Raw genomic sequence first — 144,179 nt, 5'->3', positions numbered from 1 at the left:
GAGCTAATCAGACGGCGAACGTCGCCAAGGGAAGGTTTCGTTACTAGGAGGATTAACGTTTCTGTGGAAGAAAGAAGAAGACGGTGACGACGATTGTATGACGCCAACTTGTACCGTGGCCATTCGTCGCGCGTTTACGACATGCCGATTGTTGGCTTCTACATACAGGGTATTTCACGTCACTTGAAGCAAGGATTAAAAAATAATGGGTTAGCCGCAGGTGAAAGAAACCAACGGCATATGGTTTGGCGTCATGTGGGGCTCCTTGGAGTATTTTTTATATACGGCCTGATTAGTTAATTATAGCTGAATCAATTATGCAAAACAATTATTTTTCACTTTAGGGCCAAGTGCATTTCGTTGCGTTGCAGAGGAGGTTCAAAAACGAGCGATCCAATTTTTGGGGCCAACGTACGTGCTGCGCGGCGGCTTTTTTCGGCGTTCAAAGAAAGCCCGCGAAATATGAAATAGAACCACGTGACTGCGCTCGTGCGCTATCGCATTGCAGCGCTCTCAACCGTGCGTCGAGCCTATCGCTTTTGAGGACAACGGCGCTTCCTTTCCGTGCGCCACCGCCAAAGGTTCTGACGCACTGTGGAGCCGATGCCTAGAGCCGCGGTCGGTCACTTCGACACGGTCCGCACGCGCGGTTCTTTCGCACGAAGCGCGATTGAGAGCGCTGCAATACGGTATAGCGCATGAGCGCAGGCCGGTGATATTATTTCATATATCGCGGGCTTTCTTTAAACGGCGAAAAAAAAATAATCACGCAGCATATACGTCACTACGAAAAATTCGGTCGGTAGTTTCTAGCTGAATCCCCTCTACATCGCAACTAAACACAGTTGGCCCTAAATATATAAAAAATTTGCATAATGCATCGGAGTAAATTAATTTAGCACAATACACAAAAAAAAAAAATACTCGCAGGAGTGCGACATTACGCCCAATAATATGCCGTTGGCTTCATTTAGCTGCGGCTAACCACATTTAAAAAAAAATCATTGGTTCAAGTTACGTGAAACACTCTGCATGTGTAGGTACTGGAGAGCGTAAGCGAGAAAAACGCGATTGTGACGTCATCAGGGACTACGTGTAATATAATCGTGCATACCTATGGTTATGTCGTCTAAATTATATTAAAGCGCCGGCATTAGCAAAGTACATTTGGCGATTTGAAATGCCAATAACATAAAGGTTGTTTTTGTTTTGGCGGCACCAAATTTCTTAAATATTACCTATATGGCTGATACAAAGTTCTCACCCTTGATCTAAATTACTCCATGAGGCCGCCGTTACTTCTAAGAGAAATCAAGATGTTAAATTTAATAGTTAACGTATTTACTCTATTTAACTTTTAATTAATTAATTAACGCTACATATTTCAACCTACGAATTGTAGGTGCTGAGTTCGCACGGCTCATCCACTTAGAACGAATTCTCTGGACAGCACCACTTCCGAGATATTACTTTTCAAACTGTCCATCAAAATTCCTTGGTGTTTCCGTTACTTTTGTGCGTCATTGCATAAAACAGCGGTTTCTTACAAAAGTAACTGGAACGCCAATGCATTTCATTAGACACTTTGAAAATTAATATGCCGGAACTGGTGCTGTCCAGAGAATTCGTTCCAAGTGGATACACCTTGCGAACTTACCTACTATAATTCGTAGATTTAAATATGTGCGGTAAAGTAATTATTCTAAATGGTATTTGCGTAATTATGCTAATTATTATATTGAACATTTCGATTTCTCATAGAAGGGATACCTCATCGAGTAATTTATATCAAGAGTTAGAATTGTGCAATCTCCCATAGGCAATCCTTACAAAGTTTTGCATAGCTAAAAAAAAAACCGTCTATTCACAATATGTGAATACAAAATTAGGGCGGTAACTCAATACTGTGGAATTGTCATATAGCGCGTAGCATTCATTGTAATCATTACTTATGAAGCCCAGACTTGAAACCAAGACTGCCATATTATAAAACAGATAAGCAACTATGACGATCTCTTCACTAAACTAATTTCTGTTACCAAATTTGTGTTTCGCAAATGAAGGAAAAGCTCCTGTAGTGAGAACAGACTGGTGGGCTTGTTGGTACTGCATAACTTGCGGCAAAGCGCAAAATAGCACGCAGGACAATAGCAGGGAACGAAGACACGGCGCTACTAACAACTGAATGTTTGGTGCACATGATTACCCCATATATGCGATTGTACAATAGGAATAATAAAAAGGCCATCGTGGCAACATACATTTCTTTTCAGCAAAATCAACCCCGATAGGCCGCTACTGTTATAGGAACAATATTTCCTTTTTTGAAAGCGACACAGATGGGCAACTTACAGAGTTATCGTTTCTAATAACTTTGAATGCCTCGACGATCTCCTTAGTCACTTGATGTCGCTTTCCAGATATCACTTGTGATTTGTGAAGTAAAGGTCTACAGCCACAACGCAAGCAGTGTGCGCTTAGCTGACCAGTCTTTATCACATTATTAACATTGCCCGAATGTTTCCGTAAGCCATCACCGAGGCATCTTCCCGTCTGACCAATCGATTCCTTCCCGCACTCTAAAGGAACACGCTATACCACTACTTCCATGCATGCATAACAAAAATATTTGTGCGGAACTAATATGTAAGGACACTAAACGTCAGACGTTTCAATTAGGAAATTATACGGCCACGATGAAAGATGGGTATAACATAAAAACAAGGAAAGAAGCCGTTATGCAAGTAATAGAAAGGAAGTGAACGAGCACGCAAGGGGCGCTCATTGAATGGCTGTATGTGCCAAAGCTATTCGGGATAATGTAGCGGTCACTGCATGTCATTAAAATTGACTAGTCAATTTTACAATAAATATTTTCTTCGGGAAGATTACTTTATCACCAATTAAAAATAAAATAAACGTTTACGTTTTAAGATCTTCCCATCAGCAATCATGCCTGTAAATAATTATCATAAATGAGGAAATACAACCTCACTACTGGCTCCATATAACCGACCCTCGCCTCTGTCATGGTTTGTTTATTGTTAGGGGAATTACGTATATGTTCACGTTACTGGATATTTTGCCACGCAGCCTACCGGCAACGCGTGTCAATGCGGCCGCGCAGCCACTGTTTCTTTCTTTTGCACTGTTACGGGGGAGGGGGAGCAAACCTCCCTCCCTCCCTCAGCTCCCCCTCCCAGCTACCCAGGATCTCCATGTCTCCCTGGGTAGCTGTAACGTCATGCAGCAGACTCAAGCAATGGGGGAGGGAGAGAAAACCACCCTCCCTCCCAGCTACCCAGGCTTTTCATGATTTGCCTGGGTAGCTTTAACGTCAAAAGGCAGACCCAGCTGCTATTCGAGGTGATCTTCTTCATCACCTATTGACCGAATGCCAGTCGCCCTGCTCCTTAAATACTCTGTAAGTGGTCACGTGACACCCGAGAACGCGCTGCCCCTCGCGACGGCATACTCAAGTTGCGGCCAGCCGAGTGCGTGCGCTCGCCTGTGAGCTCTTCGCTTCTGCTTCGTCGTCTTCAACCTGAATGCGCCCCTGGGAATAGCGCTTAACACTTTCGCGGAGATCAATTTGACGTTGCACTTTTACGCAAAAAGCGGGAACAATTTCTGAAATAAGAAACTGATACAGGCGGATAAGGGTAAATCCACCGCAACAAATTAAATGCATCCCAGCTCTGGCATTAAGGTTTGTATTTACAGAATGCCCGCCCAAGCTTGGGCTACTCGGAGGTGTGGAGGTGGCAGAAAGTATCTTTCACATCCGTCGGCCTCCCGCAAGAATGGTGTGGTCGATCCGTACTGGTAGCGCGCAATAGCGAAGGCATAATTTAATCTTTGGTGAGCGCGTCCGACATGCTAAACCATAGACTACTTACTGGATGCTCATTATTTAAGGATGCGCTGCTTTAATTATTGCAGCTGTGGGTTCTCCCTCAGGACAGGGACCACGATATGTGTGTTATACGGTATATTTAGATCAGTTTGTTTCAGATGCCACTTTCCTGTCTGCAGCGGGTCTCCTTCAAGCTTTGCATAGACTGAATAGAATAAAAGACGGCAAACACAAAACCAAGAAACAATAACTAAAGGTAGCTTTTCCGCACTCTACTATTTAATTGACCCAAATATCTTGCACACTGGGAATAGCATGCAGTGTCGCTAAACATTTTGGATATGTTTGCTACGTGAAGCAGGAAAGTCGCTAAGCTTTGCTGCAATGTCTCTAAAGCTTTCGACTGAGTATTAAATTCGAGCCCTGGGATTTTTTTTTCAGTTCTGTAAGACATGCGTCGTAGGCATGGCTTACAAAAAATTGTCAGGAGGAATTTGCGGACAGTTTCATAACGACGACAGGTTTCATAATATTTCCACGGCGGGGAGTGGAGGGTAGAGTATGGTGAAGAAATTATGGCAGAAACGAGCCTGGATGATTATCTAAATCAACGCGAAGCATTTCTGAAAGTCCACAACGCAATTGCATATGTGTTTTTAAGCAACTTTTTATCTTGTGTTTTCGAACCGAGCACCGAGTCATCTTCACTGCCTTCCCGCCTTTTTCTTAACCTACCGCCACTGTTGATGTTATTGTTGACAACGAGAGGAGGTGGTGCCACGTTGTGGTGTAGCGAGCACACCATATTCTTCGACTGAGGCGACTGCGGTTGCGTTGTAACGTATGCTCATCTCCACGCAGCCCGATGTCATTATTAATGTTATCAAACTTGATGCGACCACTATAAACAGCAGCGCTGCTACAACAAGAACTGCTACGGACGGCGGCGCAATATGGATTGATGAGGCAAGCAAACTACTGCAGGTGGCGGCGCCAGGTGCACTGATGGCGTTCCGATTAATATATGCCGTTATCGTACTGTTATTGACTACACCTTGAATGCGATCTGCGATACAGACAGAGAGTGCCGACTGCCGACAGCTTTCCGCGCTATGTTCTTGCCGCTTCGCGTTGAAGATAGACGCGCGGGCCGATTTCTTGAACGCGATCTGCAAAAGGGGCAGGGTGTGGCGTGTGGCGAGATATTTGTGAGCGCGTTGTGTTCTCATCGATTCGTTCGCGTGGAAGCGACAGGCAATACGAAGGTAAAGCCGCTCCCTGCTGCCGACATCTACATAAAAAGTTTAAGGCCTTAAGTTTCTTGAAGCCATTATATTTCGATTGCTGCTACACGCACATACTTAATGACAATAAACGTTGCGATGGCGATAGCTACAGTGAAACGATTAAGTTTGATTGCCAATCGCAATACAATAAAAAACAGTTATCTAGGGAGCAGATGCTTAAGAAATGGCGTGAGAAACATTAATCGGCGTATTGTATGTAGTTTACTTCAGGAATGTCATGGTTGCACCCAGCCGTAAACTGTTTGAAGCCAAAGCTAGCTCGACGGCCAATTCATAGCGTAGCCAAAGCGTTGAAATTGGAAAAATGGCGCTCACAGGTTCAAAGCCCTCAAGCAGCGATCCTGAAGAATTTGACCGTGTGCTCCAGTTTGTTCTAGCGTATGTGCTTCTTCGAGCCAAGCATCGTCGAGAAATTCGAAGGCTGCACTATGAGGCCAACAGGGCAAGGAGCCGCCGCCGTGCAATTGAACAACTTCTCTTGGCTAACACGCTCACGATTAGTGCTCTAGCCGTGCGTAGCGGCAAGATTGCCTGCTGATCTCTACGAAAATAGCGAGCTCCTTTTAAAAAACGGAAGAATATCTTAGTTGTTTTTATCTACAAGTTAGCTTAATATCGTCAGAATGTGATCCCCACGGCCACGGGGAGGACATTGGAAACGAGAGTACGGATTCGACGGCCAAGTGAGTTGTAATAATTGTAAGAACGCACTATACGCCGCAAGAAAGTGCAATTTTTTTTTAAGAAAGTGAAGAATGTATTAATTGGTATTTATTAAGAATCCGTTTAGTCTCGTCAGACTGTGGAGACATTGGGGTCGAGAATACGCATTTGATGGCCAAGGGAGTTACCAGAACGCACTACGTCGCGAATGGCATTAAGCTTTAATGCCATTAAGCGTGTCCGTGTGGCGCACCGCGAATGACATTAAAGTTTAAGGCATTAGACAGTTAATGTTATTTTCTGTGGCCATGTGGCAGGAGTATTACGTGATGGACAGCTTTCCCGACGGCCCACGCGACAACATCGACGGCAGCAGAGCTCGCAGCGCTCTTTACTGCGCTTCATCACATTGGTGATGAACCACCACATAAATGGACAATATTCTGCAATTCGAAGGCGGCACTGCAGTCTCTACTGTCACCTTTACGACGCGGACCACACGAACAACTAATATTCCATATTACAGAGACGTTGCAACATATAAGTGAAGCAGGCCATGAGATAACCTTTCAGTGGATTCCAAGTCACTCAGGGATTATCGGCAATGAACGGGCGGATCACGCTGCCCGCTCAGCCCATACTGAGGAGTGCCACGTCCCAATTCCTCATTCTAGAACTGACGCAGCACGGAAGCTCCGCCTACTTGCTCGGCAGTGCACCGCGTCGCAATGGAATGAGCAACATTTAAGAAACACGCGACTGTACTCACTTGATCCAACACTAAGTCTTCGAGCGCCATCACAGCTTCGCCGTAGAGACGCCACGCTTTTATATCGACTTTGGTTGGGCGTTGCCTTTACCAAAGCCTATGCATTCCGCATAGGGATGACCGACAGCCCAACCTGTGACCACTGCGGCTATGAAGAATCAATTGGCCATATTTTGTGTGCCTGCCCGCAGTACAGTACACAGAGGGCATGCCTTCGCCACGAACTTGACCAACTGGACGACCAAGCGCTATCCGAAAAAAGAATTCTACAACATCGAAAGGACCTACCGTCACAGAAGAAGGCCGTGCAAGCGCTATTGCGCTTTTTGCGATCTACCGGCCTGTGTGAACGACTTTAACTGGAACGCCTTTTGTGTGTGTGTGCCTCCATGTGTGCGTTTTTTTTTTCCTTTCTTTTTGCGTTTTCCTCCCTGTCATCTTTCTAACCCCTATCCCCCATCCCCAGTGTAGGGTAGCAAACCGGAGACTCATATCTGGTTAACCTCCCTGCCTTTCCTCTTCATTCTCTCTCTTCCCGTTGGGTAAGCAAAGAAATGCTTACCCATTGAAAAACTTCGTCTGCTGGTAATAAAGATCGATCATCATCATCCGTCTTTATTCACCTGTCGAGTCAGAAACTGTTCACGTGGCGGCTCGCTTAAGTGCTGCGAAGCGCGTGCTTCGAAAGGCGCTCGCCGAGCAAAACGCTGCCTCCACGAGGTACGCGCTGGGCCTAGTAACAATGGGTGGTGAGGCACACCATCAAATTTGTTGCGTGAACGAGGAGCCAAAGGCATGAGCAGATGCGGCGAGAGGCTCGAACAAGCCTCCGCAGCAGCTGACACCTTTGTCGACGGCGGCTGCTGCACGCTGCGCGCTTGTATTTGCCGACGTGCGCACAGGCGGCAGCAAAATTTCCGAAAGTAGAATGAGAATAACAAAAGCATACATGGACAGCGAGAGCTAATCTTAGGGCGAAAGTTGCCAAATGGAGGTTGCGGAGCACGACCGTATAGTGATGAACGCTCATACTTCGCCTAAAAAAGATTCAGCTAAACGTTAGCGGACTGACCAATGCTATATGCGTAAGCATTTCAGAGTCTAACCTACGAGAGAAGCTGTCCTTCCATCATGGGAGAGGAGAACACTAAGGTGACTGTATATAAGAGGAGAAATTAATGAATAGAAAAACGAAATAAATGCGAAAGCGTCGGCGGTGGCGAGTTTCGAACACAAGAAAGACCTCATGATCACAAGGCAAGTGCCTTGGCCACTGGGCTAAACATCCGCGCTGGCGGAAGTTGAATATATCTTAACCATATCTAAGCGTGACTGGCCGCTTGAGGCATTTTGCATGTACTCCGCTTTCTGAGCAGACGATCTTGCAGTGCCGGCTGATGCGACCTTCACACCAGAAGGCGGTTAAGGCGCTACTGAGGTTTCTCCGGTCATGCGACATGCTCGAACGACTGTGATACTTCGGCGTCCCTTTGTGTGTGTGTGTGTTTCATGCATCTTTCTTTTTCTTTTTTTAATTATCTTTCTGTCTCCCCTTTCCCCTTCCCCAGTGCAGGGTAGCAAACTGGATATCTTTCTTCCGGTTAAGCTCCCTGCCTTTCTCAACTCTTTTATCTCTCTCTCTCTCTCTCTTCAGTGTATTCGCAAGCTTTTCACTTTTCATCTACTTATAATACCTGAGAAGTTGCTTAACTAATTAGGACTAATTATGTAATACGGCGGAATGCAAAAAATAATCTGAGTATCTCAAAGAGACGGCAAACAACATTCCCTTGGTTCTGCCCAGCTACGAGGCATTTGCATATATTTAAATATTGCTGCCTGATAGTTGGGACACCCTGTATAAGCGCTTTACTGTGCAAGCGCTAACCAAAGGATGATATGCCGTTTTATCGTTTGTAGAGTGTGTTAATTTTATGTGTACAATCCACACAGCAATCAACAACAACAAAAAAAAACGACGCAATTAGAACCACTTTATTCATGACAATAAGAAGTTAGAAAAAGATGTGTACACAGAAGGAAGTCCGATAGCTAGAAACTTGAATGGGACCTCCTCTGCATGATGACTAGATATATTTAAGCGTAGCAGCAATCACAATATACGAAAATATAAAATATTGTAAAATTCCATGTTAAGAAATATGCACATACCAAGTATGGCTGTGGAAAAAAAAATATCAAACATAAGAAAACGACAATTTTACCATTCTCATTACCAGAAGGACGAAAGAAGAGAAAAAGAAGCAGTAATAATAATAATGAAGGCACGACGTATTAGGTCATTAGTCAGGCATAGCTCATATGAAGCGATTAAATTCAGTTGTAAATTTGTGAGCATTGTGAAATTTAACGGGGAAGGAGTGGTGTGCTCTGTCCAACCTACATCGTCGTCTACGGCGGAGTCGGAAACTCTCAGAAGTAGTTGAATCACGTTCACACGCCCCGGGCATTGCGCCCGTGAGGCATTCTGTCCAACATGGTGTTAGAAGCGGTAGGTACTGTGTGCAGCTCCGTCGCGAAGGACACGTCAGCGTGTTTTTGGAGCCAACCACCTAGAACACCAATGCTCTACTAACCGCCAAGTCAGCAAGCAGACATCAAGACTCAGCGCCACTGCTCTACTGAGCTACCTGCAACCTAAAGGAACACCAAAACGGCGGAACCCTATTGGCTACGTTGCACAGGACGGCCGCCGCCACAAGTTGTCATGTTATGGTTCCAGACATTCCAGATCGCCCCGCCGTAATCCTCCATTTTCATCGCGCCCTGGGACTGGCCTCAGTGGAAGAATAGGTTTCTCCGGTATCGCGCTGCGTCAGGACTGATTGATCGCCCCGAAGTGTAGCAAAAGTTGACACGCTAACCTGCCTGTCGGGCCCGCAAGTGGAAGACGTTCTGACCACGTTTCGGCTGTCATCCGAAGAGAGGAAGAAATTCGAATCTGTGTTGCAAGGCTTCGAATCGTTCTTCATTCCCAAAAGTAGCGTCATCTTCGAGCCGGGTAAGTACAACGTGATTGTTGAGATCGAAGGCGAGTGGGAGATATCGCTATAGCACTGCGCACGCCGGCAGAGACATGCAGCTTTCGCGAATAATTAATCAGCGACAGACTGGTAGTGATCAGAAGGTTTCGAAGTCATTGCAGCTGGAGTCAAGCCTCGACTTGACGAAGGCGCTCACAATGGCTCGTCAACACGAAGCGGTACAGCTACAACAAGCGGAGCTGTAGTCGAACCGATCAAAGAAACTTGCAGCAGTTAGTGCTCTTCGGTGAAGCTGCAACGAGTCCGCGAAGTACGAAGCAAGGTCCACCAAACAGCGCAGGAAGACTTCGTTTGAACCAATCCACGCAACGCGAATTGCTACACACAAGCAAACAAAACCTGCGGCTGGTGCGGACGGGGTCGCCACAGCTGAGCTGATTGCTCTGCCAAAGATGCGTCGTGGAAATCCCGCTGAAGAAAAGGGCATTTTTTTCGGAGCCTGCAGGTCTACTCTAGCAGTACAGAGCAACGTGTAGCGGAAGAGATTTTCTTGCTAGTGCAACAGATCCTTCGGAACTCAACTGGGAGATCTCCGTGCAAGTCGAATCAAGGAACGTTTAGTTCAACATAGGCACGGGAGCAGATTAGACGGTGGTCCCTGAGCCTATGTTGCGAAAGATGTTTCGGAAGTTTCTCATAACGCCGACACAATGCCGCCACGGACCAGACGGACGATCACTGAAGTTATTCGGCGCAGTCCGAATGAAAGTTTCAAGCGACTGTCGTCAGAGCTTCGAGAATGTTTACGTCCTGCCGATGTTACGCACAAATCTTCTCGGAAAACCAGTGGTCAAACACGTTGACCTATTCTCCAACCTGGCTTCAATGACTGGTACATTCAACGTCGAGCACGATTTCCCCGACGTGTTCCATGGCCTCGGGAAGCTTCAGAGGGAGTCCGATATATGAAGTTGCGGCTGGAAACGACAACCTTTGCTCTGACGTCGCCTCACCGTGCGCCTTTGCCTCTCTTTGACAAGACAAAGAAGGAGCTGCAGCGCATGGAGAACGTGGGTCGGCGTCATCAAGCCAGTCACAGAGCCAATTCAGCGGTGCGCGCCGATGGTCGTCATACAAAAGCCCCGTGGAGCACTCCAGATATGCACTTCATTAAACTCCACAAATCCGTCCTTCGAGCGTGGCACCCCATCCTAGCAGTAGAACACGCGCTAGGCATACTGCGAGACGCATCTCGGTTCTCAAATATCGACGCGAACTCAGGATTCTGGCAAATTCAACCGTAAGAAACAAAAGACAATATGATGGCCGCCACGGTCTACGCACCATACCACGCTTCCATTGCCACACGGAATAAGTCTGGATCGATGACTTAGGCAAGCCAGGCACCGTACAGCGGCGGGAAGCGGAACCTAGATCATATCGGATTTAAACGGCTGGCACATTTGTAAGACGCAACAGGACTCGTCTTGTCCCATTGCCCAATACAACTGAATATGTAGGAGTAGAGGACGAAGAGACAACCCCTGGGACCGAGCCAGACGACGAGGAAACTCTTTTACGTCGAAGGCCCATTCGTTGCAACCTGCATAAACCTTTCCGACGCAGTACCACACAAGGAGCGCCATATGCGTCATTCCACCCGAAAGACAGTCGTATGACTGCCGAATCTTTCCAAAAAGAAAAAGATGTTAGACCTACGTCGTCTTCTTTGACAACGGAGTCATTCTCATAACAGGTTAAAGTTAATAAAGTCCACGCGCCACGGGCCTTGCCGCCAGGGGCCTTGCCGGCGTCCAATATGTTCCACAGAGGTAAGGTGGAAAAATGTACTGACTGCCGTAATTCATCCGAACGTTAGGTAAAATAATCTTCACGCTTTCTACAAATCTTTTGTTGTTCGTATTAGGCAGAGATGTCAGTGATATGACGGTTACTGGAACGTTATTGTTTAAAACCCGCAAAATAAAACTAGCAAGGTTGTATTTAAGCGAGGTGACGCTCAAAATATTATTCGTTCGCAATAACTGTTTCGCGCTAGTTTCACGTGACAAAACGTTAGTATACGAATGGCTCGATTTTGAGTTGCTTGCAATGGCATTAATGGCCGTTATAAGTGTTGCCCTATGATACAATATTCTAGTTAAAATGGGAGAGAACGAAAGTATATTAGGGCGTCATCACAGTAGAAAGAGAGAAGAATGAACGAGTTTTGATTAGAAGGCTAATTCCGTATGCCATTTTCTTGTTATATTAGCTACGCGAAGGCGAAATTTATGGTGAATATGTAGTTTTACACCAAGACAGCTACAGTGATCAATTTCTGGGTCGAGTGAGTGAGTGAAAATGGAGTGAATGTGTTCGGCCGGTGGTTGATTTGAAGTGAAAATGACAAATGTGCCCGTTTTATGATTAATTTTCAGCTTGGTATGCTCCCCCCATGTCGCAATTTTCACGACGTCTTCGTTTAGCTTATTTATTAACCATGTTCAAAAAAAATTACCAGGTTTTACGTGCCAAAACCACTTTCTGATTATGAGGCACGCCGTGGTGGGGGACTCCGGAAATTTCGACCACCTGGGGCTCTTTAACGTGCACCTAAATCTAAGTACCACGTGTGTTTTCGCATTTCGCCTGCATCGAAATGCGGCCGCCGTGGCCGGGATATATTAACGATGTGGAACGCTTGTTAGAGTTAAATTTAGCAGTGTCACCAGCGTACAGAATGCACTTAGATGATGAGAGGTAACAAGGTATATCATTAATATAAATTAGAAATAGGAGTGTGTCTAATATTGATCCCTGTGGTACACCTAAATTTGTTGTTTTCATTTTTGAGCAGGTTCCAGAAAGGCTAACGACTTGTTTTCTATGTTGCAGGAAACTACAGTTAAGAAGTAGTGGTGAGCAGATTATTCCGATGGCTTCTAGTCTAGGGAAAATAATAATGTGATTAAGAGTGGCGAATACCTTAGTTAGGTTGATGAATATAAAGGCTGCATGTTTACCTTTGCCAATAGCTTTTCTTTAATAGTTCGTCAATGTCATTAGGGCTAGATAAGTCGAATAGCTCGAACGAAATCGAAAATGATAGGGAAAAGGGAGATCAAATTTATTTCAATACATCATTAGTCATTTTTCAATCATGTTTTCGATAAATTTGCTGAAGAACGGAAGAACGCAAATGGGCCTATAGTTCTGCAAGAGCGCGATTACCGTTTTTTGAATACGGGAACGACACGGCCGCATTTAAGTTCATGTGGGAAGACACTAGATTTAAAAATGCGGTTAATGATAGCACGAAGAGTGTGAGCAATATGGTGTGCAATCATTTTGATATGAGAGGGGTTAATGCTGTCGATGCCAGCGCTCGTTGATGCAAGGGTCTTAAATATCAATTTTACTTCACCAACTGATGTAGTAGAAAGAAAGAATGACTGAGAAAGGCGGTTGATAGATATGCCGTAGCATGATGCAGAGGCCGTGGCATTAATGACGAAGGCATCACGGAAAGCCTCAGCTATGTCAAGTCTATTACTGTGCACCGTGTGATTATGTATGATTCTCGATGTAACTTAATGCGTGCTTCCGTTTAAAAACGTGTTAACTATTTCCAACTTTCATGTAGTGCATTACTATACTCTGCATTTTTTGAATATGATTGCTTTTCGCTTTTCTCAGTTGTGCAATAAGTGAGCTGGAAAACTTTTTGTATGGAGCAGGTAGTTGAGTATTAAAGGACTTTTTTTTTATTTTGATGATTTTCACGAAAGCGCATAGCCTTCCCGAGGTTATCCGTGAACCAAGGATTCTGTGGGGATGCTATGATTTTCTGCATTTTTCTTTGTGAGAGGGAGAGTTGAAAAGCGATAAGCGCATTATGAGATATGACGGGAAAGATTTGTGGGAATTGTTTGGTGATACGACTTCGCATAAGTCTGTTGTAGTTGTATTGATGAAGAAAAGTTCTTTGTCAAGCATGACTCTGTAGTACGATGTGTTTGAGGGTCGATAGTTTCTAAAGCGTGGTACGACAGTATACTAATCGGTAATGTCAATGTGAACAGTGCCTGTTTCTGGTGGGACTGTTAGGTCGGATTGTACGGGATCAATTTGGGTGCCTTGGGTGCTTTGAGTGCAGCGTGAATTAAACATGCATAACCAAAACTGTGAAAGGTGGTTGAATAGTTAGCTGTATTAGGTCAAGTGGTATCGATGAGGTTGACGTTGATATCGTCCGGTATAATGACGTTGCTTCTCGCAAACCATATTTTTTTTGTTATTTGCTTCATCAAGGACACTGCAGAAGTCAGAATGGATAAAGGTGAGCGATACACACAATCTAAGATTAGGTTCTTGGTTTCATTAGTTAGGAAAGATGAATCAAATTCTACAAATGCTGATTCACAGTTCGTAAGATTTAACTCCAGGTCAGGTCGGCGTTTGTGAGTAATACTCGATCATATATAAGTGGGTGCTCCGGTATGGTTACTCGTCTGTCTGTGTGAATACTCGTATATGTGCGAATTAAAGCAGGATTGGTCCTTGTCATCGCTGCTGAACCAGGTTTCTGATACACATACTATTGTAAACTTGTCGGTTAGATTGATGGGTGTTGGGCATGACGAAGCTGAAATAAATGATTCTACGACCCACGCGCTGTGGAAATCGGTTGACGTTACGCATTCTCTTTTTCTTTTTGAAGTTCGTGAGTAACGCTGTTTCTTGCGCGACACACTTGGCGTGTTTTTACTGTGAACCACCTCGCTCAGAATGAACGTGTTCCGCTCGATCGTGCATATGCCACGCACGACGGGGACCGAATGGCGACAATGGAACGTCCCCGACGGCATGAAGACGACTCTAGGACGACGACACAATGGCGGCGATGGAGCGATGAATACGGCTGGACGACAATAGCGTGGTGACTGGAATCAGTACGCCAAAATTACGACAATGGAAAAACCACGACGGCATGACGGCGATGGAGTGACGATAACGGCGATGTTGGTGGTGGAGATCACGTCGGCGCTTAGCACGCATCACATGGCACTGCAGGCTGCTTGATTCGCAGTATGTCCGGTGTTTGCTTGCGGCAGGTTCAATGATGACCACTCGTGCGAGACCGTAACCAGCCGCCAGCAGGGGTGACAATGGTGCGACGACTAAGCTGCGACGAGGACGGCGTGACGACAAATATGCGAAGATACTAGAATGTTGATGATGCGGCGGGAAAACGACGTCATGACGACATTAGGATGACGAAGCTGGACTAACGATTACGCAATGACGACGATAAAATGACGTCGAAGGCGTCAGCGGAAACACATGACGACACTGGAATGATTGCAACCTAATGGCGACGGTGGAACGACCACGACATCATATGCGTCTGTAGCTATATATACATATATATATGGAAAAAAGTTCCGAAGGTCCGTTGCATAGGTAGTTGAAGAAACGGAGCACACTTACGAAAATTGCATCTTTAATGGTTTAACGTTTCGGCCGTGGCACGGCCTTCGTCAGAATATTCTGACGAAGGCCGTGCCACGGCCGAAACGTTAAACCATTAAAGATGCAATTTTCGTAAGTGTGCTCCGTTTCTTCAACTACATATATATATATATATATATATATATATATATATATTGTACTGGGTAATATGCATGTGGCACTGTGCGGACTGCCACCGCTGCGGCGCGAGACACGAGCGCGGGTTGTTGATGCGAAGCGCTAGGACTCGTGATCTAGAGCTACCTGCGATCCCTCGAACGAGCTACAATAAACCCCATTTCATTTGGTGGAGCTGCGGGGTAACCTCGAAAACTGGAACTCCGAAGCCGGACGCTACCGACTGCTGCGACCATGCCTGACGAAACCACCCAGGAAGATGCACCACAGCCTCCGACGATCATCGTTTCCGGTGCATTGCGCCAGCGTGATCCTGCCATCTTTAGCGGCACCGATGATCATGACGTGGAGGATTGGTTGTCATCTTACGAAAGGGTGAGCCAGCATAACAAGTGGGACGACATCACGAAGTTGCACAATGTGCTGTTTTACTTAACCGGCGTCGCGAACCTCTGGTTCCGAAACCACGAACACGATTTCACAACGTGGAGCAGATTCAAGACAAGTTTCACAGAAGTGTTCGGGCGCCCCGCTGTGCGCAAGCTTCGCGCAGAACAACGCTTACGGGGGCGCGCGCAACATCACGGTGAAACGTTCACAAGTTACATCGAAGATGTCATTGACCTGTGTAAGCGCGTGAATCCGTCAATGGCGGAACAGGACAAGATAAAACACATTATGAAAGGCATTGATGAGGATGCATTTCAAATGTTGCTAGCGAAGGATCCGCGTACCGTGGCCGAAGTTATCAACTTGTGCCAAAGTTTTGACGAGCTACGGAAACAACGCATCTTAGCTCGGCGCCCACCGCCTACGGAAGATTCGTTAGCAGCATTGGTTATTGGCGACAACCACACAACTTTGCTGACGCAAATAAAAGAATTTGTGCGCGAGGAGGTCGCGCGACAGCTCTCGATTTTGCCGACCACGGAGAAGCCTTCTCAATATTTGGCTCCAGCGATCCGACAGGTAATTCAAGAGCAAGTGACCGAAGCTCTTCCACCTCCGTGTCAGCCGGCTCCTGTGGCCGCGCCTCTGACGTATGCTGAAGCCGCTGCACGGGCGCCTCGTCTGCCGGGATTCTCACCTCCGCCTTCAGCGCCTCTCCAGCCGGTGTTTTCTCATCCGCCCTCGCCTCGCCAGCAGGTCGCTGCCTTTTTCAGCGCACAGCAGCAAGGTACAAATCCTTGGCGCACTCCTGACAACCGCCCAATATGCTATGCCTGCGGTACACCGGGACATGTAGCGCGCTTCTGCCGCCGGCGCTTGCCGGCCTTCGTGGGCACCGCGCGACCACCCAGCTCCGGCTTCCGACCTTTCCGTATGCCTTCACGACCACCACCGGAAGTCTACGCTGCTGATGACATACCAGCACCGCAGTCACAGCTCTACAATACTCGTCGCTCACCTTCCCCTCGTCGGCGCTCACTCTCACCCATGCGTCGTAGGCCCAGTGCCAGTACTACTGAGGCGGAAAACTGATTTCCGCAGTTCCTGAGGCACGAACTGCGTCATCGTCGGAACATCAAAGTCCTCGTTTTTCCCCCGCTAACGTTATTGAAGTGTCTGTTGATGGCATCAAATGTCTTGCGCTCGTCGATACAGGTGCTGCTGTATCTGTGATTAGCGAGAAACTTTGCCGTGAATTACGGAAAGTGACCATGATGCCTTCGGTATTATTGCTTAGAACAGCCAGTGCACAACAAGTTCAGCCAGTCGCTATGTGCACTGCCAGGGTGTTGATTCGAGACATTTTGTATTCGATTGATTTCTTTGTGCTAACTTGTTGCTCCCACGATGTGATTCTCGGTTGGGATTTTCTGTCGCGCCATCACGCGGTCATTGACTGTGCACGTGCTGAGGTTCAGTTCTCCGTTCTGTGCGATTTGCCATCTCACGACTTTCAAGTTCATGATGTTACCAGGATCTGTGTAGCTTCAGATACTGACCTTCCCCCTCACAGCGCGGTATTTGTCCCTCTTTCATGCGCATCGCTTGCCGAAGCGACGGTCATGTTTTCACCCGCTGCCGTCTTCATTCGCCGCCAGCCTATATTGTTGCCTTTCGCCCTCCTCACGGTTCACCATGGGGCTGCAGAAATACTGATTTCTAACCCAAATTCGTACACTTTGGCTTTGCACTGTGGCGAGACTATTGGTACCATCCAGACTGTGGACGCTGACGTTATTGTGCAGTTCCCTGTTCCCGACGACGTGGATACTGCCAACGTAACAGCACTGGCACCCCATGTGCCATCTAACCGAGTACCACCGGATGTTTTTTGTCGCTCTATTGCCGATGACCTCGAGCCGACACAACGTGGGCGGCTTATTACTCTTTTAAATGATTTTCACGCCTCTTTTGACTGCAACCAAGCATCATTAGGCCGCACGAGTACCGTCTCTCACCACATTGATACGGGACACCACGCACCATTACGCCAGCGTCCGTACCGCGTGTCATCCACCGAGCGTCGTGTCATCGCCGAGCAAGTTGAAGACATGCTTGAACGTGGTGTTATCAAGCCATCCTGCAGCCCTTGGTCATCTCCTGTAGTACTCATTAAGAAAAAAGATGGCTCGATTCGTTTCTGTGTGGACTATCGTCGCCTCAACAAGATTACACGAAAAGATGTCTATCCTCTACCGCGCATAGATGACGCCCTGGATTGTCTTCATGGTGCCGAATTCTTTTCTTCTTTGGACTTGCGATCGGGCTATTGGCAAGTGCCAGTGGATGAATCCGACCGCTCGAAGACAGCTTTTATTACGCCTGATGGCCTGTATGAGTTTACAGTAATGCCATTCGGCCTCTGCAATGCACCCGCGACATTCGAAAGGATGATGGACAATCTTCTACGAGGCCTCAAATGGAAGACGTGCTTGTGTTATTTAGACGACGTGGTAGTTTTCTCCCCTGATTTCACCACTCACCTCTCTCGTCTACGCGAAGTCCTTACTTGCCTTACCACCGCCGGCCTTCAACTTAACTTGAAAAAGCGCCGCTTCGGAGCCCGCCAGCTGACCATACTTGGCCATGTCGTGTCCAAAGACGGCGTCCTTCCCGACCCTGACAAACTTCGTGCTGTCGCAGAATTTCCGCGGCCGACTACAGTGAAAGAGCTCCGCAGTTTCGTCGGTATTTGCTCTTATTTTCGCCGCTTTGTGCGCAATTTTGCCTGCATCATCGCTCCCCTGACGAAGCTCCTGGCTGGCTCTGGTGACCTTCGTGACTGGACTCCGGCATGTGACCAAGCCTTCACCACTTTGCGTCGTCAGCTTACCTCACCGCCTGTTCTACGCCACTACGACCCGAGTGCACCCACTGAAGTTCATACCGACGCCAGCGGCGTTGGTCCTGGGGCCGTCCTTGCACAACGGAAGCCTGGCTTTCCAGAATATGTGGTTGCATATGCGAGTCGGGCTCTCACGAAGGCAGAATCCAATTATTCTGTCACGGAAAAAGAATGTTTAGCTATAGTTTGGGCCTTAAACAAATTTCGCCCTTACTTGTATGGCCGTCCGTTCGACGTTGTGACAGACCACCACGCGCTCTGCTGGCTTGCGTCACTGAAAGACCCGTCGGGGCGTCTTGGACGTTGGGCTCTTCGGATCCAAGAATTTGACATTCGCGTCATTTATCGATCCGGGCGCCAACATTCTGATGCAGATGCGCTCTCCCGTGCGCCCATGCGATCCGACGAAAGGCCACCTTCATCCATAGAGTGCCCGGTTGCTACGCTTGCTGTTACTGACATGCCGTCTGAACAGAGAAAAGATCCGTGGATTCTGTCTCTCATTGACATTCTTAGCAGTCCTTCAACGTCTACATGCCCTCGAGCCATTCGTCGCCAAGCCACCCACTTCGTGCTACGGGACGCCATCTTGTACCGCCGAAACTATCAGCCCGACGGTCGCAAATGGCTGCTAGTCCTCCCTCGCCATTTGCGTTCCGACGTATGCACGTATTTCCATGCAGACCCACAACAAGCTCATGCTGGCGTCCTGAAAACCTACGAGCGGCTCCGCCAGCGGTACTACTGGCGCGGCATGTATTCTTATGTCCGCAAATACATTCGGTCATGTGCAGCCTGTCAGCGACGCAAGACATCTTCTCATGCGACAGGCCCTCTGCAACCTTTACCGTGTCCTGCACGTCCTTTTGATCGGGTTGGCATCGACCTTTATGGGCCTCTTCCGTGCAGTGCTGCCGGAAATCGTTGGATAATTGTCGCAGTAGACCACCTGACAAGATATGCTGAAACTGCTGCACTTGCTTCGGCTGCTGCTCGCGACGTCGCCGCATTCATCTTACGGCATTTCGTCTTACGGCACGGCGCACCGCGAGAACTACTCAGTGACCGAGGCCGTGTCTTCTTGTCCGAAGTTATTAATGAGCTACTCGCCGCGTGCCGTCTATTCACCGCACCACTACGACGTATCACCCACAAACTAACGGTCTAACGGAACGATTCAACCGCACTCTTGGGGACATGCTCACCATGTATGTTGCGTCGGATCATTCAAATTGGGACGATGTCCTCCCTTTTGTGACGTACGCATACAATACCGCCGTTCAGGCTACCACAGGCTTCTCACCATTTTTCCTTCTTTATGGGCGTGAACCATCCACTACCCTCGACACCGTACTACCATATCACCCGGATGCCTCTGAATTCACCCCTCTTTCCGAAGTTGCTCGCCATGCTGAAGAGTGCCGCCAACTGGCTCGCTCGTTCACGTCGGATACCCAAGGAATCCACAAAGATCGCCACGACAACGATCAGCCCACACAGTCCTTCGCCGTGGACTCTCACGTCTGGCTTCGGCTGCCCTTCCAAGCTCCAGGCCTTAGCCCAAAGCTTGCTCCGAAATATCAAGGTCCGTACCGGGTCGTCGCGTGTACTTCGCCTGTAAATTATGTGGTCGAACCGGTGACACCATCTTCGGACAAACGCCGCCGTGGCCGCGAGACTGTTCACGTCAGCCGCCTGAAGCCGTACCACGACCCCCTCATCGTATCATCGCCTTAGGTCGCCAGGATGGCTCCTCTTCGCCCCGGGGGTAGTTGTAGTGGGTAATATGCATGTGGCACTGTGCGGACTGCCACCGCTGCGGCGCGAGACACGAGCGCGGGTTGTTGATGCGAAGCGCTAGGACTCGTGATCTAGAGCTACCTACGATCCCTCGAACGAGCTACAATAAACCCCATTTCAATATATATATATATATATATATATATATATATATATATATATATATATATATATATATATATATATATATATATATATATATATATATATATATATATATATATTAGTGTACATACCTGCGCGAGGTGCTGCCACAACACGCCTAACGCCGGGCGGTGCAACACACCATCAGATATGTTGCGTGAGCGAGTAGCCCAAGGCAATAGCAGAGACGCGGCGATGAGTGAGAAGATTTCGCAGCAGTGTAGGTATACATTCGCTGCTGCGCGCCTGTGTTTGCCAGCGTGGACACAGGCGGCAGCAAAATGGCCAAAGCTAAAGACACAATGAGAATAACGACAGGGTATAAGGACTGGGAGAGCTAATCAGACGGCGAACGTCGCCAAGGGAAGGTTTCGTTACTAGGAGGATTAGCGTTTCTGTGGAAGAAAAAAGAAGACGGTGACGCCGATTGTATGACGCCAACTTGTACCGTGGCCATTCGACGCGCGTTTACGACATGCCGATTGTTGGCTTCTACATACAGGGTATTTCACGTCACTTGAAGCAAGGAATAAAAAATAATGGGTTAGCCGCAGGTGAAAGAAACCGACGGTATATGGTTTGCCGTCATGTGGGACTTCTTGGAGTATTTGTTATATACCGCTTAATTAGTTAATTATAGCTGAATCAATTATGCAAAATAATAATTATTCACTTTAAGGCCAAGTTCCTTTCGTTGCGTGGCAGAGGAGGTTCAGAAACGAGCGATCCCATTTTCGGGGCCAACGTACGTGTTGCGCGGCGACTTCTTTCGGCGTTCAAAGAGAGCCCGTGAAATATGAAATAGAACCACGTGACTGCGCTCGTGCGCTATCGCATTGCAGCGCTCTCAACCGTGCGTCGAGCCTATCGCTTTTGAGGACGACGACGCTTCCTTGCCGTGCGCCACCGCCAAAGGTTCTGACGCACTGTGAAGTCGATGCCTAGAGCCGCGGTCGGTCATTTTGACACGGTCCGCACGCGCGGTTGAGAGCGCTGCAATACGGTATAGCGCATGAGCGCAGGCCGGTGATATTATTTCATATTTCGCGGGCTTTCTTTAAACGGCGAAAAAAAATGATCACGCAGCATATACGTTGCTACAAAAAATTCGGTCGGTAGTTTCTAGCTGAATCCCCTCTACATCGCAACTAAACAGAGTTGGCCTTAAATATAAAAAAATTTGCATAATGCATCGGAGTAAATTAATTAATTAAGCACAATACAGAAAAAAAAAAATGCTCGATGGAGTGCGACATTACGCCCCATAATATGCCGTTGGCTTCATTAAGCTGCGGCTAACCACATTTAAAAAAATCGTTGGTTCAAGTTGCGTGAAACACCTTGCATGTGTAGGTAGTGGAGAGCGTAAGCGCGAAAAACGCGATTGTGATGTCGTCAGGGACTACGTGTAATATAATAGTGCATACCTATGGTTATGTCGTCTAAATTATATTAAAGCGCCGGCATTCACAAAGTACATTTGCGCTTTGAAATGCCGATAACATAAAGGGTTTTTTTTTTTTTTTAGCGGCACCAAATTTGTTAAATGTTACCTATGGCTGATACAAAGTTCTCACCCTTGATCTAAATTACTCTATGAAGCTCCATAGCTTCATAGAGTAAATAGAGGAGAGGCCTTTGCCCACTGCAGGGCAAAGTCCTCTCCCATACTTCTCCAACTACCCCGGTCATGTACTAATTGTGGCCATGTTGTCCCTGCAAACGTCTTAATGTCATCCGCCCACCTAACTTTCTGCCGCCCCCTGCTACGCTTCCCTTCCCTTGGAATCCAGTCCGTAACCCTTAATGACCATCGGTTGTCTTCCCTCCTCATTACATGTCCGGCCCATGCCCATTTCTTTTTCTTGATTTCAACCAAGACGTCATTTACCCGCGTTTGTTGCCTCACCCAATCTGCTCTTTTCTTATCCCTTAACGTTACACCCATCATTCTTCTTTCCATAGCTCGTTGCGTCGTCCTCAATTTAAGCAGAACCCTTTTCGTAAGCCTCCAGGTTTCTGCCCCATATGTGTGTACTGGTAACACACAACTGTTATACACTTTCCCTTTGAGGGATAGTGGCAACCTCCTGTTCATGATTTGAGAATGCCTGCCAAACGCACCCCAGCCCATTCTTATTCTTCTGGTTATTTCAGTCTCATGATCCGGATCCGTGGTCACTACCTGCCCTAAGTAGATGCACTCCCTTACCACTTCCAGTGCCTCGCTACCTATCGTAAACTGCTGTTCTCTTCCGAGACTGTTAAACATTACTTTAGTTTTCTGCAGATTAATTTTCAGACCCACCCTTCTGCTTTGCCTCTCCATGATATGACTAATAAAAATCGGGCCCCTCGGTTAACCCCCTTTCTTCTCGTTTATATATATATATATATATATGTACGTCAATTACGTGCGTCCTTTTTGTTCTAACCTTCCTTATTCTGCCTCTTCGCTGTCTTATTTGCCCTAAAAAAATCCCCGATTGTCTAATTTTACCAGTCCAAAGTGACTAGATACACAGATCACACGAACCCTAAACACAAAGTTGATTTGAAGTTTCGAAAAAATACAGTGTCTTCAAGGAATTTGCCTTGCACATTATTATTCAAAATCGTTTCCGTATTTGCCCACACATCTTGTTCTTTGTGCACATTCTTTTTTTTAATATATGAATTAGTGGTTTTTCATCCAGTTTTAACTCGCTCACTGGTAAGATTTCAATTTTCGCTGCGTACCATGTCTCTGTGTTAGCAATGCTGGTGACGTGCCGAAACTTATAAGTAGGAGAGCTCTGAAAGAAATCAATTTAATCTAACAAAGATTTACCACTATAAGAAGTAACCGCTACTGATTTTGACATTCTTCAGTGTCGGCTTTTCAGTGTGTCGTAAAACATTGAAAGAGTTGGGGTCGGGCATGTAAACCGTGGTAGCTGGCCCATGCCATCGTCCGACTCATCCACGCTAAGGACGTGGTTGAAGGGAGGAACTTGTTTTCATCCAGAATTAGGAGTACGGAATTTATTTACGATATCTAGATGAAGACTGGAGAACGTTACATTTCATCAGTCCAGCATGACTGAAACGAAGCACACACAGCAGCCGAAAACGGCTGCTTAAAACCCCCTCTGTCCTCCCTGCCGTCCAACCTTCGTCCAATCGGAGCGTTCAGTCGTCAAAGGACCCGCCTTCTAGGGCGAGGGTTCACACACTCACTTTCGCACTGTTATTTCACTGAACACACCGAGCGGAGAGGGTCCTCGTAGACAGGGGTTGTCACGCTTGACTCAAGCTGCCGCGTCTTGATTCCAGGACTGACCGCGCAGTTAGCTGCAATGTGTGGCAAACGCCGTCACGGCTACCGCATTCCGTGAAGGAACCCCGGACAACACCCTTTTCCAGGAGTTCTATTGCTCCAATTAGGTTGTGAGGGTGACAGCGAACCAACTAACAATACTCGATGCGCCCGACGTGGATAGCCTTGCTGGCGCCGTTGGGCTGACGAAAGGAGCCGCATTGTTGGCTTCACCAAGCGATTCGTCGCAGCGCGCTGGGAGAGGTTCGAAGGTCACTATGCCCGCAGGCCGATCGTAACAACCTGTATGCAGGGCCCTAAGATTTGCAGCACTTGTACCAAATATTATCTTGCAAATAACTGACTGTATGTAAAATCTCAGTATATGTGCGGTCATATACCTATTGCACCAGAATGAAAATCAGGTGTTCGCTGAACTCTAGGTGCGCGTTAATCAATCTCTTGTGGACACAGTTAATCCGCAACCTTTTATTGCGTGATGGCTGTGACTTCTGGCATATCCGTAAACACCCTTATCAATTGCTGACTTCATCAGCTAGTCCTTATTAAATAAATAAATATATAAATAAATAAATAAATAAATAAATAAATAAATAAATAAATACAGGCGCACTCCACGCGCAATGGGACACAGATTAAAAGAAGCTTTCAATAGATTCACCAGAGCTTGTTTACCGAATAATTCCTCGAACAGATAGATACCTTAGAGGACAGACTTTGAGCTGCTCATTTGCTTTAACAACTTCAAGCTATTAATTAAATTTACTGAGCGTGATTTTCATAGATTTACGCTCATAAGTGCAACATTACTTTTATATTTACTTTTATATTCGAGTGTCAAGATTGACACTCGAATATCAACATGGCGTCACCGTGAATTGTGGTGCTTTAATTTTACAAGCTTGATGAGAAAAAAAAAAGACACGATACACATGTCTGCTCATGGGCATCTCTAAAACGCTCTGACCAGCTAATATAGACCGGATGAAATAAACGGTTCAATATACTGGTGTAGCATATGACATGTTGGAACGTTTTCTACATACGAACGTCGCAAACGCGAAATGAGTTGCCGAATAAACACTTTCGCGCAAGGTGACCGCATTAATGATGGCTAAGTAGCTGCTTCATCATGCCAGCCTTAATGAAGCGGCCATATAGTCGACGGAATGCACGGTCTTTTTCTTTCAGGGTGCAACCCAGGCCGCCCGTTCCCAAAAGGTGAAACAAGAGCAGTGACAGTGAGAGTAACTTGCGATTAGGTTATTTCTAACTAATTCATGCTTTTTGTAGCGTAGCCTCGGCAAAAAAAGAAACGGAGCATGTAATGCACATTAAACCTTCCGATATGACGTGAATCCAAACATGCCCCCGAAACGTTTATACACTGCGGCATTTGACACAGAAGAACAGCCATCGATACCTCACGCTGTCATAAGCTCGTACAATGCAAGAGATCAATAAACCTGTCTCACTAGCTGCAGTAAGGAAGGGTTCATCGGAGAATTTGCGAGCTCGAACTGATCTCTCTTTTTTCTTCCTCCTTGGTCGCTAGCTATAGGCACTAGTACTGAACCCCACTGTTGTTGTAAGAGCTTCGCACTCCTCGGGACTCACCGCGTCGCGACATTTTAGGCTGAGAAAAGCAGGCGCTGACTCCAAACGCACGAACAAACGAGGTAAAAATTGTCCGACGCTTGTCCTACTGTCAGTCAATATCGCGGAAGGCACGGCCCACGGTAATGCTTCAAAGCGGTTGACAACAATTAGCGACAACGAATAAGGGGAAAAATTAAATTACACACAAAGAAGTAACGATCTTTTTATTCAACTGCAGCACACGATGAAAACACCGGTAACAAAAATATGTGCGCGGAACTAATATCTAAGGACACTAAACGTAAGACGTTTCAATTAGGAAAATATACGGCCACGATGAAAGATGGGCATAACATAAAAACAAGGAAAGAAGCCGTTATGCAAGTAATAGAAAGGAAGTGAACGAGCACGCAAGGGGCGCTCATTGAATGGCTGTATGTGCCAAAGCTATTCGGGATAATGTAGCGGTCACTGCATGTCATTAAAATTGACTACTCAATTTTACAATAAATATTTCCTTCGGGAACATTATTTTATGACCAATGAAAAATAAAATAAACGTTTATGTTTAAAGATTTTCCCATCAGCAATCACGCATGCCAAAAATTATCATAAATGACGAAATACAACCTCACTACTGGCTCCATATAACCGACCCTCGCCTCTGTCATGGCTTGTTTATTGTTAGGGGAATTGTTACGTATATGTTCTCGTTACTGGATATTTTGCCACGCACCCTACCGGCAACGCGTGTCAATGCGGCCGCGCAGCCACTGTTTCTTTCTTTTGCACTGTTACGGGGGAGGGGGAGCAAACCTCCCTCCCTCCCACAGCTCCCCCTCCCAGCTACCCAGGATCTCCATGTCTCCCTGGGTAGCTGTAACGTCACACAGCAGACTCAAGCAATGGGGGAGGGAGAGAAAACCACCCTCCCTCCCAGCTACCCAGGCTTTTCATGATTTGCCTGGGTAGCTTTAACGTCAAATTGCAGACCCAGCTGCTATTCGAGGTGATCTTCTTCATCACCTATTGACCGAATGCCAGTCGCCCTGCTCCTTAAATACTCTGTAAGTGGTCACGTGACACCGGAGAACGCGCTGCCCCTCGCGACGGCATACTCAAGTTGCGGCCAGCCTAGTGCGCGCGCTCGCCTGTGAGCTCTTCGCTTCTGCTACGTCGTCTTCAAGCTGAATGCGCCCCTGGGAATAGCGCTTAACACTTTCGAGGAGATCAATTTAACGCTGCACTTTTACGCAAAAAGCGGGAACAATTTCTGAAATAACAAACTGATACAGGCGGATAAGGGTAAATCCACCGCAACAAACTAAATGCATCCCAGCTCTGGCTTTAAGGTTTCGATTGACAGAATGCCCGCCCAAGCTTGGGCTGCCCGGAGGAGTGGAGGTGGCAGAAAGTATCTTTCACATCCGTCGGCCTCCCGCAAGAATGGTGTGGTCGATCCGTACTGGTAGCGCGCAATAGCGAAGGCATAATTTAATTTTGGTAAGCGCGTCCGACATGCTAAAGCATAGACTACTTACTGGATGCTCATTATTTAAGGATGCGCTGCTTTAATTATTGCAGCTGTGGGTTCTCCCTCAGGACAGGGACCACGATATGTGTGTTAGACGGTATAGATAGATCAGTTTATTTCAGATGCCACTTTCCTGTCTGCAGCGGGTCTCCTTCAAGCTTTGCATAGAATGAATAGAATAAAAGACGGCAAACACAAAGCCAAGAAACAATAACTAAAGGTAGCTTTTCCGCATTCGACTATTTAATTGACCCAAATATCTTGCACACTGGGAATAGCATGCAGTGTCGCTAAACATTTTTGATATTTTTGCTACGTGAGGCAGGAAATTCACTAAGCTTTGCTGCAATGTCTCTAAAGCTTGCGACTGAGTATTAAATTCGAGCCCTGGGATTTTTTTCCAGTCCTGTAAGACATGCGTCGTAGGCATGGCTTACAAAAAATTGTCAGGAGGAATTTGCGGACAGTTTCATAACGACGTCAGGTTTCATAATATTTCCACGGCGGGGAGTGGAGGGTAGAGTATGGTGAAGAAATTATGGCAGAAACGAGCCTGGATGATTATCTAAATCAACGGGAAGCATTTCTGAAAGTCCACAACGCAATTGCATATGTGTTTTTAAGCAACTTTTTATCTTGTGTTTTCGAACCGAGCACCGAGTCATCTTCACTGCCTTCCCGCCTTTTTCTTAACCTACCGCCACTGTTGATGTTATTGTTGACAACGAGAGGAGGTGGTGCCACGTTGTGGTGTAGCGAGCACACCATATTCTTCGACTGAGGCGACTGCGGTTGCCTTGTAACGTATGCTCATCTCCACACAGCCCGATGTCATTATTAATGTTATCAAACTTGATGCGACCAGTATAAACGGCAGCGCTGCTGCAACAAGAACTGCTACAGACGGCGGCGCAATATGGATTGATGAGGCAAGCAAACTACTGCAGGTGGCGGCGCCAGGTGCGATGATGACGTTCCGATTAATATATGCCGTTATCGTACTGTTATTGACTACACCTTGAACGCGATCTGCGATACAGACAGAGAGTGCCGACTGCCGACAGCTTTCCGCGCTATGTTCTTGCCGCTTCGCGTTGAAGATGGACGCGCGGGCCGATTTCTTGAACGCGATCTGCAAAAGGGGCAGGGTGTGGCGTGTGGCGAGATATTTGTGAGCGCGTTGTGTTCCCATCGATTCGTTCGCGTGGAAGCGACAGGCAATACGAAGGTAAAGCCGCTCCCTGCTGCCGACATCTACATTAAAAGTTTAAGGCCTTAAGTTTCTTGAAGCCATTATATTTCGATTGCTGCTACACGCACATACTTAATGACAATAAACGTTGCGATGGCGATAGCTACAGTGAAACGAATAAGTTTGCTTGCCAATCGCAATACAATAAAAAACAGTTATCTAGGGAGCAGATGCATAAGAAATGGCGTCAGAAACATTAATCGGCGTATTGTATGTAGTTTACTTCAGGAATGTCATGGTTGCCCCCAGCCGTAAACTGTTTGAAGCCAAAGCTAGCTCGACGGCCAATTCATAGCGTAGCCAAAGCGTTGAAATTGGAAAAATGGCGCTCACAGGTTCAAAGCCCTCAAGCAGCGATCCTGAAGAATTTGACCGTGTGCTCCAGTTTGTTCTAGCGTATGTGCTTCTTCGAGCCAAGCATCGTCGAGAAATTCGAAGGCTGCACTATGAGGCCAACAGGGCAAGGAGCCGCCGCCGTGCAATTGAACAACTTCTCTTGGCTAACACGCTCACGATTAGTGCTCTAGCCGTGCGTAGCGGCAAGATCGCCTGCTGATCTCTACGAAAATAGCGAGCTCCTTTTAAAAACGGAAGAATATCTTAGTTGTTTTTAAATACAAATTAGCTTAATATCATCAGAATGTGATCACCACGGCCACGGCGAGGACATTGGAAACGAGAGTACGGATTCGACGGCCAAGCGAGTTGTAATAATTGTAAGAACGCACTATACGCCGCGAGAAAGAGGAATTTTTTTAAAGAAAATGACGAATATATTAATTGGTATTTATTGAGAATCCGTTTAGTCTCGTCAGAATGTGGAGACATTGGGGTCGAGAGTACGCATTTGATGGCCAAGTGAGTTGCCAGAACGCACTACGTCACGAATGGCATTAAGCTTTAATGCCATTAAGCGTGCGCGTGTGGCGCACCGCGAATGGCATTAAAGTTTAAGGCATTAGCCAGTTAATGTCATTTTCTGTGCCCATCTGGCAGGGGTATTACGTGATGGACAGCTTTCCCGTTGGGTAAGCATAGAAATGCTTACCCATTGAAAAACTTCGTCTGCTGGTAATAAAGATCGATCATCATCATCCGTCTTTATTCACCTGTCGAGTCAGAAGCTGTTCACGTGGCGGCTCGCTTAAGTGCTGCGAAGTGCGTGCTTCGAAAGGCGCTCGCCGAGCAAAACGCTGCCTCCACGAGGTACGCGCTGGGCCTAGTAACAATGGGTGGTGAGGCACACCATCAAATTTGTTGCGTGAACGAGGAGCCAAAGGCATGAGCAGATGCGGCGGGAGGCTCGAAGAAGCCTCCGCAGCAGCTGACGCCTTTGTCGACGGCGGCTGCTGCATGCTGCGCGCTTGTGTTTGCCGACGTGCGCACAGGCGGCAGCAAAATTTCCAAAAATAGAATGATAATAACAAAAACATACAAGGACGGCGAGAGCTAATCTTAGGGCGAAAGTTGCCAAATGGAGGTTGCGGAGCACGACCGTATAGTGATGAACGCTCATACTTCGCCTAAAAAAGATTCAGCTAAACGATAGCGGAATGACCAATGTTATATGCGTAAGCATTTCAGAGTCCAACCTACGAGAGAACCTGTCCTTCCATCACGGGAGAGAACACTAAGGTGACTGTATATAAGAGGAGAAATCAATTAATAGAAAAACGAAATAAATGCGAAAGCGTCGGCGGTGGTGAGTTTCGAACACAAGAAAGACCTCATGATCACAAGGCAAGTGCCTTAGCCACTGGGCTAAACATCCGCGCATGTGGAAGTTGAATATATCTTAACCATATCTAAGCGCGACTGGCCGCTTGAGGCCTTTTGCATGTACTCCGCTTTCTGAGCAGGCGATCTTGCAGTGCCGGCTGATGCGACCTTCACACCAGAAGGTGGTTAAGGCGCTGCTGAGGTTTCTCCTGTCATGCGACCTGCTTCAACGACTGTGATACTTCTGCGTGCCTTTGCGTGTGTGTGTGTGTTTCATTTTTCCCCCACTACCACACTTTTCATGTGTGTGCATCTTTATTTTTCTTTTTTTAATGATCTTTCTGTCTCCCCTTCCCCCTTCCCCAGAGCAGGGTAGCAAACTGGATATCTATCTTCCGGTTAAGCTCCCTGCCCCTCTCATCTCTTTTATCTCTCCCTCTCTCTCTTGAGTGTATTCGCAAGCTTTTCACTTTTCATCTACTTATAATACCTGAGAAGTTGCTTAACTAATTATGACTGATTATGTAATAAGGTGGAATGCAAAAAATAATCTTCGTATCTCAAAGAGACGGCAAACAACGTTCCCTGGTTCTGCCCAGCTACGAGGCATTTGCATATATTTAAATATTGCTGCCTGATAGTTGGGACACCCTGTATAAGCGCTTTACTGTGCAAGCGCCAACCAAAGGATGATATGCCGTTTTATCGTTTGTAGAGTGTGTTAATTTTATGTGTACAATCCACACAGCAATCAACAAAAAAAGGAACGACGGAATCAGAACCACTTTATTCATGACAATAAGAAGTTAGAAAAAGATGTGTACACAGAAGGAAGTCCGATAGCTAGGAACTTGAATGGTACCTCCTCTGCATGATGACTAGATATATTTAAGCGTAGCAGCAATCACAATATACGAAAATATAAAATATTTTAAAATTCCATGTTAAGAAATATGCACATACAAAGTATGGCTGTGGAAAAAAATATCAAACATGAGAAAATTACCATTTTACCATTTTGATTACCAGAAGGACGAAACAAGAGAAAAAGAAGCAGCAATAATAATAATGAAGACACGACGTATTAGGTCATTAGTCAGGGGTAGCTAATATTAAGCGATTAAATTCAGTTTTAAATTTGTGAGCATTGTGAAGTTTCAGGGGGAAGGAGTAGTGTGCTCTGTCCAACCTACGTCGTCGTCTACGGCGGAGTCGGAATCTCTCAGAAGTAGTTGAATCACGTTCACACGCCCCGGGCATTGCGCCCGTGAGGCATTCTGTCCAACATGGTCTCAGAAGCGGTAGGTGCTGTGTGCAGCTCCGTCGCGAAGGACATGTCAGCATGTTTTTGGAGCCAACCACCTAGAACACCAACGCTCTACAAACCTCCAAGTCAGCAAGCAGACATCAAGACTCAGCGCCACTGCTCTACTGAGCTACCCGCAACCTAAAGGAACACCAAGACGTCGGAACCCTATTGGCTACGTTGCACAGGACGGCCGCCGCCACAAGTTGTCATGTTATGGTTCCAGACATTCCAGATCGCCCCGCCGTAATCCTTCATCTTCATCGCGCCCTGGGACTGGATTCGGTGGAAGAATAGGTTTCTCCGGTATCGCGCTGCGTCAGGACTGATTGATCACCCCGAAGTGTAGCAAGAGTTGACACGCTAACCTGCCTAACGGGCCCGCAAGTGGAAGACGTCCTGACCACGTTTCGGCTGTCATCTGAAGAGAGGAAGAAATTCGAACCTGTGTTGCAAGGCTTCGAATCGTACTTCATTCCCAAAAGTAGCGTCATCTTCGAGCCGGGTAAGTTCAACGTTAGCGTTGAGATCGAAGGCGAGTCGAAGAGTTCTCTATTGCACTGCATACCCTGGAAGAGACATGCCGCTTTCGCGAATAATTGATCAGCGACAGACTGGTAGTGATCAGAAGGTTTCGAAGTCATTGCAGCTGGATTCAAGCCTCGACTTGACGAAGGCGCTCACAATGGCTCGACAACACGAAGCGGTACAGCTACAACAAGCGGAGCTGTAGTCGAACCGATCAGAGAAACTTGCAGCAGTTAATACTCTTCGGTGAAGCTGGAACGAGTCCGCGAAGCACGAATCAAGGTACGCCAAACAGCGCAGGAAAACTTCGTTTGAACCGATCCACGCAACGCGAGTTGCTACACACAAGCAAACAAAACCTGCGGCTGTTGCGGACGGGGTCGCCACAGCTGAGCTGATTGCTCTGCCAAAGATGCGTCGTGGAAATCCCGCTGAAGAAAAACGCATTTTTTCCGGAGTCTTCAGGTCTACTCTAGCAGTACAGAGCAACGTGCACAAGCGAGATTTTCTTGCTAGTGCAACAGACCCTTCGGAACTCAAGTGGGAGATCTCCGTGCAAGTCGAATCAAGGAACGTTTAGTTCAAGATAGGCACGGGAGCAGATTAGACGGTGGTCCCTGAGCCCATGTTGCGAAAGATGTTTCGGAAGTTTCTCTTAATGTCGACACAATGCCGCCATGGACCAGACGGACGATCACTGAAGTTATTCGGCGCAGTCCGAATGAAATTTTCAAGCGACTGTCGTCAGAGCTTCGAGAATGTTCACGTCCTGCCGGCGTTACGCACAAATGTTCTCGGAAAACCAGTGATCAAACACATTGACCTGCTCTCCAACCTGGCTTCAATGACTGGTACATTCAACGTCGAGCATGATTTCCCCGACGTGTTCTATGGCCTCGGGAAGCTTCAGAAGGAGTCCGATATATCAAGTTGCGGCTGGAAACGACAGCCTTTGCTTTGACGTCGCCTCGCCGAGCGCCACTGCCTCTCTTTGACAAGACAAAGAAGGAGCTGCAGCGCATGGAGAACGTGGGTCGGCGTCATATAGCCAGTCACAGAGCCAATTCAGCGGTGCGCTCCGATGGTCGTCATACGAAAGCCCTGTGGAGCATTCCAGATATGCACTTCATTGGACTCCACAAATCCGTCCTTCGAGAATGGCACCCCATTCTAGCAGTAGAACACGCGCTAGGCATACTGCGAGACGCATCTCGGTTCTCAAATATCGACGTGAACTCAGGATTCTGGCAAATGCTACCGTCAGAAGCAAAAGACAATATGATGGCCGCCACGGGCTACGCACCATATCACACTTCCATTGCCATACGGAATAAGTCTGGATCGATGACTTAGGCAAGCCAGGCACCGTTCAGCGGCGGAAAGCGGAACCCAAATCATATTGGATTTAAACGGCTGGCACATCTGTAAGACGCAACAGGACTCGTCTTGTCCCATTGCCCAATACAACTCAATATCTAAGAGTAGAGGACGAAGAGACAGCCCCTGGGACCGAGCCAGACGACGAGGAAACTCTTTTACGTCGAAGGCCCATTCGTTGCAACCTACATAAACCTTTCCGACGCATTACCACGCAAGGAGCGCCATATGCGTCATTCCAACCGAAAGACAGTCGTATGACTGCCGAATCTTTCCAAAAAGAACAAGATGTTAGATCTACGTCGTCTTCTTTGACGACGGAGTTACTCTCATAACAAGTTAAAACTAATAAAGTCCACGCGCCACGGGCCTTGCCGCCACGGGCCTTGCCGGCGTCCAATATGTTCCACAGAGGTAAGGTGGAAAAATGTACTGACTCCCGTAATTCATCCGAACGTTAGGTAAAATAATGTTCACGCTTTCTACAAATCGTTTGTTCTTCGTATTAGGCAGAGCTGTCAGTGATATGACGGTTACTGGAACGTTATTGTTTAAAACCCGCAAAATAAAACTAGCAAGGTTGTATTTAAGAGAGGTGACGCTCAAAATATTATTCTTTCGCAATAACTGTTTCGCGCTAGTTTCACGTGAGGAGACTTTAGTATACGAATGGTTCGATTTTGAGTTGCTTGCAATGGCATTAATGGCTGTTATAAGTGTTGCCCCCATGATACAATATTCTAGTCAAAATGGGAGAGAACGAAAGCATATTAAGGCGTCATCACAGTAGAAAGAGAGAAGAATGAACGAGTTTTCATTAGAAGGCGAATTCCGTATGCCATTTTCTTGTTATATTAGCTATGCGAAGGCGAAATTCATGGTGAAAATGTAGTTTTACACCAAGACAGCTACAGTGATCAATTGCTGGGATCGAGTGAGTGAGTGAGAATAGAGTGAATGTGTTCGTCCGATGGTTGATGTGAAATGAAAATGACAAATGTCTCTGTTTTATGATTAATTTTCAGCTTGGTATGCTCACACCATGTCGCAATTTTCACAACGTCTTCGTTTAGCTTATTTATTAACGATGTTAAAAAATTATGGGGTTTTACGTGCCAAAACCACTTTCTGATAGTGAGGCACGCCGTAGTGGGGGACTCCGGAAATTTCGACCACCTGGGGTTCTTTAACGTGCACCTAAATCTAAGTACCACGGGTGTTTTCGCATTTCGCCTCCATCGAAATGCGGCCGCCGTGGCCGGGATATATTAACGATGTGGAACACTTGTTAGAGGTAAATTTAGTAGTGTCACCAGCGTACAGACTGCACTTAGACGATGAGAGGCAACAAGGTATATCATTAATATAAATGAGAAATAGGAGTGTTTCTAATATTGATCCCTGTGGTACACCTAAATTTGTTGTTTTCATTTTTGAGCAGATTCCAGAAAGGCTAACGACTTGTTTTCTATGTTGTAGGAAACTACAGTTAAGAAGTAGTGGCGAGCCGATTATTCCGATGGCTTCTAGTTTAGGGAAAATAATAATATGATTAAGAGCGGCGAATACCTTAGTTAGGTTGATGAATATAAAGGCTGTATATTTACCTTTGCCAATAGCTTTTTTTTAATAGTTCGTCAATGTCATTAGGGCTAGATCAGTCGAATAGCTCGAACGAAATCGAAAATGATAGGGAAAAGCGACGTGAAATTTATTTCAATACATCATTAATCATTTTTCAATCACGTTTTCGATAAATTTGCTGAAGAACGGAAGAACGCAAATGGGCCTATATTTCTGCAAGAGCGCGATTACCTTTTTTTAAATACGGGAACGACACGGCCGCATTTAAGTTCATGTGGGAAGACACTAGATTTTAAAATGCGGTTAATGATAGCAGAAAGAGTGTAAGCAATATGGCGTGCAATCATTTTGATATGATAGGGGTTAATGCTGTCGATGCCAGCGCTCGTTGATGGAAGGGTTTTAAATATCAATTTTACTTCGCCAACTGATGTAGTAAAAAGAAAGAATGACTGAGGAAAGTGGTTGATAGATATGCCGTAGCATGATGCAGAGCCCGTGGCATTAGACTTAGACGTGACATCAGACTTATTTCCGAAAGCAAATATAATACCCGTGTTTAACCTTTATAATTACAAGTTAAGTCAAGCTTTCAAACGGGAAGTAAAAGATAACTTAAATTTTCTACATGAGCTATCTAATCTGACCAGGAACACACATTCTTACATCACAAGGTGTACGGAACAGTGGAAGGTAGTCACTCCGCGTGCCAATTATTCTACACAAAAGATATCATACACACTACCAACACTTTTAAATTTGTTTCTGAAATCAAGTTTTGATATTTATATAACTGATGTACGAGCTTTAAGTCAACATTTTGTCACTCAATCTTTCTTAAATAATTGAAGAGCGTTTTTCAGGTAATTTGTGTTTTGCGTTTATTTTTTGTGCATATTTCACATGTAGTCAATTGCTATGTATATATATCTCCTGTTCAATCGCTGTTTGCCTTGTAAAAGAGGCTGCGGGCTCTAGTCAAGTCGCTTGCCTCTAAAGCGACTTTTACCCGCAGTCTCCTTCATCACTGATGAAAATAAAGAAGTTATTATTATGATGACGAAGGGATCACGGAAAGCCTCAGTGATGCCAAGTCGATTACTGTGCACCGCGTTATTATGTATGATTCTCGGTGTAACTTAAGAGGAAGCTTTAGCTCGGGCCCAACTCCGACGCGGCCTATTCAAGATAACCCCTGGACCGATTTTGATGAAAATTGTTGCATTTGAAAGAGAAAGTTAAGTTCTAATGACTGTTGGAAGCGGAATTTCGAGTTAGGGCTTGAATTTTCTTATAACGATTTTCAAATATTTGACCGTTTGAAAAAAATAGAAGCACGAAGTTTACAAATTCATAGCTCTGCATCAAGAACTGATATCGCGGTTCTGTAAACGGCATCCATTAGACCATTGAAAGCGGACAAATTTGATATGTCATTTTATATCTTACGTGAATTTGTTACGTAGTTTACAAAGGTTCTGCAAAAGCTGTATTCCCATATTACTGAATTTTTTTAAATTTATGTATAGCATATCAATATATAGCCTCTCAGGAAAGAAGATCAGAATGTGAGTTATCCCGATTACTTAGGGTTAGAGTGCAAATATATGGATCAGGAATTCACCGAAAGTGAGGTACGCACGGCACTGTATGATCTGAATAGTAGGTCAGCAGCTGGCCCGGATGGCATCTCTAACAGATTGCTTAAGAATTTGGACGACGAATCAATAAAATATGTGACCACATACATTAATGAGCTATGGAAAGATGGGGTATATCCAGAAGAATGGAGGACGGCCAGTACTATCTTAATACCAAAGCCGGGCAAGCAACTCAACTTGGATAACCTGAGGCCAATTTCGTTAACATCATGTCTAGGGAAGACAATGGAGCATGTCATATTGAACAGGTTAACGAAATATGTGGAGGACAATGACATCCTACCGTACAATCTGATTGGTTTCAGATCAGGCTTGTCCACACAAGATGCCATGTTGTTAATCAAACATCAACTTCTATTGGCTAAACCAAAAAACACTCGAGCTCTCTTGGGGTTGGATGTCGAAAAAGCTTTTGACAGAATTAAGCATAGAGCAATACTTGAAGTGATTTCCGAACTGGGATTGGGGAGAAAACTCTATGAAGTGGTCAAAGCCTTTCTTGGCAATCGTTCAGCTCACCTTAGATTCGGGGATATTAAATCAAAGAAGATTGATCTCGGCGACAGAGGGACACCACAAGGGTCGGTCTTGTCACCTATGCTTTTCAACCTGGCCATGTCAAAAGTGGCAAAGGGACTAAAAGGGATAGAGGGCATTCACTTTACCATTTATGCAGACGATGTGACTATATGGACCGCTGAAGGAAGTATGGGACATGCGGAAAGCAGACTTCAGAAGAGCATTTATGAGGTAGAGTCTATTTTAGAAGACATGGGACTCAAATGCTCTGCTAATAAGTCTGAACTTCTTGTACTCAAGAACAGAAGAAGGGGTAGAAAACCGAGGGGATACGTTCCCGAGGAAGAACCCAGGTTAGTACTAACCACGAAGGCAGGCGAATCTATTAAGCAAGTAGAATCCATAAGAGTCTTAGGGTTATTCCTGGAGGCAAACGGGGCAAATGGAAGAACAATACGACACATCACTAGCAAGACTGTGGAGGTAATAAGACTGCTAAGGAGAATCAGTAACAGACACAGAGGGCTGGGAGAGGAGAGCGCCATGAGACTGGTCCACGCTTTCGCCTTGTGCCACTTCTCATATGTAGCTGGGATGCTCAGTTGGACACAGACAGAGCTAAACAAGTTGAACAGATTAATTAAAAGGCTAGTCAAAACAACAGTGGGGTTACCGATTAACACCCCGGATAACAAATTAATGAAACTGGGGCTCCACAACACAATAGACGAGATAATAGAAGCTCAGCAAATTGCCCACAGAGAGAGGCTCTCTGGAACAAGGCCAGGTAGAGCAATACTAGAAGAGGTAGGATGGTGTCCAACCGAATCCAAAATGTCAGGTGAAGGCACAGTAGAACTAAAAGATAGCATAAGAGAGATAATCAAGACGACTCCTTTCCCCAGAAATATGCACCCGGTGCACAACCTGGAAAGACGAAAGGCAAGGGCCAAAGCTCTTCTGCAAGAGATAGAACACGACAGAGAACATGCGGCATTTGTAGATGCTGCGTGGGTCAGAGGAAAGAAAGCCTTTACGGCAGTAGTAGTAGATGCAGATGGTCTCACTCGGGATGCTATTACAATCATGACTAAAGACACGACAGTCGCGGAACAAGTAGCGATAGCATTGGCTTTAAGGAATAATAAGTGGACGAAGATTTACAGTGACTCTAAGATGGCTATTAGACACTTTGCCAATGGCTTTGTAACCAAAAGGGCTGCCCAGCTGATCGGTGAGTTGGACAGCCAAGAGATCAAAATCCGCTGGTTTCCTGCGCATATGGGGTCTGTCGATCCATCTCGGAAGAATTTAAACGAGATGGCTAACGCAGCTGCACGAGGACTTACTATCCGTGCACTACGCGACCAGGACCTTAATAATATACAGGAGGAGAACAGGGACCAATTACTAACATATAATGAAATCACGAGGTATTATTACATGAACAGAAGGGAATTCCCAGTGCCACACGCTAAGCTCAATAGAGCTCAAGCGGTCACTCTGAGATTGTTGCAAACAAGAACTTATCCAAGTCCAAACTTTATTAACAAGATATATCCTGAAAGAGAGATACCAATCAATTGCGAGAAGTGTAATGGCATCATTACTCTGGATCACATGCTTTGGCAGTGTCCTGTGACTTTCACAGACTGTGTCAAGGAGAGAGACTGGTGGCGGCAAGTCCTACACAGTGGAGTTCTTTCCGATCAAGTACAGGCCGTCCAGAAGGCCCATGATACGGCGGTAAGGTTAAACCTTACTGTCCCGACGTGGGAGCCGCCTGCGTCAACCTAAGGGTTGATCTTCAGGACATTAAATAAAGTTCATCATACCATACCATACCATAGCATATCAATTTTGTCCGCTTCAGATGTACTATTAGATGCAATTCACAGAATCGTATTATCATTTTTAGTGGTTGAGTTACAGAGTTGGAAACTTGATAGTTTCGTTTTCTGAAAATTTTTGATTTTTTCCAATTTTTAATAAAAAATCGACGACCTAACTCAAAAATTCGAAACCAACAGTCACTATATTTTAAGTTTGTCTTTTAAATGCAACAAACCTCGTCAAATTTGGTGCAGTGGTTGCGAGAAAAACGAATTCTCCTTTTACATGTATTTAGATAGGAGCACTCGAGCTAAAGCTTCCTCTTAATGCCTGCTTCTGTTTAAAAACGTGTTAACTATTTCAAACTTTCATGTAGTGCATTACCACATTCTGCATTTTTTCAATATGATTGCTTTTCGCTTTTCTCAGTTGCGCAATAAGTGAGTTGTAAAACTTTTTGTATCGAGCAGGTAGTTGAGTATTAAAGGACTTTCTTTTTTGATGATTTTCACGAGAGCGCATGGCCTTCCCGAGGTTATCCGTGAACCAAGGATTCTGTGGGGATGCTATGATTTTCTGCATTTTTCTTTGTGAAAGGGAGGGTTGAAAAGCGATAAGCGCATTATTAGAAATTGCGTGAAAGATTTGTTGGGATTGTTTGGTGATACGACTTCGGATAAGTCTGTTGTAGTTGTATCGATGAAGAAAAGTTCTTTGTCAAGCACGACTCTGTAGTACGATGTGTTTAAGGGTCGATGGTTTCTAAAGCGTGGTACGACAGTATACTAATCGATATTGTCAATGTGAACAGTGCCTGGTTCTGGTGGGACTGTTAGGTTGGATAATACGAGATCAATTAGGGCGCCTGGGGTGCTTTGAGTGCAGCGTGAATTAAACATTCATAACCAAAACTGTGAAAGATGGTTGAATAGTTAGCAGTATTAGGTCAAGTGGTATCGATGAGGTTGACGTTGATATCGCCCGGCATAATGAGGTTGCGTCTCGCAAACGATATTTTTTTTTGTTATTTGCTTCATCAAGGACACTGCAGAAGTCAGCAATAGATAAAGGTGAGCGATACACACAATCTAAGATTAGGTTCTTGGTTTCATTAGTTAGGAAAGATGAATCAAATTCTACAAATGCTGATTCACAGCTCGTAACATTTAACTCCAGGTCAGGTCGGCATTTGTTAGTAATACTCGATTATACATAAGTGGGTGCTCAGGTATGGTTACTCGTCTGTCTGTGTGGATACTCGTATATGTGCGAATTAAAGCAGGATGGGTCATTGTCATCGCTGCTAAGCCAGGTTTCCGATACACATACTATCGTAAACTTGTCGGTTAGGTTGATGGGTGTTGGGCATGACGAAGCTGAAATAAATGATTCTACGACCCACGCGCTGTGGAAATCGGTTGACGTTACGCATTCTCTTTTTCTTTTTGAAGTTCGTGAGTAACGCTGTTTCTTGCGCGACACACTTGGCGTGTTTTTACTGTGAACCACCTCGCTCAGCATGAACGTGTTCCGCTCGATCGTGCATATGCCACGCACGACGGGGACCGAATGGCGACAATGGAACGTCCACGACGGCATGAAGATGACTCGAGGACGACGACACAATGGCGGCGATGGAGCGATGAATACGGCTCGACGACAATAGCGTGGTGACTGGAATCAGTACGCCAAAATTACGAGAATTACGGCGATGTTGGTGGTGGAGATCACGTCGGCGCTTAGCGCGCATCACATGGCACTGTAGGCTGCTTTATTCGCAGTATGTACGGCGTTTGCTTGCGGCAGGTTCAATGCCGACCACTCGTGCGAGACCGTAACCAGCCGCCAGCAGGGGTGACAATGGTGCGACGTCTAAGCTGCGACGAGGACGGCGTGACGACAAATATGCGAAGATACTAGAATGTTGATGACGCGGCGAGGAAACGACGTCATGACGACATTAGGATGACGAAGCTGGACTAACGATTACGCGATGACGACGATGAAATGACGTCGAAGGCGTGAGCGGAAACACATGACGACACTAGAACGATTGCAACCTAATGGCGACGGTGGAACGACCACGACATCATATACGTCTGTAGCTATATATATATAGTAGTGTACATTCCTGCGCGAGGTGCTGCCACAACAAGCCTAACGCCGGGCGGCGCAACACACCATCAAATATGTTGCGTGAGCGAGTAGCACAAGGCAGACGCGGCGATGAGTAAGAAGATTTCGCAGCAGTGTAGGTATACATTCGCTGCTGCGTGCCTGTGTTTGCCAGCGTGGACACAGGCGGCAGCAAAATGGCCAAAGCTAAAGACACAATGAGAATAACGACAGGGTATAAGGACTGGGAGAGCTAATCAGACGGCGAACGTCGCTAAGGGAAGGTTTCGTTACTAGGAGGATTAACGTTTCTGTGGAAGAAAAAAGAAGACGGTGACGACGATTGTATAACGCCAACTTGTACCGTGGCCATTCGACGCGCGTTTACGACGTGCCGATTGTTGGCTTCTACATACAGGGTATTTCACGTCACTTGAAGCAAGGATTTAAAAAAAAAATGGGTTAGCCGCAGGTGAAAGCAACCAACGGTATATGGTTTGCCGTCATGTGGGGCTCCTTGGAGTACTTTTATATACCGCTTAATTAATTATAGCTGAATCAATTATACAAAATAATTATTATTCACTTTAGGGCCAAGTTCCTTTCGTTGCGTGGCAGAGGAGGTTCAGAAACGAGCGATCCAATTTTTGGGGCCAACGTACGTGTTGCGCGGCGACTTCTTTCGGCGTTCAAAGAGAGCCCGCGAAATATGAAATAGAACCACGTGACTGCGCTCGTGCGCTATCGCATTGCAGCGCTCTCAACCGTGCGTCGAGCCTATCGCTTTTGAGGACGACGACGCTTCCTTGCCGTGCGCCACCGCCAAAGGTTCTGACGCACTGTGAAGTCGATGCCTAGAGCCGCGGTCGGTCATTTTGACACGGTCCGCACGCGCGGTTGAGAGCGCTGCAATACGGTATAGCGCATGAGCGCAGGCCGGTGATATTATTTCATATTTCGCGGGCCTTCTTTAAACGGCGAAAAAAAATGATCACGCAGCATATACGTTGCTACAAAAAATTCGGTCGGTAGTTTCTAGCTGAATCCCCTCTACATCGCAACTAAACGCACTTGGCCCTAAATATGAAACAATTTTGCATAATGCATCGGAGTAAATTAATTAATTAAGCACAATATACAAGAAAATACTCGAAGGAGTGCGACATTACGCCCAATAATATGCCGTTGGTTTCGTTTAGCTGCGGCTAACCACATTTTAAAGAAAAATAATTGGTTCAAGTTACGTGAAACACCCTGCATGTGTAGGTACTGGAGAGCATAAGCGAGAAAAACGCGATTGTGACGTCATCAGGGACTACGTGTAATATAATCGTGCATACCTATGGTTATGTCGTCTAAATTATATTAAAGCGCCGGCATTAACAAAGTACATTTGGTGATTTGAAATGCCAATAACATAAAGGGTGTTTTCTTTGGCGGTACCAAATTTGTTAAATATTACCTATTACTGATACAAAGTTCTCACCCTTGATCTAAATTACTCTATGAAGCCGCCGTTACTTCTACGAGAAATCAAGATGTTAAATTTAATACTTAACGTATTTACGCTATTTAAGTTTTATTTAATTCATTAACGCTACATATTTCAACCTACGAATTGTAGGTGCTGAGTTCGCACGGCTCAATTCCTTGGTGTTTCAGTTACTTTTGTGCTTCAATGCATAAAACAGCGCTTTCTTACAAAAGTAACTGGAACGCCAATGCATTTCATTAGACACTTTGAAAATTAATATGCCGGAACTGGTGCTGTCCAAAGAATTCGTTCCAAGTGGATAACACCTTGCGCACTCACCTACTATAACTTGTAGATTTAAATATGTGCGGTAAAGCAATTATTTTAAATGGTATTTGCGTAATTATGTAAATTATTCAATTGAACATTTTGATTTCTCATAGAAGGGATGCCTCATCGAGTAATATATATCAAGGGTTAGAATTGTGCTATCTCCCATAGGCAATCCTTAAAAAGATTTGCATAGCTAAAAAAAAAAAAAAAAAACCTGTATTCACAATATGTGACTACGAAATTAGGGCGATAACTCAACACTGTGGAATTGTCATATAGCGCGTAGCATTCATTGTAATCATTAGTTATGAAGCCCAGACTTGAAACCAAGACTGCCATATTATAAAACAGATAAGCAACTATGACGATCTCTTCACTAAACTAATTTCTGTTACCAAATTTGTGTTTCGCAAATGAAGGAAAAGCTCTTGTAGTGAGAACAGACTGGTAGGCTTGTTGGTACTGCATAACTTGAGGCAAAGCGCAAAATAGCACGCAGGGCAACAGCAGGGAACGAAGACACGGCGCTACTAACAACTGAATGTTTGGTGCACATGATTATCCCATATATACGATTGTACAATAGGAATAATAAAAAGACCATCGTGGCAACATACATTTCTTTTCAGCAAAATCATCCGCGATAGGCCGCTACTGTTATAGGAACACGATTTCCTTTTTTCAAAGCAACACAGATGGGCTACTTACAGAGTTATCGTTCCTAATCATTTTGAATGCCTCGATGATCTCCTTAGTCACTTGATGTCGCTTTCTAGATATCACTTGTGATTTGTGAACTAAAGGTCTACAGCCCCAACGCAAGCAGTGTGCGGTTAGCTGACCAGTCTTTATCACATTATTAACATTGCCCGAATGTTTCCGTAAGCGATCACCGAGGCATCATCCCGTCTTACCAATTGATTCCTTCCCGCACTCTAAAGGAACACGCTACACCACTACTTCCATGCATACACAGAACAAGCTCTTCTTGGTGTTTTTTTATTGCAGTCATGGCGCCGCTTTGTAGTATTGTTAACTTTCGCGCACAAACCAGACAATTTCAAAGCGGCTGGAAAGACGACGTCCACGCCAACACGATTACCAATTTTCTTCAGATTATGACTAGCTTGCTGCAAGCGCGGCATGACCACCACTTTTCTGTCCCTGCCCTATTGGGCAGCGGAATCCGGGTGATCATCGCGCTTTCTTAACATGCTGCCAGCCACGGCGGCCTGCATTTGCAAGGGACAGCCAGCTGTGATTAAGCACGAAACTTGGTTCGCGAAGCTTCTGTGCACCAGGTGAAGGTAGAATTTTAAAGAGAGAGAGAGAGAGAGAGAAAGAGAGAAATAAACTTTATTCTTAGACCAGGCTTCTCATGCCCAAAGGTGGGTGGCCTACTCAGTCCAGATAGCCATGGCTCGCTGCCGCCGCCCGAGCCCTGTTCACCAACCGTAGCTGGTTGTCAGGGTCTTGCATCACCAGCAGAGCCTCCCACTGGTCTTCCAATTCTTCCTCTGAGTCCGCTTCTTTCTGCATGTGATCGCCTGGTGTTGATGATGATGGTGGTGCTTCTCGATTATCCCTGTACCCCGGCACCATATGGCGCAAGGTGTTGGGCATGTCCGGCGGGCAAAACTTGCAGTCTCATCCGTAGGTGCCCAAATACATGGCGTGCAGCAGTGTTCTGCGTGGGTAGGTTCCAGCCTGGAGTCTTCTCCAGGTTACCGCTTGTTCCCTGCTCATCACCTTATGCGCGGGTGGGTAGCAACGCCTCAGCTTCCTGTAGAGCGCCAAGATATCCGAGTACTTCTTGGATATCCGTTCGTCATCCTTGTCACAGTCGTTGGTCCGTGTTCTCTGCTTGTCGGAGATGGCTCGGCGTGCATGTTCTCGAGCCGCGGCGTGCGCCGCCTGGTTCCCCGCGAGAGACTCGTGTCCCGGCGTTCAGAGGATTTGTGCAGCTTCTATCTCGGTGTTGTTCAAGACCTGAAGTGCTGCCTTTCCGTTCCTTCCGTTTATATAACTTCTGGATGCTTCTTGCGAGTCCGTCACCACGGTAACCACGGTCTTCTTGCACGTTGCGATGGCCAGGGCTATGCCCAGCTCTTCCGCTGTGCTCGCGTCCTTGGCAGGTATGGATGTGGCTGTAAGTTGTTCGCCCTTCTCGTCGACCACTCTGATTGCAAATCGGTCGTTTGTTTTGTACGCCAGCAGTGCCTGTATATACCACATTTTCTTCTTTACTGTTGGTGCGTTCGAGTATGTGCTTGAGCGCCTGTATTCTCGCCTGTCTCCTTTCCTTGTAGTACTCGGTATGCATGTTTCTGGGAATGGCACTTATGTGTAGCTTGTCGCTGATCTCGTGTGGATACGCTGAGGTAGGTGCCTCTCATCCTTGACTTGGTAGCCCAGATCTTGGAGCAGGGCTCTTCCCGTCTTTGTCAGCTTTAGCCTCTCCAGTTGGTTGACGTTGTGCGCTTCCACGAGCTCTTCCTGCGTGCTGTAGACTCCCATTTTGAGTAGTTTCACTGTGGACGTGGAGGGGGACAGGCCCAAGAAAATTTTGTAGGATTTTCTGATGAGGGCGTTTACTTTGTCTCGTTGACTGTTCTTCATGTCAACGTATGGGGTCCCGTACGTGACGATGCTCGTGAGCAGCGCTTATATCATTCTTGTACAGTCTTCTTCCTTGAATCCTTGACTTTTGCTCGAACGTTTTTAAAACAAAGGTTAATATTGCCTTGCTTAAAGGGCCCCTCACCAGGTCTGGCCATTTTGAGCTGACAAACCCAGCGCATACATTGAGCGATACCGATCGTGTCTGCAAAGAATAACATCGCTACGCGCCGCGCAAAGGCCTGAGAGAAGTGGTTCTTGTGGGGAAGAAGAAAAAGCTAGCGCAAAGGCCTGAAATTTCAATCCGAACTCTGTTTCCCTTTTCACTCCTGGCGAATCCGTCCGGAGAGGGACGGTGACGTAGTCGGGCTCCTCCGCCTGCGTAATCGGGTTAGCAGTGTGACGCCGCTCGTGGTGACACGTGACTTCGAGAATAATTCAAGACATCTGTTATGTGTGCGATCTGTTGCTTGAATTAACGCATTGAAGTTTAGAGAAATATTAAAACACACAAACGGAATATCTGCGTGTTTTTTTCTGTTTTACTTCGCACCGAAGCAAGAGCGATGTACTTCCGTTTCGTCTGCTTGTTCCCTTGATCGTGCAGTCACGTGCGCCGGTACCCAAACTGCGCGATTTTCTACCGTGGTCCAGCACGTGATCACGCTCTGCGATCCGTTTGTTCTGCCTCAGTATTCGTGCAGCACTGAATTATACCGCTAGTCATGTGTCCTTGTGCACATCGCGCAAAATCGCGCGCTGCACGAACGAGACAACAGCTCACGCGCGGCGCGGTCAGCGAAAATGCGTAGCGCAGGAAAAAAAGAAAAAAAGCGAGGATAAAAAAAATAAATGTGGGGCCTGTGACGTTTGTGTCACGCGATCCTCGAGGTCCGGTATGGGAGAACGCAAGGAAGGAATTTCGCTTGTGTAGGCTAGACGGGTGAGTGGCGAGAGCGTCTTGCTTGGCAGTGGAGCCCGCCTGCTGAAATCATGGGTTTGGGGCACTGAAATATTTCTATCTCGGCTATTAAAGAGCCGATTTGAAAAATTTTTGCGGCAGAACGCTCCCTAGAGATCACGTAGCAACTTACAGCTTAGAACAAAAATTTTCTTTGGGGCCTGGTGAGGGGCCCTTTAAGAGAGACGCTGGGCAGTTGGTGTTAGTTGTCAGTTGCTGATAAAAATTATGTTGTTACTAGCGCTGTATCTTCGTTCCCTTCACTTGTCCTACGTGCTATTCTACGTTGCGCCTCCAGTTCTGCTCAGTTCCTTTTTTTTTCTCGTATAATCTACCTGCCGACACACTCAACTTCATTCCAATGCGTACTCTTCAAAAGCTTCTCCCTGTTGTTGCTTGCGTTATTCGCGCGTTCGTTGTCCGCACAAGCTTTCGCCTGCGTTCTAAATGGGCCTCTGTAAGGCTAAATTCATACGGACCAAGCGTCTCAGCGTGCTCGCTTGCGGCGAGAAATTCATAAGGGTGTTCCTTGCCGCTAGTTGATGCATGCCACTAGTTGTTGCATGCGTGCATGGCATAACGGTTTAGATATCTTGATTCTGTACTAGACGTCGTGTGTTCAAATGCTGCCGTCGGGCAGTTTTAATGCTGTTTATTTATTTATTTAGAAAAAAAGGTACTCTCTTCAACATAATACATTCACGAAGCCACTTGAAGCCAGAAGGACGAAGTTTAGGCAGCTATAGGTATTCAGGATCACTCCCATGTTCACTGACAAAATAGAGCGTCGGAGGTTAGTGCGCCCCCATGAAGGTGGCGGTAAGCGTACAGAGTTTTGTGTTTTCACAGAAATTTAACTATTCAAGCCTGGATCGTGGAAATCTTTTAGGGGGTGGGGGGCGGCACACGAGACGGAAGGACGAACGCAACGGGGTATAAAATGGCTCAGGGCACTTAGCCAAAAAGAAAGCTACGCATTAAAGGAAAGCAATGATCTACTCCACAGGAATAAAGAATTGATCCCGAATGAAATGTTTAGAACAAACCAGCATAGTATCAGTCACCTTATCTCAATGCATCAGATTTTTAGCCACGTATGTCTCCGATGCGGGTGGTCGGCTTCTTTAGGGAAACGATGAAATCATACACTGCTGTCTTTCCACTGCAATGACACGTCCATAACGGTAAACAGCAAAAGTCTTTCGGCATCCGCCTTCTATCTTTCGGGCTTGCAATGTGCGCGGCGGCATGACGCGAAATTTTAAAGTACGAGGTAACATTGCAGCGCACCCTTGTAATGTGAGAACCTGAGGCTGAACCTTGATTGGCTGGTTCACGGCACGGCCGCTGGGGGGCGAGCATTTGGTGCAGACGCTAATAGTGGCTACAATACATCGACGGCGCCTACCGTTGTTCGGAAACACGTTGTACGTCTATACGCGAGGTGAGTGCCGACGGATGCGCCACTGGTGGCGGCCTCGCTAAGTGCACTGGGGAAAGGAGGCAGCCATCCGCCATAGCTTTCTGCGTCGCTGCTCGTGCTTCTCTGTTTGATCCGCGTCTTCGGAGTGAAATAAGCAACAATGGTCGCATGACCGTGGTGGCCTTATCTACGGGGTATGTCGAAGAACGATTGTGGCGTATTGGGACGCTCAAATACCTGCAAAAGCTTGCCGTCGACGCGGCTCTAATTATTCCCGGTGAGGCAGCATGAACGTCAGCAACTGCAGCAATAGATCACAGCCGTTGGGCGGAAAAATTGATGTTCCCGCACTTTATTTCTGTCATCTCGGTGTTTCTGGCACTCGATAAAGTTTATACGGCTAAAGCGATGAAGTTGATCACGGCGTATCCGTGCTTTGTTTCGCTTTGTCCGCAGTGCAGCGTGCGGGTTAAAGGCATTTCGCTCAGGTACTGAATGCCGCTTGCCTCTTCCACCGTTCGCCGCTCCTTTACCGTGTTGCTCTGGCAAGAATGAGCAACTGTACGAGTGCATCGCGTTGTGTGTTAAAGCTACTTAGACTTGCGAGGACTAATTTTGTTAGTTCTATGCGTCCCGTTAAATCGTCGCACCAGCTGTCATGCAGTTGAGGTTTTTGGAACTATTTTATGCGTGGCTTCACGCATGTTAAGCTGCTGCTAGTCGCTTCATGCAGAACAGTTGTTGACTGTTTTTATGCACGAGGTTTTCACCTTGCCTTGGTTACGGGGGCTTAACTTACTCTGTGTGTTATCGGCATGATTACAGCATTTATGGTTTTATTCTTCTCTCCCGAGTCGGCATGTTCCATATTGTCATTAATCGGGAAATGCGTTAGAAAAGAGGTCGCTCATGGCGATGATTGCTGTTGGCTGCTGTATATGAATTTACTGTTCAATGTTCGCGGAAAAATTTGGGTCATGTTTGTGAAGTATTTACAACTTCATGCTGTCTGAGCAGACGTACCACGCAGAGTACTTCATTCATTTCACAGCTGAGTGCCTTTTCGTGCGTACGTTTGTACACAATTCAATTCTTGCTTATCTTTTGCGGCGTAGGAGCACAATTTCTACGCAGCAAAGGACACTAAGGGAATTTCAAAGTGTCACTGAGCAAACAAGTCACTAAGGAAACTTCAAAGTGCGAAAACTACAGCGGAAAGGGCAGTTGATCAGCATACGCAGCGTAATTGAGTCGGCGTCAAACGCTAAGTCATGCCTTTATTCCCCCGCGCATTTGATGACTTACTTGACTTTACTGTATGCAATTACTGTTCTTGAGGCGACATTGATGGCGACATTGATTGTTACTCGGAGATGCCACGTGTATTGTGTGGTAGGAAGATCACTACAATACGAGCAGGTACCCCGCCGTGTGGAGTCGCTTCACTGAGGCATAAATTTTAACGCAACAGCCTGGGCCTATTATGGAGGTACAAAAGAGTATTACCAGAAGGGTACAATTAAAAACAAAACAAAAAACTTCTATCGAGACATCGCATAAGTGAACAAAATGAAGGGGAAAATCAAGACAATCTGCACTTACTATAAGTGGTCTTCGTCGCGTTTATCTGCGGGACGCACCTGGCTCGTACGCAGACTGGATCGGGCCACACTCCTGTAACATCATGTAGATGTCCGCTCTCCCAGAGGCCCGCGCCTTTCCTGCAGCTTTCCCAGCTGTAGTAGCGGCCTGGCACCCGAAAGAAGAGAAAATCGCAGCCGCGAACTTCAGCCATCCTTGCTGCGAAGCGTTGTCGACTGCTACTGCATTCCGAGCGTACTTTCCGAAGCGCCCGCTATGTGGCCATTACCGGCTCCTGAACTACTCGTGCGCAGGAAGCAAAGGTTCGGTGATGCTGGCGTCGCCGGCGTGACGTGTCCGACTTGGCCGGTCGCTGCCTGGCACGCTGAAAGCGACAAATTGTATATTGATGATGATCATTATGATTATTTATTGGCATACCCTTTGAAACGGGGGAGGTGACAAATAGTCACCTAGCCTAGCTGCCTGAGAAGCTCACGTACGTTATATATATTTTTGATTCTAGCATTTTTGTATACATCGCGTCAATCTTTTCTCCCTTCCTCAAAACTTACTTCTCTACCTTTTACGGTTACCTATTATTGTAAAGGATCGGACCGCGTAAATTTATTCCATGCTTATTTTCCACAGAAAACTCTGAACGTCTCTTGCTCATATCTGCTGCTGACCGGCTGATGCTACGGCACACTTTAAATCCAAAAGCTTCTGGAAGGTGTGCGCTTCCTGCGGTTCTCACTGGGTGAATCCATTCGCATTCCGTTAGGATGTGCTGAGTGGTCTCCAAGGTCTTGCTGCAGTATAAACGTGCCTCATCCTTTTGCGACTGTTCGCTCCGGTATGTTTTTGCCCTTAGGCAACCAGCTGAAGCCTTAAATAGCAAGCACGCGCCATCCTTTATGTTATTGTACAGATTTTCGCTTGTAAGTTCTTTCTTTCCATACTTGTAAATCTCAGTGATCTTTCTTTGTTTCTGTTTTTTTGCATCCGATTCCCTGCCTCTGTTCCTCTCATATTTCTTTTTGATGATTCCCGATTGTCCATTTACGCTTCAATTATCGTGTGCTTGGTTGCCAACTTTCTTGACCTCAGCCTGCATTCTGTGACCGCGCTTTCCAGGTAGAGATACTTCCGCACTTTAGCCGGCCATTTCTCTTAATCGATAATCGTGTCTTTCTTAAAAACTAATTTTGCTCTGCGCTTCTCTTATTTCAGAAGAAGCTCAATCCATATCACGCTGCAACGCCTCATTTGTGCTGTTGCCGTGGGCTCCCAAAGCCAACCGGCCTACTGATCTTTTGTTAACTTCCAAGCCCGACAAGATGTCAGATTTCAAGCGCAGAATGACATTTGCAAACGTTAGCGTTGGTATCATTACTGCTTTTTAGATTTCCCCCAACACCTCATATTTACTGTTGCTTCAAAGTGCTCTACGTTTCTTTATTACTGTATTCCGCTTTCACTTTATTTTTAGATAATTTTGGTGGGTCCTTAGCTCCCCTACGTCAACAATTATCTGGCGATCGTAACTAACAGCTTTTAACTTAGCACGTTGACCGACGATCAGATACAACTTGGAAACCCAATGCCTCCAGAATTCAGATAAACGTTGACAAGCAAAGGATGCAAAATGGGAGGGGGGCGTATAGTAGCAGTTGAACTCACGAGAGCGCGTTCTTGATCAAGTGAAACAAAATAGCATTCTTTCTTTTTTTTTCCTTTCGACACATATATAAAATGGATAAGGAATTTTATTTACGTGGAATGAAATCAAGTTGTGTCTTGCTTTTAAACAAAAAAAACTCTCAGTTTTGCCTGAGAGGCAAAACATCTGTTGCGTCAGGGAATTCGCGGACAGCTACACGAACTAAGGATAGTATCTTTATCGGCGGTATAAATTTGTAAACGTTAATGAGCATGGTGTAACGCTCGCACCAGCAAACATGAAAATATGTCACTCGGTGACCGCGGAAACTCGCTGTCAAAACGCTGTAGTGAGGAGGCGCGGCAGCAGCAGCGAATGGATACCTATGTGCTGCGTCTCGCATCAACGCGAACCAAACCGCGATAACACAGCGCACGACCGAGTGTGTCCCTCCCCGTGGCCGCCCGGGCCGCCCGGAGTAGAACGCGCGCCCCCTCCCTACCCTCACCCAGGAGCCTAGCGCGCCACAGAAAACGGCGCGGTTGCTCCCCGCTTTCCTCCGTTGCGTGCGCGAGATAGATCCGTGATTGGCGGCTCACCCTCGCAAGCTTTCACTCGCACATAACAGCGGACGGCGCGCGGCGACGATTTTATCGCCCTATGACTCTATGCGGAACCTCACGGCGACGACGACGGCAGAAATGCGTGTGGGGTGTCCATATTATTTCTATCGCAATAAAAAAAATCTTTTTCTTTCTTTAAGACTGTTTTTCCCCATTCACCAAATCGCGCTACAATCGCTACTCCTATAACCGCCCTTGCTTTTATCGGTGACAATTGTTCTGGACCGCTTTTCGCCCGAAGCTTCACGACCCATTTGAATAGGCCTTGCAGTTCCTAAGTAACGTTAGCTGCGACGAGAAAAGTGCTAGGCAATCTTGGCCGACGCCGAAGACGGGAGGTGCAGTCTAACACGGTGGCTAAAAGCGAGACCTGTAACTAGGAAAGAACATGCACGCGCGAAACGTCTCAAATCGATAGTCGGCTTTGGCACAAGACAAATATGGAGTGCGATCTGTGCCTAGTGGTTAGAGCATTGGTATGCTGTGCTCGAAGACAGAGGGTCGATCTTAGTATCGGTCATGCGTTTATATTTATTATAGAGGCCGGAAGGGCGGCAGCATCGCAAGTAGATATCGATATTGAAGTGAAGCCGTGCTCAGCAGTGGTAATGATACTAAGGTGGTATTCTAGACATTGTGAAGTCCTGCACTTTGTCAGATTCACCATGATGTCAGCTCTGATTGAACCATGTTGCTGCTACGGCTTCTCTGATTGGCTCAGAATGCCTTACTGGGGACTTTGGCAGTATGGCGGAATTTGAGAGTCCAGAATATCATGTCTGGCAAGGTTCTGCAACGAGGACCTGCTTAGTCGGCTTTTGGTCGCCTGATGCAGTGAGCTGCGCACTGCTTGAGGACTTGCTCGAGTGGCCTTCAATGCGTATATGGTGCAGATTGCTACGAAGAATAAGCAATCAGCCACCTTCTACGCTGCATAGAGTCCTTGTGCGGATTTATTCCTTCGCACCTAATATTAAATGTAGTCGTGCGACAATAGGGTACAGTTAAGTCTAAAGTGCATTTAATCAGTAAAGTGCGAATAAAGGGATGTTTTGGAATATATATTTTTATAACCAGGGCATACCCTGTATCATACACCGTAAAACCCACCGGCGTCCTTCTCTACGCAGTAGAAATCGCACTTGCTTTTTTAGCAGCCTAACAGACTGTCAGCTTATGCACGTGCCGCTTCCATCTTGTGATTTGAAACATTTCTGCTGCATATTTGGGATTTCTGTGAATGAGGATGCCGGGAAGGGCATCCACCGCATTCCCTACACTTGTATCAGTCTGTGAGGTAACCACTGCGGCTCTAGCAATGATGGCAGTGTTGCAGACGGCGAACTTCGTGAAGAATATGAGATGCTAGCTCTGTGGATGAGTCAATGCTGGGAACGTTGCACGAAATCCTCGCAATGCTAAACGCCAGCGTTCATTTCTCCGGTGCTCATTGCGCACGGAAAGTGGCCTACGTCACATCGTCACACATTGGTGTTCTACTTGAGCGCTATGTATAATGCGTCAATCTTGCCCGATTTAGATGTACTATTACATTAAATTTACAGAATTGTGATACCTTTTCTTTTTTTTATATTGATGAGTTACAGAGTTATACGCTTGATAGCTTCGTTCTGCGTAAGTTTACCGTTTTCAAAAATCTTTGTTAAAATATTGACGTACTGAATAAACTAATCCTTTTTCTTTTAAATGCAGCAAAGCTCATCAAATTTGATGCAGAAGTTGGCGAGAAAAATTATTTCTCCTTTCCCATCTACTTAGATAGGAGCCCCCAAGCTAAAGTTTCCTCTTAAAAAATATAGGTCCAGTTGTCCTGCTATTTTAGATGGAAACCCACCGAGGCAAGAAAGTGCGGGAATCATGCTCAATGTACCTTAAGGCTTCGCTGGAGTTGGTTTTGAACGCCGTAAGAGGCACATGATTTAGTCTGCGCAATAATCAAGGTGTTAATAACTTTAAAAACGGCGGCTTCCTTGAACTATTCGTTTCTGCTGAATGCCCTAAGCTGTTCTATTTCTTTCCGGTGGATGTCAATGGCGGTAGGAGTGGTGTGCCTTGCGAAGTTCTGCAGAGTGGGATCTGAGATACTCGGTTCAACGGGCAGGGCTAAGTCCTTTAGAAAAGGTGCTTCAGGCGCTTTAACCGATACTGTAATGTTGCTCGAGGTCTGGAAGACTGGTATATGTGCCAGACGTTACGTCCTCAAAAGTCATCATACGAGCCTGTCATAAAATCCCTCCTTTCTGGAAGAAAAACAAAAATCAGCCTCCAAGCGACGTATGCGTACGTCACGCCAGCACGCACGTGTCCGGAAGAGCAACATACATCCTCAACCTTCTATGCCCTCCGCTAAGCGCAAGCGTTTTATTGAACTAAACGAATCTCTAAAAGTAAAATGCGTCAGAAAAAGGCGTAAAATACGACTTACACACAAGCTGCAGACGTGATAACCTTGGATTGCTATTCTAATTGGTGGTGGAGCCGTTAGCAGGTCATGCATACCTCCGCATTATTGTAGGCCAGCCGCCTGTATATATAGCGCAAGTGCTTTATTGAACTAATTTAATTTCTCTAGGAAAAATGCCTCAGAAAACTCTTAAAACACGACTTACGCACAACCTGCAGACATGGTAACATCGAATCGTAATTCGAATATATGAAAAACATAATTCTCTTACGCAGAAACTCAAACACAAAGCATTTCAGCTGCCGTTTGTTTTTGTGTGAGCGAAAAATCCCGACCGACTAGAGGCTAACAGCTTCGCTGTAAAATGCCACAGACGTCCTGCAAACGTTCCTTCTTTTGGGGCGGTTGCGCAAACATACGCGCATTTCTTTTTCTACGTGTTTATACGGTCTGTACTGAACGTGATCCTCTGTATGCTCGAGTGTACTGGCTGTCGTTTTTTGTATGATTGAATTGCCCGTCGCTGAAGGTGACCTCCAAGGGAATCCGAACCGCGGTGGCAATCGGTGCGCGCGTGCATGCATGCTTTGCGCGTCAGCGTGGCGGATGTAGAAACCCAGACGCGTTGGGAACGCTGTAAGAGTATCCCGAGGACGACGCCTATAGGCAGTCTTCTTCTGTGGTACAAACAAGTCGCTGAGCCAGTTCCTGGGAAACTCTTTCGCCGACATCGCGTCGTGACAGCGTACACTGTCAGCTGCCATTCGTGCATGCTTTACCTTCGGGTGTCGCTTTATGAATCACATGGGTATGCACTGGATGCTGCAGCGGCTGGCATCTGTACGTTAGATTTGCTTGCTTTGGCAAATTGCTTTAGTGGCTGCGCTTAATATAACAGCTTTCGCCTGTGTCTATATTCCGTACTGAATTATTTTCTCCTTTGTTCGGATCTGGCCTCTGAATAATGCACCACTGTATTAATTGGATGATGCCAGGCCACAAAGGTTAACCTCTCGTACCACGTCTCAGGAGAAGCTAAACTTAGGCCCTGAATGATAGACGCTGTCTGACGGCTTCGCTAGGACGAGGCCAACGAAAAGTTGGCCAGGTAGCTTTGGGTTGTCGCGGACAAGTGACTGTACGGGCAGTGTCAGATTGGCAATACTACGTTTTGCGACCATCGAAGCCTCAGAAACGTGCCGCAAAATTTTCATCTCTTTTGAAGCCCACCCGCCTTTGCGGAATGAATGCCTCCAGATATGCCCTGCAGCGTCCGATTTACAAATATCTCTGTATTAAGAATACATGATCACAATCGTGCGCATGTGTATGGCAGCCGCACTGCGGCTTCGGAACGGAACGAACTACGAACGCTCCAAGACACAAGTTGGGTGGAAGCTTGTGTGCCACGTTGCGAACGCGCAGTGGAGGCTTTGTGTAGAGTGTAAATGCACGCCTCCACCGCACGATGCTGACGAGGAGGCGCTATGCAAGGAAAACCCTATGACAACAGTCAAAGCAGGTCGCAGTTCATCGCCTAAACACTGCACGCAAGACAACCCAGCCAGAGAATACCGACTCTAGAGACTCAGGAGGAGGAGGAAGAAACTTCATTGCCGTTTATGGGTCCAAGTCACGGGCTTCCTACAAACTTCGATAAGAAATACCACCGAAATACCGCCGTGTGAGGCCATGACAGCATTAGCCTTCTGGCAGACTACGAAAAATGGCGCACAACAACGCCTCGAGCAAACGCGTCTTGCTGTGTGATCTGTCTATACTATGTAGACCAGCGAAAGTGGTGCCCGCAAGGTAACATTTAACATGAACTCACGACCTTGGTATGCCGTCAACATCACCTCCAATCGTCGTCAATCAACACCAACAGCACAGAAAACTTCGCTTGCATCGATTCCCACAGTGCGGGGGATCTGCATAAATTTTTATTAAGCCCTTCGGTTTGTGCCACACAGTGAGTGCGCGTTCTTGGCCATCCATACAGAATGGGTATATGTACCTGAGACAAAATGTGTATAAAAATTATGAACAAAGATATATATGTGTCTGACTGCTCTGTGCATACACCTGCAATTGGCAGCGACACCTCCACAGGCACCATACATCACATACTGCCTTGTGAGATAACTGCGTAGACGTCGGAAACTGCGTCCGCCTAAAATGATGTTTTAATTTTGGGCATAGCTGGAGAGCATTCTATTGCATAAATATAAATATTGCATGGGAATAAATTTGTGACCTCTCTGGTGCGTAAACATGAACACTGACTGAGGTTGCACGTTGCATAGGATAAGAGTAAATACGCGCATCGCCGTAAGTTTTATAGCAGTTAATTAACCACTTCATTAAAGCTTCGCTTCACATACCAGGCCTTTTTTGTTTCTTCAGCTACACAGACTCGCTGTCGCAGAGCGCTCGCTGCCCACTGCTGGGTGACGTAAGCCGAACGTCGCCTCGAGGGGCGCGGCTTTGCGCTCGCTGCAGCCGCCCATTTTCGGTTTCGCACGCTATGGTAGCCGAAATTCGTCGTTCCACAATTCCGCCAGTCATCGCACTTTTCCAGGTCCAAATGTTGATATGGCATGTATGGACAGCTTGCTTCAATTTCCCCATTACGATGAACCCACTAAAACTAATAGTATAAAGAATATTTAGGACTTTTTGTTAATTAGCGAATAATTACCACGTATTACCCGTCATGCCATGGTCGCCACCAAACACGGCGTATCTCCGAAGGAAGCGTCGTTCTATTTTAAAATGACTATTTCTAAATATTACTCAAAATCTACGTAGAAACACGGCTTGGTCCGATACATCGGGTACTGTTATAAAGGGAACATCGTAACTTCTATATTATAAGGCACAAATTGTGAATTTTGTAAGGCCCATTATAGGGTACTTGGCTAACTGTGCGTATAATGGGAACAGCGCGAGCAAGACGACGACGGAGTGAAAGGACACAGGACGAGTAAATACGTCAGCGCTCGTCCTGTGTCCTTTCACACCGTTGTCGTCTTGTTTGCGCTGTTCCCATTATGAATGTATACCAACTCGCCCAACTTTCCACTTTAAAACTGTGCTATTGTGGGTCTTCTGAGGGCGCGGGATTGATTTCACTGCAAGAGTCAAATTATTTATTGTGCTAAATAAACAGAAGCGGATACGATCATAATGCGCATATAGAGCTCAGTGTAGTATCATACAGAGAAAGGGTAATTTGTGACGTCATACTGTCTCTGCCGACGGGCCATAGATGAGTGAAAACGATGGTTCATTTGTTGCGCGGGCGCACATTTTTAGTTCGTGCAGATTGCGACAAACAGTTATAACCTACGAGTATAAAAAAATGTTTCTCCGCCGCAACAGATTTGTTCTACTAAATTTAATTTCTCAGCTGCAAAATATACTTTTTCCCTAACACCGAAGTGAGTTACCAGTAAGTGTGAATAATGGGGTGGCGTTGAGTATGCCTTACACCCCGCCACACCAGATCGGTTGCTTCTTAACGAAATTTTAACTTCTGACAAAGCGCACATTAATAACAAGAGGAGACAACTAGCAAGAGCGTACATGTCCGTGTAACTGTAGTAGACAGCACTGACGGTCCCGACAATAAAGTGAAAGTTTTCTTGGCATTCTAGGCATATATGTCTCATGTTGTGAGAAGCACCCAAATTCGAAGGTTTTTTTCGGAGAAACAAATTTTGTTCAGGGCCTTTAGAGAATGACGAAAAACCCTCGGCTAACTTTGCTTACATCGAAGCACAAAACGACTGAGTGTTTCCGGAACAAAATCAGATTTACTTCTAAATTGGCTGTCTGCACGATTGGCATGTTCGGCCCGACCAAAAAGCAAATATAAGTAAAGCCCTCGACTTCGAGATTAGCAGCGCAACGCCATAGGCACTGTTCTACCAGATCGAGTGGTGAGGCAGAAGGTACATTAAATATACAACGTTTGTTGTCCTCCTAATGCCGTCATGTATAGAACTAAAACTATAAAAAAATACAGATAGTAATTGGAGAGCGCCAAGCTTGCTACGCGAAACGCAGTCAGAACGCTAGAAGATGCATGAAAACGAAGCAATCTTATAGCCGGAGTGCAGCAGACGACAAAGGCAGGTCCCCAAACTAACGTCACCGGAGCGCCGTCTGCAGCACAGCCATCAGTCGTGCATGAAGCTAATGTAGAAGAGGAGGTCAGTAGGTGGTTGATAAGACGACGAATATAGGCGCCGTCCCGTGTCCAAATATGACAGCACCAATATGACAACACAGTGTCTGTACTAAACGTGTCAACGAATAAATCCGTAGAACCACAAACAGTGTGGTAATGTCTGAGAATATAATAAATTTCTCCTTCTAATGTTCGTAGCAGTCGAGTTTTGAACTTTGTAATAAGTGACACGATTGTGTTAATCGACTCATGTTTAAAAAAGAAAAGAGGACATCGGAAATAGCCTTGTTAGGTTAATTCTCAAATATGCTCTCGACGAAACAGCAGTCTCTTAATTTCCAAGCTGATTATTCACAAAAAGGCAGCGGTTAAGGCTAGTTGATATGTCATGATTACTGAGCAGAGTGGTAGTTCGAGGCAAAGGAACTACTGAACGACCGCATAAACAAGGGCCATGTTTCTCCTTGTTTGTGCCGTTTTCCAGTAGTTCATAGGATCCCGTTACCGCTCTTCCCAGTAACCTGCAGTCTCATTCACAAAAAGGCCTTACGTTAGTACAGTTCGTAACGACGGAAACCTTTCAAGAGCGACAGCGAGCATAATATTAGCGAAGGCCGGCGACCAATCGTAAAACGTTCTTGTGAATAAAAACCTTTGTGCATTCGCCCCCTGGTTATTAAGTCAATTTGTGCTATAAAAACACATAGCAAAATAAAAAAAAAACGGAAAGGAAAGCTTTGCTAAAACGAAGAAAAGCGCCTGCGGCAGCTCCCTGTGCGTTTTAGGGCCCTTTGATTTGCCACGACGATTCATATGCTGCAGACCCCGCTCTGGGTGATAAGGGGAGTAACTATGCATTTGACCTTTCCTGCAAGTAAGGACATGCGAACGCGAACACATCGAAGCGACTGAGCAGCCGCATATGTTGAAGCCGGTCTTTTTATCTGCCTTTTTGTACGTGCGAGTCGTGCACGCAGCGAAGCATCGTTTTTCAAGTGAGATGCTGCGAGCGTCACCTTATCTGGTGTCTGTGGCCGCACCACTTGTCCTCTCGTCGCCTTCCCCGCTTCTGCCCCTCCGCCGGCGACCGCTGAACGTATGGTTTCGGTATCGTCCGCTTTTGGCGGCAGCGGCGGTAGACACGACGCCTGAGCTCTTCTTACTGCCTTTGCAGCTGTCGAGCATTACTTCCCTGCTTGCTGGAGAAGCATCACTCTGCATTGTCCTACCTGCCGTAACCGTCTGCAGGGCCGTGTAGCTACCCTTTCACTACGACTGAAAAGCTGATCTGTCCTGCCCAATCGCCCCCTGCATCACGCGACGCAAGCGACATAGCGGCCAGCTCTACGCTGAATGTGGCGTTGATCGGCGTTTGGTGGCAGCGGCGGGAGACACGTCGGCGGAAGTCTTCTTGCTGCATTTGCAGGTTGGTTACCTTTTCTTATGATCTATGTATCACCACCGCTGCTGGTACAGGTCTCGGATTGGGTGACTCGAATAGGTTAAAGCATTGCTATGCCACGGTGTTGTGTATGCAGACTGGAGCTCCCTGAAAATGGGTTGTTCATAACCTGTACAGAGTGTAAGTTTAGCTTTCATTTCGGCGAATGTTCGGAAGTTGCAGAGGAGCTGCTTGGCTCTAGACGTGAGGGCGCGAGAAAAAATCGGAAATGCGACACTTGTAAAGGAGGCAATAACAAAAACGGAACTACTGTAGGAAGTTCGAGGCACGAAAAAGAGTTATATATGCGCATGTATACAATTGAAACCGAGCTTGTTTCCCTTCTTAGCATACCCGGAAAAGTTCAGTCAGTCGAAGAATCCGTTTAGGTGCTCTCAAATAAATTGGACCACTTTCAAACGCGACTACTTGACCAAGAAAAATCAACTAAAGAATTGGAAAAACGTGTTGGAATCCTCGAGAACACTAGCCTTCAAGAAGTGGGTCAGCTCAGACTAGACGTTGATAATTTATAATGGTGTAGCCGTCGCCAAAACATCGAAATACATGGCATTCAGGAAACAGAAAATGAAAATTTGACCGATAAGGTGAACCGTATTGCCGATGCGATTCGTCAACCACACATGACGATGGAAGAAGTCATTGCTGTGCGCAGACTTGCAGCGAAGCCGGAAAAGACGCGTGGGATCATAATTCGCTTTAGAAGACCGGGACAGCGTAATTCCTGGCTTGCAAACAAAAAGAAATAAAGAAAGAAAGGGGCAATGTGCATGTACATCTGTGAGAATATGACTCGATTTTCCCGTGAACTTCTGCTTACAACTAAGGATTGGGCACGGAGCGCTGGATATGCATTTGTCTGGCATATGAATGGTAAGGTGTCGGTGCAAAGGAAAAATGGCGAACCTGCAGTGGTTATCGGAGTTGAGCGGCGATTTCGAGGACTTGAAGTAATCTTTGAAGCGTCTCCTTAATTTTCTCAATTTTTTTTGCGCTTTTTAAGCACAATAATTATTAAGTACGATTTTACCCGACGTTTGTACTTTCAGTTCATCTGTTGGTAGTTTAGGTGCCGACATGATGGGACTTAGCCATAATGTCTGCTCTTATCATGATTGACTCTTTTAATGCATATTATATGGCGATATAATTTATAAAAAAATGGATACCCGTGTTTCAGCTGAATGCACGAAGTATGAGAAATAAGTGGGAAAAGTGCAAGAGGCGCTTGAGAACATCAAATGCAAATTTGACATTCTTTGTTTCTCAGAAACGTGGTTTACAGGACGGGATAGTCCACCGCAATTTGATGGGAACACGTATAAAGGACTAACAAGAAGCCGTAGTTGCGGCGGCGGTCTGGCCATATATATCAAAAGGTGCATCCAGTGTGAGGTATTACGTGAGTCTACCGTCATGAATGAAAATGTGGAATGTCTCGTCATTCGTACAAAATGGGGGTACTTCTGTGTTATCTACAGGCTGACCTGCAGCAGCGAGATGCATTTTCTTAATTTTGCAGATCTCTTAATTTATTTAGGTAATCGTGGTGCTATGTTTTTAATTACTGGCGATGTGAATATTAAAGGGAAGCTGAAGAGTCTGTCGAATTCAATAAAACGTTCATATACGGATGCGGGAACCTTATAAACCATGAAGGTAAAATTTTGGGGGCGATTTTTCACTAAGGAGCGACGCAATCGTCAGTTAAAATTGCGCTGTAGCGCCGCCCCCCGTCGAGCGCCGCGCGCTGCTGCTGACGCTGACGATGCGAGCGGAGACCGGAAACCGCGGCTTAGTGACGTCAACACTGGTGTTCCGCTCCTTCGCAGTCTCCGCGACCGTGCTTGACCGGGCTTATTTCTGCGTGCGTGCCGTCCTAATCTGCTTCGCTCGACCCTACATTCCTTTATTTGTGTGTATATAGGAGTGGTAGTTGACGTGTGCAGCATCAATTGAACTTGTTGGCCGATCATGCCGGCGTTCTGTGCAGCCTACGCTTGCACGAACACCAGCGGCCGCGACGATGTTCCGATGTTCCATTAGTTCCTGCAAGACAAGAAGCTTTCAGCTAAGTGGGAGGCTGCTGTGAAGCGAAACAACTTCAAGCGCTCAAGAACAAGTGTTGTGCTCTAACCACTTCCGTGACGATTACTTCCGGAGTTTATCAATAATGCGTGCTTTGGGTTCTCCTAAAAAATATTGTTAGCACGCTGAACGGAAGGTGCATGTTTATCGCCCACCCTTGACGCAGGTTTCATCGCCAAGCGCCGCGAATTTTCTATTCGCACGTGTGTTGTGAAGCAGCCTGCATGCAGCTACCATAACGCAGTGCAAGCGTAAAGTTTGCATGTGTTGGAAAGCCTGCTCACGCCAAGACGCTGCACTCCTCCTTCTCTCGCACACATAAGAAACCGACCATCACGTAGCCGACGGAATTCGCCGGTTACGAGTAGCGTGCGGATGGCGCGCTGATGAAGGTTCTATACTACACGTGCTACAACAGCCGGTAAACTTTTCCCGCGTTTAAACCGTCTGTGTAGATTGCCGACAGCTTTGGGGCAGCGCACAAATGCTGAAGATCGCATCACCGCTTACGTTCTACGAGGAGGCATGCGGGAACATAACACTACAGTTGTTTGCCCGGAAACGTACTCACTGGAACGCTGAATGCAGCTTAGCAAAAAACATACTCGCCAAAGAACATTTCCAACACAAGGAGATACTAACACTTCGCCTTTGTACGCGTGGGAAGCAGTGCTTGCACCAGCATTGTTTGCTTCTTGGAGAGGCCGGCTCTTCGCAATCGGCTCGTACATGTAGTATGTACAAGTATGTACGTACGTGTAGTATGTACAAGTATAAACCCCTTAGAAGTGATCTTACACGCGGCAGCGCTGCAAGCGAGGCGATGGCTGTCGCGTTCACTCGTCGTCTGCAAGCCGAACCATTGTTGTCGTCACGAGGCGCCCGACCAATCACAGGCGGAAACGAGGCGCGCGAGCTGGGCGTGTCTGCTGCTGCACTTTTCGTCGAAATAAAATATGTTTGCGCTTTCTTTCACTCAATTTCGTTGCGATATTCGAATTCAGAGGGTTGAAAACCACGGCGTACTGCTCTTCACTCATTTTTTCTGGAAAACCTTTCAGCTTCCCTTTAATATGCTTGAAACGATATAAGCACAAGGGAATTCAAAAATATAGTCAGATCATACGCATGTGAAACCTTGTCTACTTATTGACGCGGATCACGGCAGATATTGCAATGTTACTTGATGTTTGTATCACAAATATGTTGTGCCAGGACGCTACTGCTGGTCTACGGACGCTAGATATCAGTGATCATCTGCCAGTCTTCTGTTTCCTGTCGGTGGTAAAAGCTCAGGGCAGCAAACTATCTGTTTCGTCTTATCGGAACGTCAATTCGCAGTAACTAGAAACGTTCCGCTCACTTATTGAAAAAGTAAACTGGAAATTGGTGATGGCAACTACAGATCCAAATAAAGCGTACAATTATTTTCATGAGAGCTTTAAACATTGCTACAACCTGGCATTTCCTCTTAAATACAGTAGGAATCGTAAAAACAAAAACAAAACCGTGGGTTACTGCTATGCTTTCGAGCAGAATCAAGACGAAAAACAAATTGTACCACGCCTTCGTTGAAAGGAGAGATCTGACTAAATTTGCTGAGTTTAAAGACTATCGAAATAAGCTTAATACCGATTTAAAGCGTGCAAAACTACAGTATTATGAAAATTTATTTACTCGGTTTTCAGATAATTTTAGGAAGGTCAGGCAGGCTGTAAATGATATAACTAATAGAAGAAAACAATCAACACCATAAATGTAACGACAGCTCAGGGTACCCTTAGTGGCGAAGAAGCTGCTACAGTACTAAATGCTCAATTTATACGTAATAGAGAATACATACTAACTGTTAATCTATCAAACACTGCGAACACGGAAAGAAGGACACTTTTGAATTCACTTGTTTTATTGCCTACAACAATGCATGAAGTGGTCGAAATAGTCGGAAACATAAAAAATTATACTGCTTCTGGTATTGGTGATATCCTCTCAGTTCCATCAAGCATGTAGCCGACATAATTTGTATTCCTATAGGTCACATTACTAACTCAATGTTTCAATGTGGTATATTTCCTGATGCGCTTAAAATAGCTAGAGTAAGCCAAATTTATCAAACGGGAACAAATCACAGTGCCAGTAATTTTCGACCAATCTCAGTACTTCCTTTGTTGTAGAAAATTTTTGAATCAGTCATAAATATCCGCATTGCAGGCTTCCTGGCTAAATACAATATCATGTGTGATGTGCAGTATGGTTTTCGGAAAGGAAGATCTTGTGAGCAGCCACTACGGAATGCTAAATATTCAATCATGGAAAACATTGAACAAAAGCTATACACTATTAGGATATTCACAAATTTAAGGAAAGCTTTTGATTCGGTGAATCCTGACGGGCTTTTAGATAAGCTACATCATTACGAACTACGCAGTATTGCACTAATTTTATTACAAAGTTACCTTACAAATGGATACCAATATGTTTCACTCAATGAGGTAAAGTCACCGAAATTCAAAATTCAATATGGTGTACCCCAAGGGTCCATATTAGGTCCATTAATGTTTAGCCTTTATATTAATGATCTTTCTTTGATTCCATTTTCACAGAGGTAAATGATGTACACCGACGATACTAATGTGTTTTTGCGGTCAGATCGATGACAAAGTTGCAAAGTTCAATTAATACATATTTAGATTGGCTGTCGAATCAGTTGCACATCAATAGGCTACAGTAAAATGTTAAGAAAACGAAGTACATCATATTTGAGCCAATTAACATACAGCGTCATTATAAAATTACAGTTGAATTCCGCGGGGCTGAACTGCAACAGGTACAAGTTTACAAGTTTCTTGGTGTGTGGTTCAGAGATGACCTATCCTGGAATACCCATCTTATTTACCTTACAGCTGAGCTTAGCAAAATTAGTTTGTTCCTTTAAAATAAGTGACATTATACCTGCTTGCTTAAAAGGTGTCCTATTTAATTTGTTATTTTATTCTAGGCTTTCCTATTGTATATTAGTATGTGGAACTACATATAGGCGGAATTAGAAGAAACTTATTATTTTACAAGAAAGAGAGCTGAGATTTTCCGAAAATTATCGAGGAATGCCGCAACACTTGAGCATACGGCCTTTGTTTATCAAATATGAACTACTAAAGGCCTCCCCAATTTGTTATTATAAGTTATTACAATATATAGAAGCTAATGAACTTTTTGATGTCTACGAGTGACAATCGCAAAATCAGTATCCACTACGTAGGAAAGCTACTCGAGTTACGGGGACGAGAACCAATTATAACAAACATGTAACTTATCAAATCTCTGCACTGTTGAATCGTCTAGGAACTACAGAATGCATTATGCTTACTAAGAAATCTTTCAAGTTCTTATTAATTGAAAATAAGATCGTATATTACTGACTGTTTTACTTCCCATTATATATTCAAATTGTGCTGCAATTTCTAGATTGTTTATTGCAGTTCCTTGATAATTATGATAGTTTATATAAGTTCACGCTGTTTAAGGACCTGAAATCTGTATAATGTTACGTAGTATTAATTTCGTTCTGAATATTATATTGACAATCAATTGCAACTTATTTTGATATGTTTGTATTGAGTGTATGTAATGCAGTAGCTGTGTAACACTCGTCCTAAAGCAATGAATAATTTCAATTCTAGCAGTTATTTATGATTGTAATATGCTAGTTGACAATGCTATTTTTTTCTGTTATAATACTTGAAACGACGTTGTTGTGTTTACTCTTGTGCTACGTGTAAGCTATATGCTGCTGCCAAAATTTTAACGGAGTAGGAGCCTCTTGTCAGGCCTCGATGCCTTTTGCTCTTGCCACCGTTTCTGTAGAAATACAGAAGAAATAAATCTTTCTTGCTTTCTTTCTAAAACAGCCCCTCTTTCTCATTCCAAGCAGTGAAGCCGTAGCTCAGTGAGCCAGTGGCAGCACCGTGCTCGTTTCGGGCGAACACTGCCAGCGCACAGAACGTTTTCTCTCGGTCAGGGACAAGAAGGATGATGCCTGTCAGCATGCACCAGGCCGTGCTGCTTTGCGCAGCACTGACAGGTAAGAGGCGTCTCTTGCGGGGCGCAACCAGCGTAGCTATATCTTTGCAATACTTCACGCCAGCAGCAAGGAAACTGCTTGCGTGCCAAATGCGTATCGTGTAAACAATCGAGTGTCTACAAGGAAGTTCTAAAATGGCAGCTCAAATCTAGCATGCAGGAATTGAACTCCGAGGCTAGTTCAGTAACTGCTTCCTGAAACCAGCTACAAAAAAAAAACAGCTTCCGCAGTAGGAAGTACAGCTGCTATCGGAAGAGGGGTTTGTGACATAATCCAGGTTATTCCGCCCACTCGGTGAGTATCAAAAATGGCCCTAACAAAGCAATTGCTCGCTGGAAACTGCCCGCGTGCGAGGCTGCAGAATTGTAAAGACGTTTTAAAAATATTCGAAAACATAGACTATCAGATTCTCCCATCTTATTCGACGCGAGTAAAAACTACTTCATTCGAGTTTGAAAGTTAGTATAATCGCACACTGGCAGAAATCATTCTTTCATCCAATCGAATTTACGGATTTTAGTACGTCATCCCTAACCATTTGCGGGACACCTTAAGCACTCGAAAATGAAATCGAACTGAAACACATTTGAAACGAAATTGAAAGTGAACTTACTGAATGCCGACGCATTGCAGTTAACAATTAGACAAATTGAAACGATGCTTACATTGGTTACAACCAGATAATAACCGTCTAAAGCACAGGCTTAGTGGGCTAACTTAAGAAATCACAGATCCCCGCTGTTACGAAGGTCACGCGCGTGCACCACTAGGGTTAAATTATGTCGCTCAGTAAAAATGGTTCAGTCACATGCCAGCCACATGTCAAAAACTAGCAGAGATCCACACAAACTGACTATACTTGAATTTACATGCATACAGGGTGTCCCAACTACCATGCACCAACATTTAAAAATATGCCAGCGCAGTGGACTGAACCAAAGTGATGTTCGTTGCCGTCGCTTGGAGATACTCAGGTGAATTTTTTTTGCATTCTGCCTAATTACATAATTCGTCTTAATTAATTAATCAATTTCCCAAACATCCCGATTACAGGAAAAGTGTCAATGAGAAAATTCTAGAGCAACACTAAAACTCCCGACAAAACTTTCTGTTGCCCAATACGTGCTGCGTAAAAGTTTTTCCGGGCTTGATGAAAGAAGCGCGCGAATACACGCAAAGTGCCTGGAACGCCCAGCTGCACGCCAATTTTGCGTGTATTCGCGGGCTTCTTTCACGCTCGGAAAAACGCTTCTATGCGTTATAAGCAACAACGCATTAAGCAACAGAAAGTTGTATCCAGAGTTTTTCATGTTGCTCTACAATTTTCTCAATGACACTTTTCATCTAATTATATTATTTGAGAAGTTGATTAAATATTTAATACTAATTATGCAATAAAGTAGAATGCAAAAACCCCCCTGAGTATCTCAAAGCGACGGCAAACAACGTTACCTTGGTTCTGTACAGCTACGTGGCATTTGCATACTTTTAAATCTTGGTGCATGATAGTTGGGACACTCTGTATGTATGGTAAGCGTTAGGCATTTAAGCGATGAATGAAACTTTAAAACTCCGCAGTGCTAAAAGAGAAATAGGTATTCGTTGCCAAGGCAAGCCTTTCATTTGCTTGTGGTAAGAAAAGGGCTGGAAATGTCATGTCAGTCTCACTGGAACGAGCAGTTCCGCAAAGTACGTCAGGCACTTTAATATCTCCTTGACTAATTTTGTACAGAAAAATAGTCTCGACACTCCTTCCTGTAGCTGAACCTACAAAGTTTCCAATCATCGACACATTAGTAGTTTTCAAAGTACGCCTTACGATGAAAAGCGCCTATCATACGCAATTCAAACAAGATGTTTCTGTAATATCTCTATTTGCTCATCACATCCCAATCCCAACTTGTTCCAAATAATAGATGTGAATCGCAGAAGAGGTTTGTTCAGCGAACAAAAAAGTAGGAGTAACGGATAAGGTGTCCGAAAAAGCTGTGTTAGACGAAATATAATACCGATTAGTTCAAAACAAGCCCAAGAAAAAGACGTGACATTCCTCTTGAAGGAAAGCTGGCAATCAACTATAGCACGCCCAGATCCCGACCCACATCAACTCTGAAAATTTCCGTATTTTCAAATGAATAAATGAAGTGCATTGACGCGTTCAGACACCCCAAAGTAATAACTTTCTTCTTTTGTTTGTCTAAGGACACATGGTTTCAGAGCACCAATTGAGAATACTCAAGATGTAATTTTTAAATGTTTCGCAGTATACTAAAGACGGCATATTCATAAACAACTTCAGAAGATGAGCAAACAGTCAGATGTTCCCAAATTTGTTCCCAAACTTATAGATTCAGTTATATATACCAGGAACAACAATGGGCCAAAAATTGAACTCTGGGGCAAACTTCAAGACGAAAACTGGGGTTCAGGTCAAAGACCTGTCATAAAGCACATACTTTTTTCCTCGATGAGAAGTAGCTAGAAAGCCACTTAGAAGCAATCCGGCAAACGCCATAGCTTTCCATCTTTAGCTCCAACAGAGGGTATCGAAGGCCTTCGAGAGATCGAAGTATAGATTGTGTCAGCTTGACGAGCGAGAAGAAACCACAGGTGGACCGTAGTTAAGGTAAGAACACAGATTCGTCCCAACAGACATTCCTCTCATAAATATATCTTGTTGCGTCAACATAAGTTTAGACATGCGGCAAGAGAGACACTGGGTGACATAGGTACAAAGATTTTCGTGAAAATGCCGAACAAGGCAATTGGTCGATAATTCGATGCAAGACAGGTATCTCTTCCCTTATAAATGGGTACGGCTATACAGCTTCCTTCCACGCCGCTGGAAAGACTCCATTGTACAGGCAGGGATTGAAAATACCAGTCAACGCTGCGGCAGAGAAGCGGTCACATCATTTATTAATAAACGACGGGATCCTGTCGGTGCCGAAATAGCATTTTAGAAATTTAGGAAGTTAGTTGCGCGTGTCCGTATGATACCCATTAGTCGAAAAATCATTGGCCGTCCAGTTTCGGCAATGTATTCTGTGGCAAACAGGCATTCCAGTTAATAATTTACGCTAGAACTAGTGCAGGCCAAACTGAATTTCTTCCCTACACGTAAACGACTGCAGTGTTTTTTAATTTTTATGTCGCTTAGAAGGTGTCTGTAGGTCTTACCCCAGTGACGAGTCCAGGCTATGTTGACGGTACAGCGCGGGCTTAATTCTGCGTATATTAACAAGTCTCAAAAGTTTTGAAGGCACTAAGTGACCCTAATACCAACGAGAATGTTTTTGATAGTATCGGATACTATTTCTGTAGAATATTTTTTTTATTTGGGTCGCGTTCAAGCATTTTGTTACTAAGCCCAATGGCAGCTTGACGTGTGTTTCATGCTCTTTTCTAGCTAACATTTATATCATATTGGATGTACATGTATCCTCCTATAGCAGGTTTAGAGCGTTTAGTTGCTTACTTTCAGTTTGTGTTGCCTTCAGGATATTTTAATGGGAAACTTAATCGTCATCATCGCTACGAATCCTTCTAATGCATTTTGCTTGCCCAACAAAATTTTAATTAAATTCGTAAGTTTTACGGGACAAAGCCACGATATGACTATGGTACATGCCGTATTTATTTTGACCACCTGGGGTTCTTTAACTTGCTCCCAAAGCATGGGACGGTTTTGCATTTCTCCCCCACCGAAATACGGCTGCCGCGGCAGGGATTTGATCCCGTGCCTTCAGGCTTTGTAGCGCAACGCCTCAGCCACTGCTCCACCACGGCGGGCTGAAGAAGAAATACAACAGTTTGATGAAGACGTTGAATTAGCTATCAGGAACGTGCAAACTCAGTGTACTGTAGCCACGCGCGAGTTCAATGCGAAAGTGGGGGAAAAGCAGGCTGGAGAACAAGCAATTAGATATCACGGCATCGATTCTAGGAATACTAGAGGAGCGACGTTTGTCAAATACGCGAGAAGGAATAGACTCCGAATAATGAATACCTTCTTCAGGAAGCGGAGTACCAGGAAGTGGACATGTAAAAGCCATAATTGAGAAACAAGAAATGAAATTGACTTCATACTCTCTGCCGACCCCATCATAGTGCAGGATGTAGAATTGTTAGGTAGAGTACAGGGCAGTCAGTGATCGTAGAGTAGTGAGGTATAGGATTGCTCCCAATTTGAAGAGAGAAAGAGCGAAATTAGTCAAGAAGAAACAGGCCAACCTAGACGCAGTAATGGTAAAAGCAGATGGAACTCGGGCTGGTGATCGCAAGCAAATTTTCAGCTTTAGAACAATAAGAAAGGGGGTTGACCGAGGTGCCCGATTTTTAATAATCATATCATCAGAAGCCAATAAACAAAGACACCAAGGTAAACATAGGGGAAATTACTTGTACTTACTAATTGAATTAAAGAAAATGGTAAATTAATGGCAACGAAAATGGATGAAAAATCAACTTGCCGCAGGTGGGGTACGATCCCACGTCTTCGCATCATTTATTTATTTATTTATTCAAAAGAACCTTACAGGCCCTATGGCAGGGCATAAAGTAAGGGGGGCATATTGAACAGTAAAGGTATAAACAGTACAAATTTCCAACAGGATCAGTGCGATAAGAAGATTACCGTGTTACACAATATTGAAGGCACTAGGAATACAAAGCAATATATGATGGCACACGAACACATGTTACTGGTAACAGAACAAAGGAATACCGTTTATGAAAATGATACATAACATAGCAAAAATGCACGATAACATACACTAGATTGGTCACTCGTGAACGGTATTAAATGGGAAAAGCATGAGTAACTGAGAGCGGAACGTGTCGGGATTAGATATGGAGGCTATGTCATCAGGGAGGTCATTCCAGAGACGAATGGCACGTGGTAGTGCAGATGAATTAAATGCATTTGTTTTACCGTATATGCGCATGAAACTGAACTGATTATGTAATCTGCGTGAAAAAGAGTGGGGTATTTGTAGTTGTAACCGGGTTCGTTTATTAGTGTAAATATATTTGTGGAATAAGCACAGAAGAGCGATGTTGCGGCGGATATCTAATGGCGGCAACAGTAGGTCTAGTTTAATTTTTGAAATGCTTGAGTTTATACTGTAGTTACGGGATATGAACCGGGCTGCTCTGTTTTGTATCATTTCCGTCATATTTATTAGGTAATTTTGATGAGGGGACCAAAGTGGGGAGGCGAATTCTACCTGTGGCGAAATGAATGTTAGGAAAGCGAGTTTTCGAATGTTTGGCGGGGCATTTCGCAAGTTGCGTCGTAGATAGCCAAGAGGACGGGATGCTTTGGCGCATGTAGAAGTGATGTGTGGGGCCCATGAAAGATTCTCTGTAAGAACAACACCAAGGTACTTATATGATGAAGTGTGGGAAAGCATTGTGTTATTAAGATGATACGAATATTTAGAATTTACACATTTTCGGCTGAAGCACATCACCTCGCACATTGTAAAGTTTAGTGTCATGAGCCATTTGTTACACCAGTTAGCGATAAGGTTAAGATCTGCTTGAAAGTTCAAGTGATCGTCAGTCGTGTGAATAGGACGCTAGATTATGCAGTCATCGGCAAAAAGGCGCATGCAGGAAGTAAGCTTGGTGGGTAAGTCGTTTATGTAGATTAGGAAGAGTAAGGGGCCGAGGACGCTGCCTTGTGGCACACCAGAGCTAACAGAAGAAGGCGGGGAAGAGAAATTGTTAACAACAGTAAACTGTTTTCGAAAAGAAAGAAAATTACGAATCCAGGATAATGTTAAAGAGTCAAGTCGTAGGGCAGATAATTTAGAAATTAGGCGACAGTGGGGCACGCGGTCAAAAGCTTTAGAAAAGTCAAGAAAAATACAGTCAGTTTGAAGGTTGCAGTCCATATTAAAGTGCAAGTCAGTCGTTAGTTCAAACAATTGCGTGTCACAAGAAAATCCCTTCCTAAAACCATGCTGATTAGAAAAAAAGAAATTGTGAGCTTCTAGGTGGCTGTACACGTGGGAAGTGATTATGTGCTCGAGCATTTTGCAACATATGCAAGTTAAAGATATAGGCCGATAGTTGTCAGGTGTATGAACATCTCCAGATTTGTGAATTGGTATTATTTTTCCTATTAACCAATCAGTGGGTAACTTTCCAGATGCTAGGGATTGTTGAAAAATATGGCATAAGATCTTGCTTGAGGCAGCGATGGTGTTCTTTAAAATCTTAGAATTAATGTTGTCAATACCGGCGGAAGTAGATATTTTGAGGTTACTAATGAGTAATTTAACGCCTCCAACAGTGATATCGATTGGTTCCATGTATGCGGCATCAAGTTCCGGAAAAGTTGGAACATTGGAAAAGTCCTCCTGAGTGAAAACGGATGAAACAAACGTGTTGAATACGATGGGGCAATCGGCGCTAGAAATAGGTATGTTTTCTGTTCCGTGCAAAGTGATGGTGTTAGTATCTCTTGTCGGAGATATGGTTTGCCAAAATTTTTTGGGATTGGAAGTTAGCAGCGATGGTAGGTCTTGAGAGAAATATTTATCTTTGGCGGAAGATATCGCTGAGCAGTAATTGTTTAATCTCTCTTTGTATATCTGCCAAGCCTCAGCAGTGCGCACGCGTTTAGCCCTGTTATAAGAACGCTTCTTTCTATTCCTTAGTTTTCGAAGAGACTTGTTGAACCAAGGGTTGGATTTGTCGTTAGTTATGGAGACTATCGGGACGTAACGGTCTACTAATGCTGTTAAATTGTCTCTGAAGAGTACCCAGTTGTCGTTTACGGATCGACAATGAAATGAAGGTAGTAGCACTTGGCAAAAAAATTCTTCTAGTTGGGAGTTAATCTCATCATAATTTGCTCTGTTATAATCGCGAATTTGTTTAGTTGTTGTGCCAGACACGGGTTTCGGGATGCTAACAGCTAGTAAGATGAGGTTATGATCACTGAAGCCGCTCACATTTGAAATGGAAGTAATTGTGTCAGGAGCGTTTGTGAAAACCAAGTCCAAGATATTGGAACTGCGTGTAGGGGCCTTCACTATTTGGAACAAGTTAAAATCTAACGTTAGATTGATTAGTTCCAGAGACGCGTTACATGAAGATGACATATGTTCCCAGTCGATAAGTAGAAAATTGAAATCACCAAGAAGATAAACGTGGTTGGATGGACACAGCTGGAGCGCTTTAGTGACACTGTCCCGCAAGTCATTCAAAAAGGAATATTGCCATCTGGTGCCCGGTAACAGGCGCCAATTAGTACAGCACTGGAGGACACATAAAAAGTAGCCCACACAATCTCGAGAGATGACCCTGAATCGATAAAATATGAATGAAGGTTTTTTTTTAATGGCGATAAGTACACCCCCACCGCGCCTATCGATGCGGTCGTTTCTATAAATTTTGTAAAGATTATTTGTTGGCAGGATCTCATTGTCGTCGATATCTGGATTCAACCAAGTCTCAGTTAGTACTATTATGTCAGAGTCACTATCGTCTAAAAAACTACAAAGTGTATCGCGTTTAGGTAGCAAACTTCGGATGTTAATGTAGGCCACTGAGAGCGAGAGAGCGGCTTGCGGCAAGAAGGGCAACTGATTATTTTGCGAGCTTGGGCTTGTGTCTACACGTGCGATGCTCTAGCCTTAGAACAGGAAGACGAAAATAACAATGAGGTAATGAATTAAACCTTCACTAGGCTGATTTCAGAAGCAGCAACTGAAGTGCGAGGTAAATCGCCAAGGCAACCAGTAGGTAAGCTCTCTCGAGTAACATAGAGCCTAATAAAGGAACGACAAAGCATGAAATTGTCTAGCTCAAGAGATCAGATGGAATTCCCGGAGCTGTCAAAGCTCATGAACATGTAGAAAGTAAGCGCTTTGCGAAATTATAATGGCGTTACGTACTGACCAACATATACGCTCCAGGCAAAAGCGCCAGTCGCTCACGAGGCACCCACTGCAGTTCGCACTGCATTGCACAAGACAAAACCAGCAGAGTGGTAACACCATAACGAAAGAAGACATGGTGTTCTGTGGAGGACCATAAGAGGCCTTCGTGGCTGACTTCTTGGCGAACAAGCACCGAGAATCCTGGAAGTGTAGTGCAGTGTTGCATGGATGTATCAAAGTACTGGCATAGATGTTAAAAGTAACAAATTCTTGTTGAGGCAAAGCCTAGCATTGGAAACCTTTATCATCCATGTTCGGGCTTTTTCGCTCGACATTTATTTGAGTTTAAGGCGCAAAAACACAAAGATACGGAGACGAAAGGTAAAACACAAACGCTCTATATGGAAGGTGAAGAGATCAATCGATGAGTATAAATACGGAATAGGGAGTTGTAAGATCGAAACCATGTAAGAAAGCATGTAATGATAACCCAGCTGTCTTCGACTACATTACTAGGTGCTCAAGGAAACGTGTAGGTGTTTAAGAAACGGTTTAAAAACAAAGCCGAAGAAATGCATGGCTTGTTTCTAGAAGTGAATGTTTATTTTTGTGTGTTTGTTTCGTGCGTGTTTATGCGTTCATGCATGTATGTGCGTATATCTATGTGTGCGTGTATGTATGTATATGTGCTTGTGTGTGCTCGTGTGTGTCCGTGAGTTCGTGTGTGAAAGCGCAGACAACTCTTCAGCAAAGCGTATTTTGGATAATCCCGGGTAGAGCTCCTCGTTCATTAATTCAAAATGCTGCGCTTGCGCAAGATGTCAGTGTTTCCGCATGGACTATGCCATTAGTTATATCACGCAAGATGTCAGTGTTTACGCATGGACTATGCCATTAGTTATATCATTTCATCGGGCTTCCTTACATTTTTTTTTAAATTTTCTATCTTTACTCGCATAGCAGTAACTAGGTTGGGCCAGAAAGCCTGTCAATACTATGTGAGTCGTAAGTCTATACACGAGAGAAGGTGAACTGAGGGGCTCGATTCCATTGATCATAATCACATAAAGCCAACAGACAACAAAACAAAGGAAAGCATCAGAGGAATGAAGTGTAGTTTAAATTATAATGCAGAAAATAATAAAGAGGCAAATGAAAGTGGACGAAAAGATGTCTTGTCACCTCCGAAATAAGCGTGCGTTGCATTAAAAATTGTGCTACGGTGACGGCTATCGCTTCGTCCACTAACTTGGGGGTTTATGTTTCTTAAATCTAGCCCTGGGAGTGTTAGCCAGTGCCACTCAGAGCCAAGGTGGGCTGATGTTGAACATTCCATTTTTGTCATAATACTCAAGTTAGTGGGCGAATTGATAACCGTCGTCACAGCACAACTTGTAGTGCAACACATGCGTAATTCGGAGGTTGTGGGTTCGCTCTCACCGGCGACAAGTTATCTATTCGTCCACTTTGATATCCCCTTTTCTTGATTATTTTCTACATTCGTATTTATACCCCACTTAACTTCTCCGATGCTTTCCTTGTCTTTGTTGTCTGTTGGCTTTATGTGGTCATGATTAACAAAATCTAGCCCCTCAGTTCCCCTTCTTCTTTCGTTCATTCATTGCGAGAGTCTCGAATCTGGCAACCTGGATGTCATTAGGTAGCATGCGACGGTTTCTTAGCCACGTGCACGCTCTCCTAAGGTCACGTGTTACGTGACGCCATCGGGCAAAGAAAGGATGTTCCACATCCACCCACCTTGGACCTGAGTGGCGCTGGCTAACACTCCTAGGGTAGATCTAGTAAACGTAAATACACAAGTGAGTTGACTGTTTGATAGCCATCGCCGTAGCGCAACTGGTGGAGCAACGCATTCGTAATGCGTAATGGGTTCGGCTCCCACCGGCGACAAGTTACCTTTTCGTCCGCTTTCATTTCCCTCTTCTTCATTATTTTCTACATTCTAATTTAAATCACAGGTAATTTCCCCATTGCTTTCCTTGGCTTCATTGTATGTTGGCTTTATAAGTCTTTACAGTAGTTGGTAGGAGCTTGGTGCTGTCTGGCATACAAACCATCGTCTGTGCACTTGGCGATTGATTCATCAATGTCGTCGTTAATTGAATAATGCTTTATTCACATCGTATCCTTTGGGTGCGATTAATCACTTGAGGCGGTGCCAGTAAAATCTGGAAGGAGTCAGCACCAACGTCGCCACTCCGTTTGCTCAGAAGCAACTTGGAGCGAACAACAAATTGTGCTGCAATGTGTCGAATATACGTCTCAGACGGCAACTACGTGCGTCTCAGAGCAAAAGCTACCTATGACGTGCTGCACTTGTATCTAGTTGTGAATGCGCATTGCACTTGGACTTGGGATTGCGCCTGAGTAAGTTTAATATTTTTGGCGCTATATGTTTGCTAAAGGACGGCGTCGCTGATGGTATATTAAAAGCAAATGTCAATTCGAAGCGTACGGTTTTTTTCTTTGATGTTTGGGTAAAAAATCAACAGCTTTAATTTTTAGTTCATGTACAACACAAACGTACAACGCTAATATATTCAATAATTATTCGCATAAAAGCTCCTCAATAATTTACTTAAAATGTTCATACCATACCCTCCCCTGATAAGAACGCAACGTGCAGTACGTTAAGTGAGAAGCCGAAGCCTGGGCATTCTCTCGTTTTTCGCTTTTTTATCGTTTTTCTACTCAGTAAATTATTTAGAAATGAAAGAAGTAATTAGATACACGCATAATAATCACAACAGTATTAATAATGATTCACAAAAGTAGCTTCGCCACTTCCTTCAACATCCGAAGTGCCGAACTGTTTTAGGATTGCCACGCAACATCGCGAGCTCCAAAGATATATACTTGCATTTCGCCAAATGAAGTGCAAAGTTCTGATCTCATGTGTCTTTTTGATCTCCCTGCATTCGCATACTTTGAGCAGCTGTGGCGTCGTATGAAGAGAAGGACATCAAGTGCACTGGGAACGGAAATATTGTTCCAAGCATCAATATATGCAATGGAGTTGACGACTGCCACAGGAGGGACCGTAAGTTGCCAATTTATCCTTGGTCGAATCTCATGCTCCGTCCGACACCGGGAATGCATTAAGGAGCTAGAAGTGCGCTATTTGTGTTTTTGATGCGCGCCGTTTTGCCACCTGCCCGATGTTGGAGATCACGCGATGAAACAAGTGCAGAAGCGTGGGCAGGGAAAGGGGAACGTGCGTTTTCTCCTCTAGCCTTGCCGTGGCTGCGCATGACTGTGCGCGCAGCTGAGCGCATACGTGACTCGTGCGTCCTGTCTTGGAGGCAGCCTGCGGCATGTTCAAAGGCCAAAGACGAGCCGATATGGCCGGTGGTTTTTTTGTGCACGTGCTCTTAGTGTTGGAGGCCACGTAATATCATGTTACGGAGTCGCGTTAAATCGACAGTAAGCTCGAAGCGTTCGCGCCCTGCTGACGGGGCTCTTCATCACGCCAGCGTTGTGACACTGAGTGCTCGCGGAGATTGATATCTTTTCTAGCGTTGCCGTGCGGGCTTGACACCATGCTTGTTAATTTTATTAGTAAGCGAACGCTTAATGCTCTTTACATCGCCAGTGAAACTATGAAGTTTATATCATCTACTTGTCTAGAGAGAGAGAGAGAGAGAGAAAGCAAGAAGAGGAAAGAAAAGGTCAACAAGACAAGCTTCCGGTTTGCTACTCTATACTGGGGGTAAGAGAACGAGGAAATAGAAAGGGGAAAATAGGAAGAGACGGAGAGTATGAGCACTGCGCGTATGCAGTAGGACGCACGGCAGTACTACAGTCTCTCATTGCCCGGTGTTCCACAAAAACTACAGTTGCACACGAATAGCTTTCTGCGCCATCGAGGGATGTGACCAGGCTTCAAGAGTTATTGATTCCGGAAACGTTCTGTTAGGGTCGCGCAATATTTTGTTGTCGCTATCAGTGCTTCATACTTCAGACGAAACGGCGACTTTCTAGGGAACCAGCCAGAATAGCGCAATGCTGCAATATCCCCGAGGGTCATAGCATCGCTATGCAGTGAAACTCTTGTTCCTTTTTCTTCCCATATGTTTAGCTCTCTTACAAGGAAGTATGAGCCGCTACTGTTCTCAAATATGGCAGAGAATGAATTCTTTCATAAGTCAATCAAAATATTTCTTGAACACCCTTTGTGGGCATATCTTTCAAGTGCGAGACCTAGAGGTAAAATATGTTATCAGGAGCCGAAGAAATGCGGATCAGATTCGCAAGAAATGTTATTACATAAAAAAATCTTAATAGAAACAAACTACAGCCACTCCTGATGATCAACATTTTATTAAGAAAGGCTGGCAGCCAATGGCGAAGAGCACTTACGAACGAAAAACTTTGTGAATTCGGCCCCGTGTTCTCATTGCGCAATTAAATAAATACACTTGGTTAGGTCCCTAACGATCCAGTGTGATAAGAAGCCCTTGCAGTCATTTTATTTGAAGGTGGGTTGAACCATGATTCGGGTATTAATAGCGCGAGGAATTCATTTCCTTGGTACATTATTATAGATCATCCTCTGCCTCGGACAAGGCACTTTGGGGTAGGTAATTGTCTCTCCCGTCTAGCTTCAGGCCTTTTTGGTTACGTGTCGCAGCACATTGCAATCTTGATTTTTAAATTTCGTTATAAATTAAACTGCGAAACAATTTTGTAAATGTTACACGCAGTTTACCCTAAGTGTTAAATTCGTTGTAGCATTGCAGTGAGCATTTATGTAGCTATTGCTCTTTCTTTGTTAACTAATCTGCATTTCTGAATTATTTTTTCCTCAAAGGCTACAGCAGTCGATATGGCTACTACATGGAATCTGACGACGAAGACAGAGAATTGTGTGGTAAGGAAGTTCTTTGGGCAAGGTTTTGAAATGTGCTACCATGTAATCCTGCAAAACAATCATTATTAGGGATATTAGGCATTGTTTTGCTTTTAATGTAAACCATTTTCAAGGCCTTAAGGCTTTATTTTCTTATCTGTTCTCAACGCTTAATAATGAGTAAACGTTTCTGACAGCTTGGAGTACCGCTGCCTGATCAATGCTACTGCAGAGAGAAAAAATAACATTTCTAAGCACTTCAGTTTATGCCCGACTATGGAGCATTGAATTTGACAATTATCATATATTCACGTTTCTGTCTGTTGTGGTTAGATTTAAAACCCGATTGCAGTACTGTAGCTGTCACTCTTTTTTCGGGCGGGGGACCTAATATTTGAACATGCTTTTGTAATGAAAGCTAAGGAAGCGTATGATGTGTGAGCCTTGCCGTACTACAAATGGGATATTTTAACTGAAGAATGGACCTTTTGGTTTGGCTAATGTATCTTTTATGTATGACGAGTGAGGAGTAAGACATGTTGAGCACTTGAACACAGAGCTTGGTACGATCGTACTGTCACACTGTCGCATCTAAAGCCTCCATTCTAAGGCGGTGCTTCTGGCTGCAAGTGAACAGATGGTTCTATGCTCGCGAACTTTCCCGCGCGTTAAACTGCAGGGCTTACAACTGCCGTAAACGGAATAATTAGTTTCTAATGATGTCAATATATCGGGTTGGTGTCGTTGTTTCTTTCTAACCACCTCCCTCACGGAGCTAAGACTATTCAAACGTTGTAAAACGCACTGACATCATAGTAAACCTACAGATAAAGGAAAAACCGAGGTGGTGATAAAAAAAACAGTTGCATTAGTGAATCTTCAAGACAAAATGATAAGTCACGCGAGTACTTTGCAGCAGTACTTGAGATCGTTAACCGATGAACCTCAGATTATAGCATTGCAAGGTACCCTAGCTTCCGCAGCGTCCCTCGCTGGTTACAGGGCAGTCCCCCAGCAGCCAAGCGGATGCGGGATCTGCACACTTATCGATAAGAATCTAACACAGCTCTCACACGACCTGAAGCTGAAGAGCTGTAAGGTGGAACACGTGATGGTGGAGAGTGAGAGACAGACAAAAGGGAAGGGCAGACCGGAAGGTTAGCCAGTGTGTGTACTGGCTGGCTACCCTGTGCTCGGGAAAGGGGTTAAGAGAATAAATGGGGAAAGAAGAGAAAAAAAACGAGAAAAATTCACACAGTAACGCGATGCTACGCGCTACAACAGTCAAAGGCGGTCGCACAATTCACAAGCTCTTAAAAACTTCAGCAAAGCCCTTGAGGCCTTGAGTGCCGAAACCCGTCTAGACCAGTGTCCTAGAAATTTTTTTTTTTCTGTGAAGGGGCGATTGTTCAGTTTTTCGAGTGCGGTCACAAGATCCTGCTTAACACACCGTGTAATACTTGGTATCGGGCATGAAATAGATGGTAACTGGCCCATGCCGTCGTCCAACTCATCCACGCTGAGGACGTTGTTGAATGAAGAGACTTGTTCTCATCGAGAACGAGGAATATGGGATTTATTTACAGTATCTACATTTACAGTATCTAGTTCATCAGTCTAGCATGATTGAAAGAGAATGCACGCTGAACAGCCGACAACGGCTGCTTAAATACACTCTGTCCTCCCTAAATCTCTAGGTGAGGGAAAACGGCCGTTAAATCTTCGACCAATTCTGCGCGTCCGAAGTCATCATAGCCGACCCGTCTTTCAGGGGGAGGGTTTACACACACACTTCCGCACAGGTTTCACTAACCACACCGAGGTGAAAGGGTTTTCGCAGACGGGGGTCCTGCCCCGAGCACGCGCCTCTTGATCCCAAAGTTGACACCGCAGACAGTGGCCGCCGCGTCTGTCCATTGACTGACGACTTCTAAGGCCTGTGAGACGGCGCCGCAAAGCATCTTCTTCCAGTAGTTCCCCGCTCCAAACGGTGACGGCGAATCCACTAACAGTACTTGGTCCGCCGACTGCGTCTAGACATCCGGGCGCCGCACGGTTGGGCGCGTAGTGCATTGTCGTCCGAACAAAGCGAATCGCCGCAGCGGGCCGGGCAGGTTTCGACAGTCGCTTCCCCGAAGATCCCCAGCCACCGCAGGTCTAACGTAACAGCTCCTCCATGTCCTAGATTATCTCGACTGGCCAGTGCTGATAACCGCTGGGCAGGAAGAGCATGGCTGGTGGCAAGAGGGGGGATGCCTTGATTTGCAGCGACCAGCCGAGAAATGAAGACACCGCACCAGAACATCCAAGGACAGGCAACTGCAAAGCGAACCCAACAACACTACTCTCCGCCGAGATGACGTATCTTGGATCTCACTTAAGACCCGCTAGGCTTCAAAGAAAACACAAGTGCAGAAACAACAAATGCTGAACATTGCTACGCCAAGTTGGAAGGAATTTCGTGCTGACTAATTGGGCTATCATGGAGGAAGTCCGGCTAAATAAGAGGAGATTTTGTTCGCTTAACAAAATTAACAATAACGACCGAAAAATTAAGGCAGCATCCCTAAACGGAGAATTCAAATTACACTGCTCAAACCATCCGCATTCCTATGCAACTTTCCCTTTTTATATCTAACGGAGAAGTTGTACTCTTCGAGAGTGAGGCTCCATCGGAGCAAGCGGCTATTTTCGTGTGAGATTTGATTTAGCCATGTCAGAGGACTGTAGTCAGTCTCGAAGATGAACTTCGCTCGCTACAAGTTGCACGACAACTGCTGCCCAAACTAAACAAGCACATTCCTCCTCTGAAGTGCTGTAGGCTTCCTCTCTTACAGCTAGTTTACGGCTGGCATAGAGGATCGGATGTTCCTCATTATCGTCGCCGACCTGACTAAGTACCACGCCCATACCCCTTTCACTTGCATCACACTTAACTATGAATTCCTTTGTGTAGCCTGGCGCGCGAAGCAGAGGACGAGAAACCAATAGCGTTTTTAAACTTTGGCAAGCGTTCTCTTTGTCCTTATCCCAGTGCACGCTATTCGTTGCTCCATTTCGGAGGGCGTCCGTTAAATGACTTGCTATTTGCGAGTAATTCGGAATGTACCGTTGATAGTATCCCACAAGTTCCAAAAACGAACGGATGTCTGTTTTCGTGCGCGGCTGTGAAAAATCGCCAATCGTAGCTGTTTTCATCTCGGCCGGTCGTCTCGTACCCTTGCCGACAACATGGCCCAGAAAAAGTAACCTGCGAGCAGACAAACCTACACTTTTCCGCCTTCATCGTTAAGCCGGCTTCCCTCAACTGTGGGAACACCTGTTTGAAGTGCGATACGTGCTGTTCCCAGCTGTCCGAAAAAATTACTACATCATGAAGATATGGCAAGGCGAACTCCTGAATCGTTTAGGCCAATATCCATTAACTTAGAGAAGCTAAACGGCGCGTTCTTCAGCCCGAAGGTGAGGGCGAGAGGGCGAAAAGTGCCTACAGGTGAGATAATAGCGGCTGGTACTTTCTAAAATAGGAACTTGACAGTATACCCGCACGGGATCTATAGTTGAAATGTATTTAGCAGCGCTAACTCTTTCAGTTCGTTCCTCAATGTTGGGTGTCGGGTACAGCTGATCCCTAGTGATGGCATTTAACTTCCTGTAGTCAACACACGGACGAAGGTCCTTGTTAGGGATTTCTACAACTATTAGCGGTGACGGGTAGTCACTCTCAGCAGGCTCTATATCTCCCATCTCTAGCATGCGCTGTATCTCTGCCTCGATAATTTCTCTCTGTCATGCAGACACCCTGTACGGCTTGGATCTTACGGGTTCGGTTGATGTCTGCTCTATTTCATGCGCTATTAGTTTGGTTCTACCTGGCCGATCGCTGAATCTGTCGAGATATTCCCCTAACATCCCTTTTAGCTCATCTAGCTGCTCTGGTCTAAGAGCGTGCGAGCTTACCGAATGTTTTACTACTTCTAGGCTGATTTCATAGTTGGAGGTCGCCTTATACTCGCTAAAGTCGGTACTAGTGTCATCCTGCTCCTTCATGGTACAGTCGACTCCGCTCCGCTCTACGTATGGCTTCACCAAATCGCAGTGGTATATCCTCACCTCCTTCCTGCGACCGGGCATTTTTAGAGCATAGTTAGTATCTCAAGATTTGTGCAACACTTTAACGGGTCCGTCCCAATGAACTTCAAGCTTGTTCTTTCTTGTAGGTTTGACGATCATTACCTGGTCTCCGGCGTTAAACGTACGAAACCCCGCATTCTTGTCGCAATAGAACTTAGCGTTCTTTTGAGCTACTCCCATGTTCGTTTCGACTAGTTCTTTGGTTGCACTTAGCCGTTCCAGCAGATTTAGCACGTATTCTACCACTGTTGGACTTTTGTCCTCTTTCCTCCCACATCTCTTAATATTCTCAGTGGAGAACGGACTGTCCTCCCATGCACTAGTTCTGCTGGCGGGAACCCTGTATCCTCATGACGAACTGTTCGCAAAGCAAACAAAGTGGCAGGAAGGCAATTCTTTTAGTCCTCCTTGTGCTTGTAACAGAGCGCCCGCAAAACTCGCTTAAGCACTGAATGTCACCTCTCTACACTATTTGGCTGAGGGTGATAGACGGAACTGTGTATCAACTTTACCCCGCACTTTTGTAAGAATGTGGAAGTCAGTGAGCTGGTGAATACGAACCCTTGATCTGCCTGAATTTCGGCTGGTAACCAAACTCGTGCGAATACTGTCAAAAGCGCGTCTACTACATCGGTGGAACTGAGCTCTTTCAGAGGGATTGCGTCTGGAAACTGTAGCCGGACACAGCATAGTAAACAAGTACCTGTAACCTGACTTTGTCTTTTGTACGCTTCCACAATTTTCAACCACTCGACTACGTTGGCCTTTAAGCTATATGCAAACTTCAGATATCCATCGCTATCCTTCTTGCCTGTGCTTCTAAAGCTCTGCCGCAAAGCTTCGGCTGAAAGGCAGTACTTTTTCAAAAGACTGGCCTTAACTTTCGCATAATCATATGCATATTGCGCACGGAGTGTGGCAATTACTTCCGCAGCCTCACACGGCAACATAGACAACAACCGCTGTACTGGCCCGAGTACTGGCCATGTACTCGGGCCGATGTTAATCTTCTCCAAAGTCCTTTCAAAATTTCCCAGGAACAAGCCTATGTCGTTCCCGACGTCAAATGGCTTTAACAGCCTGTCCATGCGGTATGATTCTGCTTCACCTGATCGTCCCAAAGCCCCTTCACTTTCTTGAGACGACTCGAAACGTTTGCTTTCAAGTTCAAGTTGCATTTTTCTCAACTCGCGTTCTTCTCTCTTTCTGTCCCGTTCTTCTATCTTTCTGCCCCGTTCTTCTCTCTCTCTGTCCCGCTCTTCTTTCTCTCTGTCCCGTTACTCTCTTTTCCTAAGTAGCTCTAGCCCAATTTCAATATTCTCCTCACTAGCCTTTTCTGAAATAAGCTTCAATAATTCCCATTTTAGCATTTCCTTGTGTACCTCTAGGCTGAGTTCCTCACCAACAATCAACATTACGTCTCACAGCAGTGTCCTTAACTCCATGACTGCTGCTTTACTGCCTTGGTCCTGCTCGCTAAACCTACCTAGAAAACACAGCCTTGGTAACAATGAACAATCTAGCTTCCCTACTGTCCTAAACAGAACAACCACAAAGTTTAGCAGGATGCGTTGTTGGGCAAGTTGGTTCATTGTAATAGGAAACATTGATTGCGCTTTCTAGACAATCACATGTAAGAAGACAGGACAATCGCCTGTCCTGTCTTCTTACATGTGATTGTCTAGAAAGCGCAATCAATGTTTCCTATTAACCACAAAGTGAAGTCTAGAGAGTGAAAGCAAGAACCACGCACTCACCGCAGACACAGCACCACGTCGCAAAGTCCGTCTCATCGCTGTCAGCCAGTTGTAAAGGTTGGGGTCGGTCACGAAATAGATGGTAGCTGACCCATGCCATCGTCCAACTCATCCACGCTGAGGACGTTGTTGAAGGGAGAGCCTTGTTCTCATCGAGAACGAGGAATATGGGATTTATTTATAGTATCTACATGAGAACGTTACAGTTCATAAGTCTAGCATCACACACACTCACTCGGCAGCCGCGCAACAGCTGCTTATAAACAATCTGCCCTCGCTAGATCCCCAGTTGAGGGAAAACGGCCGCTCGACCAAACGGAGCGTCCAAAGTCATCGTAGCCGACCCGCCTTTGAGGGGGAGGGTCTACGCACTCACTTCCACACAGGTAGCACTGACCACATCATAGTGAGAGGGTTTTCGCAGACACGGGTCTTTCCCTGAGCCGGCGCCTCTTGATCCCAGTGTTGACCCCGCAGACAGTAGCCGCCGCGTCTGTCCATTGACTGACGACTTGTAAGGCCCGTGAGACGGAGCCGCAAAACCCTTTCTTTTCGGAGTTCCCCCGCTTCAAATAAACCGTTACGGATACGGCGAATCCTCTAACAATAGTTGATCCGCTGACTGCGTCTAGTCATCTCGGCGCCATTCCGCTGGGGACGCGGCGCAATGTCGTCCTTAAAAAGCGAGTCACCGCGGCACGCATGCCGACGCCTTTCCGACGGTCGCTTCCCCGAAGAACGCCAGCCCCCGCCGGTCGAACGTGACAACCGCGGCACAACTGACGCGGAAAGTGTGTATTTTTGCTTAACCTTTACATCAGTACCAAGCACAAGTGCCAGCAGTTCAAAACGCTGCTCAAGAAGGCAGTGGAACTAGGTGGCCCCGCCCCCTCGTCATAGTCGGATGCTTCAATGTCCCACACGGATTATGGGGATATGTGTACGAAACAAGCAAGGATTTGCACCTCTCGAAGATGCCAATGAAGTAGGCGTAACCCTAATCACGGATAAGACTTTCCCTACGTAGATGGGAAATTCAATTACCAGAGACACGACGCCAAACCTCGTTTTCATCATGAAAGTCGAAAGGCCTACATGAACCAACACCTCCATGGATTTGGGCAATGATCACTACGTATTGGAGACCTCAGTAATGGTGGATCGCTGCAGGATCTGTGAATTCACGGTGATTGACTGGTATCTCTTTCGCAACAGCCGTAGTACAAGGGACGATGCTCCCGACAACCTAGAGGAATGGTACGAGGGTAAGCGGAAAGATACCACCGCTGCCACCAAAAATGTAAAATTGGATCTAAACGTGGACAAGATGGACAGCAGACTTCCCACCTGCTCGAAGCCAAGTAAGCCCTATTCCGAATATGCAAGGAGCAGAAGCACAATCTTAGGCTGCGGAAGAAGATTTCAACGTTGAACAAGTACATAGAGGGACATTGCAACACATTGTGCAAGCAGCAGTGGGACGAGCTCTCTATGTCCATAGACGGGCAAATCAGAAACGCCAAATCCTGGAAGCTTCTGAAGCACTTCTTGGATGAACACAGCACCAAAGCCTATCAGAGACACATCCTATCCCGTGCCCTGCATGAAGCCACCAAAGGGCATGAGGGGAGTTTGTCGCTTGATTAGTATCCAAGTACCTACCGGTCGAACATGATGGCGAAAACGCCGTGTTCCGTGAATACGGGAGCCCCCCTCTCCCACAACTGAACGTAGGCTTTTCAGAAACCGAAATCTGGCGATTGGTTCTGACTTTCAACCGCAAGCCGGCTCCTGGGCCGGACGGAACCACCAACAGGACCTCAGAAACCTCGACGCCGCTTCCATGAACGACTAACCAGTTTTTTCAACGAAGCATGGAAAACAGGTGAGGTCACGGAGGAATAGAAGTTAGCCGACACCGTGTTGATCCCCAAGCCAGGAAAGTCACCTAGAGTCGAGAACCTTCGCCCCATCTCTCTTACGTCCTGTGTGGGTAAGGTGGCAGAGCACGCGATCCTCAACAGACTTACGACTACCTAGAGGGAAACGACATTTATACACATGATCGGTTTTCGCGCCGGTTTTCAACGCTGGAAACAATGAGGCTCATTAGGCACCAAGTCAACGATGGATACTTCAAGGATAGCAAGGCCATTCTTGGCTTAGACCTGGAGAACGCCTTCGACAACATCAAGCACACATTCATCCTGCAGACAGTGACGAACCTCAAGCTTGGGCCCAGGCTGTACGACTACATCACATCCTTCCTGTCGGGGAGCAGAGCGAGGCTGCGTATCGGGAACTTCTTCTCTGAAGACGTGCCACTAGATCATCGAGGCACGCTCCAGGGATCTGTGATTTCTCAGATGCTTTTTAATCCTTGCATGACTGGACTGTCCAAGAGACTGACCAGCATAGACGGCATCAAGCATTCCCTCTACGCCGACGACATCAGTCTGGTGCGGTGGAGGCAGCGAAGGCATGGTGCAAGATGTCATGCAGGAGGCGTAACCGTACTTGCGCCCAACAGGACTCAGACGCTCATCCACCAAGTCGGAACTTCTACTCTGCAGGAAGGAATGGGGCTCTCGACCGAAGGAACAGAAACCCGTGGAACAAAGTGGCATACATCTTTACGCGAGAGACGGAAAGGAAATACCGAGGGTAGGCACTACCAGGGTCCTCGGCATGTTTACCTAAGTAAAGGGTGGAAACGGCATCACTCTGCGAAAGATAGCCGACAAGACAGATAACGCTTTTCGGCTCGTCAAAACCACCTCCGGGAGACACCTGGGCCGTAGGGACGACAATTTCCGAAGGCTCATCAACGCGTTCGCGGCCGGCCACTTTGCCTACACGGTCACCATGCACAATTGGCTCAGGTCGGAATGGGGCAAGCTCGACGTTATTATCAGGAAGATTGTCAAGAAAGCCCTGGGGCTTCCCGTACGCCCGCACCGAGTATTTACTCATGCCTGGTGTGCACAACTCTGCGGCCGAGATAGCGGAAGCACCCACCGTAGTTGCTCAGTGGCTATGGTGTTGGGCTACTAAGCACGAGGTCGCGGGATAGAATCTCGGCCACGGCGGCCGCATTTCCATGGGAGCGAAATGCGAAAACACCCGTGTAGTTAGATTTAGGTGCACGTTAAAGAACCCCAGATGATCGAAATTTCCTGAGTCCCCCACTACGGCGTGCCTCATATTCAGAAAGCGGTTTCGGCTCGTAAAACCACATAATTTAATTTTTTAACTAGACAAAATGAACTCATTTTCGTGGCATTAGAACGAGTTGTTCAAGGAACACCACGGGCCGCCGCGTAACCCCTAAGCGAGATTTATACAATTGTCGCAATTATCATGATAGTTTACTTTTAAGGCTGACTGATATTCATGCCACCTCATTTATTGCAGTTCGTATTGCAGTTCGTTGCAGTTCGTTTATTGCAGTTTTCCGACATGCACAGAGTTCAGAGTTCCACGTGTAGACGCTCGCTTCTTGCCCAGCGGTACGGCAAAACGTGATGTTCGCGCTCGCGGCTGCATGTTTCACAAGAGAAACGAGCATGCGCACACAAAAGAAGCTGCAATCGTTTGCAATAGCTTGCTTACTATCGTCGGCGCTCGCTTTCTTTTTCGTTCTTAATTAACCCATGTTTCGCCTGTACTCTCGAAGCAGGAACTGAATCGCTCTGCCCATGCTGAAGTGAATGGGACGTCAGCGGTGTGCAAAATGACGCTGCCTTTGTGCATCTTTTCGCCGTTTCCACTCTGTCGCAGTAGTTGCGTTTTCGTATTGTCATCGCGTTGCCATCTTCGAGCAGTCGTCATTATTCAGTCCTGAGCACTCCATTATCGTCATGCCATTGTTGTAAACGCATCGTCATCACATCGCAGGGGTGTCGTCGTGCCGTTGTGGTCCGTCTATCGTCCTCACTTTGTCCACTGGCGTCATCCCATCGTTGTTGTGCCTTTGTCATCATACCGTCATAATTCCGGTTTAGCCAGTCCCTTTGTCACACAATCGGCATCCCAGCATCAGCATCCCAGCATCAGCATCCAACAACAGCTTGTCAAGGGAACAAGAGTTCAGGATATCCAGTCAGCCGCAAGAGTCTGTGAAGGAGTGCGTTTACCTAGGTCAATTAGTTACAGGGGAGGCTGATCATGAGAAGGAAATTTACAGAAGAATAAAAATGAGTTGGAGTGCATACCACATACATTCTCAGATCCTGACTGGACGCTTACCACTATCACTGAAAAGAAAGCTGAGCAATCAATGCATTCTATCGGTGCTAACATATGGGGCAGAAACTTTGAGATTGACAAAGAAACTCGAGACCAAGTTAACGACCACGCAAAGAGCGATGGAATGAAGAATATAAGGCGTAACGTTGGGAGACAGGATGAGAGCGGTGGGGATCAGAGAGCAAACAGGGATAGCTGATATTCTAATTGACATGAAGAGAAAAAAAATGGAGCTGGGAAGGCCATATGTAATGTGCAAGTTAGGTAACCGGTGGACCATTAGGGTTACAGAATTGGGGTTACACAACGGCGTGCCTCATAATCAGATCGTGGTTTTGGTACGTAAAGCGCCATAACTTCATTTTTTAATCGGTTGGCGCAGGACTGGAGTAATTGAAGATCGCAGGGAGAGGTCTTTGTCCTGCAGGGTACATAAAGAATAGGTTGATAATGATGATACTGGTCACGCCACCGTCCGCACACCATCGTCGTCATACCATCGTCGTCAGTCTAACGCTGTCATCCGATGGTCGGCGCACCGTTGTCGTCCCACCCTCGTCGTCATAGTGTTGTCGCCACTCCGGCGTCGTCATACCATCCCTACTGAAAAAACAAAAAACCGTATTCCTCATAACTCCTATATCTAATCCCATCACACGACGTATGGGGAAAAGGGGTTTTATACGGGACCCTATGTGTCATGCCGAGTTATTGGATATGGCAGTTATGAGGCATATGAGTTTTTTCCAGTAGGAAATATCGTCACGCCATCGCCGTCACAGCATCGTAGTCATAAAATCATCGTCATCCCAGGGTCGGCGCAACGATTTCATCCCTCATCGTCGTCATACATGTTTGCCGTCACTCCAGCGTCTTCATCCTATTATTGTCCTGTCATTCTCGTCACACTCTTGTCGTGATACAATCATCGCCATTCTAGCGTTGTCATTCTGCAGTCATCACCACACCATTGTCGACATATTGCCGCCACTCCAGCGTCGTTATCCAATGGTCGGCGTGCCGTCATTGTGACGCCATCGTCGTGATACTATCGTCGTCACTCAAGCATCATTATGCCATGGTCTTCACGCCGTTGTCGTCACTCCATCCTGTTCACATCATCGTCGCCACTCCAGCGTCATCTCATGTCGTCACGCCGTCGTCGTTTCACCAGCGCCGTCATACCGTGGTTGTCATACAGTTGTTATGATGCCCTTTCTCGTACAGATATCATGATGAGTCATTTTGTCATAGTTATTTTAGCTTCTTTATGCCGTTCTCGTTATGTCTTCGTCATCATTTCGTTTTTGTTGTTGCGTCGTCATCATACCGTCACCTTCATGCATCGTGGTCGTTCCATCGTTGTCACTCCTTCGTCGTCATGCGTGCCATGTGCATGATCGAACGCAACATACTTATGTTGAGCAGGGCGGTTGCAAGTGGGATTGCTCATGTGGATCGTGTGGTCTCAACTTGAAAATAGTCACTACGCAGCAACACCATTCTTCACAAACACCAATGAAAGCTTCACCTGAACCGATTCGCAGAGCGCCGAAGATCTGCGTATTTTTTATTCATCGCTCCACGGAACACAGCAACGTACGCGAACAGACCAGGAGAAAAATTCTAGAAACATTTTGTGCGACGCTGACAACGTTGCGGATCTGTATAGATAAGCCGATGGTATTGCTGACATGCAGGTAAGTTGCACTTCTAGAAATATGAAGTGCTAAGATACAGGACAATCATGTGCGGCCAACCAATTGATGCATTTGTGTTCTGGCTGCGTGTATGGGGTCATAGAAAAGGGGTAGAATGGGCAATACATTGTTCGGTTGTCTGCCTGTACCAGTTTTACGCCATCAACTTTCTCCGCATGTGTCGTCTTCCTTTTACCTTCTCTGCTTTTCACTGATCTGCAATTTGTAATGTTAGTAATCAGTATCTCGTTGTGTGTCTTCTGGTAATAAGCTATATAGCCATTAAAATAAACTTGTATTGAAATTTGGTATGTTCTTCCTTTTACCTAGAAAAAGCGTCATTTCTTTGATTCACTCGCGCATTTCCTTCTACATGCAGCACGAGAATATCTTCATCACGAAGTACGGCTCACCAGCCTTGCACATCCGAACGGCTCGCTACTGCTTTCGTGGGCGTGGACCGCGGCCCCGAGCTCTGTTCTGGCGGGATACTATTTACGCGGTACTTCCTCGGACCACACATTTCAGACAACGCTGTCGCCCTTGCAGAGTGATTACACAGCTGATTGCCTCAGAGGATACACCCAATACAGCATTACGCTGCGGCCTTTCTACAACATTGAGGGCCTATCGAAACTTGGCAAGGCAACACAGGTTATCGTGCGAACTCCAGCTACAGGTAAGTGTGTTCGTGAGATGTTTTTTTGCGCGGTGATCGTATACATATCGATGCCACATCTGAAAAAGTTCACGTTTTTTAGGAGCAGTTAACCTAAAAAACTCTCAAGCGCGCCATTTTAATGCGAGCTGCTTTAGCTGTTCACACGACAGGTCAATTTTCGCGGACGAGCATGATGTGGGGCACAGTGCCACCGAATCACACCATACAGAACAACGCCGCAGTCAGTCCTCCTAACGGCGTGTTGATTACCGCTCGGCCACGTGATACTTGTATGCGGAATTGGGTTTATCGCACGGATCCAGCTTTAAGGTACTGCATGAGTACAATCTCCAATAAGTGGTTGCAAAGCTATGCTTAAACTCGAGACGTTTCTCAACCGCTATGCAAACCAAACCGTAAGGTCGATGCCGTTCAGGGAGAAGGGCTTAAAATTCCTTTTATTCAGTTGAAATGTGTAATGAAATTCAGACAGTTAGAAACATTTGTTCCCGTTATCACGAGTATTACCTTGCAGAGAGAATATGCCAAATGCTATGCAATACGCTGGATCGAGGAAAAGTGCGCAAGCGCTATTAAGGTAGGACAGGGGATTTAGTCTATATCTTAAAGCAATGCGAATGCGTTCAGATAGTCTTATTTGTAGAGGCTTTCTTATATGCTCAGCTCTTTCCCACAGAAAACTCTTAGTAGTCTGCTGTTTAGAGTCGTGTATTTTCAACCTCACCAGTGCTGCTTTAATAAAAAATCTGCTTTTCACTCTGTTAAATGCCCATTAATCTACAGGGTGTTTTAGCGAACTATAGCCAGAGTTTAAAATTATGCCGATGCACTCTAAGACGACGCGACGAAATGCATGTTGCTCACTTGTGCATGTATTGTGCCACGCTAATTTTTGTATTTTGCTTAATTAGATAAATAGTCAAAATTCATTAACGAACTTCTCAAGTAACGAAACTAGGAAAAAAATTCCAATTAGAAAGTTGCAGAGTGGTTTGAAAAATGTCGGAATAAACAGTCTGTCTTTCTATCTCTTAAGTATTTAAGTGTTTTTCAGCTTACTGCGGATTCCCGCGAAATACAAAAAAAAAAAAAAGAACGCCACGTGACATGCCCGCTTGCGCGTCGTGATTGCAAGTTACTTGTGCAAGTTACTTGTGCGCTTCACTGCATGAAACGACGTTTTGTTAACAAACTAACTGGAACGCCAGTGCATTTATCCGCAAAGTTCGGGAATTTATATCTCGAAACTGGTGTCATCTTGAAAATTCGTTCCAAGTGAATCCGCCTTGCGAAATCCACAGCTAGAATTTGTAAATTGCACTATGGGCCATAATCTAATTAGTTATAATTTTAATTAGTGAATTTTTATTAATCAGCCGATTTTGCATCTCAATTTTTTGTGCAAGTATTGTCCGCCGTTTCGTGTAGACCAGCTCATGAACAAGGATTGTGATATCTGCCACAGGCAACATTTAAATATTTTTGAAAGTGTTCGCTAAAACACTCTGTATATATATTACGGTGTTACAAAAAGCACGCGCTCTTTTTTTTTTTTTAAAGCTCCGGGTGCACCGATGAATATTGTGCGACAGTCGCCATCGCGTATAAAACACGATGGTTCACCACAACTGGCCATAACCATCCGCGCACCAGTGTCTTGGAATTCCAGTCCAGTCGGCTTCCGTCTGCGATGGGAACCAAATGAACAAAGCAACCAATCTGCAAGGGATTTCGATTTGTCTCCCGATGCGATGGGACGCAAGAAGGACTTGAACGTCACCCTGTCTTTGAAGCCTGGACGCGAATACACACTGTTTGCCAGCGCACGAGGGGTCGGGGACTTCGGGGAAGTCCTTATAGGCCCCGAGACGTCGGTGACAATGGGAACTACGCCTCTGGGTAAGTCATTGTCAATCATATCTGTAATAAAGGACCATAAATGGGCCTATATGAAATCACGAGGGGGGCTTTTGGAGGGCACTGCAGTTTGAGTAAGTGAACTACACTTGAAGAACAAATTGCAGCGCGCACGTTAAGCTGTCACCTAACAACACCTAGTCGGAATGACGAGAAACTTATGTTGGCGACTTAAGGTTGCAAGCGCGTCACACAATATATGGCTGCCGCCTAATATACTTACAGCTTTCGTGCATGACAACTCTCTCTACATTACAAAGTGGGTTTTTTTTTCGAAAGCGTAACATGGTACTTCATTAAAATTTCTTTCTGGGCGAGTTGGCGCATACTTGATTTGAAAATCGTTACAGCGTTAAAACATGCATCCACGAAGTAACAAGGATTGGGAGAGACAAAGATTCTCGATAAGAGTGCCGATACGACGGCGCGCATCAGTTTCGAAGCGTTCCACATGCATAAATATGGCAGCAAGTGCGTAAGCTCCCCCTCTGTGTCTATTTTTGCTGCAGAGCTTCGAAATTGGGAAGCGTCCGCTTACTGATTTGATTATCTGTTTGTATCCCGTGCCTTTTTTCTAGCTCTTTGCTTTTTCGGTGCCTGTTTCCTTTGATTATTGGCACGTACGTTCATCGATGCGCTATGTCAATTTTTCCCGATTGTATCGCACCCTTCCACTTCTTTTCTGCCTTTCCCCTTGTATAAGGTATCCGTCTTCCGTTAATAAAATTCAGTTGACAGTCAGCGCCTGTGTCTCGTCCTTGTTACTTTGTAGATGCATGTGTTAGCGCTGTAACAATTTTCAAACCATAACATGGTGTTGGTTTGAACTGCTTTCTTAACATAAAGCATCTGAAGGATAAGTTATTCTTTCTCTTGATAGGGTTAATCCTCGCAGACGTTTCTTTCTTGTTCTTCATCCACTGATACTTCAAACAATCTATCCAGAATTGTTGCAGCTCAAACTTAAAATCATGCTACAGCATTGACAGGAAAAACGGAACGCCATGCTCAGCCTGATAATGACCTACACAGTCAGCTCGTATCACATGTCCGCAAGGTATACCGTGGCTTAGAAGAGGCCTTAATAACAGAAACAAATGAAGTTCGAAGGTCATTTCACATAATGCAAACACGTATTTTCAGATTTAAACGGTATTCGTTACTGTGGTTCAGCAGTCATTTACCAGTAATTATTACCATCTTGAGCTTGCACGGTGCATTACACATTCCTCCAGAATGTCCTTTTCACTAAGTGCATGACCTTCTATTAGACCTAGTATATTTTGTTAGCGTCAATGAACAGGCCTCCGAGCGAAACAGTATGTCTGTCGATAAAGGTACGTCCGACGTGTCCCTTGAATTTTTAAACACAGTAGCATTCTTCGCATAGTACGACCACCTTTCTTTTCATGTATCTAGCTATTGCACAAAAAATATAGGCCGATCTTGGATATAGTGCAGTGTAGATGTGTTGGCCGATCCCAAGGTAGCGCAGTTTATAAATGTGGGTCCTTGGCGTGAATATGTGCCACTGGGTATGTGCCCCTCTTAAATGAACCTGTTTGACGTTAACTACGTATGTGCCACTGGGCATGGGCCTCTGCGGCCACTGGGTATGTACGACTAGTTATGTGCCGCTCTTTCGTGAAGCGCTTTGTCACCAAATGCGTCGCTTTGCATGTGCCACTGGGTGTTCGCGAACATCCCGGCGGCACCGCCAGAAGGCGCAGCCTGTACAGAACGAAGTGCACTAGAGAATCCCGGCTCCAGTGCACGCCTCATACATGACGCGTTTCCGTTATTCACGCGCTTGAATAGTCACCGCAGATCAGTCCTGTCGAGATATGTTTTTACAGGTGTGTTAGGTGAATCCTGAAATTCTTTTATGAACCCGCACCTGACTTACGTTAGCATACGGCGGGAATAAACGCTTGGAAGAGCTAAATACGCGTTTCCTTCACGTCAACGAGTACACGGTGTGTGTTGTAGTGCAGCACTCCTGAGCAAAGCGCGAGAGGCATGGTGCGATTTCGCGTGCTATCCGTCGTACGGCGCATCGTGTCCGACTTGCCGCATACGATGATTCTGGACACATGGTACGAATGCGCGAGCGGCGCGTAGCTCCGCCCATAGCCTGGCGCCCCCGCATGGACGCTCGGAATAGTGCGTAACTTCGCGCAGAAAGTAAAAGCAGTCGTGTTTGCACAGCTGTCTCCTTTTAAACATACTATGACAATTAACTCCATCAAAACAAATCTGCATAACTGATCCATGGCTGTTTGATAAACCAGTCTAACAATATGGCTGGCATAGTTTTTTTATGTGCTGTGTCACCAGAAAATATGTATCGCGAATGTGTAGCTGCGTTTGATTCTTTTAGGCAGGCGGCAACGCGTGTTGTCAAAAGTAGGCAACGTAACCTGAGCCAGAAATGGATGACCAGCGAAATCCTAACCGCTATAAAGAACAAAAGACTACCTGTGGACTAAGGCCACGCGCTCGTCAAGCTGCATGATGACACGCGCTTAAAATATGAATTTGCCAGAAACAAGGTAAATGCAATGATTAGATTCGCAGAACGCACTTACTTTAGAAAGAAATTTCAAGAAGCCCGATCTGTCATAAAGAACACGTTGTCTTTTATCGACAATATTTGAGGCATCAACATTTCAACGTCTTAACAGCGCATTTTATCTTATTTTTCTGCAGATGATGAAACTCTGGCAAATTTATTGAATCAGTCCTTTTCATGTATCTCAGGACTGAGCAATGGCGGCCATGTGTGTGCACTTTAACGTATAGCTTGCTAGATTTAGCATACATTTCCTTACTCTCCCTTGCTGAATTGAGGTCCATTGTTTCTAATCTTAAGAATAATAAATCACCAGGCTTTGACAAAATCTCGGTCAGTGAACTCCAGAGGAATTTCGATGCAATTAAACATGTATTGCTATCTCCTAAACTTTATTTTGGATGCTCGTGTGATTCTAGTTGAAATGAGAACCACAATAGTAATTCCACTTCATAAGCAAGGTGCACGCAGTAATATTGAAAATAACAAACCTATTTCGATAATGCCCTGTATAGCTCAAATATTGCTCAAACATGTGGTTTTTACGCCAACACATTTTCTTGATAAGCATTGTGTATTATCATCAAATCAGTACGTATTTGTGCAGAAGAAGGGCACCCAAACACTGTTCCATTTCACTGGTCTATTCCACAATAGATCGCAAACGGGTAGCTTGTGCTCTCTTTATGGATGCCTCTAAGGCATTTGACACTGTTTGTCATGACATTTTGTTACAGAAACTGTCTCTGTTAGGCCTTTGTGGATCATTCTTGAATCTATTAACTTTCTGCAAGATAGACGACAGTCAGTAAAAGTGGGTAAGAGTTTAAGTGCTTTTACGTGTATTTATTCTGGAGTACCTCAGGGCTCAATATTAAGTCCCCGGCTCTTTAACATTTATGTGAATGCTTTCTCCAATGCAGTAGGGGATCATATATATCAATAGGCTGACGACACAGTTCTTGTGTCCTGTGCAACTAATATCTCCGATGCAATTAGCTCCTTACAGAATAAGGTAACCAAAGCTATGGACTGGTTTGCGGCAGATTTAATAAGCGTTACCCCTTCTAAAACGCAATTTTGGGCGTCTGCGTAAGCAGGCGTTTGGTGTGTTGCGACACCACGTACCCGAGCACACGAGGGTTGGATCCTTCCGCGTGTAGCCGTGCGCGGCTTAGCCGTGTCTGGGGAAAGGGGGATCCTGGGGGTTGAGCCGATGCTGGGTGTTTGGACCGTTAAGGCCCCCCGGCGGAGGCAACACACCTCTTCGGCCTCGCCTTCACATAGACGGCACCTCCAGACTGACCCACCTGGAAGAAATCGGCAGTCGCCTTTTCCTGTCCCTCCTCTCCAATCTTCGTCTTTCTCTCCCACTTTTCCATCTTTCCTGTCCTCTGCTCATTTCTTTTAACTTCCTATTTCCTGGCGGCAAGGGCTAACCTTGTGTAATATATCCAGTCTTGGGTATATATTAGGTTATAGTGGGAATGTACCGCTGGCGTATGCAGAATAGAATTTTTCTAATCCTGTGACGTCCCCAGGTTGGGCTCCGAGGTGGGCGGCGGGCATTCCTGCCGAACACAGTAATCCTATATATGGCTTCAAATTTCCCCACACTCCCTGATCGCTCCCTAAAGAGGGGGCACACCGATGAAACCTTCAACTTTCTGATGAAACCAAAAGAAATATTTCCCAAATACCCCGTAATACATAGCCAACATGAAACCAAGACAGTCCGTACAATATCCCCGTTTGTGGTTGCAAAATGTCTGACAGAAGCATACGGCTCTGGTTACAAAGTAACTAAGATGGAAAGCGGCGACTACCTTCTGGAAGTGCGTGACAAGCTTCAATACAGCAAACTGACTAAACTTGTTGCGTTTGGTGACATTCCTGTCTCTGTGGGCCCCCACCGGTCAATGAACACTGTGCGTGGTGTCATTTCTGATGACGACCTCCTTGAACTCAGTGAAGTTGAGCTCTTGGATGGATGGCAAGACCAAAACGTTGTAAAGGTGCAGCGAATTAAGTTAAGACGTGATGACAAGGAAATCCTAACAAAGCATGTAATAACAACGTTCGGAACAAGAGAACTTCCTGATTCGATAGAGACCGGATATTGTAAACTTCGCGTACGACCGTACATCCCCAATCCGCGCCGATGCTTCAAGTGTCAGCGTTTTGGGCATGGATCTCAGAGCTGCCGAGGGCATGCTACTTGTGAAAAATGTGCATCTAAAGACCACGCTTCAGACAACTGTTCTTCCACAACCCACTGCGCTAACTGTGACGGAGACCACCCCGCCTATTCGCGATCGTGCCCGTCATGGAAGAAAGAAAAACAAATAATCGAACTGAAGGTAAAACTAAACATCTCTTTTCCAGAAGCGCGCAAGCGTTTTAGTGTCTACAGCCAATCGAATCCGTCCTGCAGTCATGTGACGCGCCGGGGGGCAGCGCCACATCTTCTGGCGGCCGCGCAAGTCACACGGAGTGTGACGGCGTTTACGCCATGAGCCCCCCCTGGCGGGAGCAGCCACTGCTCTTCCGCCCCCTACCACGAAGGGTCAGCAGACTTCCCAGCCTGCCGGTCCCAGGGCCACTGCTCGTGCGGACAGGCCCGAAAAACCCCCGCGCGTGCCCGCTGAGCGGGCGTCATCCAGCGCCTCTGACGAGGCGATGGATTTAACAAAAACTTCTCCGGCGTCTCAGACGCCGAAGGAACGGCGTTGCTCCCTGGAGCGCGCCAAGAAAAAAGAAATACCCCGCATCAAGGGGCCTGGAAAGGTCCCTTGAGCCAACCTAATCCATATCTCTTGACACATACCATAAAATGCTTTCAATATGGCCACACAGGTAATGCATTGGAATGTGAGAGTACACATTGGAATGTGAGAATATACAATCTTGATGACATTAAGGAACTCCTTCGCAAGTTTAATCCAAGGGTGCTGTGTGTGCAAGAGACACACCTCAATCTTTCACATACTAACTTTCTCAAACAGTATGCCATTTACCGCAAAGATCGCAGTGACGCCTACGCCTCGTCAGACGGTGTTGCTATTATAGTTGATAAGGGTATAGCCTGTAAGCATTTACATCTGCAAACGCCCCTTGAGGCAGTGGCAATCAGAGCCGTGCTATTTGATAAGCTAGTTACTGTTTGCTCTCTCTACATTCCTCAGAGCCATCGACTTTCCAGAACAGAATTCGAGAGCTTTATCGCAGAACTCCCCGAACCTTAGATTGTAGTAGGTGATTTAAACGCACATAACACCCTCTGGGGAGATTCTCATTGTGATACGAGAGGGCGCTTATTAGAAAAGTTCCTTTTATCTTCCAATGCATGCTTACTAAACAAGAAAGAACCCACATTCTACAGCGTGGCGAACAAAACGTTCTCGTCCATTGACTTAAGTATAACATCAAGTACACTAGTTCCATACCTGGAGTGGGACGTGATCAAAAATTCATATGGGAGTGACCATTTCCCAATTATCTTAAGATTAACAAAAGGCGATAAGTGTTCCCCACATCTGCCACGTTGGAAGGTCAACTGTGCTGACTGGAAACGATACAGAGAGCCGACACATTTGACCTGGGATGTCATCTGTACTCTCTCAACCGATGATAGAGTGTTTTATTTGACGACATTTATATCTGATGCTGCATCAATATGTATCCCTCAAACGAATGGATCACCCTCTAAACGGCGTATTCCTTGGTGGAATGAGCAGTGTAAGGAAGCCCGCAAAAATCAAAATAAGGCTTGGAGTCGCCTTCGCGACTGCCCAACTACCCAGAACTTGATCAGCTTCAAGAAAATAAAATCAGAAGGTAGAAGAACGCGCCGCCTTGCCAAAAGGGAAAGCTGGCAAAAATACATCTCTAGTATTAATTCTTATACAGGCGAAACAAAAGCCTGGAACAGGGTAAACAAAATAAAAGGCCGCCAAACCCATCCTCTACCATTGGTAAATACACGAGGAGACACTCATTGACCAAGCCGACTCTCTAGGGGTACATTTTGAAAGGATTTCTAGCTCATCCCACTATTCAGATACATTTCTGAAATACCGACAACAAGCGGAACGACTGCCTCTGGGTCGGAAAGGAAATAGCAACCAACCTTACAACCGCCCATTTAGCATGGTGGAATTTCAGGCTGCGCTCAATGGCTGTAACAAATTCGCTCCAGGAAGTGACAGGATATTGTATATAAGGATCAAACACCAACACCCGGAAACCCACAAAACATTACTGTCACTCTTCAACTCTGTGTTCTCTGCCGGCTACATTCCATCCGCCTGGAAGGAAGCAATAATTATTCCAATACTAAAAGACGGCAAGGACCCAACTTCAGTCAACAGCTATAGGCCTATAGCGTTGACAAGTTGCTTGTGTAAACTCTTTGAAAAAATGGTTAACCGGCGTCTCCTTCATTTTCTTGAAAGTAACAAACTATTAGATCCCCTACATTGTGGTTTCAGGGAAGGTAGATCCACAACTGATCACCTTGTCCGCATCGAGACGAATATTCGCGATGCTTTTGTACATAAGCAGTTCTTTTTGTCAGTATTTATTGACATGGAGAAGGCTTACGACACCACGTGGCGGTTGGGAATTCTCCGTCATCTGGCCGAAATGGGAGTCCGAGGTAATTTACTGAATGTCATCCAAAGTTACCTGTCTAACCGCACGTTCCGCGTCAGAGTTGGTAATGTGCTATCTCGTCTATTTACACAGGAAACAGGTGTACCACAAGGTGGCGTGCTTAGCTGCACTCCATTTGTTATAAAAATGAACTCACTTTATACTATCATACCACGTACAATGTTTTATTCTGTGTATGTAGATGACGTACAAATAGGTTTTAAATCATGTAGTCTTTCCATCTGTGAACGACATGTACAGCTTGGGCTAAACAAATTGTCAATGTGGACTGACGAGAATGGGTTTAAATTAAACCCGCAAAAAAGCACGTGTGTTCTCTTCTCGAACAAGAGAGGTGTATTACCTGAACCCGCTATTTATCTTAATCGACAACAGCTCTCAGTGAGCCATGAACATAAATTTTTGGGCCTCATATTAGACACTAAATTAACATTTATCCCCCACTTGAAATATCTGAAGGCGAAGTGCACGAAGACAATGAATCTTCTGAAGCTCTTGTCCCGTACATCCTGGGGAAGTGACAGAAGATGCCTTTTGAGCCTGTATAAAAGTCTGATAAGGTCACGCCTTGACTATGGTGCTATAGTATATAGTTCTGCTACGCCTAGTGCCTTGAAGATGTTAGATTCGATTCACCACTTGGGTATCCGTCTTCCTACAGGTGCCTTCAGGACTAGTCCTGTAGAGAGCCTGTACGTTGATTCCAACGAATAGTCTCTTCATCTACAAAGAGCATATTTATCTTTCTCTTACACCTTGAAAGTTAAATCAGATATTCAGCATCCATGTCATTTTGCAATTAGCGACTTTTTCACTGCCAGGGTATTCCGTAACCGCCCAGCCATCAGGCCTCCTCTGTCCCTCCGAGTGGAAGTACTGTCAGAAGAAACCGGCGTCCCTTTTCTATAAAATATCCCAATGGCTCCTATTCGGTTCCCACCACCCGCCGTGGTTGCTCAGTGGCTATGGTGTTAGGCTGCTGAGCACGAGGTCGCGGGATCGAATCCCGGCCACGGCGGCCGCATTTCGATGGGGGCGAAATGCGAAAACACTCGTGTACTTAGATTTAGGTGCACGTTAAAAAACCCCAGGTGGTCGAAATTTCCGGAGTCCCCTACTACGGCGTGCCTCATAATCAGAAAGTGGTTTTGGCACGTAAAACCCCATAATCTATCTATCTATCTATCGGTTCCCACCGCCTTGGGAGTGGCAAACTATCCATTGTGACATATCTTTCCTAGAAATATCAAAACGTGCGCCTGAGGCTCACATACAATCACATTTTCTTGAACTAAAAGAGAAGTATTCCTGTGCTTAATTTTACACGGATGCTTCGAAGTCTGCTGATGATGTTGCTTACGCAGCTCTTGGACCATCATTTTCAATATCTGGGACACTAAACCCATACACAAGCATCTTTACAGCGGAAGCATACGCTATACTCTAGGCTATTAAACACATCAGGCTCACAAACGTCGCTAAGGCTGTTCTCTTCACAGACTCATTAAGTGTCGTGAGAGCACTAATTAGTTTACAAAAACATAAGAATTCCGTTTTGAATGAGCTGTATAACTTATTATGCGCCCTATATATGTGCAATCAAGTGATTGTCATATGCTGTCATATGTCACAAAGGTATAAAAGGGAACGAAGCAGCTGACGAAAGCGCTACATCCGTAACTTTTAGCGACAGAGATGGAAATATTCCCATCCCTGCCACAGACCTAAAGCCTTTTCTACGCCGTAAATTAAGGAATCATTGGCAAGGCAAGTGGGATACACAAGTAATGAATAAGCTTAACATAATAAAACCAAAACTGAGGAACTGGATCAGTGGGAAAACAGCACGTTACAATGAAGTAATTCTTTGCCGATTAAGGATAGGCCACACATACGGTACTCACTCTTATCTCTTGACTGGAGGCGATCCCCGACTTGTAGTAAGTGCGGCAATAGTCTGACAGTACTCCATGTTCTTATTCAGTGCCCTGCAATAGGAACAGAGAGGAAAAAGTATTTTCCTTCTGCATATCGTGAAAATACACCTCTTCACCCTGCATTTTTTCTTAGTGATGAACCGCTTTTTCACATGAAATTAGTCTTACAGTTTTTATTGGAAACAGATACTCTCAAAATCATTTGGACAGGAAATTTTTAGCACACGACTAACAGCCCTTCTAATAAAAGGGCTCTCTTGGGGTTCTACTATCACTGTTATGTGTTGTCTTGTTCCATCATGTTTTTTAACGAAACCCAATTGTCATCGTCCATGCCCTAATCAGTGTCATCATTTTAGTACCTATTTATTTTACGCCATTTAGAGCGACAGTTTTTAGGCCTTTTTACAGCCATGTCACATTTACCATAATAAATCCACTGTCCATTGCATTCACAATACATTGTTAAAATTACCTTTTCGCATGGCGCTCTTTGGCCATACTTGGCCCTTGCGCCAGTAAACACCACATATCATCATCTAAAACGCAATTTGTAAGTTTCCATAACCCCATAAGAAAGATACTGCCTTTCAGACCGTTATTCTGACGCACATCTATCTGTTATACATGCACATGTCAACCGGTTAAATAGGCATCTTCTGTTAAGTATGTTGGGTTGCATTTTGACTGTGATCTTCAATGAAACGTTCCCGCGTCATGTTCGCGGTCGAGGCTTGCCTCGCCGCGCTACAGCACTACTCAAGCTGAGGGGTGGCTGCGTGAACGTGCACGAAGGTTTATACAGACAAGGGCGTGTGGCCCGTCCATCGTGTACGTCTTGTGGCTGATGCCAGACACTTCAGCACCTTATATGTGAGTGCCCCGCTTTCAGTGCGCAGCGCATGTCGCTAGTGAGAGACTATCGTCTCCTTGGGCTGCGGTGTACGACACTCGACGAATCTTTGTACCCCAGTGGTTGTGCTCTAAACGTGGTCAGGCTCATCGCGCTCTACTTACTTTTCTAAAGTTAACTAACTCACGTTCACGTTTGAAGCGTCTAAACTATTCTATTCAACATTCTGTAGTAGTGTGACCTTCAGTGACCGGCCCTACTGTGTCTGATCTCTACTGTGTGTTCTACTTTATTATTTAGATTTGTCCTGTTGCTCGACCTTTGCTCTTTCTTCCCCTGCTTCCTATCTTCCATTACTGTGTTGCTGTCACCTCCCTTCTGAAGAGTAGGCAGGCGTCGTGCCCCCTCCGATGGCAGATGCCAGCCTGCTTCTCGCTTTACCTTTCCTGTTTATTCTATATATGTGTTCAAAACAAATAACAATATGGAACTCTCACTTTCCCCACCTCCGTAACAGGTTGTGCGCGGTCTCCTGTGTATTATTCAATATGCAATGCCTTATGTCAAACACCGGGCAAAAAATTATTGTGAATGGTTTAGTCTGCACTGTGCTACGTATGGCTTGACTGTTTATGGTCACTGCACCCTTAGATGGAGCTCAAGAATGAAATCAGCTTTACGTTCACTGTTGTCAATAATGACATGCGATATCTGTCCAAGGAAAGATACAGAGGTCTCCAAGTTGTTGAATTTGCCAAACTTCAATTCCCTGATTGTCGAAAGTGTTGTAGTAAATCACTTCCGGAATAATGATCTTAAGATACGGTAAACACCATCCCTGTCCCCTATAGACCGAAATAACTGTACGGGATCCTGTACGGACGTTTGGCCGCCTAACAAATGTTATCGCGCAGCGCAGGACGTGCCTGCATGTAAAAGAAGTTTCTGGAATGTTATCGATGGTTCCGTCCACTGTCTTTCACCGCAACTTGTGTAATCTGATTGCATGTATGCGCGACGCGAATAGTGTAGAACTTTGTGGAAGACACGCCGGTTAATCTGGAACATTCGACGACTGATCTATAAAAGCCGACGCGCTTGACCCGCTGATCAGATTTTCGACGATCGCCGACCGTGTTCGCCACTATCGTTGTGCTATAAGTGTAGCCTGTTTTTGTGGGCACAGGTTCGCCCAATAAAAGTTAGTTTCGTCTTTCACAGTATTACTACTGTGTTCTTCAACGTCACCACCACGTGACATCTGGTGGAGGTGCTTGTGCGTTCATGTACCGAACGCCCCGCAAAGCCGCGATCCAAGCCCGAAGCCCGAGGACAAAACCAACGTCGCCCAAGACCAGCATGCTAGCCGCCGACTGCAAGGACTGCCCCCAGAGCACGGACTTCTACCTGAGACGAGCAGGAAGATTGCCACCAAGTCCACCCCAATGGTAGCCCCCAGCATCCCCCGTCGTGCTGCAGCAGCCCAGGGAGCCCCCCACGTTCCACGGTTCAACACTCGAGGACCCGGAAACCTGGCTCGAGACGTACGAGAGGGTCCCTGCATTTAACAGCTGGAACAGCGACGACAAACTGCGACATGTCTTCTTCGCATTGGAAGACGCTGCCAGGACGTGGTTCGAGAACAGAGAAGCCACCTTAACGACCTGGGACCTTTTCCGAAGCGGCTTCCTGCAGACATTCACAAGCGTCGTACGCCGAGATCGAGCCCAAGCACTACTAGAAACCCGAGTGCAGCTGCCTAACGAGAACACCGCGATTTTTACAGAAGAAATGAGCCGCCTATTCCGCCACGCCGACCCGGAAATGTCCGAGGAAAAGAAAGTCCGGCTACTAATGCGTGGTGTAAAGGAGGAACTTTTCGCCGGTATGGTAGGAAACCCACCGAAGACCGTCGACGAGTTTCTTCGCGAGGCCACTAGCGTCGAGAAGACACTCGAGATGCGAAACCGGCAATTCGACCGCCGCACCAACTCTACAAACTATGCCGGAGTTCAATCACTGGCCTCCGACGACCTGCGCGAGGCTATCAGGGCAGTCGTACGAGAGGAGCTTCAGAAGATCTTCCCGTCGTCGCAGCCTCAAGAGGCCTCGATCGCTGACATCGTCAAAGATGAGGTTCAGCGGTCGCTTGGAGTTCCGGAGGTGCAACCGCAATTACCACAACCCCAGCCCGAAGCGATGACCTACGCCGCCGTCGTATGCCGTCAAGGTCCTCCTCCGCGACCGCGCCAGTGCCCTGTAACGCCGTAATTCCGTCGACCGCCGCCGCCGCCAGCACGCCCACCCGTCGCCCAGCGCAGCTACCCGAGGAAGACCGACGTTTGGCGCGCTCCTGACCACCGCCCGCTCTGCTACCACTGCGGGGAAGCGGATCACGTCTACCGACGATGTCCATACCGGGAAATGGGACTGCGAAGACATGTTCCAGCCATATTTTTCGCTTATAATTCCTCCCGTCTCGAGACCGTTGGCTTTTCGCCCTTTGACCTTCTTTTCGGCCACCACTCTTCTTTGCCCTTTGACACACTGCTTCCTTCCTCGACGATCACTCTCACTGAATATGCTTAAGACGTCTTCACCCGTGCTCACATGGCACGCCAGATTGCCGGCTCCTGGCTCACTGTCTCAGGCCGCCCAGTAGATCCGGTACGACAGCCGACATCGGGACGTTCGAGTTCCTCCTGGATCCGCTGTACTCCTATGGACACCATGTTATGGCGTCGGCTTGTCTTAAAAGCTGCTGCAGCGCTACACAGGGCTGCGATAGTGCGTCAGCTTGGAGATGTGAACTACGAGATTGCTCTGCTGGACTCGCCTGTCCCCACAGACTTTGTGCATGTGTCCCGGCTGAAGCCTTACTTTGCCGCGAGTTCACCTCCCTTACATTTAGCGCCTAGACGGCGCCTTTACAGGCGGGGGCTGTGTTACGGCGCAACCAAAAGTCGCGCTAGTTAGAAGACGATTTGACGTATAGAGGTAGAATCGCTCTCGACAGCCATCTTGTTTATGCATCGGTGTCTCTCCGTGTAAATATTGTACATACATCTTTATAAGTGATTTCTGCGACGTAACAATATTATTATAGATTCAAAAATCAAGGAACGAAGCTTTGCGCTAGAACTTCGATAGTATTATATGATGCAAGTTTCATTCACTTTTGGTGACCTAATGTTAGACATCTTTGAAGAGGTGTTTAGTGATCATGGTATTGTAGTCATCCCACGATGCATATTGCTATTTGATCATACTCGGGAACTGATGAGGTAGACAGTCCGAAGCAGCGCTGCTTCCTGGCTGCTTAGAAACCTTTGTAAAAATTACGGTATCTGTTGTTCGCAGTAAAATAAGGGCCAGGAGCTCCGATAGATTTGAAAGCATCATTTCTCCTGACACCCGTCTATTCTGAATATTACCGAGTCGTTTAGCTAGGATGGGCTCTCCGCACCAATCAGCACGTGTCACGGCGGGGTAGCTGATCCATAGCTAGGCGTGTGGTCACGGCCGTCTGGTGTTGAGCGATCGGGCAGTGACGAGACTCTCCCTATGTTCATAGTTATTCGCCAACTTCATTCTTGACGGCCCTTATTCGCACCCCCCTCCTTGTATCCATCCCTCCAGTCCCCTTTTTAACATTCTTTTCCGTTAGTCACTGTCACACTCTTCGGTTCGTTGAACGGCACAGTGGCGGCCAACATTCCTATATTTCTGTTTCTGCGTGGACTTCGAGGCCATTCTCCTACCTGCCCTCCAGCCTGTTTGTTGTGGCGGTTTCTTTGCTTCCATGGCCCAGCACCCCCGTCCTTGATATATTTTGCCGTGCTCAAAATCAGCGTTCTTTTAAGACGAAGCTTCTTTTTTAAACGTTGCCCGATTTGGGGCTGGTTCAGAGCGTGTATATACATGGAAGGAGCGTAGCAGAGAGGAAGAAAAACGTGAGAAACTCGTATGGACCAGTGCACCACGTCCAATATGCACAATGGCCTCTGGAACCCCCTGGGCGTTGATCGCCCCATTAGCCTCTTGACAGCTGTAATTGTGAGTGACCCCCCACAAAACCACTGCAGAAATGGCAGCACTTACCTCTCTATTATACCCAAGTTCAGAGGGAAGCTAGATAGAATGATAGGAGGGAGGAGAGGAGGCAGAGAATGGATAGAAATGACGCCAGTCGAGAAACGAGTGATTAACAGCCTTAGCACTCTTCGCTCGCAGTTCCCATACAAGGGGGAAGGGGGGGGGGTGAGAAGGCAACGGAACTAAGGTGACTGTTTGGGCATGTTGGTAGGACATGAATTTTTGCGCACAAGACGAGGATGAAGAAGAGGCTGAGGCACAGGAGCCCAAGGGAACACTACTACTATAGACACGACAGCGGTTGCGGGGAAGCTGGATAAACTTAAGTTCTAGGTAATGCGACATAAAACAGAAGTTGTTCGATGTGAAAAGGAAAGGTTGGCGATATATTGTGCAGCCCTCGAAAGAGCACGGCTCAGAGCCACATGGTAACCCTCTCCTCCCCCTTCGGACTTTCGCTTTCATTCATGTCGCTCTTTCGGAGCCCACCTCCTGAAACTTCCTGTTCCGCGGGAATAGGGTGGTTCGTCAGAAAATTTTGTTTGGGAGGGGGGGGGGGGGGAGTTTTGACCCCGCAAACACCCCTCCCCTGGCTACGCCAATGCTGCGGCGTCTGGCCTGACCACTTCCGAGTCAAAATGAAGCCAACGATTTACTATTTCACACAGTGTTTTATAACATGCCCACTTTCGAGGTCATTTTATTCCATAAGTTATTTCGTGTCAGAAACAAATTGTATCGATTTATGTGCCACCATCAGCGGTGAAAGAGGCCAGCAGTGTCTACCAGATAGAAAACAAAAGCACTGGTAAGAACGGAGCGGCAATGCGCTCGCTCGACAGCACGGAGGAAGGAAACTAAGGAGAGGCCCTGACGTCACTCTTTGTGAAGCAAAAGTGAAGCCGGAATTTGGCGTTGCTCACGGCGATGCTCCGCCTTTTGGGCCACCCTCCTCTCTTGTTTACATCTTTCGCGAAACCACGCCGCGCTGCGCGTGGTGTCGCGCGCGCGCTCGCGCAACATCTGGTAGAGCACGGTGCAAGTAACACAGCGCAACAAGACACGGTGACTAACGCAAACCCGCCCACTCAGCGCCTTTGCCACGGCCCGAAACCTACCAGAGCAACGCGTGTGAGCGCTCAAAACCATAACAACGCCGCCATTGTGACCCAAAAGGCGTGGCCAAGAACAAAAAATAAATAAAAAAGCAGCAAAAAAAAGAGAACCTACTACGTCATTTCCGCCACACTTTTCTCCTAACGCGCGGAGGGGGTAGGGCCTCTCCTTAGTTTCCTTCCTCCGTGCTCGACAGCCTCATCATCACGTGCCTATGACGTACACGCTACCGGCGCTGTCATTGGCTGTAGCTGTCCGACCTATGCGGCAGTCGTGCGACCATGTCCAGCAAGTTGGTCGCATGCTCGGCGTGCGATTGGACGCCGCATGGGACGAATTCTGTTGAGAACCTGCTGAGTGCGGTTGCTGATGCAAACGGCGGTACGAAGGATTGCACGCAAAATCGTAACATGTGTCTCGCTCTTAAGCGCAGTCGACGCAGATCGGCGTGGTTATCACTGCCACTGCAACTGCAGCATGTGCTTTGCAGTAGTGTTGATGCGTGCTTTCATCGAAGAAAAACGCATTCCATTCGGTGCCTTTCGACGCATTACTATGACAGAGTGTGCCTTTCCCAAATAGACCATTGATAAAATTACGCTCCACTATCGAACCGCTTGAGTGATCAGTGGACAGGCGTTCGTGTTGCAGCTGTTAGCATGTTTTGCAGTTATGAACACGTTGAAGTCGAAACTGCCGTCCTAAAATTGACATAAATGTCAACTAATCCCGCACAGCGAAGCGAATTCTTCAGGGAACGGTTAGCTCCGTTGACCTCAAGTCAAGCTTCCAGTCGCATTCAGTTTTCGTTCGCCACGAGGCACGAGTGGTCTTTGCTGTACCATTTCATTTGTTGCTCACAAGCAGTCTCTTCTTGGCGTTACTTTGAAGGAATGTCATTTAACTATGCAGATTTGTAAAGCGCTACTTAAAACGGGGAAAGTGGTAGCGCGTGTGTACAGCGCCGTATGAGACCCATGTTTTCCGTATACGCTTAAAAGCTTATTCGGCTGTTGTCCATGCAGATATATAATTTGATGCTGTTTCGCCTACTTAATGTATTCAATGCTGTATAGATAAGGTTCTGCGCCAACAAGAATGGCAGTCTGCGTGCCGTAGCTCACTTCAGTGGCAATCACTGCAAACAAGGCCAGTGCAGCTCAGAGCTGAAGACATGACGCCGAGAAGCAGCTATAGCCCTTCAATACGCTATAGTTAAAGGTTAGAGTAAAATTTGCAACGTGCACAAGAATTTGAGTTTGGGAAATCTGAAAGCAACAAAAATGATGAGGCACAGACTTCGACAGTCAAGTTTTAGCGAGGATGCACGGCTTGCTGTCATCTTGTAATTGCCACGTGTAAATGACGAAAAATGTTTGTTCCATGTCAGATAAACTGCAACAAAGTGAAATGAAAACAAAATGTTTTGCTTTATTTTCACGCGGTAAGGAATCCGGGTACTCCAGGGTGGAAATTGTAGATTCCTCCATAACACAAACAGTGAGGAAGCGGAACCATTTCTGTGCTTACGGGCTTACGGGATTAACCATGGACTCCAGTGTGCTGCGTAATCTGCCTCTTACCAATTATTTTCGTGGATTTCAGCGTTTACGAAAGCTAGTTCTTGTGCACGTTGCAAACATTTGACTCTTAATTTCTCTATAACGTATTTAATGCCTAAGACCTCTTACGTTCGCTAGAAAAGTGAGCCCTCAGCCATTCTGGCACTGCTTGTCATCGAAGCACATTGATTCTGCTTCTTGTTTGCGTAGCACCTCACCTAGTTCATACGATGACAGCAAGGTATGCGTGTATGATGGACAGCTCTCTACATGTTCCAACTACTGTACTCTAAAGGTAGTGTGAAGCTTTGAGGAAGTTAGTTTTGCGCGAAATCTTTCTCCTTATGAATCGTCTGTCTATTTTATTCTCCTAAATTTCTTTGATTCGTTTTTGAAAGCGTCCATGTTTCACAAAAAAGAAGTTGAAGGCTGGACTTAGCTTTGTAAAAGCCTGCCGGCAGTTCCTTTGCGCAGTGGTAAGAATAGCATATTTATTTACCCAACAATATACTGGAAGGGCTGTTGGGCTACAAGCCGTCAAAGAGGCTTGACAGGCCTCACGATCATAGCAGTCTAAGACCTTTCGTGCCCTTGCACCGCAGCGCTATAACCAGGATGAGTCGCGTATGAGATAGTACACATCAGCATGCGTGGTGATAAGCAATGTCCGTCAGGTATGACACATCTATCTTTTCCTACAGGGAGGGTCCTCTGAATTCAATTGATTCGGTTCGATAACAAAAAGGTTCGGCGGAATTGTTTCAACGCATGGTTTTGCGCATTTATTCTAAAGCAAGCATTCGGGAGGTCTAGCTTTCTACACGACTAAAGAGCGCCATCATCACGCATCGTCTGTCATACGTAGACTGCGTGATGTCAGTATTTATTGCGTAGACGCAGGATATTGGCGGCACATTGAGTTGTAAAGTGTTTCATTTGGTGCAGCTTGTTGGGATAAATTTCGGCAATCAATATTTGATCCTTTCCAAGGTGATGACTGCAGAAGATTTCCTTGCGGTACAGAAAAAAAAAAGATAATTTGCTGGATTTCGCACTTTTTGCAATTTAAAGCAAGAGAGGTATGCAATTTTCATGGCGTAGAGAAACATATTCTTGATATGCATTGCCCAGAGCATGGGCTAGGTAGGTTTTTTTTTTTTTCCATATGGTTGAGGCGGGGGCTTGAGTAGAAGGTAAAACATCATTCTAAACTAGTATTCATCGCAGATTCTTCAGCTGCATTTCCCTTGTTTCGTTCGTATGTTGAATATGAAAGCGCAAAAGTTGTGCGCCATTAGATCTTTGGATTTTACCTAAAACATGCCATTCTATGAACTTTTTCATAGTCATTTAAAAAATAAACTTTATTAGCCTATGCTATCTCACTACACACCTGTGACACATGCTGGCCGTATTGCTTTCCTATAGTAATTTGTGGCTGATCCGAAAAACAATTTACGATTATTATAGCAGGATTTCTCTCAGGCACACCGAAGGCTGCTGCTCTGAATGGGAGCTGGTTGCTAAAAAGGACCGACCGCATAAGTCCATTTATACAGGTGTTTCAGCGAACACTCAAATATTTTTAAAATTACACGCTTCAGATAAAACAATTGTAGTCCATGAGCTGGACACTTGAAGAGGTGGAGATTACGCGCACAAAAAATTGAAATGCAGAATCAACTAATTGACCAAACTTCAATAATCAAGTATTAAGTAGTTACCCTGATGGCACGTATTGTGACTTGCAAATTCTAGCGGGTGAGACCGCAAGGCAAATCAACTTGGAAATAACTGTGTGGATGACACCATGTACGAGATATGCGCCATCAAAGTTCCGGCAAAATGCACTGTCGTTCCACTTACTTTCTTCAGAGAACGGCGTTTTACAGTGAAGTTGTCTATGACTAGGATCCCGGAACGTTTTCGCGTCCGTCACGTCGACAGAAAGCCCAGTTGGGCTGATTCCGGCGGAAGTGCAGGGCCTGGAGCAATAGCTCATATCCCCGTAAAGCAGAGGCGTGAAGCGAACATATACAGCACAGCTTTCGTTTCAATGTGAAGCGAACAAATAGCAAAAGGACGTCAAACCAGATGAGTGATGAGGCGCGCGCATTTCCACCATGATCAAGTGCGTTGCTGCTAATCCCTCACCGGTTGTGTTGTCGGAGACATTAACGTAGACTTCTCAAAACCGGAAACAAAGCAGTGGTTCGCCCACTTTGTGAAAGAGTTGGGCCTTGGTTACGCCAAGCATCCGAGTCAGCCGAGTACCGTACACGGGTACTCGGACAACACCAATGTGTATATCATTGTGACCACACAGCAGTTATAGCAGTCATTTCAAAGTAATAAATAAGATAAAGCATTTGTAAACACAATTGAAACGTGTGTTTGTTTCATATATCACTTTGACGAACAATTTTCGTAATGGGCGCACATCATGGGATCGGTCTTTGACTGTCCTACATTAGGCGCAACATATCTACAGCTTCGCCGGCTAATCACCTTCATAGGAGTTGATTGGCAGGGATTTTTTTCATGCATTGATGCACAAAAGCAACTGGAATTTCAGTGCGCTTCTCCGCAAGTTTCGCAAATTAATATGTCAAAACAGGTGTCATCCTGCGAATTTGTTTCAAGTGGATCCGACTTGCCAACTCTCAGGCTACTATTTGTAAATTACAGATGTGCACTAGGTAAACATCTAATTGGTGACTTCATTAAGTAGTCGATTATGCACTTACATTTTTGTACAGGTAATGTTCTCTTCAAGTAAACGAACTCATGGACTAGGATTGTGCTATCTGCCACAGGAAAAAAAAAGAAATTGCAATTGTTCGCTCAAACACCCGCTATAGTGTGCAGTCACAATTTTTGTTATTTCGCCATAAGATCATTTCATAGTGACTCCTGGTGTGTTAAAAAAAAAGCATGGCCGAAGACGCGGGACAATACGCACGAAATTTTCTATGCCATATGCCATGCTTGCTTGAAAGGTGAGAGCAATTGCGATCGTTGACGAAGGTTGTGAAGCAGAACAACCTCGGCGCCACTCGCTCGTGCACCATACCACTTTTTTCATGTTTGTAACAATTTTTTTTCTTCTCGAAATTCTTTATTTCTTAAAATTAAATTTTACATTTGATCAAAATTATATCTGTGGTTTGTACAAACTGCTGATTTGTTATTTTGATTATTGTATATTTGATTTTGTTCAATGTTGTTTAACCTGTCTGAACTGAGTGTGTAAGGAATAATTTTTTTTTTGGACCCAGACTAGCGTAGGATTATGGGTCCACTGTGTGAGTGCAAATATTGTGTTAAAATGAGTAAATGCCAATAAGAAAAATGCCCACTGGCACACATATGCGCACAGGCAACTACGCTTAAGTTAGTGTATTTATTACTATTAAAAAGTCAGGAACTGGCTGTTAGATGTATTATCTGTTGTAGTTACCAACTTTCTTGCTTGTTGTTACTTTGTAGAAGCGTTATCTTTTTTTCTAGGACCGTAGATATTAGTCACTGATAGGGGAGAGTCGGGAGAGTAACTGTCAATAAGTGAAAAGTTCAGAACTGCAGAAATCGCCAGAGTTTGCAGCATTTTTAGTCGCCCAGAAAGCACACTGCGGTCCCGTTTTCTGTCATGTAGTATTGCGGGAGAAGACTGAGTAGTTCATATTTTTCACATCATGCCAGGACCGAGACGCTTAAAATTAGAGCTCAACTCGCTTTGTTGCCTCAGAAAATATTTTATTGACTGGTATATTATTCTAAGGCTAGATGAGATAAAGAGAGAAATGAATTGCTGGTGCATCTATCCTTAGAGATCATTACCGACTCTAATGCGATTATGAATCTATGTCATGATTGGTGCGTAATTGTTGATAATATGTTTAGTATGGTGATTACTATGAGAAGTGGCACGAACCTAGTGACCCAAGATGGCGTGAAAGAAAATGATTGAAAAGCGGCACATGCCGAGTCACACCCAGTGAGTGACCGAAGTTGGTGTCAAAGAGATCCATTGAAGAGGGGAAACACCCAGTCTTGCATACCAAGTAGTCCAAGGTGTTCCTATGGTTGGTTTTGAACTTGGTTCCCTCAGAACAGCCGCCCCGTGACCTATCGATTTGACCATGGACTATCCAGGTACCCAAGTTGTCGGCAAAGAAGTTATGCGCGGACATTCCAACATGGAGACATGCTGCAAACTGGTTGATGGTCCCAAGAAATGCTACTATTATTAAAGCACTCTTTATTGGATGCTGGATATGTTTGCCTGGTCATACGGCTAGCATGCTACTGCGTATGAAAAGTTCGGGTCTCACTGACATAAAGGGACGTATTCATACATAGTATACAGTGATACTCACATATACACAAGTACACACAGTAACAACTTACCAAAGTGTATAGTCTAGGCCAAGGAGGAGGAGTAGATTTTAATGTAGAGAAAGGAGGAGAGGTCGGCCTGGAGAGCATGTCTCTAGCCTGCGACTACTCACTGGGGAAAGCGGAAGTGGGAAATACCGGGAAAGGTTGGTGGCGGGTTATTATGTTATATTACAATGACGCACTACATACACGTTCTCCAGTAGGCGGATGCGCACTGTAGACGCAATACACGCAAGAGTAATCTTGTCCACGCAAAAAGTAATCTTGTCACTAAAAGTTATTGCGCAAACACGTTTCGCACTGACTGCACGTCTCACAGGCTCTAGAGGCGATCGTCTAAGCCAATCTCACTTAGAAATAGTCTAGGCCCATTCGTCTTAGAAAGTCTGGGAGTGCTTTTGTTACACGCCAAGAACCTGCAGCGCTGCTCCAAGGTTCGATGCCGCCGTGTTTATGTCGGGAGTATTACCTATAGCTACTGGTTATAATTAAGAAGCGTAGATTTCTGAGCAGTATTATAGAAGCCTGATGGGACGTTAATAATAATAATAATAATAATAATAATAATGATAATAAGCGAAAAAACCCGTGCACTTAGATTTAGGTGCACGTTAATGAACCTCAGGTGATCGAAATTTTCGGACTGCTCCACTACAGTGTGCCTCATAATAAGAAAGTTGGTTTGGCACGTAAAACCTCATAATTTAATTATTTTTTCGCAGCTCCCGCTAACTTGTCGGCGAATAGCATTGACCCAACCAGCGTTATCATTTCATGGCAAGCTGCGAGTCCTGCGCGAAGGTTTTTGGTAAGTTACAGTACCATGGCTCTTAAACGGAGCATTAAGAATGCAACTATTATCGGGTGTTTCTCATCGGGTGCTTCTCTTCCTGTTGACTGGTGAAGAAACTTTCTTACTGCTCGAAATGCTGACGAAGTCAGCTTGCCGCCTAGGTCTCTCTGACCCAAATTTCTGACTTCATTAAGTTACCGTCAGGATTTTAACAACATCAACATGGCTTCATGCGCACACGTGTCTCATAAAAGCATTTCTGCATATTACATGTATTTGAACAGGCAGCATCGGAGTTGTCCCAGTGCTAAAGCTTAACAACAGGCGCCAACGCAGCCCTACAAGACTGCAGGAAGGTGCAAACAGATGCGGGCGCCGATAGAACCGGTTCAGCATGCAAGAACAGGCGTAGGATATAAGAGAAGGCATAGAAGTACTATGCGCGGATATTGTGTAACAACTGAATAGGGTTGTGTAAAGCGAAGGATTTACACTGGATATCGTGAAGCGTTTGCAAGATTTCGCGTAGAGTGCAGGCAGTGACAAATCAAATCGTCTAGACATCCCGAGAGAATGAGAACTGTCATGCAGCTTCGCTCTTTGACGAGTTGGTACGGTTGGCATACATGTTCGATGATTTTTTGTTGTTGCTGTTTCATGACTTCCTTTATTCGACTTTCCAGATTTATCGATCCTTTGACGCACCACTGCGTACATGCGCAGTCGAACATTGCCCCTATGACGACAATTTGTACACGGATGACCGATACGCTTTTGGCGGCACACGCCTTGAAACGTCGACTGTTGTGCTCGACGGAAGTTCGCAGGAGTCGTCATCCTACAGTCTGCCCCTGTTCAACCTATTGTCGTCTGTGAACTACACAGTCGAAGTCAAGGCATGTGGTGCCGAATTATGCAGCAACGAGACAAGCACGACTTTTACCACTCCTCCTTCAGGTGAGATGGCACCTGTCTTGCAAGAAGGGGGGGTGGGGGGGGTGCAAGCGTTATATCACACCGCAAACGGAACTTTTTCTACGCTCACAGCGCACATTGTGTACAACGTTACGAGCCTGCATTTCGCTGCCTAAATGGTAATACTTTCACTCTTTTTCATGAAGAAAAGAAAAAATAAATGTAAAAATATTACGTTTTTTAGAGTTGCGGTATACCACGATAGTGGGCAAGTTTTGTGAGGCACGTTTTCCTGGTTAAAGCAAGAAAAAAAAAAACTAATTGTGAATTAAGAATTCAAAAAAGCGGATCTGTGAAACGTTGACCCTAAGAGCAGAATTTTACTGACCACAGGTAAAATTGCTGTGCATAGGTCTCTTAAAATCGCTCAAGCATGAGCATTTTCATAGCTGTGTTTACGAGTGTTTTCGTGCATAGATAGCATATATGCTATATACCGTAATGATAATATCTATAGGGAAGCTGGTCCTCGGCCGCTATTGTGAGGAATAAACTAAGGCAAACTCGACAGTACCCCGTCGCCTGTTCCACCGTGCTGCAGTGCCATTATATGCCATTTCTGTGGCGTTTCATAACTCAAATTCGACAAGCCGAAGGCACGAACAGGCCTTCAGATATGGGAATAGATGAAATATAAACGTTTTCGTTTCGACTTTTACCTATAGGTGTTCTGCCTGCTGAAACAATGAAGCAAATGTGGTCATGAGATATGTATATGGTATAAATTATGAATGACAATTCTTGAAGTTCTGTCATCATTTTTTTTCTTGATGAGCGCGTAATGGGTGAGGAGGTTTCGGAGGCGCATGGCGATGTATCGCAGATGACGGGCGCGGCCATCACCTATCAGTTCTGTTTGCGGCCTGTTCAGTCGGTCAGTTCATTCTGTCTTTCCCTCTGCGTGCAGCATCGATAATTAGGTGGTAGCGTATGTATGAGGGCACTAAAGCCGCTGAGTGCGAGAGAATAGTCCCGTGAAACTTTTTTCTTTCAAATCTCGCGCGCTTCCTTTATAGTACGGAAAAAATAAAACCACAGCAGCTATGACCATTCATAGAAATTATTTGGGTATTGCGCAACAGAATTCTAGAAGTTACGTTTTAAACTGAGAATTTGCCTTTGAAGCAAAGCGTTAAGAGTTGGCTAATCATCGTCAACTAAATATCTATGCTCATACTGAAAATACTTTAAGTTGCTCAAGATGACAGTGAACAATACTAAGTTGGTTGCAGCCTCGTAAAGGACCCATGGATTTTTTAGGGCGTAGCATAATTTAGCGGAAATACCCTGCGTGTCAGAGCACCGCAGCAAACGCACTTCTGCCCACGAACAGTTACTACACGCGTCCTGCACTCGCGCCTCCAATACATGTCTATCCTTCACAATGGTGGCAGGTACCCATCTTGCCTTGCATACGCAAATGGTTCTATTGCGAAATTATTTAGAGTGACATTCCAGGCGATTTTTCTCCGTTGTTCTCACCCTGTTGTTCCATATAAAGTTGAAGTGCAGTAGAATCCTATCCCGCCTTTCCCATCGTATGCTGTAGGTTTGAGGCAGTGCGTGCGACAGTGAGCCGAGAAGTATGGTGGCTCGCTGCGCGCCTTATTCCCGCTCACCTTCTGTTGCACGCGCCATGGGCAGGAGGTGGGGTTGAGAGGGGGCACGTGAGCGGACGTCTCCTCTTGTAGACCGGCCGTTGCTGTTCATGGCGCAGCTGAGCGTGGCTCCGTTCTCCCTATTTTGGAGGTAACCTGCGGGTTGAAAAAAGAAAAGCGCCCCAAGATGCCTGGTGGCTACGTGTGTGTTGCGTTCTTGCGTGCCAAGTATTGAAGGCTAGGGAATCCACTTCAGGAGATGCGTTGGAGCCAGAGGCGGCACGTAACGTTCGCTCGCCGCTGCTGTCGCTCTTCACGCCAGCGTTATGACAATGAGTGCGACCTGTTCATTTGTACCTGCGTGCGTAACCCGGTACTTGGTAATTTATTTAGTTACCAAATGTTCAATTAAATTTATACAGCTTCTAAAAGTGCGACTCTTATACTTGGTGCAGTTGTCTAATACTTTGCTGTCGTTGTCAATGCGTGGCCTTTCGGGCGAAACTGCGGACTTTTTGAGCGTTAAACAATGCCGACGCCATGTATTTCTGCGATGATGTTCTCTGATTATAAGTGTTGTAGAATCCAGTTGACATGGCGTTTCCTTACAAAGTCTCATAGCAGTGTCAACCATCAGAAGGCTCAGACAATGTTGTCATTATATTTTTAATATGTGTCTTAAGGAAGAAAATTTAATTACACATTTGAAGTCAGCTAACATTCAAAGCATAGCATTTTACTGTAGCAACGTTCTGCCTAGATTAGGCATATCGTTTCGGCCGTTGTTGGCTTGTGGCAAATAGCGCCCTCTTTTATCTGCGACGGATGTGTGCTTACCATCAGAATTCAGCATACAGATTATTTAGTTATGTCTTCTCGTCTTTTTTTGCACGTTTGTGCTGGTGTGTGTGTCATCTGTTTGTTTTATTGCTCATCATGAGGCAGCGGTTACTATGCGTGAACAAAGAATAAACATTCAGTGGTTATTGTGCCTTGAGATCATCTTGATATCTCCCTGTCGAGATTAGCACTTGTTTGGAGAAAAGCACAGACACAACATTGACTTGAAGAGCATTGTTTTTCTCTTTGGCCATCTTCCGTAATTTAGTTTTTCCTCAGTGCAGACAAATTTCATGTTTGGTGAGGTTAAGAAAATGTCTGTGAAAACAGAATGAGCGATCGAGTTGCTTTGATGCTGAATCTCGTGTCCGAATGTCCTAAAGAAATATAGCCAAATATAAGTCGTATGCGATTTCTCACTTTCGGAAAATCAGCTTTGTGTAACAGCTCTATACGGTTACTGTGTTGATGCACAGGAGGCCAGTGAGGGCATAAAAGGCACGTACGTACTAGCGCAATGCTATCTTACTCTATGTTTTTAAAAAGAAGTGCCTGTCAAACCTCAGTGAATTAGGCAGTAGTTTCTTCTTGCGGAGAGTGAGTCTCAATTGCTACGTCAGTAATGTGATTTGGGAGGATGAAAGCGTAAATTTCTAAAAGCATTGTTATAGAGTATAGATGAGCTCCTTGATATAGAGCCAAATAGCACTAAGTGAGAGAACACGGTTTAATATATGCCAATTCAGTGTTGAGTGCATTGAAAAGCATTCTGCCACAGTCATCAAAGAAGCGTTCCCACTGAACGATACGACAGCTTTACTTCCACCGCTGGGAGGTGGCACTCTTGGTTAATGTCCCAAATTTCGGGACATGGCAAGCATATTCGTGGTTGGTGTAACTAAAGCACATCTCTTTGTTACAACACAGCTCTAATTGCTTGATAATGCTCGCATCTCGGTTTACTGCTCCAAAATTCAGTTCAGTCGTGTTTTGTTGCATTGGGAACCAAACGCATCCGTGATGTCTATGCATGAAGCTTCAAAAACTCCAATGACAACAAAGTCACTGCACTAATCCTGTAATCTGAAACGCTGAACATGCTTCAGTAAGGGGTAGCTTTGGGCGAGTTGATTAAAACACACAAGAAGACGAGGATGGGCGCAGTGCTGAACAGTGCCCGCCCTCTTCCCCTTGTGTGTCTTCAGTAACGCGCCTGTTGTTGTAATACTGATCAATGGTTCAATGTTGAAATTGGCCTGGGTCTCCTTCAGTACTGTCTCTCGCGGTCATGGAAGAAGAAAGGCTAAACAAGGAACCGTTATATGGTAATTTCGTAGGTCTAATAATACATTATAAAAATTATGAGGCGTTACGTGCCAAAACCACTTTCTGATTATGAGGCACGCCGTAGTGGAGGACTCCGGAAATTTCGACCACCTGGGGTTCTTTAACGTGCACGTAAATCTAAGCACACGGGTGTTTTCGCCTTTCGCCCCCATCGAAATGCGGCCGCCATGGCGGGGATTCGATCCCGCGACCTCGTGCTCAGCAGCCCAACACCATAGCCACTGAGCAACCACGGCGGGTGACCTAATTATGAGATACACCGTAGTGGGGGACTCCGGAAATTTGTACCACCTGGGGTTCTTTAGCGTGCACCTAAATCTAAGTACATAGCTGTTTTCACATCTCGCTATTATATTATAAGAATGTGTAACACTCCCAAAAGATTCCTGGTGTTAACAGCGCATAACGTATGCGGGACACGAGACGAGAAAACGACACCATAAGCGCTGACTTTCAACAACGTTTATTTGAAAGAAACCCGGCTTCTTATACATTTGCCCACACGTGTCACAGACACGTAACTGCACATCATGTGAACCGCGCACGTTTTTACACTCATGATAATGATTGTACGTGCAAAAGCTCAAGTTCTTGAGTTTTTGTCGTGTTATGTTCTCTACATCACAAGGGCTGACTTTCAACGTTGTTGAAAGTCAGCGCTTGTTGTGTCGTCTTCTCGTCTCGCGTCCTGTCTACGTTTTCCGCTGTTAACACCAGGATGGAAAACCAACTAGCCCAAGCTGCTATTCTAGCCAAAAGCTTCGTAGTTCGTGATACTAGATGAAAAACGGGGAACGCACGGGGGAGGCGGGAGATGGAAATTAAAGACGATGAGCAAAACCAGAACAAGGTGAAAGCAGGAGCCAACGTTTCAACAAATGACTTGTCTTCTTCAAGGCGACATATGCTTTCCTCGCCACAGTACATATAGGTGGGGTTCTTCTAAAGGGGAAAGGGCGTAAGGTGGGTGGGTGCGGCAACGAGCGATGGTGTGTTAGCGTGTCGAATTGAGAATAAAGGAGTGCGGCGCACAAGGTCAGGGACACGGCCGTCTGTCGATCACGTGTCAACGCCTGTGTGTCAGCCGGCGTGTCAACGGCGTGCACAGCAGCCCTCTATTACCTCTTTCACTGATGGTCGTACGCGATCCTGTCTCTGAAAAACGACAATTTATAGTCGTCTCAAGTGCCATTGACTAGTTGCTTCACCGTTGACATCAGACATTTTTCTTCCTCGGCACCGCCTTAGGCTAACACTCTTATGGCCGCAACTGCTCAAACCTACCGTGCACCAAACAATACCGTAACCGTCTTCAAAACGGGAAGGCGTGGCTTCTATCATTTACAGTGCCTAGGATCTCGTGAGTTCAGGAAAAAGGAGTATACGGTGCCAGACAACGTTGAATTGTGAAGGTTGACTTCGTGACGTAGCCCTTCCGCCTTAACTTCAGGGCCCAGCCGTCCCAGGCTGCGGCGCACAATCGCGATCCAAGCTGCACGTATGAAGAAACCAGCAGGACAATAACATGGTAATCACGTAGTACTGGACCGCAATGTAAAGGGACGTAAAAGAAAATCTCCAGTTTTCCTTTTTTCCAGTAAGAAGAACGAAAGGGTGAAAGTAATTCCGGTGGCAGCACCATAAGTCTGTAGCTGACTGCGGACACTTGGACATGTGTCGGCAGGGATGTGGCTAAATGTAGACCACAAAGGAGAAAATAGAAAGAGAAGAAAAGCCAGATAGAGAACACTAGTGTTAAGAGATTGAAAGAGAACATTTACAACATTTAGAGTATTTACAGTGTTTGCAACAGCTGCGGAAAGTCACAGTATCTTCCGTGGCTACCAGCAACGATAGCATCTCCGACAGCGGCATCCCAGGTGCCAGTCAGGAGCGACATCATCCGAGGGAAAAGACGTTGCGAGTGCCCAGCAGCAACTTGAGATCAGTGCCGCTAACTTGGCAATGAAAGATTTCTTCGTGCGAGAACGTTCGCTCGTTCATTTGGCAAGACGCTATAAGTAGTTGAGAAAACGTAACCTATAGCTGACTAAGCAGATGCTATACCACGCATTCGCGCTAACAGGCCAATTCGAGGGCACACTCGAGTTTTTTCAAAAGTACGCATGCACTGATATGAGCGTAAACGCGCGGATTATGTTGTCGGCGCACTGGCTGAAATTGTAAGCAATTGCACGAAGAATAAAACGATTTTTGGATTCCCTCTAAGTTTGCATAAGTATAAAGCAGTCATTCGTGCTACTTATTCTGTCACGCTGGCATCCTAAGTAGCGCTAACACGAAAGCCGTGTGTGGTCCTTGTTATGTCTGCTCTTGTTTTCTTGACGCTACTTAGGATTCCAGTACTACATAAGTTACTGAGAACAAACAAAAATTATACACGCTTATTGAATACGCCAAGAGTGTGCTGAAATTGGCGTACTGAAATTAAAGATTATACATGCTACATACAGGTGGGAAGAGTCTGGGGAAACTCATGGGTATAAAGCCTTGCTTACGCTACAATCTGCTCTATGGCAAAGTCACGTAGAATAAGAGAGCAGAGCCTTCGAATCTTGCACTTCCTTCGCTCTATCTGTTTTCACCACATGTACGACTGTACCTCATTCCACACTAACAAGCACTTGCCTGTTTTGCCGAATCCTCAGGTGTTTAAAAATAGAGCACAATTAATAAATAAACACATATTTCCAGCATGCAAATTCCAATAGCGAAGGCAAGAAACATGTACAAAAAGTACCAGAATAAAAGTTAGTCTGGACGGCTACGTCTAAGCGAAGCTGCTGCCATATGAACAAGAATATTCATTTCTAAATTGTAAATTATTTAAGAATTTATAATTGGTTAGGGGTACATTACAAATGTCCCATCCTGGTGTGAAAGGATAAGAACTTTAAGCAAAAATGCTGTTGTCTGTCTTAGACTACTGCGCGTTTTCCGGTTACTTGCGGCAACTTCCTTTACTTAATTATCATTTTTGTAATTTTCGCAGCTATTCCCACGCCTATGATCACAACAATCCTATCGAACGACACCAGCTCCCTCTACTTGGAATGGAACATCACGTTTCTACGGCACGCGCCAGAGCTGAACCCAGAGTTCGAAGTGACAGTGAAAACAAATGGCTTCTACAGACTCGTCCACACTGTCGAGAAGGCGATCAAGATAGGGAATCTCAGCTCAGGCGCAGAGTACGAAGTTCAGGTGCTGCTTTCCCTAGAGAGGACGCCCGGAAAACGAGAGTACGGCCGCCCTGCAAGAGCCACCGTAACCACTTGGCCTCTCGGTAAGAAACGAGCAGCCATGCCTCCATAGTCTTGCTTAACATGTGCCCTTTTAATCTTCAATATCGTGCCTCTTGTGCGCCCTACAACTGTCAATTGTTGATCGCCGGCAATCATACTACTGTCCAGTTATTAGTGTGGAAACTCTGGCTTGCAGAAAATACTCTATATGAAAAGAAAAAAATATATATATCGGCGGAACCAACCTTGCCTTGACATCTTTGTAAGCCAGAGCTTGCGCATTAGAAGAGACGCGCAGCAGATTTCAGTGACGAACATGCCACACAGCCACCATGGTGGACCTTGTACAAACAGTCGTGCTTTTATTCAGCATTAAAGTGTGTTTAATCATGAGACGCAACGTGCTGAACATTCTGTAAAGGCACCACAACAACATAGTCTACGATGGAAGCTGTGCAGCGAATTTCGGGGACGAACACATCCCGTAAGTTCATTCTTCGTCGTCAGCTATGAGATGCGTGTGCTCACCTTTTATAAGCACAATGTCGCAACCCAACGCGCCTACCGTGCCAAGTGCCTCAGGCGCAGACTTTCATGACTTTGTGAATGCGAAAGCATTATATATTCGGTTCAGGACGCAGAAATTCCGGCGGCGTCCCCGTGACAACGTCTCGTGTTCACAGCCGATCAACGGGAGGCGGGCGCCACGAGCGCGCTGGGTTCCTCGAAGCCCCACCACATGATACTCACATTCGCTACGGCGGCGGCGCCGACCGTGCGGGGGACAGAAAACGGAACCAGAAAGCTCGCCTTCGCGCATAGCGTTCGCCGCAAGCGTTTCCCCGTAAAGATTACGGTTACATACGCTGCAGTTGCCGGGTAGCGGCAACTGTGTGACCGCTCTATATATAGCACCGTGCGTCGCGGCGATGCCAGTCGTTGCGGTGATTTCGGCGAGTTCTGTCATGCGCTTTGATCGACTTCTCCATTTCAATCAGTTGCTGCGCTCGGCTACTTTGGACGCCAACGCAAGTACGCTAACGAGGCCGAGGCCCCGTCATCGGAGATACTTCTCAATGCATGCTTTCGCATTCAGCCACGTAGGGATACCTAAGTGCCCGTGATTCTTCCGCCTTTTCAGTGGCGCGAGTCTGTGACCTCATGGTTAGAGGAAGGAACTTCTGTTCTGGGGGCACAGTGTTAAAATCGATCAACTAAAAATTTCATTTTATTTCTAGTGGCAAGTACTAACATCCCACGTATGTTATTAGTTGGCCATGAATGGCTTGGCACATACAAACCACAATGTGGTTAGAACAGGCAAATAATGATGTCACTTTAATACAAAAATAAGACCTTAAAATCGAGGTAGTAGGAAGCCACGGCACTGTTGCCTGAAGCGCATACTAAAGGGACTGACTAGTGGCCAGAATGTGCTGTGTGGCGTCGATGGAAATGAATTGACCATGACTTAATGCGATAGAATCCAGCACGCTGTTCGCGATTTCAGTAGGAATTATAATTTTAAATTGGTAAAGAAGGTCTCAAGAACCGGTAACTGGCGAGGCCTGGCCCCCGCCAAATCTTGGTACTTCGGATGTAGTCTATGAGATTACTACACGTAAATCGGCTGTTATTATCGGGACCTGGAAAGGATTTTGACGATTTAGTACAAACGTACTGAGTCGTTAGAGTAGGTCTTTCTGATTATCAATTGACGCATCTAAGTGCTCCGCGTAAAGCGTGTAATTTATTATAAGGTATTAAAAATCTACATCGCTGCCGATCGCAGCACACTACTGGGCAGAATTGTCAGCCGCCCCTACCCATAGGACGTAAATCATCCAACTGACGTCAGTAGGGCGAGCTATCCGATTGGCTGCCCAGGGCGCGTTATAGATAGTTTTTCCACCTTCATGGTGAACAAATGATGCTCGTAATAGTTGGAATGTTAGTTAATCTGTTTCTATAAAAAGAAAGTAACAGAAAGAGAAAGTACGAGAACAATTTCTCACTACACTTAAGCACTTCCGGAACACAGCAAGCATCGTGTGCTTGTGTTACAACGTGCTACATTTTGATGAGAGCCACGAGTCAGAGTCGGTCTCAGTCTTTTCGCGACCACTATGATTCGACTTCCTTGCGTTGTGGACTGCAAACGTAGCGACTGGCAATATGTCAAGCTGCGACATCGTGTCCCTCTGCAAGACAGCAGACGAGTAGTCTGGCTGCAGCGCATCGGACTGCCGCGATCCAATCGGCGCCAGGACTTGCGCGTTCGCGGTCGTCACTTTACACCGGAAGATTACTAACGCAATAGCGTTTCGCGAGCCCGGTATTAGGGTAAACGCAAGCGCGAGGGGATAGGGATTGGCTTTTTGACCGTACCTGCTGGCACAGAGCTCCACCACACACAGTAGCAGTAACGAAATGCTGCTGCTTCTTTGCTGCTGGTGTAAATTTTTTTCGCAGGAGTGTAATCGTTGACACGTTGTTTTTGTAAATGTTTATTATGTATTGCACTTGGTTAGAGCAATATTAGCTCTTTGTTTGGCTGGTTAAGCTCTGCGTCAACGGGTGGCTTGACCATAGACACCGATCAGGCAGCTCACGTACGTATACGCTAAAGTTCCTTCATCAGCTTGAGTTTATGCCTCGACCATTCCGTTGAAACGCTCAGCTCGCCTGTGGTTACCGGAATACCAGACACGTTCAGCGCTACGATAGAACGCTCGCAACGCACGCTGCTTCGATAGCTCTCGCTTGGAGCCGTCTGCCAAGCAGCTGGCAGAGAGTTTGGAGCCTATTGGACCCTATTGTGCAAGAAGTTTATTTCTTTTGCTGTCAAAGATAAGTTACGTTTGATGCGCAGGCCTGTTCTTCCCGATGAACAAGAAAGTATTTCACGCTCTCTCTGATCTGTGCTAGAAGTAATCAATTGAGTCTTATCAAAGAGCGGCACGCATTCATTCTCAGAGCGCTTGCAAGGTGCCGCCAAGTTTCCTGATCCCGATGGTGCATCGACAAGCTGCCTGTGCTCCATTAAACGAACGTTGATACGCCGGCCAGTTTGGCCGATGTAGCAACTTCCGCATGACAGCGGAATTCTGCACACCACATTTGTCCTGCACTCCACATAAGGGAGTCCATGTTTAATTTGGCAGGGTGGTTTACTGCGAGTGGCGCCACTGGCGTCTAATGGAGCACAAGCTGCTTCTCGGGGCACCATCGGGATCTGGGCACTTGGCAGCACATTGCAAGCGCTCTGAGAATGAATGCATGCTGCTCTTTGATAAGACTCAATTGATTACTTCTAGCACAGATCAGAGAGAGCGTGAAATACTTGAGGCCTTCCTTGTTTATTAGGAAAAACAGGCCTGCTTCAGCAAATCTGACTCATCTTTGAGAGCAAAGGAAATAAAATTCTTGCACAATAGGGTGTCATTGCGCATTCGCTTTAGGAATTGATCATGTAGCACGCGTCTTTTTGCCTCTAGATTTGTGTCCTCATATATTTGTGTCATATATTTGTGCCCTATTTGTGTATATGAAGCCAGTTGATGTCTAGCGTTCGGTGTGTCTTTTTCATGTTCCTGTCCGAGTCCTTTTTTACGCGTTAGTGCAATGTCCCCTTATACGAATAGCCACCAACTAGACCAGCTTTCTGCCTTAAATAGGTAAACGAGATAGGCTTGTTTTTATGGAAGAGCACTGATCCATGTTATACACAAATCACTAAAATGGCTCTAAATATGATATCATCTTCTTACCGTTAGTGCATTAAGCTTAAGGATGTTTGTATGTTTTACGCGATAATGATTTATAATGAGGCACGTTATTGCGTTACTGTGAAATGAAATTTTCGATGTTCGTTTTTACAGGAAGTAGTTGGCAGTGTATGCTCCAGTTTATCAACGGAGTAGTTTTCACTGTATTCCTACTGTTTTTAGTTCTGTCTACATGGTGACTGCGGACTGCTCGTATATGTGGTTCTGTTTCTTTTGTGGTCGAACAGTCCCTCTGGCTCCAACGTTGTCAACAAGAGGATTCCAGTCCACACCAGACATAGCGGCTGTGTCATGGAGATTTCTCAACAGCACCGTTACGCATGTAGAGGTTGGTTGCTCGTATTGCTGCACTATGTTAGGTGGCTTTCTCTACTTGGTTTGGATTTGCAGGCCATATGTCACAAACCATGTCACCTCAGACGTCAATATACAGGCTTTTTTTTCTTCCATTTTCTACCCGCCGCGGTTACTTAGTGGCTATGGTGTTGGACTCCTAAGCGCGAGGTCACGGTATCAAATTTCGGCTATGGCGGCCGCATTTTGGTGTGAGCGATATGCCTAACCACCTGTGCACTTAGGTTTAGGTGCACGTTAAAGAACCCAGGTGGCCCAAATTTCCGGAGTCCCCATTTTTGTGGCACGTAAAGCCGCATAATTTAATTATTTTAAATTTCTTATTTGCTCTCTTATAGTGGAAGCAGGAGCAAATTTATCAGAAAATTTATTGTGTGACTATAATCCGGCAATCACTTCCTTTATTTAAATAAAAGAAGAGACTGCATCACTTTTTTCATGAGATGAAGTACAGCACTTCATATTAGACAGATCTTGAAGCGCACCAGCACACACACGCACAAAGGGATTGGAAAGTCAGATAGGACAGCGCTTCACTCACAACTGAAACATTTTTTTATCGGAACCAGAGACGTTATAAGTAAATAAACAATCTTGCACGCACGCGCAGCAATGCCTAAAACAAGAGGTCATATCATAAGACACCCGGTACAGTACGTTATCACAACACACACAAAAAAAGCACCAGGAAAATGTGAATTATCAAGGTAGTAGAACTCCATATTCTCTAAAATGATTGTGGCTTGACTGACGCACGCTTTTCAGTGTTTATTAAAGTGATTGGAATATACGAACTGGGGAGTCAGTTAATCACGATGCCCAGAAATAATTTTTGTTTTCTCTGAAAGTCGGATAACAAAAATATTTCTTTAAATGGTTAGCAAGATGTGAAGTTCCTGAGGCTTTTAAGAATGCGGGATATTCCCTGATGCGATCGGTGACGCATCTTCCGGAGATTGTCCCACACACCCTTGACCGCAAGAACTGTGTGTGCTCGTGTGCTTCACGATCTGTTCATTATGAACTTCAACCAAGTATCCCGTCTCGCCATCTCATTGGAGTTGGTTGGATGATGATGTAGCCACTCGGGGTTTTGGCCTCAATGTTGCCCAGTCGCACATGGCAAGAGCGAGCAAATGCGTGTTCAGCGGAAACGTCCCAAGCCAATCTCCCGTTAGCTCATAGCGAACTGTTGACCCCAATATATAAAACAATCAGCGCAGTGTCAATTTACCTACTGTGTACAAGTCTAGGCCAGTGTAGGAACAAAGAATGTCTTAGCCTCTCCTCAATTTAACGAAGGACAAATTGCAAGACACGCTAAAAGCGATAGAATTCTTCGTGCCATTATTCTCTGGGGGTTAGCGTGCTGAATTACCTGGTCTTAATAACTTGGGGGTCTTTGAAAATACAGCTGCTTCAAAACCGTCATTTGTTCACATGTGTGTTTTGCTTGCGCACACGCGTGCTTGAATCGAGTTCAAAATACGGATTTTCCCGTGCGCTTTAACTCATGTTATGTAAATATGGGCGCGCCTTGTAGGTGCAGCCAATCAGTCCACGGTTCACGTCTCTTAATGACGGCGTTATCGCTGTGCTCTTGTCCTTACCTTCTTCCTCAGGTTGCAACGAACTACAGCAACTGGGTGAATTGCGAAAACTCGACCGAATGCGACGAGGTCGTGTTGCACGGCTGGAACTCCTCCTTCAAAGCGGGATACGTCAGGATCTCAAATCTTAGACCACACACGACATACTCACTATCGGTGAGAGGCTGCAACAACCTAGGATGTGGGGACGCCAACACAGTGGTCATCACAACCGACATGTCAGGTATTTTTGCTGCTAAATGCAAAAGTAAATATTGGCCTTTTTGCTCATTTTCTAGATCAAGCGAAGGTGCCAGGAACTGCCTACACAACACTTATTTACGGCTCTTCAGTCGGTCTCTCTTGGTGTGCTCACTGTGCGTGGCTATCGAGGCTCACAGAAGTCTGGAGTTTTCATACGTGGTATCGCCGTTTATCGTCACTCATTATCACATGTTTCCGCTATCCGTGGCATTGGAAATGAGGATGGTGACGAAGAAAATAATGACGAAACTGTCGTGCCTCTATACTCAACTTTCTTTGTACGCGGCTAAGCCGATGCATTTACCTTGAGGCAATATGGGGGAACTTCATGGTGAAACAAAAGCTGAAGCTGGAATGCATTAAAAATACTCTATAGGGCCTTTCAGTTCGAACCTCTGACACGCGGTATAGCAGCAATAGAAAAGCAGCAACCTGGTGCCGTCAACTAGGATATACTGCAACACCAAGTTTAAACATATATTCTGCCCACAGCGTTGATCGTCACGTCTTGTCTCCGCTACGCGTTTTGCAGAGCCGAGTGAGCCTACTCGCCTGACAGTGAATGCAACAGAAGATGGTTCTTCCGCTCACCTCGAGTGGAAGGCGCCAGACGAGCCAAGGGGTCCGCTGACGGGCTACGTGGTCTCCTGGCAGTGCGACCAGGACCATCTCATGGCTGCGACCACTGAGCAATCCTTTTTTGCCATCCCTGGTACGCAATTCTCTCTTCTTTTTTTCCGCCTGATAATTGCGTGATGAGTTCATTGTTGCCGGGCACTTATCCATTCAAGATTGTCTCTAAATAATTTTCTAAAAACGTTCCCTTCGTGTCCTCTCGTATTGCACGAGCATAAAGCTAATTTGAAGTAACTGATTGCGCCAATAAATTGTTCCTGCGTAGTCAGTGCCTTGTACATATAGTTCATATTGTCAAGTGCGCGTATTGTAAAGCAATACAGACTAGAACACGACGAGAGATTCAAGGCAAGTGCCAGCTCACTACAGAAATGTTTTTTTTCCCCCTTAAATGCCACAATATGCGCAGGGCACCCCTGAGGTACATTTGTGTGTACATATGCATCATAATATTGTTCATGTTAAGTCTGCTGCACCAAGAAGGCCTCTCCCAGTGATCCCGTCACCTGTCCTGCACCAGCAGCCGCCATCCTAAGCCTATAGAATTTCATGATATAATTACTAGGGGCAACCTTCTGCCATCTCGGTGGCGCTTCTCATCATCGTGCCCATTATGTAACTCTAAAAGGCCATCGGTTGTCTGTTCTATGCGTTACATGAGCTGTTTTATCCCACTTATTGCTATTTATCTTAATTAGAATATCACATTCTTACGTTTTCTTCGGGCAGATATGTAGAAAAGCGCTTACGTTTTCCAAATAAAAACTTGAAGTGACTTGGGCTCTGTTAGAACTGTTACAGCTTATTGTGGTGCTTCAAGATATACCCATAATGGACTTCAAACCAAATATATCCGTGGCCTTTCTGGTGCGGAATAATATTTACCGAAGGAAGGTTTTAGTTTACGAATCATGCCTACCTGTAGCGCGAATAGAGTTTATATCTGGCATCTGATAGTAAACTTCGAATAAATCGTATTTCCCGGAGGTGAGAACACAAATCAGGAAGCAGTCATAATACCCGCCCTTCGGCCCGTAATACCACACAAACAACAATTTTCGGCCACTTACTCTTTACCGCCGTCTCCTTGAAATGTATTAGAAGGAAGATAAGAAATTATCCGCATTTACGTTCAATAAAAGATCTGTTGTCGGTTTAGCCTTGTTTGCGTGTCCAAGCCTCCCTGTCATCCTAATTGTGGAGTATATGACGCATCAGTGACTGCTGTGCACGTCTGGGTGTAACACACCAGTTTGTTTTGACCTCGGTGCAAGAAACAATGGGTGTCGGAGTTGCTGTCTGTACCATACAAGAACAGCAAGCAGTGACTTATTTGCTGTGGTTAGAAGGTGACTCTGGTATCGTACACAAAGGCGGACGAGTTGTAAGCAAAGAAGCCATATCCAATGAACCACTGTGTGGCGGGCTTTTTCTTTGTCTTTAGCGCTGGCCAGTAACAGACGAGGGCAACACCAGTGAAGGTGTTCGAAAGACATTCAATTATCTGTTGTTCCCTCAGTCCTTCGGCGCAGAGGCTTCGGACCTGACTTCTGCAAGAAGCTACATCACATTTATCTGAGAAACGCTTTGCCAACTGTTCACCAATTTGCAATTTCCAGACTATTTGCAGACTCGAGGCTGCCCTACACCCCACAGAAACCTATTCATGAAGTGCACACAAGAAGTGGAGTTGCCATTTTAAGCAAGACCGTCAAATCTAAACCTACGAGGGACGCCTGAATTCTTACAGCAATGAGTGGTTAGACAGCAGTGAACCCTAGCACGGACAGGACAACGCAGCGAACAGAATTCTTTAGAACAACATGGCCGGGCAGCTCTTGCCTCACGCTCATATTCAACAGACTGATTAGCTTTGTCGCTAGAGCATGAATGTGAATCTGTTTTCATTTTCGTTCTTGTAATTTGAATGTTTTCGTCTGTCTACAAACGTATTACGGTTTACAGGAGACCGAAACACCGAACCTCAATGGCAACCAAAGCACCGGTAGGGCTATCTGGTGACGCTTTCTACAAGTATAGCGCCATAGAAACGTATTTGTATTTCGCCGATTTCTTGACAGACTGAAAAAAAAGACAAAAAATGCAATCCATTACACCCATAGCATTGTTGGCGCCACCTTTGCCTCATAAGGCAGGGTGGGTTCACTTGTAGTGCTCTGAACTTTAGTTGACGTCGGCGTCACAGCATGGAGCCACCAATGCTGCTATACGCGTCTTTTTCTGGTCTTTCGGGATTCCGTGAACGGAAATGAATGTACTGGAACTGCTTAATATAGAGCATGCCCAGGTTATAGCATCACGTACACTCTTAAGCAAAATTACACCCTTTGGGTCGTAACTTGCCACACAACAATAAGCGTCATCTGTATGGTCCGCATTTCCTTTCTCTAACGCTGCGAGCCCGGTACTTCCAAGTCACGAACGGCATGCGCATTATCAGCACGACAGAGCATTCTCGACAGAAAATTAGCGAGCGCAGCGTTTTCAAGAAAGGAAACGCAAGCAAGACAGATTACGATTATTGTTGTGTGGCAAGATACGACCCAAAGGGTTTACATTTGTTTAAGAGTTTAGCTGATCCTAAGCCATGAAACCATGTTTCACCCTTTCTTGTCCGTAACGTCTGCTTTCCCGTCTTTCTCGCTTTAATACTTGAAGTTCTGTGCATCGTAATCCCATCAATTCTTAGCACCAAATATGTGAGCAAGATGACGAAGCAAGAAATAATAACTACGCGTTGCCAAATTGAACACTGTTGCAATGCCCACAACTATTGGCATGAAAGTAGTGCCCGAGATCAACTTTGACTATCGCTTCACTCTGTAGGTCTTCCTGCCGGCGCCCAGGAGTGCAGCTTCTCAGTGTCCGCTTTCAACGTGGCGACTGACGAGCGGCAACTGCGCGGGAAATCTGCCACTCTGATGATGCCTTGGCCACCCCAGAATTGATCGGATCACTGTGGCTACTATCGCGTCTTACGTGAGGCACGCTCTGAACCTAGGCTAAAGTGTAGTCATGACAATCACGATTCAAATAGACAAACGCAAAAAGAAAGAAATGCAATGTTGTTGCTTTGTTGTGATTTATGCATTTATGTTGACGTCACTAAGCTTACTATTGCTCTAGTACTCGTATTGTATTCTTTTTTCCTTTTGCCTTCCATCCCCCTACGTTTCGCTTAGTTTTCTTCAACAACGTTGCCTTGTATGAGCAACCAATGATCAGGAAACTATGCACAGTCTTAGCTGAGCCTTCCAGGCATAAGCTGTCTGCAGAAGTCACACAAGAGCAAATTAGGATGATGATGATGATGATGATGATGATGATGACTTATTGAAGGACAACTTGAGTTTCTAGAATTGGCTCGTTAATCTAAGGTATGACAAGCGTGTTTGACCCACTACTCAACGGTAGCCAAAATGAAAGCGAATCATAGATAGGGTATCCTAACACGTGGTTCTCCAAGCTCAGACTCGTGGGCCACATTTTGCCCGCGGCGGGTTTCCGCGTACAACCCGCCACTTAGCGCCGCCCCTTTTCACGACCGGCAGGCCGCGACTCTTCCTCGCAGCTGAGTCGGTGGCCCTTGGAGTTAGTGCGCAGCCGCGAGCGGCTTTAAGAATGGCTCGCTATCGCTCACATTGGCAAGCTGCGATGTACGAGCTGCGATGTACGCGCTACTTACGCGACAAAAGAGGGAACCTGTTAACAAACGGAGAAAGAGCGAAGCAGTGAATTTTTAAAGCGGTCGCGTGATTATTTCCAACACAATATGCTAAAGAAGTTAGTTTTCCACCAAATTCTGTGGCGTGTAGGTTAAGACAGATGCCACTTCCACAGTGTCTTCTCCCCGCCCACTGAACCCCGTTTCCAAACTTCACCGTCCTGCTGTTCCTACGTTAACATTTCTCATCAACGTGTACTTAACATGCTCCTCCGATTACAAGTAAAATCATCTGTTGGTCCAGATTGCATTCTCAACACATTCCTTCGGCGTCATACGGAACCTTTAAGTAAATTTCTTGTAGCAATTTTTCAAGCCTCTGCATTTCGCGGTACTTCCGTACAATTGGAAAGTAGCACGTGTTGTTCCTATATGAAAAAAAGGTGACCCACGTTTAGTCTTGAATTATCGTCAGACTTCTATATTATCATATTGTCAAATAATTGAGCACATTGTTGCTCAAACATTTTATCTTCTTTCCCACATGGCTTCAGGAAGGGGCTCTGGACAGTCACCCAATTAAGCCCAGTCATTCACTCGTTTGCTTCGGTCTTTAACAAGGCTGGCCAAGCAGATGTGATATTTTTGGATTTTCAAAAAGCTTTTGATGTAGTTCCTCATGACAAATAATTTGTAAATTAGAATTCCTTGGTCTTCCTGGCTTTATCCTCTACTGGCTTTCTGCTTACTTAACGCGTCGAAAACAGTACGTAGTGATTGATGGGCAGCAATCCGATTGTCTTTCAGTAACCTCTGGCATGCCTCAAGGCAGCGTGCTTGGCCCACTACTATTTTTTATTTATTCTAATGAGATTTTGATGTAATAGAGGTCCTTGTCAATATTCGTCTGTTCACAGACGACTATCATATTTAACGATATTAATACAGGTAATGAGCAACTATCTCTTCATTTAGCTTTAAACAACATTCTTGAGTGGCGAACAAGTGGGGAATAAAACTTAACTCCGATAAATCTGTGCTTCTACGTATAACAAGCAAAAAAACTACCCCTGAAGTTTTCTTGTTCTATTGGCCAAGACCGCTTGGCCGAAGTAAACGAGTACAAGTATCTTGGAATTATAATTACTAACAACCTAAACTGGAATAGCCACATTGCTGCTACCGCCTGTCCTGCTTTTAGAAAGCTGTGTCTACTTCACCATAAGCTAAACACGCATACCATGAAGTAAAATTATTAGCCTATACCACTTTTATTCGACGCAAATTGGAATATTCGTGCGTTATTTGGGAGCTGTTTACGAAAATCAACATTAACGCCCTTGAAAGGATACAAAGAAGAGCCATTCGTTTTATTTTTGCGAAATACGGCCGAGAAGAGTCTATAACTGAATTACTGCGGACAAATGGTTTGCATACCCTTCAAACGATCAGAAAAATAATACGCCTCAAGTTCCTTTACTCCTTCATAAACCGTCAATTTTCTTTAGATCCTAGTCCATAAATAATTCTTTCTGCATCCAGGAAAACCCGTCATTCCCACCCCCTCGCTCTGTCCCCTTACGTTGCCAGGACAAACCTATTTAAATGTTCTTTCTTTCTTCGACCTATAGAAGAATGGAACCTCATCTCTCTCCATCATCTCAACCTCCCTTAATAAATTCGAACTCATGTTATTAGTATTCCCTCAGTAACATTGCTGTTTTGTGCTGTTTTGTGTTTCCTTTCCTATGTTTTATATTTTGCAATTCTGCCTCTTGTACGCGTATTTTTTGTGTTACCTTGCTTTCCTGCTTGGCCCACACGGCCTGCAGTATGATGTAAATAAAGAAATAAAATAATCTCACCTGTTGGTTGACAGAGAAAATGAAATATCTTACCCACTATGTACTCCCTGTCAATAGATTACCCACCTGTGCGTGTTTATGGTTGACGGCTAATTTAATCTAGCTCGAGGAGTGGCTTCTGCGCATGGCATCTATGGAACCTTGACTGCAAGGCATCTTCAATGAGCTACAAAAATCTCCTCGAATATTGGAAACCTGCAGTGAAAGAAACTGAAATATATGACAGTCGACAGTCGTATGTTAGCTGAAGACCTCAGGGCTGCTTCAGTTGTGAACGTGGCTACGCAATGAGTGAGAAAAACGAGGGTGTCCTTAAGTAACTTCTCCTAAGTTCGCGTGTTCCGTTACACTGGTGGTTAAAGTGAAGTTCCGCATACACTGCCGCTCTCGCGAGGGTCGTTGGCTGACACTTTCAGAACAACGCATTCTAAAACAAAAACAAAAATTATATACATAGTGAAAGGGTGAAAGCCGCTGTCCTAGTTCAATTGGTAGAGCATCACACGCGTAATGCGCAAGGCTAGGACAAGTTGCCTTTTCGTCTACATCGCCCTTCCTTCCTTATTATTTCTGCGCTTAATTAAAAAAAAACACTTCATTGTCTGTTGGCTTCAGTTGGTTGAGCTAACAACAAGAGGGAGTATAATTGTCGAGAATTCCAGTACCCGCGATGTTAGCGCGTTTTTTTCCAGCTTCATTTGCAACATGTTGTTCGCATCAAGGGACCTTCTTGCCTACAAATACTGGAAACCAGGATTTGGCCACACATCTGCAGAGGCCTGAAATCTAGTAATTGAAAAATTGCAGTAATTTACTCGTACTTATGTTTCTCTTTTCAGTACGACATACATGTCTGAATAACTAGTTTCCAAAATAAGTGCAACAACTTTCAATACAGAGCTAACAACCTGTGATGAATATTTCCAATTGCTTTTAAAATAAGGGGTATTTTCAAGCTTGCAGCGAGAGTTCAACGATCTAGTAAAATTGAAACATCAGCTTTACAGTTGTAATTAGCGCGGCTGTTCTTTTCCACCCGTAAATGAATGCATATAATTGCAGCTAGATTATAATGATATACGTGTTTTCAATTGCCCTGCTCAATTTTCTGCTTATCTTCGTGTTCCAGGACTGAATTTATAAGTATATACTGTATGCTTTCGTGAACATGAGCACATGTCTTCTACTTGTAGCTACCTTTGTTATTACATATTATTGTGTGTGTCTTCTGAAAACTCTATATTAGTGACTTACTCCTCATCAGTCTCTGGACCCTGTAAACTTTGTAACGTTGCCTTTAGAACAAAAAGTTTTGGAGACATCTTTTGTAGACTAAACTAATTTTTTTTAAACCATTGTAAACGGAGTCAAATTTGTTCTGGAGGTGCTCAACCATGATTATCTCCATTCTGGAATTAACCTGATATACTTGTTCGTAATAGCATGCGTTGCACAGCTCCAGCCTTACATAAAACATTCGCAAAAGGGCTGTTACAATGGCGAACTTATGCGTGGTGCCAGAGGAGCAATTACGGACATATAACCGAGTTTCTTGCGCATCGTTCGCTACTTGTTTTTCTTCCTATCTTATAGTTCAGCTTGCGCGTTTTCTTCTGTTCACCCCTTCCGCATCGCCGTGCATTCTTGGTGATTCTAAACTCACAAGCAATTTATGGCTTTTTGTCGAACATCGGAACATGTTCAAGTATTCGACGTCTTCCCGCGCGCATTGCTTCTGTAGTAAACTGTGATCATTTCAAGAAATATTTAGTTAATATAGTATAACGCAGACACTAATACTGTATACCACTTTAACTGCTTGGTTTTATTTGTTATCTTGTGAATTAGCTGTCTGTGCACGCTGTTAAACTAACATTGTATACTATACGTTGCCTTTGTTTGGTTCTTAGGTTATTATAGGTTATAGATTATTACTCCTTTGTTTGTTTCTTTTTGTGTGCCGATTTACCACATCCCTCTTTAATGCCTCTTGCCCTGAGGGCATACTAAATAAATGGTGTGATGTCACCGTCAACCCCCATTTTAATCACTGTTCCCTTTTGCCTTGTCACAGTCGGATTACCCATAGGAGCACAGTCAACTGCGTTCAGCCGCTTTTATTGCTTGCATTCGGAAACAGTTCTTTTTTTTCTGGTGTGCTTTTTTCCGCTTCTCCACGTCGGTGGTCTTTTTCTTAGTTATAGGCTCTGGGAACGATTGAACTAATAATTGTTTTCCAAGCCCCTCCAAATGATTGAACTATGTCGTTTTTTCTTATTGCGTGTTGGTTCGAAAAGCGAAAATAATGGGCGCGAAGGACGAAGCAAACGAATAGTAATAAAAGTTTGCAAATTTTCCTGTGAAAAAAATTGCTTGCTGCTTGTGTCTTTCTAATTACCTCACAGTATTACGTAAATAAATTAAAATATGTTACAAGCGTATTTAGCACAAGAAGTTCTAAGCACTGCGAGAGTGGCAATTATGACACTACGAGGTGCATTGTACTTGTATGTTCACCTTTAATCAGTCTGATTCTGCGGCTCAATTTGTATGTCTTCCTCCGGGGTGGCATAGTTGCTTTGGCATTTCACTGCTAAGCTTGAGTGCGCGACATTAAATCTCTGCGGGGGCCGTCGTATTTAGATGGGGGCGAAATTCAAGAACGCCCGTGTACAGTGAATTGGGTGCACGTTCAAGAACCCCAGGTAGTCAGTATTATTCCGGGTCCCCAACTACGGCGTGCCTCATAATCATATGCTGGTTTTGACACGTACAAGTCCGGACTTAATTTTTTTATTTATATATCCAGACATACTTTGTGAGCCTCAGAAACAAATAAGCCCTGTGTGACGTTAAGAAATGGAAGCCAAATTTATAGCGGTCTTTCATATCGAGCAGTTTGATTGCAAATGTTATTTGCCTGTTCATAATCCGCCTAGCTTAAGGCTTTACTTGCATATGCATCACGACACTGAATCAATGGTCTGCGAATCTGAATTCAGTGACACTTCTCGTCCTCCCGGGATACCGAGAAAACAAGCGTGTAATGCTCGCATCACGCCCTACTTAACACAACACAATTTATTCTTTGCAAGCACATCAGACACACAGTGCGCTGAATTTCCACAAGATATGAAGTCGGTGCCTCCTTCAGCTCACTGGATACCCCGGGGAAGCCTATACTATTTGCCTGGTATTAGGCAGGAAAAAAATAAAGATAACCGGTAATTACGAGAAGAGCTCGTAATTAATCCACAAGCTCGCGTCGGAGGACCGGAGTAGAAATCATTCCGTCCGCGTCACAAGATTGACGTCCCCATCGTCTTGCTTCTGTCGTCACACACTCGCGCCATACACATAGCTGTTCGTCTCACACAAACACGTTAGTCCACCTCGTAACACTTTGTCTAATCCCAAACTATGATGGGTAGCCTGATATTAGGGAAATGCTCCGCATAACATTGATTCCTAGAGTGCGTGAGATCTGGTTTATTCAACATTCTGATGCAGCTAATTCATTGCTGCGTCTTTGGCATCAAGGCGCGGATATATTACAGTTGCGGGGACGGGCTACAGTCTAATGCCCGGCGCATTCAGGGTGACTGGCGGCTGGCGTGGGAGTAGAGCATGTCCTACCTCTAGCCAAATTCACTAGACCGGAGGTGCATCGTGCGCTAGCTTTGCTAGTCAGCGGCATGATGACCTACCGTCCGGTTTCACTGCAGCGAACTTGCTGAGTTTGCGCCTTCACCAGACAGAAAAGCGCTAGTTCGCTGCGCACTTAAGCGCATGCGCTGCGACAGTAGCTGATCGCCTCGTTGCTACGATCCAGGTTCAACGCGCCGCACTATACTGGGGGCAAACTTTCACTGATCCGGGCATCACCGGCGTGACGCTTCGGATTTCGCCGGCCGCTGCCTGGCACTTTGGATACGCCTGGCCATATCTGCACCTTCGTGGAACCATGCATGCGTGCAAGTACTTTTGCACGTGCAACGTGGCGTGATGTACCTGCCGAATGTCTCAAAGAGGAGAGCAAGAGATGAAAAGACAGACCGGTTACCCAGGCTGTGCACAAACCAGCTGACTATAACGCTGAGCCGAAATAAGGGGGTCAAGTGAATTAAGGCTCGCAGAAAGACACACGAGCAAAAATGAAAACGCACGCACACACACGATAATTATAATAAAAGAACGTTACATATGTGCGATGTAGCGCACATCACTTCCAAGGTTTGTATATCAGTGCACTTGTCCTAAAAAGCGCAACAATGCGTTCAACGCTAAAGTTCTGAGAATGGGTCCCGAGCAACATCCGATGATACAAGCAAACGTGAACGTTTTCTGTAGGTAATGAGATAGTCTCTTCCTCACTGCGCATGCTCCGTACGCTATTGGATTTCGGTGGCTCGCAGATGGCTTATGTTACCGCACGTTACTCAGCGATCTTAATAGTTGGGTGTGCTAAATAATAGCCTTGACAAATATGGCTGCACCAGTTGCACCCGCCGCATGCTTCAGCCAAATGCGAATTGACATTTGGTGAGCATTTGCTATATTTATCATTCTGATCGTTTACAACTAGGTATAGCTTCTCAGCACAATGCGTTTTAGAGAGCCTTCATGCAGGCGCGTAAAGATTCATTAATTCATTTTCGTCTGCATTCAGGTCAGCTCTGGTTTGCTAAGACAGTAATTTGTTACCAATTCTAGAACTTACCGAAGCGTTAGTGTTAAGTCGCACAAAACCTAATTAAAGCCTCTTTTCTTTCGTGAAACGCATTTCCTTTGCTGATGCCGTACTTGCGCCTCGACGATTGCCAGGTACACGTGACATCAAGTTCGCGCAGAGAATGGGCAAGCAGTTAGGGGAAGTGATCGCGGAGTGCCAATTTAGTGAAGTGAAGAGACTCTCCTGGGGGAAAATAATTTTTGAAGATACTTTCGCGGTTTCCTTGCGGCATGGGAGTCCAAGAAATCCTCTGCTAAGGGCACCTCAGTAACGAAACTTTCTCAACTGACGTCGAGCGGCATCACCGTAATGAAGGTTTCTATTCTGAAGTAAGAAACGTTTCCTAACATATGAGACAATGAAGTCGCAAAATGTTTACTAGTCTTACTCCGAAGTCACTGAAAGAGTAAATTTAAATGATACGATGGTTTTTAAAGCACTATAAGCTGACATGGTGTGATGCATCTACCGAAACGTTGCATGTTCGTCTAGTGCCCGTGCTGGTGAGGAAGAGGGTATTTACAACAGGGTGCAGAAAACCTTTGCTTTCTGATGTATTGAAAAATATTCCATGTTGAAAACAGAAGTCCTACATCTACGTTCAGAATTTAGGGTTACAAATCCGGCATGGTTCACGCGAGTTCCTTCGGGAGGAGTGATACCGAAGGCACACTCACGCACGTATCGCTTTTCTTGTCGATGCAAAAGGCCTTATGTATCTCACGTGCGGGCCATCTTGCGCATCTTGCACGGGGATGATGGCAACCATTTAGTTGGGCGGTTTTCACATTATCGATCGTCACAATCTTTCTGACAATGTATTCCTACTATATGTTCTCCACTCCCTCCTGCCTATTCTAGTCCTTGTATATATTGCTGTGTCAGAGCTTCGTCTGTCTCAGTCACGTCCCGTTGTCCAGCGCTGTTACTCGTTTTCTTCGGACATGTTCCAACCAGCCCAATTTAGCACCTTATTGATGGTGAGGTTTAGAAGGCAGCCGGTGAACAACAAGACAGATCAACTGTGTAAATTTAACCAAGCCTGTTATTTACCCACTGCATTTTAATCCTCCTAATAAAATTTATTGCAATACGTTTTGGTCATTTACCTGCAATTTACTGCTACGCTTGCGAATGTCCACCACTCGAGCATACTTAGTGAAACGTCGACACCCACAGCTATAAAATGTATTCTCATGGCTTTCACGAACAATGAAAACACGTTTATTTTGCGAGCATAGTATGAAGTTCGGCTTGTGTCAGCGCAATTTGCCGCCGCCTATTTCTTGCGCTAGTACCAACCACCCTTACTTCTTTATGCTCTAAGAAATGACCCGCCGTACAGCCATGTTTGTCTACCTTTCTGTAGCTCTTCAATAATGAAGTACATTCTAGAAAGTTGTTTTAGAGCGCAGCTGCTAGGTGCCCCTTCCTGCTTTGAGCGTCGGCGTCCCTCGGTGTAAGCGAGCGAACGAGCACAGGGAAGGATGAAAGAGTGAACGCGGAGCGCGGCGGGGGATGAAAAACGACGATAGCGAAGAGCGCTCGAGGACGACGCAGCGGAACCACGAGGCGGAAAACGGTTGAGGAGGATTAGGCGAAAGGGCATGAGAAGAAAAGCGTAGTGCCGCGCAAGACGTGTTCAGCGGCGACGACCGCTACGGGATGGCGCCAGAGTAGCACGCCTCGTCTGTTCACCGATGACGCCATGAATAAGACGTGCGGCGAGCGCGTCCACTGATACCATATATGGAAACGAAGCGCTGAATGAGCGGAGGTCTGTCTGCGGTGGCTGCTGTCAGTCGCACCCACACGTCATCCAGGCACTACCTCTCGTGATCTCCCGAGTACGGAGGTAGTCGCGCCATACTTCGCTCCGTTTGCAACGTGGCACACGAGGCAGATTGTCCTCGCCAGCCAATATATTGCGAAATGAAAACACATACATAGCTGCACTCAAATTTTGAGTTAGGGAGTATCGTAATCGTTTTTTAAGACACGTCAGCAACTTCGAATTCGCTATCGTACTGTCAGGTCAATAAGAATGTGGCTTCTCACTATAAAAAAAACCGGCCTCGGCGGCCACATTTCCTTGGCGGCTTCATTCGAAAACGGCGGTGTACCATGCATTGGTTGCCTGTTAAAGTACCTCAAGTTGTCAGAATTATTTCCCACTAGAATGTGCTTCATAATCATATTTTGGTTTTGGTACCTAAAAGCCTAGAAGTCAATTCTTTAACTATCAATAGACCTTTTACACGAAGCGTTTAGTGTACCGCACGCCACAAACGCGTTGCACTTCTGAACTGGGAGCAAGCGAGCAAGCCTTTGGCGGCCACTCCGGTAACGTTCCGCTGAGAGGTCCTGAATCACTTAGTACAACGGTACTATTTATTTAAAATGTTGAAGAGCATAGGGAAGATGTGCACTGTAATGTCAAAAACTGCGTCAGAGGCTTTAAAGTAGGAGATTAGACTTCGTGCGAGCTTCATATGCCCCAGCTGCAATTGTCGGCAATGAGCGCCACGCTAAGAACACCTGAAGCAACAATACAGCGCTACCGCCACCGCTCCTGGCACAAAATATCACGGATTGTAGAACTTCAATAAGCATGTTGGTCCGCGCTACATGCTCGTCAGACAAGTGCAATTGACCAAAGCGGAAGACACACAATACTATTTTGCGCGCGATCCGTCGTACGACCACTCGCACCAAAGCCGCACCCGACAGACTCCCTGCAAGGTTCGACAGCATGCGGCCCCGTACACGTCGGATCTAATACCGCTCGCGCGACCTAGTCGCTGGATATGGTCGTACGGCTGACGTGTAGGTAGGATGACCACAGCCAATCATACCGCCGCTAGCGACTACGTCATGGCTCTGTGGAAGACAACGCGGGGGCGATGCCGGGGAGCTAGTTCCTCGCCGCTCCGTTCACCCCGGTCTCTTTCTTTTGCCCAGTCTCAACGCTCGTTTCTCGTGTCACTGATGGCGGCACAAAAATTGGCTACAATTTGTTTCTGGCCCTAAATCACTGAAGTGGAAATTATCAACCGAGTGTCGACGCTAAAGAAGACTAGGTGGACGTACACGGTGTTTCAAATGATTCGATGATTAAAGGTTGATAACGTCTCTCTAATCCGTGTCTCTTTCTCTCTATCTGTGTTTTATACTCATTACTGACTAATTTCTTCGTATCGTAGTTCACGTGGACGTACGTCGACCTTGTGTTTTTACCGACGACACTTAATTCACCCCTTTTTTTTTACCAAAAGCACTGGTGGTCTGATACGGAATATTGTGCAGTTTATTGGGAACGTGGCTATTTTGGCTATATTAGCGCTAAACACCCGTACCCCTAAGGTTAACCGCTTTGCAACTAATTCTGGCGTCCTACGGTCACCGCCGAAGCCGCGTTCCAGGTGCAATTGCCTCGCATGAGCCCTGCTTATTCCAAGCGAACTCTCTTCATTACCTAAAGGTATACCATAGGGCGACTTAGCCTCACCGTAAGTATATCTACGGTGGTGCACCCTTTACAGGAATATAGTAAAAGGCTGTTAATCTTCGACTATATTGCTGCTAATTACGCCCGCACCGTCAGCTTGAACTGAATGATAAATATATGTATATATATTCTTTAAATCTGGGGTTTCCCCTGTCACGACTATGAAATGAACATGTGCGTGCCGTAGTGGGGGACTCTGGAATAAGTTTGACTACCTTGGGTTTGACGTGCACCTAGTGCACGGTACACAGCCATTTACAAGCGAAGCTTATCTGCTAGTTTGAACGAATCTAGCCTGAACGTCCGGGGCTGTTAAAAAAAAATCCAGAGGTTCATGCCCCCAGAAGCAAGCAAAAAAATTCAATGGCTCAAACGCCCGTAAAGCAGACGCTACAATATTTTAACGTGGATGTTTCCAAACCAGAACCATGCTAAGTCGCTGATTGCATTCATGTTTGAACGCTTCTTGCCTCGGTGTTGCACTCAAATGAACGTACCCACTAATATATATCGTACGCGCGTAGATTTGACATTTGCAAACAACGTGTGACATAGAGATGGCCGCACCCCTGGCTGTATACCACAGCGATGACAAGGCTAATCTCCTCAATTGGCAAAACGGACCGGTGAACTTTTCGACGTTCAATAAACATGTGTTTCAGCGCCAACAAAGCAAGGACAGTGGCTGATTATGTTCATGAACGCTTCTCGCTTCAGTGTAGCACTCAGGTGAACGTCCCCATTACTGTAAGACGTACCTG

The 144,179-nt window shown here is 45.5% G+C and overlaps 1 protein-coding gene across 1 annotated transcript; it reads left to right on the top strand.

Annotated features, from left to right (window-relative positions):
- Positions 1 to 65,625: 65,625 nt before the first annotated feature.
- Positions 65,626 to 137,530, top strand: LOC126547715 (uncharacterized). Its single transcript, XM_050195674.3, has 12 exons — positions 65,626 to 65,765; positions 76,617 to 76,721; positions 78,492 to 78,551; positions 90,749 to 91,048; positions 92,612 to 92,950; positions 114,901 to 114,986; positions 115,655 to 115,928; positions 122,745 to 123,038; positions 127,013 to 127,113; positions 128,762 to 128,972; positions 129,525 to 129,704; positions 132,476 to 137,530. Exons 1-12 carry the CDS (start codon positions 65,714 to 65,716, stop codon positions 132,595 to 132,597), a joined length of 2,124 nt encoding a protein of 707 aa, XP_050051631.2. The 5' UTR covers positions 65,626 to 65,713; the 3' UTR covers positions 132,598 to 137,530.
- The last annotated feature ends 6,649 nt before the right edge of the window (positions 137,531 to 144,179 follow it).

The sequence above is a fragment of the Dermacentor andersoni genome, chromosome 1 (genome assembly GCF_023375885.2).
Source record: "Dermacentor andersoni chromosome 1, qqDerAnde1_hic_scaffold, whole genome shotgun sequence".
Lineage (NCBI taxonomy): Eukaryota > Metazoa > Arthropoda > Arachnida > Ixodida > Ixodidae > Dermacentor > Dermacentor andersoni.
The sequence above is the reverse complement of the archived record's forward strand: the minus strand, read 5'-3'. Positions and strand labels throughout refer to the sequence as shown.

Coding starts and splice junctions, on each gene's coding strand:
- LOC126547715 (XM_050195674.3), top strand. CDS start 65,714: ATGATGCCTGTCAGCATGCACCAGGCCGTGCTGCTTTGCGCAGCACTG. Junction 91,049..92,611: donor CGTGCGAACTCCAGCTACAG/GTAAGTGTGTTC, acceptor TTTTTTTTAAAG/CTCCGGGTGCACCGATGAAT. Junction 129,705..132,475: donor ATCCTTTTTTGCCATCCCTG/GTACGCAATTCT, acceptor TTCACTCTGTAG/GTCTTCCTGCCGGCGCCCAG.